This window comes from Cyprinodon tularosa, unplaced genomic scaffold (genome assembly GCF_016077235.1).
Source record: "Cyprinodon tularosa strain WSP-4 unplaced genomic scaffold, ASM1607723v1 ctg34, whole genome shotgun sequence".
NCBI lineage: Eukaryota > Metazoa > Chordata > Actinopteri > Cyprinodontiformes > Cyprinodontidae > Cyprinodon > Cyprinodon tularosa.
Window position 1 is genome coordinate 341,899 of NW_024039052.1, and position 144,179 is coordinate 486,077.

Below are 144,179 nucleotides of genomic sequence, written 5' to 3' on the forward strand. Positions count from 1 at the left end.
TAAGGTCTTGATCTACACTTCTCCTCTTTAGATTCAACATCAAAGGAAACAATATATGGTGACTTTATGTCTTGAGAAACAGATTCTTTGGGGTTGGAAGGTTTTAGAAACTATTTCTGTTTTTAAGCCCGTTTGATGCTGATTCTTTCTTCCTGAAGAAGCCAGAAAAACAAGAAAAGAACTGATAGCTCAATGGTCCATTTATAGCCAGAAAGAAAAGGCAAATGTCTTTTAAATTTAATGGATAAATAGCATTATTTGAAGATTAGCAAAAAAACATGTTTTTAAACTCTAATTAATGTCTATTATTTTATGGCATAATCTAGAACTAAAACCTGATAGCACAGTTTGGAGCCATAAAATATAATTTGCACTGCATTATAACGTGATTTCCAAAAGTTATTTGCCAGGAAATTGCTTGCAGTCATGGACTGACTAAAGTTGCATCTTTTTATCTAAGGTTCATAAGCAGGAGTAGTCTATCTTTGCTTTCTGTGTATTACTTTCTTTTTGATTAGGAAAAAAAATTATTAAGAAAAGTTTTACCTGCTTCAGAGAATTCTTCATGTCTACCTTTTTGTTTATTGTCAATCTTGTTGACAGTTTGATAGGTAAAAACAAAATACATTTTCGTCACCAACATACGTCTTCAAGATCATCCAGAGTTACTGTTGAAAGTAACTTTATTTAGATATTTTGAGAATGTAGTATATTACTTGCTACAGATAAGTTAGTTGTTGTTTATTGAATATAACTTGAGGTTTTCTTTGGCTAAAATGAATGTTTTTACCAGAGAGAGTATAGATCAAAGCAAGTTTGTACCATTTTAAAGCATCTATAGTCTAAAAAAATATGTGAATATGAAGCTAATGATGATCAGATGTGATGTGTCACTAATGATATCCTTGTGTTGAGTGTGGCAGCTGTCCATAAACTACCTTACTTTGGTTTACTTTGCTATTTACCATATATTATGAATGAGAAAGCTTTACATATGTAACAGGTGAGAAAAGAAGGAAGAAAAAAAATCAAACTCTAAAGGACAGCAAGAAGCAGTGATAAACGCCCAGGTAATGCAACCACCGGAACACCAACAATGGTGCATGGATCCACCACAGCCCTGGTCCCAGCCACAGGAAGTGAACTCCTGGTTATCACCCTTCCAGCTTACCTTTTTATAGGGGCTGAGGCTACAGAGAGTGCAACACCTACTGCTGCCATCTGTTACACATAGTATGTTCAAATCTTTCTCGCTGCTCATTAGTTGTGCACCATCCCCCTCCTCTTTTTCCTCCATGCAAATATGTCAATAGTTTCAAGGTTTTGTTACATCCCCAACATTAATGTAATGTTGTTTTTTGCACCCAAGTAACACCTTGTTCTGTTTTAGGCTCCGCCTCTAACATTAAATGGTGTTTCCTGAGTCTCAGTACAATTAGCGAACAGCTGTATATAAGGCCAGTGAAGCTTTACTTCAGGGTATGGTCATTTGTCTGCCATGCACCTCTGTGGTTGTTGTAGCATCTAATGGACTGTTAATTTGCTGCCATGTAAACTCTTTCAGATGTTTTTATTTTTAGGGCAGCTACAGTTTTCCCAGTGTTCTCCTGTTTATGTGCTTGTTAGGTAGGTTATTTTGTAGGCTTGTATATTTCGGTTTTAGTTTCAGTTAGGTAAGTCCAATTGTTCTTTAAGGGTTTTGTTTGTTATTTTGGACGGAGCTCTCCCTGAAGCTTTTACAACTCTACAGAAAACTTTCTTAAAGAAGGTGGCAGAATAAACCTCTTTAAATGCCCTTTTGACTCCTTGATTCCCTGTCTAAATTAATTTTAGTGCCTTATACCTCCTAGATCCAGCCAGGGGATGTACGTTTTTAAAACAGTGTTTTCTATAAGGCACCTACTGTTCTTGGGCCTAAATACACTGTAAATCTTTGAAACATAAACAATGTATGTATTTAGTATTCCCTGGACCACAGCTAAACAATGGTAGGCAGCATCTAGTTTTAAACTTTACAAATTTGCTTAAAAATCCAGAGGCTCTGGACAATTATTCTTTTTTAGATGGAAAATATTACTCTTTACTGCAACTTCCTCTATGTTTTTTAGTTATTTGTTATTCTCATTTGAATTTGTTTGTATTTCATATTTTTTATAACCGTTTTATAAATTAGCAAACCTATGTATTTCTTGTTTAAAATGTGTTACTTTTTAAGCACAACGATAAACAAATAAATGTGTACCCTCACATGAAGGCTACTCTTAATATGACAAACTTTAAAACCTTGACTTAAAACCACATTTAATGATTATATAATTTTTTTTTGTTTTATTATTCAAAGAAAACATCTAGGAAAACATTTAAGCACTACACAGAAGCTCTTACAATAACCTTTTATTTTATTAAAACTTTTGTAAAGCTCACTACTTCTCTTTTCATGTACTGTGCATCAAAGAACAGACGGTTACTGCATTTGCCTATTTTAACCAGCATGAATTTGCTAGGCTTATGCCTGAATTTATTTATTATAGTTGTATTTCAAACAAACATAAAAAAACAGCAAGCACATTGGAAACTGTTTGAAAAAGATGAAAAAAAAAACCTACACATTTTGTTCCACTTTAGCAAACCTCCTGGGCATCAAACAGCTTTACAGGCATGAACAGCTTGTGATCTACCTTAATTGAAGTTACAACTTTTCTAACTTTAAATGCTTCCTAACAGAGTAAAGGTTAAATGTAACATCACTTTAGTTTAAACAGCATTTGTTTTCTGATTATTGGAACAAAAATTATTTCTCAGATTAATTGTGAATGCAATCAAAGCGTGGTCCTCACTACTGAGTAAAATTATTCTACTCAGAGTAAGCAGATTCACTTGTGAGTCTCCATTCAAAGGAGCTCTGATGAGAGCAGCTGTACTTTTCAGTTTGCACACATTAACATGTTTAAAGACAATCAGCCGACAATTTCTAACATTGAAGGGTGCGTATTGTCAGGCTGAGGTACAGGGTGCTGGCATCAAGTAGTAAGCGCTCCAAGTTGACCCCAATATGTCCGCCTCTGCTGGTTGACTTGCTGCAACAATCGCTGCTGATATCAATCAGCGTCGTAGATCAGAGAGAAAGAGAAGGAAGCAGAATGCAGACGAGCTGCGCTAACATATTAAACATCAGAGCGTGCACCCAGAGAAATGGGAATGGAGGGGAGAAGTGTGTGTTTCCATTATCTGCAGGAATGCTGGGCATTGTGAGAAAATGGAACTGCTAATGAGGGCCAAATACATTGAGAACAGTTGCATTGTAAATGAGCCGACTTTGTGCACACATGGGATTGAATTTGGTGTTGGTTAATCAAAGGAGGAAAAATTGCAGAGGAATAAATGGCTTGAAATAGAACGTGTAACTTGCCTCTCTAATGACACGTAAGGTTATCCTTATTGTTATTCCCACCATGCAGTCGGGTTCAGGAACTGTGAGATACCCCCTGACATTAAGCTGGTAGGCTGCTGGATTCAGAGCCGCTCAATTTCCCAGGGTGTGATTACATCCCAGGCTTTGTCTGGACCACTTTGGGGTTTTGAAGTCGAGAAACCTGATCAAAAAAGCAAATACTCTGACTAGAGGTCATGAGATTTAACTCATCAATAACAGGGAAAGTTAAATTCTCAGAGCTTCCATATGTAGCAAATAGTTCTGAGATAGGGAAGTCGTGGGAAAGGCTTTTTAGGAATGTGAAGGCCTTTCCCAATTTGCTCCAGGGCTGGCTTTGGACGCTGGTGAAAAAACACACTTGAAAGCAGGATTTCATTAAACATTTATTTACAAAACAATAAGCATGACAAAGAATTATTTGAGAGTGAATACAAAACAGGTGATAAAATGATAAAATACAATACCATACACTTTGTATATCTTATGAACGTGTTAAATAAACTCTGCTTAAATTTGTGAAATCTGAAAAAACGCTGAGCCGAGGAGCAAGGCGGCCAGTTTTCTAAACTGCTTATCATAACAAGCATTATTGCATTTTAGGTTGTTTAAGGCAAGAATGAGAGACACTGAAGGGATGGGAACAATTCTGGAATAAAACGGGAATATATTTTCTGCTCTTTACAGACCACACAATCACATAAACATTAATGACTGTAGGAGGTACAGATAAAAGAAATAAAAGAATAGTGTAACAACTTTACTAATAAGCTTGGTCCATATGTCTTTCTTTTAGGAACTTTCAGAGCCATATGTGTGCTGCATTATGAAACAGTCTCTGCAGTCGTCAGATGAGACGCTTCCTGAAGTTTGTGCTGAGCACCATAATGACTTGCCGTCTTTGGTGCCTGGTGTGCTGTACCTGTCTGAGTCCACACAGTTGGAGTCCCGAGGTCTCAGTCTGTCCCTTTCTCTTCGATTCTCTTGTCAGTACGGGTAATGCTTCTGCTTCTTTCCGGCAAAGCAGGAGAGCCAGGTGCAAAGGAGCATTGCAGTGGCGGCGCCCGCCCCTGTGCAGTAGTATGCCCAGCCAATTTGACAGGAACCTGCAGAGCAAAGCAAAGGATTAAAGAACATTTTCTCAGTTTTGATTTCTGTTCCCTATGAAGTTGGGTGAGCTCTTCGATGGCAGATTTCAGGAAAGTAATTTGTAGCTTATGATAAAAATCTGCCAAAAGTTTTACAACTCAAGCCGGAAAAAACTCAGCAGAGAAAACTCAGAAGGTGAAGTCATTTTGAAAAGCAGAGCAGAATTCAACGCAGGCTTAGTTTATTTCTCTCACATTTCAAAGACTTGTCGGAGCAGAAAAACTATAATGTTTTGTTTACAATCACTTGTTCCAGATGGGGAACGCTGAGGGCCCCCAAGCACATGCAAGTCAAATATGCTGGACTTTAATCACAATGTAATATGAGCCTGTTTCAGAATCTCCACCACCGAAATCTAAATACAACAAAAAGTGGTGGCTATAAAACAAGGTGGTCCTGAAATGTTGCCAAAGGATTTTATTTACTGTGTTCAACTGAAAATGTTACCATATAAAGCAACTTCTTCCCTCTTACAAATGACCTATAAGTATACGGAATTCTTAAAAACATGTTAGGTGTCGTGTGATGCATGTTTGTATGTATTAGGATTGGTTTTACTCTAATATTTTAGAATGTAATGATAATTGCTTGTATGTTTTTGATTTTATATAGATATTTTTTGGTATTCAAACATCAGAATTAGCTGTCTGCGATTTTCTAATTTGATTATACTATCATTATAATTAGTAATACTATTATTTAAAACAATTGTTTTTTTAGAATTAATCCCTCTTTTAAATAGCAATCCAAGAAAAATTGATTAAATATACCAGAGGGCATTGAAACTGAGCTAAAAGATCCATTCCAAATGCTTTTCAACTTCATATATTTTATTTAATGTACATAAGATGTGTTACATCATGTGTGTTTCATGTATCCCTGTTTGATACTAACATGTCAGTGTAAGGTGAAAAGGATGGAGCCAGATGCTTAACATTTTTGTTCAGGCTGCTCCTACATTCCCCCTCTGCTTGTGAGAATCATTAAAGCAAATGTGAGAAACATGCCAAGGACTTTAAAGAATGTTTCTGAAAGCCTAACAATATAAAAATGTAATAAAACTCCCGGATATATATGTTTAAAAAAAATTTGCTTTTGATATTTTGTAATTGTTGCAACAACTATTCATGTTGCTCATTTTAAACTTCTGATTTTTACTATATATATATAATCCAATGTTTTATAGCCATATCTGGTCTGATTCTGACATAATTACTGTACTAAACATTGATATAAAACCACAAAAATATGGCCCGATCCTGACTAATTGCTCCTGCATTAATACAGGTTATGATTTGGCTAACTCTAGTGTCACTGCTGACTCCAAAAAAAAAAAACTGTTTCACACATGAATGATCGATTGTTAACAGTAACTCGTGATCAAATAGAGATGCTTCAAAAAATGGCTAATGCCTTGAACCAGCTAAATTAAAATTTGAGCAGCTCTGACTTGTAACAGGCATGTCGGGGAAAAAAAAAAGTCATCTTTTCCGATCAGTTACCATACAAATCAAAGAGCTACCATGTCAATCTAACATAACACTTTGGTGTTAAAGCAGATATTAGGTAAAGAAGACTCATTTGCAGCCCAAGCTGCTTAATTTTCTCTGTTTACTCATGTTAAAAGATCCCATAGCAAGAGAGAGAGCAACACTTTTAAAAGTAGAAAGTAGAAACACAACACAGGACACTGACGTTTCTATTCTATGCCTTTTAGTTTTCTACCTCTCTCCATTACATGTAAGATCACACACTCGCAGATGGCCGCTCACACTGAGCTTAGTTCTGCTGGAGGTTTCTTCCTGTTAAAAGGGAGTTTTTCCTCTCCACTGTCGCTACAAGCATACTTAGTGTGAGGGATTACATTCGAGTCAATGATTCGATGCGATCAACTGGTTTTCCTTAGATAGAAAACTTTGAATCAATTTGACTGGATGATCTGGTGAACTGTAAAGTGCCTTGAAATGACATGTGTTGTGAATAGACTGAATTTATTGAATAAACAATCATAAAAAAATATGGGGAACTATAAAATTATTAAAGTAAAAAAGTCTAAATCCCTTAGGCATATTTCCAGACTGATGCTATGACATATCAAGTCAACTAACTAACAAAACCACCTACTCATAATATCTTACTTTCCAGACTTAGCTTCTTAAAATTATACATTTCCATTCGATTAAGCTTTTTTCCCTCAGTTAGATTCCCATGCTGTAATGCCACCTAAGCTTGTGAATATTTAATGAGCAGTAACAGTTATAACTGTGATGCATTTGTTGAATGACACTGGCACCAAATGTTGTTGCTGAAGATCACAACTATTCAGACCTCTTACTAAATAACTAAATTTGACACCCAATAAACCTCAGATTCAAGAGCAGCTTTTATTTTAAACTGCCATTAGATTCTGCAATCTGTTCTGTATCTTCGATTTGGGAAATAAAAGATGTGTATTTGAACATGAAAATATCATTTTAAAATGTAATCAGTAGTAAATTAGTGAACATAAATAAATGTTGAGAAAATATTTAAATATTTACATTTATATAGTTTAATAAAAGGAAAACTGTCAATCCATACCTTTAAATATCAAAATTAGAAGTTACATAAATATTGCTACACTTTGCACAATTATCTTTGCTTCAGTGTCACATTTATTAAAAAAAGCTTAATAAGCATCATTAATAAATAGTTAATATGACTTATTTGTTATTAGTTTACTAAGTGGGAATGTTTCATTTCTAAAGACCCTGTGTGGTCAAAATAATAACTGGAATTTATCATGCCTCTTTATGCGCTGATCTTCAGATTGAACACACATGCAGCGTTTGTGATCTCCAAAGGCATTCTAAGCTGTCAACTACACTCCTCATGATTAATAAATGAGAAAGAAGAATTAATTTGTGTGAAGATTTGTGTGAAATCTGCTGCTCGCATGGGACAAAAAAGAAATCACCAGCCTGTCATGGAGCTAACGAGAGCAACAGCTCCAGTAGAAAGAAACAAGAAAAAATTAATTTGCCAGGAGCAGCAAATGACACACTGATGCAAGCATGCTTGTTAACAATGATGCTGAAAAGAGTCCGCTCTTTCAAACAGGAAATCACGACATGAGAACTGGATACCCAACATAATTAAGATATGTAATGGCATCCCAGTAATTTATAGGGAAGGTAAATCTTTTATGATGCATTCCTCTGAATAACACGGCTGTTGCATAACTCCTGTCATTTTTTACAGTATTGACAGCTTTTAACTGTACAAAGTTATAATTTGCTTGACAGAACTTGCTTTTCTGTAGTGTTTGTCTGTCTTAAAAAAAAAACAGAACTCTAAAAAACATTTTTTGTCTTATTGAAGAGTGTTTACTTTTATCCTGCTCTTCTATATGATTTGTCATAACAATTACTGACAGAACGATGTGGTCTCATGGCAGTACTTCTTAAGTACCACAACATAAATCTTTTGATTTATTCCCTTAGACCTGAATTTATTGTGTATCCATGTAAAGGAACATAAAATTGTAGGCTGTGTTGTAGGTCACTCTAATAAAGAGCCGTGGTATTTAGAGTAAACCAACATAATCTGTCAGCAACCACCGGCTGCTTATATGTCATCTTGGATGTTTGTGCCCTGAATGGCTGAGTGAAACAGCTTTTCCTCCCTGAATAAGCTGGTTGGCTGTACTGTTATTAGGGACCATGCCTAATAAACTGACCTTTATTTTTTATGTGCCCTTTTGGGTTTCCTCAAATACACCATCGGCCTAAATGTTCCTCTTGTTTCTAAAGCTAATTAGTGACTGTTTACAAAAGAAACCAAAGGCCAATTGACTTAGAAGGTGATGGGGTAGTAATTCCAGTATGTAAACAGAGCAAAACTTATGGGTTTGTTTACATGTTTACTGCCTCTTGGAACCTACAGGCTAATAGCGATTATAAGCTCTGTTGTTCTAGTGTGACTGATTTGAATTTCAGAAAGATGAGTCCTGCCTGTCATCCAGTTTCAAAAGTGATAGAAGACAGATATGTCAGGCCTATTTCGGCGTGCCACAGTTTTTGCTGGATCTTTTTATTATTTATGAAGCAGAATTGATGTGGTTGTCAAATAAACAACATAAAAAAAAATAGGACTAATTCCTTTGGGAATTATCTAGTGGGGAGTTCGAAATAACAGCTGCTCAAAGATATTATAAAAGAAAGGCAACTTTTTGTGTAAATGGTCTAAAATATGTTGTGTACTTGACCAAACAGTGCATTATTCTGGGTCTGAAAGAGTAAAGCAGGATTAATGTGTAATATGTACTGTATGCCCTCCTGTTTGCCCCAAGAAACTTAGATAAGGTCGGAAATATATGGACAGACAGGAAGTATGCAGATCTAAAAGTCTCACTGTTCATCTAGATACAACTTTTTGACTTAACCCTTTGAAGCCCATTGCTGTAAATATGCAACAACAAACCCTCTGTATTGCTACACAGCTAAGATAGCATGTGGGTTCCCTCAGTACCATTTATTACACCTTCAGTTTGGACCTAGGGGCCTTTGGCAAGCTCTAATGGTGTACGTTATCATTGACATTATCATTTTTCAGAAATTTGTAATATACCTACATTTCTATTCATTTTTAAAATGAGTAGAGAGTTAAAAAACTAGGTAATGTTAAGTCTTTTTCTAACCATACTCTGATCAAACATTCATGTCTGAGGCTGCTAGTGTTGATAAGTTGATCTTGAGGGGGACGGCTTTTTAAAAAAGAAAATGTTTTACAATAAAGAAAAAGCTTTTTAACTGAAGAATGATGCACCTCAAATAAGGTGTGAAATTGTTTTACTACCCTACCAAAATGAATGGGCCACAAAGATTGCTCCTCTATGTTCATCCCTGATGTTGTTACTTTCTGATATTGTTAAAACACAAATCTATAAACTTCAAAACAGCAACAGAGGAAAGTTGGGTTTCACAGAGTTTTTCTTTCTGATTAAAATCAGTCATTCGTGTGCATTTAATTAGTAGAATTTTCATGCAGAATTTTTTTTTGTTTTTTATTCACATTTTTCATTTTTGTTAAATGAAAAATACAAAAAAGTAGAGAAAAAAGATGTGCTTTATATTTTGCATGGCTATATTTCTAAAGGTGTAATGATATTAATGATATTTAAACTTTCAAAAAAATAAATTTATATTAAAATTAGATTTAGTCATTAAATGTGATTGTTTGCAGTTTTACGATGCTCCACTATTTCAGGATTTCAAAAAAGAAATATTCTATTTGATTCATTGCAATAGATGAAGGGTATCTTTTCAAGAAGCATAGATGAGCACAATTAAGATCCTCATTAGACAAGTGCCAATCTGATATTAATATCTGTATCGGTCCTGAAATTGAAGAAAAGTCTAGATCCCATTTTGGTGAAAATGGATCCATAGGTGCCTGTCTATTCAGTTAATTTCTATAATAACTTTAGGTTGGTTAAAAATCATATGCACAGCATTAAATTGTTTCTCTTTATGGGCACCTGTCTTTGATTTAATAAATACAATTTATAGCTAAAAACCTTAAACCTTAAAACTGTATAGCTGTTTTTAGGATGGAATTTTTCTTGTTTACACAATTTATTGTTTGTATGACTTATTTTTCTGACCTTATCCTAATCTCAAGTTGCCTTTTAGGATCATTGATATGATCATAAATATCATATTGCTTGTAGAGAGAGGTTGATGACAGCCTCAGTACAGTAAGCATGATAACATTAAATCAAGGAAACTCTGGTATCAGAAAGGATTCAGGGTGTGCAGAAATCCAAATTAATGCATCAGAATCTTTTTGGATCAGATCACAAGTGAACATCAAAGCATCTCTCATTCTTTTTAAATGTTTCTAGAATTGTTGAGTTTAAAATCCTGTCCGATCGCATCTCAATCAAAAAAGACTTAAAGAAGCATTAGACACATTTTCACCTCTGGGTGGTCTGCTGAGCACTATGTGTAGACCAAAACAAAATGCGTGACAAGTGATGCGACTCTCTCTCCCTCCAGCTGTACCCCATCGTAACCAACCTGTCTGCTTGTATGAAAAGCTCTAACATGTCTAATAAAGAAGTAACTCATAACTTTATTTATTTACTTATTTGGCAAATCTCCTGTACTGTCTGTCATTAACTGAGTAATTATACCGTTAACAAAGCATTGCATCACTAGCATCATATGGTGTATGTTCAAACGTGTTATTAGACTGCATCGTAATTACACTATATTGCAGTATGAGTAGCTCTCCTGCAGAATTTAGTTGTTCCAATGCTGGCAGAGGCATTTCATAGGCAGGAATTGGCTAAGAGGCAGCTATTTAAATGGATGTATGCATGTAAACAAAAGAATAGAGAACAACACAGAGAGGTGGTTTATAACACTGAAGAAGATGCCTTTAGTTCTTCACATAACCATTCTTCTTTATTTGTAAAATAATGATTTTTTTTTTTTTGCGTATTGTGACTTTAAATAAATAAACAATTTAGAAAGTTTGAATTAAAATTCAACACATAAATCTGCATACATTTTCCATTTCAACACATCCCACTTGTCAGCTATGGGCTCAAAATGTCAACTTTGAACATAACCCAATCAGCCCGGCTAATGAGTAATTTTAAAATGGATTTTCTTGTTTATTCAACTAAATCACACTAAATAATTTTTCCCTTCTCGGCTCTGAAGTCTGCTAATGCTGGGGTTCTTAATAAAACATTTAGATGAAGTAAAACATTGAACGCTGTTTGATTAGCATCAAATATGGCAGCAGCTGTGAGATGAAAAGATTTCCTACCTCCCAAGTGTCTGATAAAAAAAAAAAAAAAAAAGCGTAATACTATCTGTGAGTTAGACCTGGTAATGCCAGCTGCATACAGAGCGCAAGCCAAGTTCCCAGTTATTCTCTGCACATATTTATAGCTGTAACCACCAGCTAGAGGAGGATCGGCTGACATCATATCATGAATTTTAAATACCAACATATCATGGCCCTACAGAGTATGACAGCACGAGAGGCGTGTGTCTGTTTTCTGAATAAAAAGGGGATTGGGTGCCATTGTTCAGACAATATATTACTTTTAGAATACATTAGAAATGTCCTTTTTTTTTGCATTTTGAAAAATATATGTGTTTCCCTGAGTTCTTCAATTTTGGGGGCTTAAAACACCTTAACACAAGACAAGTTAATGAAATTTGTTGAATCTTACCCAGTTTGAATTGGTCGGAGCTGTTGCTGCAGGTCTGCTGGACTTCTTCGCTGTCCCATCCCAGTGGATAGAGTGCACAGCCTGACCCGATGAGAAGACCTAAGGGAAGGAGATGATGAGAAAATGATGAGGCGGTTGCAGTAACAGAGCCCATCACAGGGGACTTAGAATATCACAAAATATGGCTGGAGGCGGAGAAAACACAACATCTGAAAGGAAACCTGCATCAAGGACAAACTCTCATAATCAGCCTCCTTGAGGATGGTTGGCTTTATTTTCTGGATGGACCCCTCAGGGTTTACATAATTTAGGAATCCTTTATTGATATTAATAAAAATGCAAAGCAACATCTTGTGTTTTCTGTCATTATTCCATGGCATTATACCGTGCCTTGCAGAAGTGTTTAGAGCACTTGGATGTGTTTTACATTTTATCACGGTCCAACTTGCAATCTTCAATGTACTTTATTTGCATATTATATAATCAACCTATCCAAGGTAACATAATTATCAAGTGGAGGGAAAATTATACAGTCTTTTTTAACCACGTTTTTACAAAGAAATTCAACAGGAATAGTACGTACACACCCTTCTGTCTCCTAACATGGTTGGGTACAGTCAATATTTCCTTTAGCTTTCTTCTAGCTCTATTTCAATAAAGGCCAGATTGGTTGAATTCAGAAGCAATAGTTGACCTGTCAATAGATTGCTCCACTTAAGCTGTGGATTTTGCAGCTCCTCCAGAGTTACAATGGGTGTTTTGGCAGCCTCTAACATTGATTAACTCCTAGCCCAAATTGTCAGTTCATATGGACAAACATTCCATATGAACTGTCACAGTTCTCAATTATGTGTAATGTTAGGGATACAGTCCGATAAATCAACTTTGCTACCTCACACATTTTGTCCTTCACTGTTGGATATATCTTTACCACAAACATGATTTCTGAACGCAATTGCTTGTATTGAGATTTTATTCAAGGGCATCAAAGTAAAGGAACAACAAGGCATGTGCAACTACATTTCTAGGATTTTATTTTCATTTGTACAATCTTTTCTTTCCACTACACAGTTATGCACCCCCTGCCTTTGGTCAACCCAATACAATTCCAACCAAATACATAAATCTATATATATATATATATATATATATATATATATATATATATATATATATATATATCTATATATATATATATATATATATATATACTGAACAGAGCGCCTTAAACTTAATTCAGTCATTCACCTATTCAGACGCTGATGGTGGCAAGCTAGCACTGACAGAAGCGACACCAGGCCCTCTTGCTGGGATCTTGAGGTCTGTCCACCTTCCTCCTGCAGAGGGCGCCCTAGGTCTCCTGGAACTGAGCTGACGACCACACCTACGACTCATCAGTCATCAGGAGACCAGCATATAAGCAGCGGCAGGACTACACTCCAGCGCCAGAGTGTTAAGCCAGTTTTGGTTAGCGAAACCTGAGCCAACCAGCCTGTCTGATTCTCTGACTCCCCTGAAACCAGAACCTGAACCTAATCAGTTTTGTCTTCTCTGCTTCTTAGGAAGAAACCTGACTGAACCCTGGAACTCTGGAAGAGTTTCTCTGCTGAAATCTGCCTGCCAGCTCTCAGGAGCTCATCTGAAGAATCTAACTGTCTGAACCTGCCTGTCCGCCCTCAAGAAGAGGATCGGAAGAAACTCTGGACCTGAACACTGATAAGTCTGAAGTCAAGCCCTGCCGTTGCTTAGCCCTCTGCCAGCCACCTGCCTCTGGACCCTCCTGGTTCCCCCCCTCAGCTGCTCTGCCTGAACCACATCAAAGGTACAGACCTGCACAACTCCTCTGACAAGATCAACTGCATCCTGGCTAACCTAACTATCCCCCTCTGCAGAGAACCCTGTATGACCAGTCCCGGATCTGTTTCCCAGCATCAGTGCTTAACTTTGTGTTTTTTCTTAATAAACAGTCAAACTCTTCATCAGTCTCCGTTGTGTTCTGCATGTGGGTTAGGAACCTTAATCCCATCATGACACCTCTGACCACCATCAGTAGGCAATGTAGGTAATGTGTCTTGCGCAAGGATTCAACGACACTGAAAGCCAGGGGCTTGAACCAACAACCCTTTATTGCAGGGCAAGTTTCCGCATCTGACACTATTGTCGTCCCATATGATATTTAATATTTTTCCCACCCTCAATTCTAGAACATATAACTGGAGACAAACAAGAGTTAATTTGCAAACTGTTGGTTATATTAACTTTTCTTTAAACCAAATTTGTAAAACAAACTCCCTTGACCAGCTCAAACAGAAGCTTGGGCAAAGGAAGCCCTAAACCATCCCCAAAAGGTACCTTTGTAAAATGACGTAAATTATGTTTTCACACCCATTTTTACTGCAGCAAAGCGAAACACTCCTCCACCAGCATATCATCAAACCTGTGAAAATTAACGGCAAACATTATGCAAATCGCCTGGCAATTTCTCACGCAGACAAGAGTGAAAAACACAAGTGTTTTTTTCCCTGCCATGCAATAATTACTGTAAAACTCAGGAGAATCCTTGAGGGACTGCTTTATGTCAGTGATTAAAGAGACTTATGACTGTGCTTAAAGCTGCTCACAGAGAGAAGAGTAAAATCTAGTCAAGGCCATTACATTAAGGATTAATATCCTCAATATTTGCCTGTAGCCAGGTCTTGACAAGTTATTCCCTGAATGTCAAGGACTGTCTCTTAAAATTATCCTGTGGGGGTCCCTTGTAGGTGGCTCTACCATCACATTAGCCTAATCCTCTCTGATGCGTCTGCCCTGCTATCAGTTTTGGGATGTGAGGATGGCAGCTCAGGAGGAAAAAAAAGAAAAAAGAAAAGAAGAACTGCCTTCCAAGGCTGGTTATTACATCTAGACTTGATAAGGAGCAGAAATTAATCCACGTGCTAATGGAGATGGGCCGGAAAACTGGCTAACATCTGGGGCCGAGTGGGAAAAGTGAAAAAGACATCTGTGTTTTCTCCCCCCATCAAAGTCAAAAGGACAACGTGTTTCTGATGCAGTGTGTGAAAAACCGAGTGTCTAACTGTGGAAGTGCTGCTAGAAAATCAATTCAGCAAAACTCTGGCATACTGATGAGAGCAAGGGGATATAAAACAGGCTTTGGCCCAGTCTGTATCATTACAGCTGAGTATCGGCAGGGGGATCCAGGGATATTTGTGTACGTAACAACTCACCCATTTCTTTTCAGTGCTTTAAGAGAATTTCAGATTAGTCTCTGCCTCACCCCTAAAAATTACAACATTTAGCTGAGCATGCAGAAAGTGTAAAACAGCAGCAGAGCGCATTAATTCCTGGTTCCAGCAGCTACCGTGTTAGCCTCATCAACCAAACACCCACTATCCTAGGAGGGGAAAAAACCCATATAAACAGCAATTTCAGTTTTCACTTACAGTATATAGTGTTGTTTAATGTGCAGAGATTCAAATATGGCAGTGCGTTAACCATAAAGTATGCCAAAGTGATTACATATTTATGATTATTATTAAACACAATTTACAATTCTCTTTGAAGGGCAAGGCAGAGATGCCTCAGCATGTAGCCAAATTACATGCTGGGGCAATTAATTGTCTTTGCAGCAATGCAAACAAACAAAAAACAAATGTTTTGGATTTAGAAAAAAGTTACTTTTAAAAAGACATATTTCCCTTTTCATATAAATATTTACATGTTTGAAGAAAAATAAATGTGACTAATAGGATGCTCTATGCAAGAAATAGACAAACAGCAAACCAAAGGAACCAAACTGTGTTTCATCTATGAAGGGGATCACAACACATCCTTAAATCGGAGGCTCAGTTCCTCGGAAAATGTCTTAACCTTCTCAAGGAATCATTGTCAATTCTCTCAGATTTGTCTATCAAATCGATGACCTACCTATTTATTCCTGAAAAATAATTTTCCATTGTGGCCGGTTTGTATTTGTTTAGAACATTGGGTGTTCAAGATATTTTTAAGTGCTAGACAATCCTTCTAGAACCAGAAAAAGAGCTGTCTCTTTGATTCTTGGCACAAGGTTGAAGTTGTTCACTGTGGGGTTGGACTCTATCAGGGCTGCAATTTACCTCACATCCTGTTTGACCTGTTTCTGGAGAGGATCCCATGTTGTACTAATCGAAAGGTGAGTTCCTGGTTTTGGAACCTAATTAGATTTTATTTTAGCAGATTATGTACTTCCAGTCAAGCCAGGATTTTAAGTATGCATTGAAGTACCTTGTGATTCAGCCAGGAGTCCATTGCATTTTCTCTGTTTTTCAAAAAAAAAAAAAGAAAGGTGGGATACTCCTTCCAGGATAGGGGGTTCATCTTTGCCTTAACAGAGGGAGTTTGATTGCTTTGGTGTCTTGTTTAACATTGATGGTAAAGTCACTTAAAAACTAGCAGGATATAGATAGATAGATTAGGGTCATGTGAGTAGTTGTCAGGATAAAGAAGGAGGTAAGCAAAAAAAGCACCAGATTTATGGTGTTTTCTATCCTCTGGCACTCATGGTGATGAGGTATTGATAGAGATTGGAAGAATGACGTCAAAGTAGGAGAAGTTTGTAGTGTGGTTTGGCTTAGCTTTAGAGACCAGGTAATGACATTTGTCATTCTGCAATAAAGCTCTAGCCCAGGAGTGCTCAAGTCCAGTCCTCAAGAGCTACTATCCTGCAACTTTTTGATACAACCATTTTTAACACACCTGAATCAAATAAGTGGCTCGTTACCATGCCTCTGGTGGGCTAAATGAGGTTAGATTCAGGTGTGCTAGAGAAGAGATGCATCTAAAACTTACAAGATGGTAGCTCTTGAGGACTGGACTTGGGCACCCCTGCTCTAGCTCCTTATCAAAGGACTCAGTTTAGGTTAGGGTTAAGACACATTGAAGGGGTTATAATATAACACTTAAAATGCAGTGGTATGTAAGATTTTACTCCATTTAACCCTTTAAGATCATAAAGATGGATGGATGGATGGATGGATGGATGGATGGATGGATGGATGGATGGATGGATGGATGGATGGATGGATGGATGAAGCAAGCAGGAGATTTGTTTTTAAAAAAGGACAGAAATTGATTTCCTTTTTGAGGCAAAATCAGAGCAGGTTTGACTGTAATCTGCTGTTTCCTGTAATTTTTAAATAGGAACCCTCTGTACCTGCAATATTTGAGTGGGTGAAATCCACGTGAGGATGCTCATTTTTCCGTGACACCATTAAGACAAACACAGCATAGCATAAATCATTGTGGGGGTAGAAGAATAAAAATATGAACGAATCACTGAGGTGTAATTCAGATCTGTGTCTAATGTGGTCACACATTCCCTGTTTGGCTTTTATGTGTTCTATTTATTTATTTTTCCTGGAGATGGTTTAATCCACCAAATCTCATCCTCCACACTCAGTATGTGGGTTATTGAAAACTCTGGGTAGGGAAGCTGCAGACTGGGATGTGGGAAAAAGATTAGTGAGAGAACAAGACGTTCTCTCACAGATTGTTTGTAATGAAGCTGCTGAAAACACGCGGAGCTCTCACAGGCAACTACCTGTGGGCTGTGATTCCCCATGCACGCATGCTGCTGTGCAGAGTTACTTCCTGTCTTTCTTTTCATCGAAGATGACACCAATACTCCACAATTTGCACAAAAGAGACAGTTAGGATTTTTTTTTTTTCATTTCACGTGTGCTTGTCAGCTGCTGGAATGCCTAACAATTTCAGCAACTGTTTGAAAAACAAATAACTACAGTCTAGACTTTTCTTTCTCTGATGTCCTTGATAACCCATCACATATTCCATTACCATATTTCTGATGTACAAAACAAAAGAAAACGTTTGTGGCAAACTCACAAGGTGTAAACTCTTGGTACTCCTAATTTATCAACTAAAGCATTTTCCGAACTTTACTCTTTTTATTGATCAGAGAATTTGGTAAAATTATCAGCAGTCCATGGGGGATTCATATCACATAACAGATAGAGCAGCTTTACCATTGATTATATGTTTGGATAAAGACTGTATTTTATTTTGCCAGTTGGTATAATGAAGAGGGACTTAAATAAGGTAAAATAAAAAGCATAGCATACTACTAGTCTGCTGCAACATAAAGTGTTTACTGTCTCCAAGGCACCAAAACATTAGTAATAGATGCTATCTACATCCTCTACCCAGAGGAAGCATTTTCTCTCCTGCTATCAGAAATGTCAGGTCAGAATGGAGAAATGTCGAGGTCTTGGCAGGAACAATAAAGTTGAGTTTGACATGAGACGCAGGATAATTTCCTGAAAAAAGTAGCTCACACCCACAGTTAAGAATGTGAGACCCATTATGCTGTTTTTAAAGGTCAAGCTGGGTGCTTGGCAGAGTGCGGTCTCTAATGACAAATCTTGAAGACGGTGATTGCAATCGTCATGTTGGGGTGCTCTCCTTAGCTTTTAGTTCAGCTCAAGTTGGCCTCAGTGGGCAAGTAGCTGGATTATGTGAGGTTTTTTCACTTTGGCTGTGGTTGCTGGGGATACAGTGTGCACTGTATGGATTCTGTGGGTTTATTTTGCCTCAATGCGGTGTTCTGGCAAAACAGCATACCCTGTCAAACCAGCTAGTCAAGACGTCAGATTTGCATACCCGTATACAAATCGCGTATGCTCCGTTTATCCCTTTAGTTTTGTACAGAATATACACTTTAAACTACCTTGACGGGCCTGTGTCCCTTTAGTCATGTACCAAAAAAAAAACAATTTAAAGTCATATTGCTATATGCTTAAAAAAACACCAAAAAGTAAGTAATTAAAAGGTTTTGTTATTTTGTACATAACTAAAGGGATAAACGGGGATAAACTAAAGGGATAAACAGGCCATATGTAAACATATGTAATTTGCATACATTGCCTTTTGCATGTAAATCTTTTTTTTTTTTTTTTTACAGTGTCTAGCGATGTGGCAATAAGAATAATTGTCTTAATGCCAAAAAGAGCCCAAAAGATTTCGCTTTCACAAGTGGAGTGGTACGGCTATCGCCATAGTGCTCCGCTTGATTTATTGTTGGATTAATTGTACAAGTTATTCTACTTTAATCATATTATACTTATACATTCATATTTACACATTTGCATATTCCTGTATACTTGTATTACACAAAGTGTTGAAATGTTTCACTTGCTGTCTTTCTAATGCTTGTTATTAGTGTGTGCAGATGGAGTGCTGGCTGCTCAAGGTCAGCAAGGAGAAAACACGGGGAAATGCACTCACTAACACCGAAAAAGGAGTGAAAGTTCTTATCTCATGATACTGTATGATGTTTTGCAGACTTCTGGTTCCGACTGGCTTCACCCTTCCCCCTCCCCTTAGCAGTCGGAACCACATTGTAGCCAGGGCGTTTCCTTAATAAAAAGCTTGGTAGAGCGGAGACTTTTTCAGAGTGTTTTGGAGAATTGTAACTGAACAGTCTCTGATCACTCTCCTTGCAAGTGAATCATACTAAAATTCTCTGTGTCTTTTATTTGTACAGGTTACTGCTTAAAATGTTTGGTGTTTAAACCTAACATTAATTGGTCCTTCGAGCCGGATTGCAAGATACCCGACGACCCCCAGCAGGTAAGTGAGACCCAGATAAGCCTGCGGCCGCAGCAAACAGACCCTTTACGGGACTGGTCTCTCCCTTACAAGCTGGGGTCCGACGGTTGAAGCATTTCGAGGACGCAGAGAATTGTGAGTAGTTTTTCTTTTAATAAGGAGTGAGTGAATTATTGGAAGAAAAATATATAAAAATATAAAAAATTTATAAAAATATAATAATATAAAAAATAAAAAAAGATAGAAGTGAAGGACAGCGAAGTCCTCTCAGCGTGGGGTCACGAGATTCCCCTTTGCAAACAGTTTAAACCTCGTGAAGGACGGCGGTGTCCTCTATCTTAAATAGTTAAATTCCGCATGGGGTAACGAGGTCCCCCTTTTGTACTAAAACCCTGACAATTCTAGACTCTATCAGGTAAAACAGAAATTTTAAAACAGTTAAAGTCCGCGGGAGGGCAGGCTCCCCTAGTTTGTAAGGGCAGGCTCCCCGAGTTGTAAACTAGTTAAATTCTGCGTAGGATGGCGGCGTCCTCTGTGTTTAAAATAAAGTAAAAGTTAACTGCGCAGTGTGTGTGTGTGTGAGTGTGTGTGTGTGAAAGGAAATATAGATATCACTAGATATCTGTATTTCATACCAAAAAGACAAGGGTTAAATGGTGAGCTTTTGTGGATGTTTGTAGACAAGAAAACTCCACCTGTAAAGGTTGAAGTGAGTTTTACCACAAAAAGTAGTTGATCACCATCTTGTCTGAAGCCCCAGTGTTTAGAACACGACAGGTGTTGAAAACCCACTGGGCCCAAATTTAGTTCAAAATGGGAAAAGGGCAAAGTAAAGAAAAACAGAAGTTATTAGAGAAACTCCAGTGCAAAGATTGGAAAGCAGTCGAAAATGATGACCCATCGGCGGTAGAGCCATTGTGTTACTGGATAAAAAACTACGGTTTTAATAGGCAAATTGAGCACCACAAACATTAAAGAATTGCAACAAAAAAAATAAAAACAAAGAGCAAAAATAAAGACACTTTGATGGCAAAAGAAGGTTACATGCAAACCATGGTCTGGATGAAATTGGCAGAACAGAGGGAAGGGGGAGAGCGCAGAGCTAAGAGAGAGAGGGGGGAGAGACAAAGGAAAGAGAAAGAAGAGGAAGAAAGGGAAAGTGAAGAAAGAAAAAAGGAAAAGGAAAGATCAGTTATGTTTCATAGAAAGGAGGATGATGAGTACGCAGGGCCTTATTCTAACCTGATGCATCAAATACACAATCTCCCATCTATGGGAGATGTTGTTGCTGCAGCCGATCCCTCAGCTCCCCCGCCCACGGGGGATCCTCCTCGATATACTCCCCCACAACATGTAGAAGCACCATTGAACACAGCCCCTCCTCAAGCAGCTTCTCCACAAGCTGATACCTCCCAGGGATATATTACTAGGTCCAAAGGTTCTGTAGGGGATTGGTCAAAAACTTTAGCGACAACATTTAATGACATTCTGTCTCCACGGACACCCCGAGTGATGCCTGTGAACCTGGAAAGTGAAGGAGCAGTCCTCACGCTTCCTTTAATAGAATTACCAAACCCCTTAGCAGGCCAGGTTGAGGGGAATGCCCAACAACCAGCCACAGTAATGGTATACAGAACCTGGACACAGGAAGATGTTAGAAAAGCATTATTACAGCAAGCACAAGCAGCTGCAGAAGCAGCTTTACAGCAAGACCCAAATGAACTTGGTGCTGCTGCTGCTTCTGCTTCAGCCCCAGTCTTGCCAGCTCCTAAAGTTGAAAATCTACCGGCTTATTCTCCTATGCCCAGCACCTCCACAAGGGTTACCCGTTCTGGGGGACCTGTGGGGGCTTGGTCAAAAGATATGGGGGGAGGCTTAATCTCCCCACTGCCAGCCCCTGAACCCAAACCTGAAATTGAGTGTTTCCTTTAATTGAGCTGCCAAATCCTTTGGCGGGTCAGGGGCCAGCTGAAAATCCATTTTTTCCTGTCATGATGGTCTATAGGCAGGGGCGGATTTAGGAAATTTGGGGCCCTGGGCATGGATGGGCAGGGGCCCCCCCCCTTGACAAGAAAACCTATAAAACAGTCCCTTTCTACAGATAGAGAAATGTTAATAGAATAGACATTCATTATTTGTTCTAGGTTCTGTCCCTCTGTTCTTGTTCCTTTTTCCTCTCTATTTATCAGCCTTCTGATGGCATTTTAGCCAAAGCATTTTTATCAAAAACATAATTAATATGCACAAATAAGGATTAGTTGTATTAACTATACATGTGAATAGCACCCCAACAGTTTTCCTGTGTGACAGTGGTGCATGCAGAACAACTGTTAAACAACAAATTCCAGGTGCTGGCCAAGGACCTGAGACTGTCATAGTCCGATTAGCTCAAGGTCATTTAAAGGCTGTGCAGGAGATCCAGCTTGTGTGGTTGAGAGACCCTGAAAGACTCTCCTGCCGGCTGTCTGTACTGACTTTACCTGAATGTCCAGTTAACCTCTTAGGCAGGGATGCTCTATGCTTTGCTTAGACAGAGGCTGGGCATCCCATCCCTGGTAGGGACACTATTGGTCTGGTGTCATTGGTACTATGCATTATGCATGCCTTTCTTTTTTTTATGCTTGATATGAGCATCAGTACTGATGAGAGGAATTCATTGTTTAAAGAGAAAAGGAGCATTTTGCTACATTAATAAACATTTTTAAGCACTACACTAACTAGATGCTGTTTATCAATGTTGGAGTATCACCGGCTCTGATGAATGTGGAATTAGGACTGTTTTCCACTTTGTAAATGATTTTATTTGAACAACTGAGACAGACGGTAAATACAGTACTTTCTTCTGAATATATAGAATCGTGCAGAGTTAAACCCCACTCTTATATTTTTACCTACTATGCTTCATTAAAAATAATAACTTCACTATGAAAGTTGAACATCTGGGCTGTAGTTACTCTGTGTTGCCCATCTCATGTATTTTATCTGTGGCTGAAAACATGAATCATATTCATTGTTTATTTGCATATTCGTCAACAAATTTAGTGATTCATCATTAAATGGAGTATAGAGACTCTAACACATAATATACATGTAAAACCTGGCTTTCCCCGACAGAGTAACCCACTTGGATCAGTAATCATACCAAAACTGTAAAATAAATTTATAAACATTTTGCAAATACGAATGTTTTTGTCTGTCAAGGAGCTCTTCAGGAGGAGATGTTTTGGTTTCACCTGGTTTAATGTCATTAGTAATCTTCTTTACAGAACTTTTGGCTAACCAATTAATCGAAAGAATTAACAAGACTGATCGATTTACGAAATAATTGTTAGTTGCTGTCCTAATTTCATCGTAACATTGTATTAAACATAACATTTCTTATTAAAAACATGTGAAATGGGGATGACATTCAACGAAACAAACATGTTAATCAGCCAAACTATCTTAAAATCCATGATGGCACCTATATGTGACCAGAATATAAACCAATCCTTCCAAATAAAAAAAAAAATTCTTTGAATGAGCTGCTATATTGAGTCATGATTTTACTCATGTCTCAAACGGGGGGATTGTAGGATTGATTGAGCATTGAGCATCATTATACAGCATATGGATTTATATTTTATGCAAAAAACTTTTGTAAAGCATGTCTAATATGTGCTAAACATAATCTTCAAGGAAATTTAAGACCTAAAAAAGGTGCTTTCCCTAAACCTATTTATCCTTTCAATTCTGTTTGGTTATAATAGATTTGTTTTCTAAATGGATTGCAAGAAAGTGATAGTTAGATCAGATGAGTAATAAGTAAAATCACTTTCTTAATTATTCTCTGGAACCTTACCGTACTGCTTAGCACTCTAGTAATTCTACTGTGGTACCTGTTATAGAATACACATTTGGTCTCCTTCACCGACCTTCAGAGGAAGTCCATCGTACAAAGGGGGTTGTATTTTTTAGCATACAACCATCTCAAACTGGTGAAGGTTCAACAACTCTGCCGAGAGGTCATAGGAAGTAGACCATTGTGTAAAAAGATTATCCATAGAACACTTTTGAAGTTTGAACCTAGATGATTTTGCGATTATTCATATTAGTTTTGTTTTTAGCTCTCGCTCAGAGCAAGGATTCTTGTTGCCCTCAAGATCCAGCTATTTGTAAAAGGGACGTCTATCTCTGCTATAACTCTACTAGAGTAATCAGTTTGGTGACTATTCCTTTTTCAAACATTCTCGCAAAGATTTAAACATGACCCCGGAAATTGGCACGGTTATGATTTCTACCTATTTCCTCGCGTAGTTCAAAGAACTCATAATGGTTGGGGAGACGTATTTAGAACCACTGGACAGTGGAAAAAGGGATCATATGGATGGACACCTTTAGCTAAGAAATGGATGAGTAGAATATCAGGGTTCACTGTTAACCATGCTTCCAAAGTTTTCACTATGACAACAAACTCCACAGCAGAACCCCTTGAGAAGGAAGGCTGTTCTTCCTCATTTCTATGTGCACGGTCTAGTGGAACCGATCCATGTTGGCCTTTGTATTTGTGCCCCGTAAATATTACCGTACACAAGAAGGAGATGAGATACAAGGTATTCTTATTTCTGCCCAAGGTGAACAGATAAAAATTCAAAATATTAATGGTCCGCTTAAAACAGATGAATTGTTTCAAGTCATCACTGGAATCTCTGGTCAAACAAACAACTGGCTTTTAATGAAAGAACAAGCAGCTAAAACAGTGTCTAATGATTGTCTTGTGTGTATGGGAGCCAGACCGCTGTTACGTGTGGTTCCTGCTACCATAACTCCTCAATGTCTTCTAAATATAATGAATTATACGGTCCCGTCTGATAATTGCACCTATTGGGATAACATCTATCCCCTGACCACAGCTGAAAAAAAGAAACCAATCTTTTTGAAAAAAGTAGCTGTGGCAAATTTCACCTGTGTAAACAGGACCGGAGTGGGCCCAAAACTAGGCACACTAAATGAAACACAATGTGCAAGTATTTTACTGGTATCCACCTTTTTTAAACCTCAATCCCGCAGCGACATCTGGTGGTGGTGTGGAGATGACAAATTGTTTGACAAACTTCCATGTAACACCACTGGATTATGTGCTGCTGTCACTTTGATTTTACCTGTTTCTGTTACATCACTCACAACGGATGAATTGTTAACGACTGCAAACAGCATTTTACCTCACACAGAGCATACTAGAAGGAGGAGGGCATCTGAAAATGCATGGAGTGGAGATGACCCTACTTATATTGATAGCATTGGTGTACCCAGAGGTGTTCCTGATGAGTATAAATTGGCCAATCAAGTTTCTGCAGGATTTGAATCTTTCTTATGCTGGTGGTGTACTCTAAATAAAAATTTAGACAGGATCAACTATTCAATTCAGTTTCAATTCAGTTTATTTATATAGCGCCAAATTCACAACACATGTCATCTTAAGGCACTTTACAGTTCAACCAGATACAGAATCAACTACATCCATTATAACGTCCAGAGGCTGGGAAATAAAACAGAACAAGGCTTCTCCGCCGTCCATGAACAATTGTCAGCTACCTCTCTGATGGCTTTCCAGAACCGTATTGCTGTTGACATGTTGTTAGCTGAAAAAGGTGGTGTGTGCTCTATTTCTGGAGATCAGTGTTGCACCTTTATTCCCAACAACACCGCTGCAGATGGCAGCCTCACAAAGGCCCTTGAAGGCCTTCGCTCTCTTAACAGCAAAATGAAAGACCATTCTGGAGTTGACACAAAAATGTGGGATGGATTTGGAGACATTTTTGGTAAATACAAACAATTGGTGCTTTCTATTTTAATGTCTATAGCTGTATTTGCCGCCATCTTGACCTTATGTGGATGTTGTTGCATTCCATGTATTAGAGCGCTGCTAAATAGACTAATTACCACAGCAATACAACCCATGAAAGCAGAAATGTATGCCCTCATGCCCACTGAAAAATACCCATCTGATGATGAAGACAGCGCAGAGGATGAAATCTCTTTGCATTTTCCTGACTTTTATCCTAATTCCAATGATATTACCAGTAACCCACCAGTTTAAAGTACCTCTGAGTGTACCCTTTAACAGCTAAAACATGATTTCATAGTTGAAAATCTGAAAAGAAGTAACTACTGAATGATAAAATAAATAGCTTAAAGTGAATAAACAGGGGGGAAATGTTGGATTAATTGTACAAGTTATTCTACTTTAATCATATTATACTTATACATTCATATTTACACATTTGCATATTCCTGTATACTTGTATTACACAAAGTGTTGAAATGTTTCACTTGCTGTCTTTCTAATGCTTGTTATTAGTGTGTGCAGATGGAGTGCTGGCTGCTCAAGGTCAGCAAGGAGAAAACACGGGGAAATGCACTCACTAACACCGAAAAAGGAGTGAAAGTTCTTATCTCATGATACTGTATGATGTTTTGCAGACTTCTGGTTCCGACTGGCTTCACCCTTCCCCCTCCCCTTAGCAGTCGGAACCACATTGTAGCCAGGGCGTTTCCTTAATAAAAAGCTTGGTAGAGCGGAGACTTTTTCAGAGTGTTTTGGAGAATTGTAACTGAACAGTCTCTGATCACTCTCCTTGCAAGTGAATCATACTAAAATTCTCTGTGTCTTTTATTTGTACAGGTTACTGCTTAAAATGTTTGGTGTTTAAACCTAACATTAATGCATATAAATAGCTTTATTATAATTCATGCAGGGAGCATTACGGATTATATGGACAATGTAAGTAGAACAGGAAAGGAAAAACAGAAAAAAGGAGAAAAGATGAAAGAAAGTGGAGATTAAAGGGAGATAACAATAAAACATCTTCAGTCTGCTTCATCGCCTGGAAAGAGATGTAGAAAGAACAGCACAACCAATGGATATAGTATCAGAAATACGATAAAGTAACACCTTGATACTATCGCTGAATAGTGTGGTAGCTGTGGTAGGGATAAACAGGGCATACGTAATTTGCGTATACGGATGCAAATCTGATGTCTTGCACATGCGTATCGACTATGGGAATGCTGATCTGAAAAAACACCGACTCATGTTGCCTACTTCTTTAAATCTACATCTACCCCTTCCTGCTGCATTTCTTCTCCAAGTTCGGTACTATAACATCTAACAACATCTGCCTTCACTTCTGTCCATACATCCATAGAGGAACATGCAGACATGTAGACAACATAAAAACAAGGACAAAGGTACATATTTTTGTTGAAGTCAATTAGCTTTCAAAAGAGTCGCATATGAATAAATGAAAGGTTGGATTTTCTATATTTATGATGAGAAAATACCACTGCAAAAATAAAAAAGTCCATTTTAAGGATTTTTTTCACATCTTTTACCAGAGAGACCAATAAATGTGGCAAACACTGTATACCTAGTCGCCTGGGATCACACTTGCTAAAACAGCGATATGAAAGTGGCAAGGAAAAAAAAAAAACAACCCTAAAATTCTGATGTAAAAACAACTTTGCTACTTGCAAACAACATTTTGCGCTCAGGGTTAATGCTTTTTTTCGCCCCTCTTGTGTTGGAAAAAACATTATCTGAAATGAACTGTCATCAGTAACGACAACTAGGATCTGGTGTGTATTTCATTTCTTTCCCAAAAGCACAGACCGGAAATCTCTCCCTTCAACTGTGGCAAACATCTTAAATTTGCTCTAAGCAGATGGTCGCTTCATGATGAAATTGTTAGAGGATTTCAGAGAGCTGCCACAAGGACTGTAGGGGGGGGAATCACAGAGGCAACATAGCAGCTATATAACGCCGTACGACAGTAGGAATCATAAGAACTGACACCACCACACTTTTTCTGAAAAGTTTATAAAGATGTTAAAGATCTATTTTTCTCAGTCACAGACTCGGTTAAAACTTTCATATGCTGTAAGCTTGCTGGGACAAAAAAAAAAAAAAAAAGGTCTATCAAAACATATCTAGGAGCACTGTTTGCTTTCCTCTATGTGTTTTGTCAATAATCTTTATTTTTTTTCGGCTTAGTTGCTATAGCAGCCAGCTCATACTTGATGGAGTTCAGAGAAGGAGGCGAGGAGGAAGAGGAGAGGGTCAGTTTGAGAGTGCCGTGCAGACTATGAAAGGGCAGGCTGGCTTATTCACAGATCAAGTTTCAATTGATGCACGCTTGGCCATTATCAGAATCACTATCACAAGCCTAATGGCTCCATGAAAGACTCATGTATAGACTGATACAATCAGCCTCACATATTCAACAGTCAGTCCATGAGTTCTGCTCTAATATAGCAATCTTTATTCTTGCCTCAGATTTCATCATCGTTGTGAAGCTGAGTTTTGAAAAGGGGAGTTTGAATGGATTATAAAGCACACAGAAAAGAGTTTCATTTTACCAGAGCTGAGCTGTTTTTTCTGTCAAAGCTTTTTACCTGAATGAAAAACTGCCCCCCTTTTCACATCTTCACCCGGCTCTGATTTGTAGAGTGCAGGAGCCTTTTGTCAGGACCCCTGCTTTCTTACTTGAGACCCCAGGAATTTCTTCACCCTGCTTCATAACCCCCGAAACAATGCCATTCAAGGTCATCATTGAGGCGCCAAATGGGGGGGTGGAGGATTGGTGGCCGAGGGCTGAAATTAGGGAAGGGATTGAGTGACCCGGATTAATACAAGACATTCCCTTTTGGGTTTGGGAGATGATCAAAACAGTCAAGCAAATGTAGGATCCACTTCGCCTAGCAAAGATAACATTCACTGTAATGTGCTATTTGCTCAAACGTTATGTTTTCCTCATGACAGCCATTAGATCAAGCATCAGTGAGAAAGGGCACATTCTCATCAATCCAGACACATATGGCTCGCATGTTAATGTAAGAAAAAACCTTATTATTCTATCCCTGTTTCTTGTTTTCAGCTTTTTAAATGAAAAACAAACCTTGAAAAGGTTCCTTCTGTCACATGAAGCTTTAAGGAGGCATCTGTTTTATCTGTATAAGGAACCCTCTCAGCATGTTGAAGCTTGTCGGCACCCTTACTTGAAAACCAAGGCACACATCGACGTGTTCAGCATGCACGCCTACATTTCTTATCATGTTTCCATTCTCTCTGTTGTCCGACTTGCATCAACACAGTTGCTTTCGGAAGGGCTTTCAGCTATGTAGGCACCACTTCCAGGGAAAAGCTGAAGAGGCTGTCTTTTTCCATGAGCGAGATGGATATCTGGAGTTTTGTTTGAGCGAAGAAGGAAAAGATAGGGGTTTGGCTGGGTGGAAGCAGCAAATGGAAAAAAAAAAGAATTTATATAAAGTATGTGAAAAATGTCTGGTATATAATGTGTACGCACAGGAAATCTTTTTACTGCACTTTGCTGATAAAAGTCAGCATTAAGGACCATTTAGCCAACAGTCATCGATATTTTATCAATACTTACTGACTTTTTATATCACTGATACTTTACTATACAGCTGCTGCACATTCTTTCACAAAAACTGCCAGAAAATGATCACTTTCCTAAGACAACATCCACTTTTCTCCATTTTAACTTATACATTTACACTTGAATAGAAAATGGTGAAAAGAATATCTGACAAAGACAGCACTATAAGAGCTTTGACACAAACAGGACTGTTACAACTGTCTCCAAGAAGCATATCCCCAGTTCACTCTCAGCTTTGCCATCAATAAGGTCAAACCGCTCACTCAGACTTGAAAATATTTGGTCATATTCATCCTAATTCAAATTTTCTTCAGGTAATCTATCTATAAATAAACCAAACTTTTATTAACGTTATGTAAAGTTGAAGGATCTTATGATATTTTTATGAGATCACCTTTTTAAATGTATATGTTCCATTTGTGGTTATACTCTGTAGGAGTTTCCTTTTGTCTGAAGCTGCGTTTCACTGTTTATGTTGTATTTTATTGGATTTTTTTGATTTGCAATGATTTCTCAGCATTTTTTCTACCTTTTTGTTTTCATGATGTTTCACTATAGTATTGCAATCTGTTTTTGTTTTCAAGTATCTTTGGATTTTGATAACTTTTTTTAAAGCTGCATGCACATTTTACTTTTCTGTAATGATGTTTTAATGAGCGCCAAAATTTGTACTTAGTCTGCAGAATATTTCACTCATTGTAATTGCTCTTATACTCAGAACATCATATAATGTTCTGATGTCTTAATTTTTGTGTATGTATATATATATATATATATATATATATATATATATATATATATATATATATATATATATATATATATATATATATATATATATATATAGCTTGAGTGCAAATTACAAATTATGCCAAAATATGGTGCCTAAAAGTTGAATAGCTGTGATCTAATTCCTTGCTTTTTTTTTGTTGTGTGTAATAAATTTGGTGACAATTAAAATCCAACAGATGCAGCAGCTGTTCAATAATAAGTAACTAATCTGTCAAATTCAGAACTAATAAAGATAATAATTGCTGTTCTGATGAATGTCATCTTTTAGGCAAACATGCATGCTGTTTTGAAACAGAAACCTCCTACAAATCAAAGCGCTCAAATGAACTTAGATGTTCAACATGTGAGCATGTTCTTTTGAAATAAGCTGTTTTATTCTCTCACATGAAGAGATTTTCTTTTTAGACCAAAATGATCAAATGACTCCCAGGATGATGCACAGTATGTGTTCACCTCATGCCACTCTCATGTAACACTTTCATTTCTTTTTTCTCTTGTCCACCCATCAGTCAATGGTCATGGCTCCAGGGTGAAGCGAGCTGTTTGTTTCATTGATCTTTGTTCAGTGCTCTTGCTACAGGCATTTGGGTAAAAGCTGGTCTTATCTAATCACACTATTCATTTGTCACGCAGCTCCCGACCAAAACCAGCAATTAATACACACCCCAATTACGAGTGCAAAATTAACTCCTGCCTCATTAAGCAATGGGCAAAACAGCATTACAGAACTACAGTTAAGGAGCTAAGAGCACTGAAGGGAACTTACACAAGCAGAAAACGGATTGTACTGTGTGCACAGGAAGTAACTTAATGAAGAACATTTTTTAACTATGTGGGGAGCAGAAGGTTTCTTTTTACTTAAGGGTGTAAATCGTTTCTGTTTTCAGTGTTTCCAGGAAAACATTGTCTCGTCCGAAGTTATACTGCAAAATTTCAACCTGACTGCGATATGCTTTGTTATGATATCACTGTTTTTATTTTTTCAAAGTAAATACAAAAGGAATAAAAATGTTTCAATTAAGTTTTATATGCTTATATATTTTAAAGACAAGAACTGCAATGCAAGGTTAAAGTTATATAAGCAAATTCAAAATTCTTCCCAGTTGTGGAATAATAAATGTGAGCTAACTTCAATTTGTTTTTAACCAGATGGCAAATCAAATACTGGACCGCTGTAATTTGAACAAGGTTGGGTGCTCAGTGGATAGCGTGCTTGGCCCATGTACAGAGGCCTTAGTCCTCAACAGAGAAGACCGGGGTTCGAATCTGGCCTGTGGTCCTTTGCTGCATGTCTCCTTGCTTTTTCATACCCCATTTCCTGTCAGCCTACTGTAAAAAAAAAAAAAAAAAAAAGCCACTAGTGTCTTAAACACTCACAAAAAGATATATATTTTCAGAAAAAAAGAGGTATGAAGCAATTGCTTTTTTGGGAGTGGACCCAATCTCACTACTACTATAAATTTGTTGAGTGTGCCTAGAAACTAATTCAACGGGGAAAAAAAGCAATTTCATTGAATTAATCTATTTCTGAAAAGACAAGTGTTCAATCATCCAGTTAGAATTATGCAACAAGTTTGTTGAAAGCTACAAAAACTACACTTTTGAACAGATGTGTGGGTGTGTATCCCTTCCTTTTCACTTGCTTGTATAATTTAGAACATGGGTAGATTAAAAAAAATCCATGAGTCCAGAATTGTACACCCATTTATTGTTTTCAAGTTCATTGACAAAGTCGTTATATCTGTCCACCTTAATAAATAACAGCTTAAATGTATTCTTAAAGCCCCTGTCTCAACATATTTCTGCCTACGATGGCTGCATGCCAATGTTTCAAGTCAAAGCAAGTGGAAATATACATAATCAAACACTGCAGCTGGGATGTATAGCAATATAGCAGTCTGAAATTGAATTTGATAAGTAACAAACATTCACTCCATGAGGGAAGAGAGTGGAGAGAAGAAGAGAAGTTAAGATGCAAACAACAAAGCCAAAGGGTATAAAAATCCTCCTCAGGGTAGGATCCACATTATAGGGTCCTAGAAGTGTAGCTGTTCTAACTGGGTCATGTCTGATGTGTTGAGCTGCAACCTCCACCCACTGACACAGCCTGATAGAGAAGCATGGCAGTTGGGTAAATATACCTAAAGCAGAGCATTCCAGTCTTAATTACTCTTTATAATGAAGTGTAAGCACGCTAATGTAAGGCCTTCTGGGTAGAGGCATATCACTCTGTAATATTCATGGTAATAGCATCCAAAAATGCAATGAATGTTTTAGTATCTGCCACACAGTATTGCCAGACATCAAAATGCCTCTCTGACAGTACTGGGGCTCATCATGTGAGCAGCTTCATACCGCAAACACAAAGAGGCTCCTTTCAAAAGACAATGCAGCGCTTCAGGGATTGAGCAAAAATTGACTCCCACTGGCAAATGGACTAAGTACTTCACAGCCTGTGTTTAAAGTCCCACCCTGCTGCTTCCATGCCTGCTTCTGGGACACACACCAGTCAGGCTTATTACCCCCAGGAGGGATGGAGATAGATTGAGTTTAAGCAGCCTTACCGTCCTCCCAAAAATCAAACATTTCGCTAAACTAACAGGTCACTCTTACTGCCTGGATTTTAATGTGTGGGTGTGATGTGAAAACCACAGAGGAACAGTGGGGAGCTCAGCAAGTCGTGGGGCTACTCTGAATTCTCCAAACATTAGGGAAAGCCATTCCCAAATAGGTGTTGAACAAGCTATTTTGTCACATTAAAACTAGAGACTTTAATTAACTCAATATAGATTTTACCTTGTAGACCAACACAAAGTAACAAATCATTGTGAAGTGGATGGAAATTGACACATGGGTTTAATTTTTTTGTGTGCAAATAAGAGCCTTGCAAGTGTGGTGTGCATCTCCCTCTCCCATTTACTCCAATACCACAAAAAAATGTGTGCAATAACCATCATTAGAAGTCACCTAATTAGTAAATAGGCCTCATTTGAGAGACTATAATCTCAGCACCAATGAAGCCAACCTCATATTTCTTAAAAATTAGCATATTGAAACCTTTTAAAGCCTTTAACCATGTAGTAAAGGTTGTTTTTCAGATCAGAACAATACAGATCCCTTTCAACACACTATCTCCACTGTAATACCTGGTGGTAGTAGCATCATGCTATGGGGATTTTATCATTTAAAAAAGATGGTGCTTAAAAGAGTAATTCTTAAATTCCTAATAGATAGACTGACAGTTGTGTCTAGAATATATCAAAATTTTGAACCAAATTTATACTTTTTAAAATATCTGTATGATATTGAAAGTATTTCTATGATGATTTTTGTTGGACCAAATACAATGGGCATACAGACAGATGGCACATTTCAGCAGCAAGTAAATTAACAGTGCTGTACAGTTAAAAAAGGTAATGTAATATTAAAAGTTTATAACAGTGGCATAAAGGTGATTAAGGCAAGGCACATTTATTTTTATAGCATAATTAAGTATATCGACAATTTAAAAATGCTGTACATGAATTAGACAATAAAAAGAAGAAAAGTAAAAGCAGATTAAAAGCAAATAAATAATAAATGCATGATAAAAGCAGGTAGTACAACAAATAGAAAAGTTGGTACACAACCTTAAACTAATAATACCTCAGTTAACAGTTTAACTTCAGCAGTTAAAGGCAGCTCTGAACAAATGGATTTTTTTGACATAAAATACACTATATTGCCAAAAGTATTTGCTCACCTGCCTTGACTCACATATGAGCTGAAGTGACATCCCGTTCCTAATCCATAGGGTTCAATATGACGTCGGTCCACCCTTTGCAGCTAGAACAGCTTCAACTCTTCTGGGAAGGCTGTCCACAAGGTTTAGGAGTGTGTTTATGGGAATTTTTGACCATTCTTCCAGAAGCGCATTTGTGAGGTCGCACACTGATGTTGGACGAGAAGGCCTGGCTCTCAGTCTCCGCTCTAATTCATCCCAAAGGTGTTCTATCGGGTTGAGGTCAGGACTCTGTGCAGGCCAGTCAAGTTCATCCACACCAGACTCTGTCATCCATGTCTTTATGGACCTTGCTTTGTGCACTGGTGCACAGTCATGTTGGAAGAGGAAGGGGCCAGCTCCAAACTGTTCCCACAAAGTTGGGAGCATGGAATTGTCCAAAATGTCTTGGTATGCTGAAGCATTCAGAGTTCCTTTCACTGGAACTAAGGGGCCAAGCCCAGCTCCTGAAAAACAACCCCACACCATAATCCCCCCTCCAACAAACTTTACACTTGGCACAATGCAGTCAGACAAGTACCGTTCTCCTGGCAACCGCCAAACCCAGACCCGTCCATCAGATTGCCAGATGGAGAAGCGCGATTCGTCACTCCAGAGAACGCGTCTCCACTGCTCTAGAGTCCAGTGGCGGCGTGCTTTACACCACCGCATCCGACGCTTTGCATTGCACTTGGTGATGTATGGCTTGGATGCAGCTGCTCGACCATGGAAACCCATTCCATGAAGCTCTCTGCGCACTGTTCTTGAGCTAATCTGAAGGCCACATGAAGTTTGGAGGTCTGTAGTGATTGACTCTGCAGAAAGTTGGCGACCTCTTCGCACTATGCGCGTCAGCATCCGCTGACCCCGCTCCGTCAGTTTACGTGGCCTACCACTTCGTGGCTGAGTTGCTGTCGTTCCCAAACACTTCCATTTTCTTATAATACAGCTGACAGTTGACTGTGGAATATTTAGGAGCGAGGAAATTTCACGACTGGATTTGTTGCACAGGTGGCATCCTATCACAGTTCCACGCTGGAATTCACTGAGCTCCTGAGAGCGACCCATTCTTTCACAAATGTTTGTAAAAACAGTCTGCATGCCTAGGTGCTTGAATTTATACACCTGTGGCCATGGAAGTGATTGGAACACCTGATTCCAATAATTTGGATGGGTGAGCAAATACTTTTGGCAATATAGTGTAGCTCTGGCTTTCATCTCTTTTACAGTTTTCTGGAAGTTTGTTCCAGATAAGTGGAGCATAGGAACTAAATGCTGCTTCTCCATGTTTAGTTCTAGTTCCAGGTGTACAGAGTAGACTGGAATTAGAAGACCTGAGTGGTCTGGGAGGTTGACACACTGACAACAAGTCTGTTATGTATTGAGGTGCTGATCCATTCAGTGATTTATAGACTAATAGGAAAAAGTCTATTCTCTGAGCTACAGGAAGCAAGTGGAAGGACTTCAGAACCGGGCTGATGTGCTCTAATTTCTTAGTTCTAGTGAGAACACATGCAGCAGCGTTTTGGATCAGCTGCAGCTGTCTGATGGACTTTTTAGTCAAACCTATGAAGAAACTGTTGCTGTAAACTTTTCTACTAAAGATAAATGCATGAATGAGTTGTTCTAGATCCTGCTCAGACACTAGTCCTCTAATCCTGGAGATGTCCTTCAGTTGATAAAAGGCTGACTTAGTAACTGCCTTTATTTACCTGTGAAGGTTCAGGTCTGAGGCCATCATGACACCAAGATTTCGGCCATAATCATATGTTTCTAACACTATGATGGGTTCAGTGTCACTCAGTGACATTGTGATGTAGAGCTGTGTGTCATTTGTTAAATGAAGAATGAACATAAAAAAAGAAAGAGAACCCAAAATAAAGGCTTTAAACAATAATTACAGTACTATAAAATATCTAAATGATTTAGAAGTTAAAAAAAGAGAAACTTCTGAGAGTAAATAGGTTTTAACAGTAGATAAAAAAGTCAATTTCTTTTGACAGCAATGTCTGCATTTGTGATTAGAAAAAAATGTGCCTAAGTTTGTGACTTTTTTTGTCAGGCCCTCCATGTTTTATGCAGAAGAAATAACCTTTTATAAGTTATCTCTTCTGCATTGACAGAAAAAGGTCATACACCAGCTCAAGTAGCTCCTCTTTCATTACAAGCTCTTATCGTGACATTTGAGAGTCCCTTAGAAAAAAAATAGAATTGCAGAAATGAGAACACTATATATAACAAGTCAAGTAATCTGTGGGCAGAACAATAGGGCAACAGAAGGGAGGGATGGAGATCATTGTGTGCAGGGCATTTTGTGTGGTACTGAATTGGAAAAATGATCCTATATTCATATCATGATATCTGGTTTATCCTGTCCATGCAATAATAAAAAGTTATTTCTGCCTCAGTGATTCCATAGATTGAAAATAAACAGATGTCAAGAAAGGCCACCAGTTCTACTTCATATGCCGTGTCATTATCATTCTGTTTATGTAGCCATGCGGGGAGGTAGACTGAAGGAGCAGAATGGCGCTGAAGAAACTACAACCTGATGAGGAGGGCTTACACTGCCTTAAAAGTATTTGCCCTTCAATTTATTTCAGCTTTTTTATTTTGTTGCTTTTGTTTGGTATGCTTGACCTAGGGCAATACAAAAAGCAGCTTTCAAATTAAGATTTGATTTGTTAGAGAAAACAACTTTTACAATCCACACCTGTGTGAAACAGCTATTTCCTCCTAAACACAGACACTTATTGAGCCACCCTCTGCAACAACGGCTGGCATTAGGCTTTTTTAATATCTGTCAATAAGTCTTTTGATTCTCTGTGAAATGATCTATTTTTCTGAATAATTCTTAATTCAGCCACATTGAAGTGGCTTTGAACATGGCCTGCAAGGATTTGACTTGGTTTTAAATTACAGACTGGGACTGTTTCTTATTTTTCAATATCTTAAATACTAATACATTTAGAAGAGATAGAAAGGGACACAGACCTTCGAAAATCTACAAAACAATTTTCCCATAGTTGAGATTATCATAAACAGAGTTTTGGCAAGTGTTAAAAACCTCTTTTTTTTATTCTTAACAGTGGGTTGGGCGTTGGAAAAGCTCCATTGAATGATGTTTGTGCCAAGTCTATTTCCTGCTATTAAAATCTGAACACTTGGTTAAAACAAAGCAAGTCAGACCTGCAGTACTTTAGATGCAGTTGTTGGTTGTTTTTTGACCTCATAGATGAATCCATCAGTGTCCATCAGTGTCTCCTGGGAAGGTTTGCTGCAGTTCCCTGTTTATCAGTTTCTGGATAATTAGTCTCATCATGATTCAGTGGAATCTCATAACACTTTGTAGGCTGATATATATCACAGACCTTGTCTCACTTCTTTTCTTCAATGGGGTGTGTTGTTTTTTGAAACCTTTTAGCTGATCTTATCAAGACATGTACCGAGCAAGATGGAGCTAATGAAAGTTAATTCATGATTTAATAAAAGGAAAATCCATCCATCCATTTCCCATCAGGCTTATTCCTGCTGGGGTAGCAAGGGGTGCTAGTGCCTATCTCCAGCTAGAGAAGCCAATTAACCTAACAGTCATGTTTTTGGACTGTGGGAGGAAGCCGGAGTACCCGGAGAGAACCCATGCATGCTCAGGGAGAACACGCTCCATTCAGAAAGACCCCTGGCCGGGAATCAAACCCAGAACCTTCTTGCTGCAAGGCAGCAGTCCTATCTACTGCAATACTATGCAGCCCCTAAATGGAAAAATTACATACTAATATTTGGATGGCTTTAATAGCTTATTTTCTTTAATAAACGAATAACTGTTTAAAAACTGATGTTGGTTTATTTATTTTTATTCTGGTTTTATTTGCCTGACATAAAAATTAGTTTAATCTGACAAAAAAAAAGTAAAAACTGCAGAAATCTATAAGAGGGCAAATACTTCTACACAGCTTTTTCCCTTTGCTTTTATGAAGTCTTTTATACATTTAATAGAATCAATCCATGAATAAACTGAGGCATGTCATTGTTGCTTGTTTGCTTTGGGGATCAAAAGAGTTTTTGATATTGCCTGATGAAATATACCTAACCTGGAGGCATTTTTTCTCAATGAAGTGTTGTCTCCTGCTGCAAGCCTGAAATGATGTCTTCCTTCTTGCTTTAGAATGTCTCTCCATATCAATGTTTATCCAAACTGAGACTATATCATTTATGGAAATCAGACGAGCTGGATGTGAACACTCAAGTTGAGTACTTGCAGGTGGTGTACTGATGAAGCTGTTGCACTGAGCTGTTACAGAAAATGCAGAAAACACACCCGCAACTATGCAAAATGAATCCCGTTTTTTTCTTTTTAATGCTCCCTCGTCTGCAATAGGAAAATGTGACTGGTTATGATGTAATCCATAATGAACAGAGGAGCCATTCTTGGCGTGATGTTTTTATAATGAAACTGAAACTTTTAATGGAAATGGGTTCTGCAGAAGTTTCTTTTTTTTATTTAGCTTTTTAGAAAAAGAGACCAAAACACCTTTACTCCCACACAAACACATGGATCCAATCATGCAGAAGGCTTTCATGCCTTAGGAGGCAAATGCTCACATGATCTGGAGTTTAGAGCTCAGACACCAGAATGAAAGAAAATCTATGTTTTTCTAAGCCCCTATAATATTATTTTTTCAAAGAAATGTTTCAAAGTAAAAGAGAAGAAGTAAAATAATGTATTTTTATTTGATTTGAGAGCTGCTTTGGAACTATCTCTCTACTGCCTAATTTCCTATAAGATCATTCAATTTGTGCTTCATTTATTGATCAGTTACATTTCATGCATATCAGTTGGTCATAGAAAACAAAATGTCTTTTATTATTCTTAAATAAAACTTTTTGGAATGATTTATCACAAATAAGAGTTTATATTAGTTATAAAAACATTCAAAAAATCTGAACATTATTACCCTAGCTTCTTTTTTTTTAGTATCTTTACAGTAGAAATATTATTAACCAGACAATAGTTCCATTACATCCAACCAAAGCTGGTTGTTTAATGTGCTGTAGAAAAGCAAACCTTGAAAAAAAATTATGTGGTAGGAAAAACAATGCAACAAGTCACACATTTTGTTCTTCTTTTTGCTTTATGGAGATACTGATTTAACTGTTTTAGCAGGACTTGAACATTTGCCCAGATTTTGCAGAACTTTCCAAGGATCTACTAAAAACATCTTCTTTTTGCATTGAATTGAAAGACAAACATCTTCAAATGTTATGGTTTGTACTTCATTTTCCACTTTTACATATTTTTGCTTCCTATTACTAACTTTTTAAAGACATAAGTGACACTAAATTAGAAAACTGAGTAGCTCGCCCCCAACTTTAATGCAAAAGAGTGCTGTTCAACCTATACAATTCCTAGATAAGGTTGAGGTTGTGCTTCCAAGCAACTTTATATGTTCAAAAACTTTGCTTTGATGTTTTGGAGTGTTTAGAGTCATTATACCATTGAAACCCCTAAGTATCATCTCTTTTTTTAGAAATCTACTGGACATATATACATTTGTAACAATAAGAACCTTAAAAAATATTGAAAACAAATGTTAACATAATTATCTTACAGAAGCTCAGTCCAGGATCAATTGCAATTGGTTTGAAGAACAGTAAATGGCTTAAAAAGATAGATTAGCAATATATGAAGAATGTTATGTAGTCACAATCACATAACTAGATAGACACAAATGACTACTACATATCAGAAAATGATAGCACATTTAGCAGAACATGTATGATGTAGTCATCAAGGTATGTTATTTTTGGCTCGATATGTAATTGTCTCTCTGCTTTTCTTTCCTAATAGAAAGATAAGTTACATTTTTTAAAATTTCATGAAAAGCTAATTCTATTTTCTGCTTTTTAAGTAGTTCTATTTGCAAACTCCTCAAGGTATTCATTTTGATTAACAAACACTACAGTTTATATTGAATCCATGTGCCAGATGGTTTGTACTTAAAAACTTTTAGTCACTCCAAACTAGTTATGGTTCTCTCTAAGGATAAGTATCAGGAAATTGCTTTAAACTTGATTAAAAATCACATCTTTCATCTTTGGGGGTCAGCATCTTTTAAAAAAAATCTTTCTTGTATTCCCTCTAATGAGACGTCTGGCAGCGAAGGAGTAAAATTACAACCATGTCTCACGTTAAGATTAAAATGATCTGCGATCTCCCTCAATTATTTGAGTTACAGCCCAACTTTGACTTACATTACAGAGGCAACAGAGCTTTATAAAGTCTCATTATAAACTTCCATCAGTATTCATGAACATGTTCTTCTATCCTTATAGCTCAAAGTGAGAGATAAAATATGGGTGTGCTACACTGATGATGTGTTTGAGATCAGCTTTATGGGATAAACTGTGCAATTTCACACTGAAATTAAGTTTTTCATTATTATAGGGCTAAGGCAGATGAAGCAGAAGAGTTGCCTGTCCACAAAGATTGTTGTTCACTGCTGAATGAAGGCATTCATAAAACCTCCCCCTGATTAAATCAATTTGAGTTCTGATTCCCTCCATGACTAAACCACCCAAGATCTTAACCCACCCCCAACCCTCCCCCGCATATCACAGCTGCAGACTTTGAGGCATGTTTTTCTCTTCTTTTGCCATGAATGTTGATTACTACACCTCAGTTATGGCAGTCTCACAGTGACTAAATAGCCTGCCAAAGGCTGTTGAGAATGTACCACAGGACATTTCAGAGCTAGTCTGTGTGATTGATTGAGCCATAAAGTGTTTGTCCATGGGGCTAACAGGACTTGGATAAAAGATTAGAAGTCTGGTGAGTGTTGATTAATGCTACAGGATATAGAACTATGGTCAGTGGTGCTGGGAGATTTATATTAACAGGGTCCTGGCAGCAAAATACATCCAAGCTCAACAGGAGAGGTTTGAAGTCAGCGAGGATGAAACAATTCCAGGGTATCCCCGAGACAAATGCTAAATCATAACAAAGCTCTCACAAAGCCATAATAAGACAAACATGTGTGGTGAACAAGAAATGAAGCAGAACTTCAATGTTTTCATTCAGATTATATATGCTAGTCTAACACATATTTGTGAAGACCAAGATGGCTGCGTTTATAGGTAGCAGCCTGATAAGAGCTCCCGACCTACATTTTATCCCTGCTGCACTTTATGGAATGAAAATGTTCATTTACTGTCTAAAAGCTGTACTAAATTAAATTTTATTTTGTATACACTCTGTGTATACGAAATGAAAGTAAAAGTTGTCTAAGTAGCTAAGTCTAAGTGAAGTACAGGAAACATCATCAAGAGCTTCTTTCCCAGTGAAATTAGCAGTTTAGCAAGTTCTTCAAACATGGCTCAATGCACTAACAGTCAGCATTTGGCTCCAATCCCAATTGCAGAAAAAGGTGAGTCTGACCCCATTGTCAAGCTGGGTGGACTCTGTTCCCCCACTGCTGTAGGTCTCGTGATGCGTTCATGCCTGGTTAGAGCTGACGATGTTCCATGCTCGACTGAAATCAGGAAAGTAAACAATTGAGAGAAACATGGAAGGGAGCCAGCGTGTAGTAAGTGTGCTTTATTGTTTCACCCTTTTATCTGTCTGAACTCCTCTCACTAGTGTTTATAGAATGTAAACAGAGAGGGTTTGGGTTGTTATATCAGATGCAACTTGCGCAATGTTGTAACGTACATTTGTTGTGCTCAAAGGCATCACGTAAATTAGTGGGTTGACCTGGGTCTGATGTTTCCACTTTATGCCGATTGGAGCCAAGCACTTTGTAGACAGTTTTAACCCGGCACACTTGCTGAGTCGTTTGATGCAGGTCATTACCAGTCAGTGAGCCATTCCCACTGCCACTAAAAGCTGATTGTTCACAAGGTTTTTCGGCCAGTAGAAAAGTGGTAAAGGATTTTAAAGTTGTCTTACACCGCCAAATCTTACGTGTATCATGGATTTAATAATTCCAAATCCAGAATAACTGAGGCTTGGTTTATACTTGATGTGATGAGGTCTGCCCGGCCAAATTATGTCATTTTGGGTTTTCACTCCCCTCCGGTTGGACAGAATTTCACCATGGAGCAACTAGAAAATTTTGTATCAACACGGATGGATCAGTGTGGAATACATGGAGAGGGACTAGCAGCTCCTGTTGGCGAGGGTTTGCAAATGTAAACATTTAGAGACATCTCATGATTTAGCCCATGCATATCACAACTATCAACAAATCGTGGAAAAAAACAGGAAAGAAATGACTGTGGCTCTTAAACGGCATGAAGAGGCTTTGATAAAATTGTAAACAGCTGTGTTTTCTACTTCCTCATGTAGTGTGGCGGCTCAGCTAACCCAGCCAGCTATGAAACACAGATACTGTAGGCATCTTTGACTTTAAAAGCTTTCAGACTTTCTCCAGTGATTGAGGGGCAGGTTGCGTATCAGATATATGTATCAGTAGTAAAAACAAAAACCTGGAACTCTGTCCATTGAAGAAAGGGGTTTGAAAACTTGTATCGTTTAAAACCACAAGGATTTAAATAAGAATGATCCATTCTGGTCAGAGGGGAAGCTCCACAGAACTAAGCTAAGCGTTTAGTACTCAGTATGGCAGTGGTAAGGTAGAATCGTCATGACGACACACCTCTGAAACTAATCTTTGGGTTTGTTAAAGTCTATAGTTTCTTAGAAACAATTTGGCAAAAAACAGCATCACAATGATGGAAAGGAAACACATAAAGGAAAATAATGGTAAGTTAAGAGATGTTGTGAATAATTTGAGTTATGGCAGAGCAACAAATGTACAAAAAGAGAATTACATGCCCAAACAAATTCAAGCAAGGAAGGTTTTTATCAGAGAAGCAACCAAAAGCTTTGGAAGGTTAAAGGTTGCAGAGATCCACTGCTCAGGTAGGACCATCTATCGGTGCAATTACTGGACACAAGTGCACAACTTATCTAAGCTATCATTTGGGGGTTTCACATATGGGGTAATAACAGAGCGAAAGAAAATCTCAAGATTTCTAAATTTGTGGCCTTCTTACAAAAAATTAACACTCTGAACACCCCATCAAAGATGTGATAAATGATGGTGGTATCATCATGCTGTGAAACATTTCTTTACTGGTCAGATAATGGCAAAATGGATGTAGTTCATCTACAGGGTGATCCTACCTGTTGAAAAAGACATGAGACTACTGCAGAGGTTTACCTTCATGTAGGACAACGACTAAACAAACAGCCAGAGCTACGGAATAGATCAAACCATTCATGTTTAAGAATGGCCAAGTCAAAACCTAGAAGTAAATGTTACTAGGAATCTGTAGCTAGATTTATGAAAATATTATTAACAGAAGTTCTCCTGCCAATCTCACTATATACTTCTAAATGTATACAGGGCTGCTAAAGAGTAACGTACCTTAAAGGAGCTTCATCTATAATTGCATATAAAGGTTGTTTTCTGAAAGTAAGTGGGTCAGGGGAGCTGATTACATTTGCATTTCATGATTCTATTAGGGATTATCATCCTCCTGACAAAGCAAAGTTATGTACCAAAATGTGTTGATCTACCACAATGAATCTGAAAAAACATTGTTATAAACATTAAAGTTTTTAATAGTATATCACTGATAAATGTAAGAATGTTTATTGACTGTGAAAGCTTTTCTTTTAAAATAAAATGTTAATGTAATGATAGCAGTAAAAAGAAAATCCTCTGCATAGCTAAACAGGACCTTGTCTTTGTCAAGCAATGCCCCACCCCTTGGACTTAGGCTGCCTGATTAGTATTCTGTGAATTCATTTAGACACAATCGCTGATGTCTGGGAACATGGGAATTTTTGATGGAGAGGAGGTGGAGTTTATCCCCCAGCGTAAGTCTTTACAAAGAGGGAAAAAAAAACATCCCTTCCCCCAAACCTGAAGGTCAGCCTGTCCTTACGCTGCTACTGATCTGATGATTAGAAACACAGCAGGTTAAGGGACAGGGGTGGGGTTCTGTGTCAGGATTGCATTCACCAATGTCTTTTCTGCCACTGCAGAGATCTGAGCATAAGAAGAACTTCTCAGGATGATAAATCAGAATCCATCACTAAGGGGCGACTTGTTTTGTTTTTTATTGGTGTACAAATAAGATCAGACATTTCTACCTGCAGAGTATCCATCCCTCAAATCACCATTTCCTCCACAATTAAAATCAATGTTTAGATGAATGAGGGGAGAACGCTCCAAAGGAGGAGGACACCAGGTAGACTATTTCAGCTCCTCAAGCGTTTCACACATTTGGGAGGGAAAGAAGAAACAGGGTTATAAGGGAGCTTTTGGATGCATCCCAGCAACCTGGTGATGAATCATTCCTCAGGGAAGCTCTCACACATTTCAGCCAGATTAATAAAAAAACACCAAAAAGCCTGTCCCGCATGAGAGCTTCACAATAATAAATCACAGGCATGCAGCCACTCTGCAAGAATCCAGTAAAGTTTTGCTTTGCTCTGTCCTCACTGCACGACTGTCAGTCTAATCTGTCCCCCCTCCTTCCCCCTGCTGTTATCAGTTTGATATACTGCATCTCTTTTTCAACACATGGCCATCTATGACAATAAATTCATATTATAGGAGAAAATCCAAATAGAAGCACCCCACATTGTTTAACATACAATTTATATTTTTAGGTTGATAATAAAACATGTATAAATCTCAATAACTTCTTTATTAACTCAATTGCAATGAGCCATAAGAGAGAAAGTGAGCACACCAAGAAAGAAAAATATGTGCCAAATATGTTCTTTTCATTTCTTTTTTTTACTATAGAAAAGTCATTCTTGGATCCTCTGTCTCTTACTCACCAAGAGGAGGGAAAACACAGTCAGGGCATAAGGACTGGGTTTTTCCACAGAGATAAAATGAGGAGAACAGAGGTGGAAAAAGAAGAGAGAAAAGTCCCCAGCAGCGCAAGCATGGCTGACAGGAAACTAAGCTGCTAAAGCAAGTGTAAAAAAAAAAGAGAGATTGTTAAAAACTTTTGACACACTGCATGGTGTCTGACTTTGTTATGACATGAGTGAAAATTAAGTTACCCCAGACAGAGAATGCCAAGCAGTGATCCTGGGCATAAGGCAAAGCTGACTTTGTTCCGTACAGCCAAAGTGTGAAAAGAATCAAGCCTAGACGAGGCGTCGGCTCATGTGTGAGAATTAATTCATAAATGTGCCTCTCTTTGTTCCGTGCATGCTTGGAATTCCTTTCTATATCTTGCACAGTTTTTGTCATAGAGCCAAAGCTAAAATAGGTTTCCACTCAGCAAGCAGCAGAGCGTTTTGTCTCCAAAGGTCCCTTTCCTGCTTTTGCCTTCAAAGCCCAGGAAGGGCAGATGCATCAACTCAACTGCTCTACAGAGTCCTACCTAGGCACCGCACTTTCATTTAGGAAGAAGGCAACACTTCAAGGTAAATCTATGGGCTCGAGAGGAAACAGAAGGAATAAAAAAGACTCTGGGCTGGGTAAGAAAATGTTCTGAGACTGAGTAAAACTGATACATTAGAAACTATAAGAAACAGAAACACAGCAGTACGCAACTTAGGTTAGCGCAGAAAATTAGGGAAACTTTTCCTTTGAGGTTGATTTTTATTATCTTTGCCTTTAGTTCCAAAGTATCTTGTGAAAAATACTCAAATGTTACGTCGACACACTTTAAGGTAAACATACTTCAAAGAAGTGAATAATCCAAGTCATCAATACACCACAAGTATGTCTTAAAACCACTTATTGTTGCAAATGCAGATTCATGTCCTTTGTGGCATTTCTATACCAGCTTTGCACTTCTAGAAAAAAGAATGACTACTTATTCCACTTAATAAAAACAGATTGATGGAGAGCATTTGCTGTCATTTTTTTTTGCTGAATTTAATTTGATCTGAAGCACCTTAATCTGGTTCTGTAAATTTAGGGTAAACCTCCTGCAGCAAGGTAAACCTCGCAGACTCGCAAGTCTTTTGCAGCTTCTCAAAGGAGGCCACAGCATTATCCTGTATTTAGCATCATATATCTCCCGATTATCCCTGGCCAGTCCCTATCCCTTCCATTGACAGTGTCCACAGCATGATTCTGCCACCCTCATGTTTTACTGTTGGTATAGGATAATGTGCACTTATTGTTTATTGTTACTAATTGTCCTTTGGAAGTAGGCCAAAGCTTTGGTTATTCCACTCATTTGACATGTCCCCTACGTGGCTTGGGGAAAACTGCAATCAAAAAATGTTCAGCAATGTCTTTAGTGCTCTCACTAATAGTTCTGACAAATTCTCAGACCTGAGTGTTACAAACCTGCCATTTCTCACTTTTCAGTTTAGGTAAAGGACCATGTTTTTGTAGCACTGGACATAACATTATTCCATAAGGTGTTTAAAACTCAGATATATTTATGAGTTTTTCTCTTTTATTTAAGTCAAATCCTTTAAAAATTCCTGGGGAACTATACAGATAAACCACAGAAAAGCAGAAGGTGAGCTATAACTATTATACAAAAAAAAAGTAACCACGGTTGATTTATGACATATATTTGAGAAGAGACTGCAACAAAGAAAGCTATGTGTTCCTACAACTGTGACTAAGACGAGGGGCATATTGCAAAGGTTTAAAGATAGCCATTACTGCTGAGAGTAGCAGCAATGGGATTAAAGATACCCGGAGGGCACAGATGGCACTGAAATCCTTTGAGTTGTTATGAAAAGGTCACTTATAGCACAGGAGAGCCACCCACCCACACCTACTCGACCAGCCACTGCCTGCTACGACCTCCTCAGGCTGGCTTTTAGATGCTTCGACTATCTACTCAACAATGCTCCAGGCTGGGTCCTTTAAAGAATGGGGAAAAAAGACTGAAAAAGATAGGGATTTATAAAGGTAAATGACAGTGGATTGAATTTGCAGTGTCACATTGTTGCAAAGGCTGAATTCAGTGAGAAGTGCCTTGGAGGAAGAAGATTTGAGCAGATATTTAAATGAAAAAGGAATCAATGGTGCATAAAAAAAGCAAAATATAAACTTTTCAAAAGCTATTCGCCTGACTTAAAGGGGACTTTTGACATTTTCCTACGTCGTTTAACTATAATTTCTCTCCATCATGCTGCAAGAACTAATTGCATTTGCTTTGTAAGGCACAGAAAGGAGACTGCTCTGTCCCTCCTGTTTTGTTTAGATATACTGCTGTGCATGTTTATTTCCTGCTACCATACATGTGCATCCTCCCTGGGTGCGGGCTCTTCTAGAAACAACACCATATGGCGAGGCCATCGAGGCAGGAAACACTCTGTATTTCAAGGACTGTGTCATAGTTGTATTCTTTAGGGAATCTAGTTTTATTTCCAGATAGTCTGATACTAATAGAAGATGGAAATAAAACAATTTCATGTGTGATATAACAATGAAAATAAAAAAATTTATGAAGAGGCACTGAAAACAGTTTGTGAAACTAATCAATTTCTAAACATCTGTTGACTGGCAGGTAATATGGTAATTTCCTTCTAAATCCTTGCATTTAACTATGGAGCCAATCATAGGCTACAATAGTTTTGATTTACTGCTGAGTTACTATTTTAAGTCATTCATAAAGTTACAAACATAGGCAGTCAGGATAGAAATTACAGTATGTCTTCATGTCATCAATCCAAATGCCTGAATTGTGGCTACCCCTGCAGAGAAATGTGATTTTAGAGTCTGAAGCTGTTAATAATAATAATAGTTGAAGTTTATTGATTTCACATTGGAGAAATTTACTTCTGCATTTAACCCATTCCGTTGGGGAGCAGTGGGCTGCCACCGTAGGGTGCCCAGGGAGCAGTGTGCTGTTAAGGTCCTTGCTCAGAGACCCAGAGTGCCAGTCTGTGGGAGTGGGAATCAAACTCAGATCCTCAGGATTCCAAGCTCTATGCCCTAAACACTAGGCCACCACTCTCAGTTATACTGACACATGATAGACATTATAAAGGGACTCCATAAATCCCACCTTTGCACATCAAAATAAAGTGTTAGAAGTGTAAAAATATGTTTGTGAATCCAACAAGTGTTTAGTCTAATTCAACTCTGAGTGATTAAGTTCTTCCAAAGAGTTTGTGTTAATCTGTTGAGTTAAATATACACAGATATTTTAAGTATTGATTTTTAAATCAACACTTGACAGGGTTTCTACTAGAGTTGGTGGACCTCTGAGTTGTGGTTTAGAATGCAGATGCATGTAGAGGGTTGACGGTTAAAATCCTGAGTCTGTCTTAGCCATTGTGTCCTTGGGCAAGACAATTCACCTGCATTTCCTTCTGATGGTGCTCATAAGGCCTTGTGGTGCCTGGGTGTGGCAGTCGTGCTACATCAACATAGCTGTCTTGGCAGCTATGTTGATGTAGCACACAGTCAATTCCTGCACTGATTCAGATTACAAATAGTCCAAACCCTGACTGTAAAAGTCACACTATTGTCAGAACTTTATAATTAATTTTACTCCAATTAGAGTCAATTTGGTCTGAGTTAAACAAAATTAACCATAACCGCCATTAAGCTAGTAAAATGTTACTATAAAATCAACCCTAATAGAAGGGAAATAAACTTGATTCTGATACATTTAGCCTTCACACTGCACAGAGCAGGGTCATGTGTATCCTTGCTTTGTCCTAAAATTGACTTGTTTAGTGTTACATCAACACTGGTAATTTTAGATTAAAACGACTGCCATATTAACAAACTCTAGCTGTTTTTATTACCTGTTGTTTTGGTTAATTTCCAGCTTTGACAGCATTCTCAGATTTTGACTAATCTTATGACAATTGACTTTGTCTTCATGGATCAAAATAAGCTGGGATTTCTATAAAAATCTGAATTATGTAAAGATAAAGTACTATTGTTGCTGCGTGTTCATGTCATTCCATACATGCGACAGGTATGGAAGATTTATCAAGAAATTGGCTTCTATTTCTGCATTGTTTTTCGGTCTGTCTAACTGGAGACTCCAAAATAAAATATTTTTTCAATCAATCAAAACACCTTGACAAGCTTACCCAGGTAAGACAACCACAGTCTTTAGTTTAGCTTACTTACTGAGTTTCAGCAAAGTGTTAAAGCTATGTAAGAAGCTGCTGTTCAGTCAAGCTGTGAAAGGGTGACACTTTTAGCAGCTAACAGGAAAGCTATAAAAAATATTTTTAACATTTAATCCATGTCTGTTATGGAACATGTTGGAATATTAGTTGTAAAGGTTTAAGATTCTTCATAAATGGCATTGACAGCTCCAGTCTTTGATAACCACTGCTCTTTGTCTTTTAGATCCATCCTTGTTTAAACTTGAATCAAATAGATTAATCATTATCAGGTTCATTAAGAGCTTGATGAGATGCTGAGAAGCTATTTTATTTAGGTAGTTTTTCTTCATTTCCTCATTCCAGGTGTATCTAAAGGGAGACTGGGCCTCATTCAACTTTGCCTGACAAGGAGAACAACTGTTCATTATATTTTCTTTAATATTTACTGTAAGGAATAATAAATTAATTGCAACGTTTTAAGATAAGACATGTGGCCCGATAAAAAAAAAAAATACTGCCCAAACTTGCAAATATGAACATAATAGTAACTGAAAATGGGCTTAATTCTAAGAAAAGGCGCACACAACTCCAAATAGCACCTGGGCTGGATGGTGCTTTGTCCTTTACTTTCTGTATGAAAACAGGCAGCAAATAGAAAACAAACAGATTTCTAATTTACATAACCAACATCTCTATTAAGAAATAACTATTTTTAAATTTCCCCACAAAGCTATCAGTCTTAGCTGAAAAGTAATAAGAAGTCTGATTGTTCTTTGTTCTAATTTCTGTAAAAATCCTTGGTACAGACATTTTGCTCTTCACATGTGAAAACTTCATCTAAAAGTACTAAAAATCTTCAAATGTTTCAACTTCGGTATATGGACTTTATACTGACAGCCAACGCCAGGAAAATCAATCAATAAACTATGGGGAGCAGTACAGATTAAATAAAACAGTTTAGATTTCAGCATCTACTACATAGAAGAAATCAAGTTGGCTCTGTAAAACTGAAATGTTATTTTGAATATGTAGCTGCCTGAAAATGATGTCAGTGCTATGCTGAATATGTTCACCGTTTGAAGAGACGTTAAAAAGTTGATGTGAAGCATAACCTTAGCTGAGTGAAAGTCAACTTCATTCAGTCAAGTGCAAGGGGGACTTGAAAGTGATATACAGTGCACGAGTGAAAGAGAGTACTGTCTGTCAACTACAGCTCAGCGTGGTTGAAATTCTTGCGTTGCCACACTGAAAACACTGACTGAGAGTTAGGGCTTGGCAATGGAAGCGGACCGTTTCTTCCAAGACACAGAAATTACAAGGTGCACTGCAACACTATTCTTGCTCAGAGCCCAATAATAAAAGTTTGAGTGAACATTTTACATTCTATCAGGGGATTACTACAGATTCCCTCACATCTACGCGTTCCCCCGGTTTGCAGCCTTTTTTCTGTTACTTTATATTGAGAAAAAGATCTTGTCCCATTTTGTTACCACTGATGTAACAGCAGAGCCAGTTTGTGGAAGGAAGAGTGAAACCAACCTCTAGACGAAACTCTGGAAATAGGATAACTCCACCCTGCTGGCTAGTCGGGAACGTGAATTATGTTTCGTAATGCAAAGACATAAATATGATTTGGACTAAAAACGTCAACTGGAATGTCCTTATGGCCGGAAAGGTTTCACCACAGAATTTAGAGTTTATAGAACATATTTAACACAGTGTTCCTGCATTCTTTATGGCAACTTTTATTGCTCCTCCAGACTCAAATTTTAAGATATCTTTTTTCTTACTGTTACAAACACTTTTTTCACATTTTTATTTCATTGTAATCCAGCAAATAATCAATATATTACCTGTATTGATCTTGTGATATTTTATTTGGCTTTCACTTAGAAACATGTCTTTTAGGTATTCTTTTTTAGAATTTCTATTCCGGTCTTGTCCTTGTTTACTTTGTTCACTTTAGTCAGCTATTTAGCTTTCTAGTTTACCTGATCTTTATATTTATTATTTTCCTATTTAGTCCCCCCCATGTATAAATGGAGTGGTGGCCTAGTTGTTAGGCCATAGAACTTGGAATCCTGAGGTTCTGAGTTCGAGCCCCACGCCCACAGACTACCACTCTTGGTCCCTGAGCAAAGACCTTTAAACCCACACTGCTCCCCGGGTGCTGCACGATGGCAGCCCACTGCTTCACACGGGTGACAGTGTAATGACAATAAAAACTGGAAAAAAATAAATATGTTTTGCTTAGTTTAGTTACATTCCAGTCACCAAAATAGCTTAATTGGCTTATTTCCTCCTGCTTCTTGGAATTATTTTTTCTTTTTCTTTCATTTGCACCATGTTCTTCTATAGAGTTTATTCAACTCTGACACTAGTGTTATTTCCCAAACCAAGTTTCTGTCAATAAACATACTGTAATCTTTCTCCGAACTGCGTCTGCCTGCGCAAACTTCCAGGTGTGCTTTAAAGACCCCCTATAGGATTTTTGCATTCTTAACTGGACAGCAACCAGAATGTCTGTCATATTTCATTTGTGAAATTAAAAATTTGGTAATTAATTAAAATTAGTTACGCATAGATCTGTATAAAAACGGTGTCTTTCTAATTAATTCAGCCTGTCCAGATTACTTCCTCCAATGAGTTATTTCTGCCTGAGATGGTGTGATGGAGAGGCAGCACCACCCCTGACATCTGTGACAGATTAAACGGTGTAATATGCAGTGATAAACGTGTTAACATGAGGCGGTGACGAATTTGACAGTTTCCCTGTGGAACACAGATCTTCCATAACACATCTTTTTGCTGTCTCTTCCTTGTGATGGCTTAATTGATCATAGGAGCACTTCAACACAAACTTCAGCATTTATGAAAGTCCTTGTCACCAACTGCTTATTTTGATCCTTATTGAAGATTCAATTGTGATGTAATTAGATACTGAGATTGATGTAAACTTAAAGCCTAAAAATGGGTGGGGGATTTTATCACCTGAGCTCATTCATTGGAAATAAACTGGTTTTCCACAATAAAAACATGGTAATACAGCTTCCAGATGGATGGCATCTCCTGCTGCCAGGGCTGTGCTTCGTGCTAAACTGCACGCCTTCATGGATGACTTAAGAGGACAAATCCAAAGCATGAAAAACAACACCCTTTTTCTATCCACGCTGGTTGACCACAGCATATGCTCCTGCTTATTATCTCACATGTCGGCTTGTTGTGCATTATATTTATAGCAGCAAAAAACTTGTTTTAGAGTTTCTCCATCTGGTAAATTACTGTGAGCACCACATCTCCTCTTCTTCAGTGTAAAACATCCCCTCCACCCCTCTCTTTACCGCTTGGTGTCTTTTATGTAAAGAAGACGGTGAGAGAGATAGAAGGGCTTCGCTCTTCTCTATGTCTTTCTGACACCAGCTGCTGCACAGTTTATGATGCTAGCTTGGAGGAAATGGGGAGGAGAGAGTAAAAAAAAATAAAATCCCTCCCACTTTCTCTAGTGGAATGTAAAGATTCCACAGGCGGCCTCCAGAGCCCCTTCCCCTCCCCCGTCCTCAGATCCCATCAACCTTCAGCAGTCCCTGAAAGTGAGTGCAAAACAGCAGAGGTAAGGAAGCAGGGGTTTAGACTGAGAAGGAAGCATATTAAATACTCCCTGTGAATTGCTGCTATGCTCCCTGTATAAGCAAGTCAGCAGCTGGTTTGCAAAGACTTTTTTTAATTTAAAAGGCAATAACAGAAGGCATCGTTTTATTCAATTGATAGTAAAAGTAAAATTATAATGTTAAAAACAACAAAAAGATTTAAAAAAAAACTGTAATGATGAATTCTTAAACAATCTGACTGGAAATTAAAAATGTGATCTTGTTTCTAATCACTCAATTTCTAAGCTATTTTGAAAACAACACTTTTCTGTGTGGATGTTGTGACTGGAAGAAGAAGACTCCAGTCCAAACACTAGGTGGCAACGGGCATTTATTGTACTGGTTTAACACCGGAGAGTCAATAGGCCTCATGCAAAAAATTTTTCATATTCTTGTCGTAAATTTCTCTTACTTTTTCTCCTACTGTGGTCTTTTAAGAACGCACATGATAAAATTCAGCAAAGGTTCTTAACTTCTGTAAATTATTGCAAATGATCCTCGCGAACCTGATGCAGTCCACCTGTGTGTAAAGAGCACAGGTTCCCGAGAAATGCAAATCTGCATACTTACCATTCCAATAATGCCATATAAGGATAAGTATAAGTCGGAGGGCTGTGACTTTCCACGCTTGTCAGGTGTTCATTCATAGAAATGGCATGGAAGACGAAGAAGGAAAACTAAACGGGTTTGAATATCGAATATCTGCTGACTGAGAGCTAAGCAGCAGAATTAAAGGACCAGGAGAAACAGTGGGAAATAAATCATAAGAGCTGTAAATGATATGATTGCACTGTTACAGAATTTAAAATAAAATAATTTTTGTTTAAATAATATTAAAAAAATAATAATTTGATTGGATAATGGTCAATGAATACTAATGATGGTGGTAAGAGGTGCAACACATAAGGTAAATGCTAATATGAGTTTGCCATCAACAAACGGGATATGCCATTATACTAAATCTCCTTTTAATTAATGCGCACACCTGATCTGTACATCTCCAGACCATGTCTGTCATCCCTTAATCGTACTCTCCATCTCTCTCATACAGCACATAAACTTAAAAATCTTAATGGAAAAAATTTGAAAATTCAGACAAACCTAAACTTTCCACATTTAGTGTGATAACAAAGCAAAGGACCTGCCACAGAGTGACATGAATGCAAGTCTTACTGTGTGGCTGACGTTTTCATATATTTTCTCTTGATATTATTTAAATAGGCGCTTGAACTCTGACTGTTCTTTCTTTTGCCCCTGGTTATTTACATGCCAGCTGCAGGTGTAGTGACCAATACTTCTGTCATCAGCGAATAAATACAGTTATTAAAAAAATCCTTTTTGAATGCCTGCTTAACTCAGTGCAGGAGTTGGGAAAAAAAGACCCTAAGTAAATTAACATCTCTGTTGGATAATGTCTCCTACCCCATGCTTAAGGCTGTTGATGAATTGGAAAGCTCCTTCAGGGACAGACTGCCGCACCCTAAATGCACCATGGAGCGTTATCACAGATCCTTTCTCCCAGCAACTGTAAGAGTCTGTAACCATCACTGTTTCAAACAACCTCAATAAGTTGTTACATTCATGCGGATTTTTGAATAGTTTCCGTCTTGGTCATTTATATGAACATGCTGCTGTCATTTTGGACATCTCTGTTGTTGCTGCTATTTTTTCACAAATCCGTCCATCCATCCATCCATCCATCCATCCATCCATCCATCCATCCATCCATCCATCCATCCATCCATCCATCCATCCATCCATCCATCCATCTGTCACTCTTTATCCCAGCTGGGGTTCACAAATCCATAACTGTAAAGATGTCCACAGCTGTATATTAATCATTCATTCTCTAGATACAAGCTATTTATATTGTACATTATGCAGCACATTATAGTACACCAAAACAAAATTTGCCCAAATTTGGGCTTCAAGGCTTTTCTAAAAACGGCTGATCACAAATCAGAAACAAAAGTCTGATCTGTGCATGACTTTGGATAAAATTTTGTTCACTTCAGCTTTCCAGACATGAACCCATTTCCTCTGTAACTTCGTTTTACAGGGAATCATGATACCTCTTGATGGAAAGGAAAGTCATTGCTATGGACAACTGGTAATGTGATCTTCCACCCATGACTGACACTTAGTTCATATCTTTCTGTAAATGTTCTTATTTCATTACCCTCTAATGTATTCTTTAGTTAGTGTGGTGGAGTAAAAATGAGGGGGAGAGATAGAGGAAGGGAAAGTTCAGGGAGAAGCTGCTGCCACAAATGCCTAAATTTATTTAGTTAACTTACTGATGAAGAAAAAAAAAAGCTGAAACTGGATAACTTCTACTAAAAGTCAACATCTGGATTCAGCTGAAAAGGTTTCCCTTAACCACACTGTTATAGGACTAAATTTACTTAGGCTGTATTTGACTTTCACCAGAATGGAGCAAACACAGAGCTCTGCCTCTTTGCTTGGTACATGTCATTTATTTTACCACAAATAAAAGACTTTCGAAGAGTACTTGCCAGATAAAACAACTCCCCGCTGACAGTGTGTCTTTAGCAGTTTAGCAGAACTTTTTTTTTTGTAGAAAGTGAGCATGAAAAAGGATTAATATACTGAATAGGTTTGTATTTTTCTTTGAAAGTTTTTTTTATATATCTTTCTTCTTTTAGATTTAGAAATAAACACAATACATGCATGGGAAAGTTTGACATTTTCATTGAATGATAACCAAAATAAATACTTTTTTGATATTAAATATAAATGCACAATATTATGTTATTTATTTTAATTTAGAAAAAAACGAACTATAAATTTCTATTGCTGTTAAAATTGCTAACGACATTGATCATTACAATAATGTTAGACATATAACTACTGTGGATGCAATGACCTGATATCTTGTTTAGGGCTGCAACTAATGATTATTTCACAAATCGATAAATTGTTCAATTATTTTTTCAAATAATTGATTAATAATCAGATAGCAAAAGGTTCCTTAAAGAAGTCTTTACAACATTAGATCAGTTGAAACTCAAACTCTTCCACTTGAGGAGTTCTGTATAAAGCATATTGAAAGGCAATTTACAAAGTGGACACAATTCTACACAGTCAATGGTCATATTGATTTTATCTTAAATGCAAAATGTGTATATATGTATTTATAATCTTGGTATAATTGTTTTATGTTGGTTGCTGCTTTCATCTAAAGGCATCCTTTAGACTCTTGATACTCCAGTTAACGATTAATTGATTACTAAATGAGTTGACGATTATTTCATTAATCCAATTCATTGTTTCAGCCCTAATTGTGTTACAAAATCCTAATATATCAGACAGTGCCTTATATAATTTCAAAAAATTAAGACATGCACCATAAATTAAATGCTACTGGTCATTGGATCACCATCTTTGATACAAATCCATGATTGATAATCAATTTTTAAGTAATATGCATTTAAACCCAGTGAATTAAGTAGGTTGGATGGATTCCCACCACTTATGCACATGCATCAGAGTTCAGCAACTGACATGCTCTGCCTCTTAGAGATTTAAAGGAAACGAAAAAAGAGGAAGAAGGAAAATTCAAGTACATTTTAATTAGAATGATCAGCCCAATATTCAATGGTTAAAATAATAACTTCTTTATCTGAATTTGCTGCGACTCTATGTTGATTATGAAGTCCGGTGTGTGCACGAGCTGAGCAAATTTAATGTCTTACAAACAGTAATTTATCCTAAAATCTTTGTACTGTGAAGAACAAACATGGTGATGGGAGGGTGACGGGGGGCATCTTTCACAGCTTCAGCACCATCAGCGTGAGCCTGCATACATACTGAGAATGATTTGTTTGCTGTAAGCTGCTAAACTATGACTGAAGCGCACAAGAAGAAGAGAAAAAAACTTTCAAATGTTGTTTTACCAAACATCTGCAGTGTGTGAGCAACTTCCAAAACAAACTGGTGGCAGACATGATAACAGGAAGCTGCACAAACAGCCCTGTTGGTGAGACTTCCCAGGCAATTTGCTCATTGTCACCTCAGTGTGTGAGCACCGTCACGCATGCTTGTCGCCTCTGAGGAGGCCGTGGGGGCAAAGGGCCATCTTCACTGATATTCTTATCCACGTTCACCAAGAGTATGCTGGGTTAGAGACAAGCCACTGGTGGCCGGATGCAGGTTTCAGGTTCAGCATCCTCTCATAACTCTGCATATGCAAGCACAGCAGGACAGATATGAAGCTGGTTTCTGCCTGTCTTAAAGACAAATGAGGCAGTGGCAATGGCCCTATAGGGTCCTTCGCTCCCTGTAGGTACACCACTATCAGGCTGGTAGATTAGGTCTGGATCACAGTTGACATTCCACAGAAAAAAAGCCACTGGATGATGGAGAGAGTGGAGTGTTGTTCAGCATGTCTCTTAAACAAGGAGTTCAAATTTTGATTCAGTGTTTAAGTGAAAAAAAACATAGTATTTTATAGATCTTTTAAAAAATGTTCGTCTAGTGGTGGGTTGTCTAAAAAAATAAAATGAAATATCTTACTGTGCATGAATAATGAGGGATTCACAGTTATATATTGATTTCAGCAAGCTGTCTTTTCCCTTTTGTTAGGTTTTCTCTTTGAGTTTTATCTGTTAAATCCTGTCTTTGTAAGAGATATTTTAGTGTGGGTCAGGCCCTTTGAAGTATGAAGTAAAAACCATTAAAAGCTAACTTAAAAATTAGAGAAAAGTATACATAGTACGCAATGAGATTTCATTTGGTACAAAAGAAAACCTGACAAAATCATTGTACTTTTCCATCTATTGCTTTAGATGATGGTGGTCAGAGGCTGATGGTACCAAATGTATGGAGCCTTGTTACTCCCAGGACAGCATTGGTTAGGATGTAGCTTACCACCATCAGTGTGGGAAAATTTTTATTAATGACTAAACGTTGGGGTCCTCAGAGTTGATTAAATCCTGTAGATAACAGGATATTTACATTTTTGTTATGTTTTGTCCAATCCATTTCAAGTTATTAGAAACAAACCATGTGGCTAAAGCTGCTATGAATGAAGATCTAATAATAATAATAATAATAATATCTAAATTTCAGGTGGAAACAAACAGAAAAACATGTGAACTAACCTGGGTAGCAAGAAAATGCTTAGACATAGATATATGATTACAAATGAATTCCCATATGAAAATTCAAGCTTGTTATATGTACAGTTGAATCCATTAGTGAATAATAAAACAGGCCTTATTCCCTCGGGTTTCGTATCATTAGTAAACGTCCATGTTAACAGCCATCAGCTCGCTTTCATCATCTCATTTTACTACCTCCACCTATTACGCTTTCATTGAAGATATACAGCCGACCATATGCATGCCAATGAATCACAGCCCTGCTATTCACGTGACACGTCGCCCTTGGTTAGGGTTATTTCTCAAGATCATGGTCTAGCAGAGGGGGTAATTATCACACAGGGCCGACACAGGGGAGGATGATATGTTTAGGCAATGTGTGAGTTTGTCTCGTTAATTGCACAACACATACTGTGGGATCAATCGTTTTGTTCATTTTAAATCTAAAAAGGGAAGGTCAGTAGACGGGTGGCAGAAGAGGAATTAACAAAATGTTGCATGTGAAGAATGCAGATCAAGATGTCTGGGGCATTGAGAAAATGAAACAGCCAAGTGGAAAATACTCGCTGTTTGCTCCCAATGTGTCAAATAGTGCTCTGCTGGTAGCCGAGGAGAGACTGCAGATCTCTCGTCACAGATCAATGGGTCCTGCAGATGCTGCTGTCACAAGCCTGGGCCTGGTGCCCTGTTTGTGTTGGTCTCCACCCTGCACTGTTCCCACAGTTGCCAATGACAAACCACAGGGTTTACTAAGTAGAGGAGAGTAGGCAGCTCAAAGCAACAAAAGCTCAGAGCGAGGACACTAGCAGGATTCCAGCCGACAGATCCAGGCTTTGATCATGATTACAGATTGTTGGTCCTTTGGACAGGTGTCTTCCCAATCCTCCAGTATCCCGCTGAGAGCCCATCAATAAGGAGTTGCAAGAAGGACTATTTAAACACTATAATTTAGTGCCATCAAGCCTTACACATTTTGAAATTGCTACTCTTCTACGTACTGTTTTCTTTAAAGTCTTTTAATTTTCAACTAAAAGCAAGTTTATTAAAACCCAGGAGAGCAAACTTTACTCCTACAAGCAAGTTTTTAAGAACTTTGTGCGTCCACTGAGGTTTTTGCTTTCAGCTTTTCTGACAAGGATTATATTGCAGCAATTAAAAGACACGGTGACCACACAAAAATCAATTGTAAAACTCCTGTGCCATTTCCAGTTTGAAGTTTGCAGTATAGCCGAATGCGTGCCACCTAGGGGAAATCTCTACGCACTGATTGCCAGTAACTGGCCAACAACAACAGCCAGAAAAAAGGCTCAGCTCCTCTGAAGTCTTTCACACTGAATATCTCTGAAGTGCAGAAAACAAAGCTATGGAATTAGCAGGAACCACATATTTACCATCTCCCGTTGGCGTATGCTTTCTATATGTGAAAGGAATTTTTAAAAAGCGGCAGGGGATGTGAATTTTAAGAGGCACATGAAAGCTCCAGACCCTGGCAGATACTATACAGTCCTTTAAAACAATAAGCCGTCAGATTTTCTTAAGAACATTTCACTTCTCACTTCAACTGTTTTTTTCTTTCCAAATAAGTCGCATATTTCAAGTCCTATACTCAAGATCAAAATTAATTGTGGATCAAAACTTCCTTTAGTTAAACGGATCCTGGAAACGATATAAAAAAACGAAAATATTTTATTTTCAGTGCAGTTAGTGGTTCACAGAAACAGCTAAGCAACACATAATGATACATGTGCTAAAGTATTTTCAGCTTCTTAAATGTTAATCTTATCACATTAAAGCTAATTTAACAAAATTTTCCAATAGAATGAAAGTTAATTAATTCAATTGGGAATTAATGTAATAGATGATTGAAGGTGCTGCTTACATGTCAAGTGGAACGAAGAAATTTGACATTTGTTAATAAGACCCCATACACTCTGATACATGTAAATAGTAATTAAATCCAGTTTAACCAAATAGCTTCAGAGGTCATACTAATATTTTTAGTAATTTGGTATCAATATGCAGATCATATACTAATGAACAAACCAAGCAAATGTATGGGCGGACAATATGCAAATGTAAACGTTTACCACATGCAGTATGCACTGTGAATTATGAATATTATTTAATATTATCATAGTTATTTTTTTAAATAATCATCATTGTTTCCTCAATCTCCTTGGCTTTAAACCTCATCCTTCTTTTATGGCCACTCTCAAACTGCCTGTACAGCACGCAATCTCCTCACTTTAATTGGTTAAACAAATCTATTTGCATGTTTTAACATTTACACTGCAATCCACAATAGGCCTACCTATTGCACTTGTTAAAACATTACAATTGCAATTTATTATGGAATCTTTGATGATGAGACCCTAAGATTTGCAACTGAGCTGGAAGTTTAACTTCCAGCAATAAAAAAGCTTTAAACATGCAGTCAGAGCTCCTAGGAATAAATTAGACAAAAGCATAAGGAGTGGTTAAAATGACATAGTTTACTATGAGGCCAGACCTACCTAAGTCCAATTAAGAATCTGTGACAAAACTTAAGAAGATGCTGTGGGATCTAAATTCAGTCCGACTAGTTTTAACTATTTTGTAGAGAAATGGGAAAGAAATGCTTTCTGTAAGTGAAAAACTGGTTAAAAAATGTTAAAAAGTGTTATAGCTGTAAATGAAAGATCGTTGTACAAGTGCCAACTCTGGGAAGGTTTAATGAATTCAAATGCACTCCAGTCTGATTAGTACATAAAGAAACAAATATATATCACTCTCCTTACTGTCCTACATTTAGTTGAACTATGACAAAAAATATCAAGAAAAAAGTTTGTGATTTAAAAAAGATTGAATGAAAAAAAGTGCAAATACTTGTGAAAGGTGCTAATAGAAAGTTTTGTTCATTTCTTGGCATTAGGACAAACATTTAATTGGGAATAAATCCAGATTCTGAAACAATGCAGACTACAGAGCTTTGTGACGGCAACACTGACACCAGGCTCATGCTGCACAGTCTTATCAGAAAGTTTAAATATACAGGAAACATTTGAAAGGATTTGTGGTGATATTCTTCATATACTTTGGGTGAAGTTTCTGCATAGATAAGCAGCAGTGAGACGGTTCTTCCACAAACGAAAAAAAGAAAAACAATTCTAACTCTTTGTGACTGCAATGCCTGAGAGCAAACCGAATTATTGCAGAGCTACAGACACAATGGAGGCAGGAGGACATGATGCTGCGATAATAACAGACAATTACTCTCCAAAAACCCAGCTGGGTATTCCAGGACCTCAATATACCACACTGCAGCCAGAAGTGTTTTTATTGACATTTTGTGGGTACCATTGGAGTCAGTTTACCAGGTGTCTTAAAAAAATAACCTTCCTGCAACTCCTGCCTTTGGATGATATTCAGTGAAAACTATTAAATGACTTGTGTCAAACTTACCCACCTTTTTTATATCCACCATTGCCAGTGTTACTAAGGAAAAATATATTTCTTGGTCTGTCAACTGAGAGAGAAAGATGCTGGTGGAGATATGAAGCAGACAATCAGAACAGTACAACCCACTCTTTGTCAACACATGGTTGGTCTGACAGCCTGCACTGTGTTAGCGATGGTGTCTTCTCAGCTTCCATTATCTCTCTGTTTGCACATGATGAGCTATTCGGCATCTGTCATGAACAGGGCTGAGAGCTCGAGCCCGCACCCTGGCCACCTGCCCCGTCTCAGTGGTTATCTTCAAATGTCAGGTGGTGGAGCGCATCACGGTCAGTCACAAACACGTCCAGCAGAGCGGCTTTGACCAATTTCATGGTTTCAGACAGCAACTTTAACAGAGATTTAGAGATGTTATGGAAATTAGCATTGGCTTTTGAATTGCTTTCGTTTTGTAGGAGCAGTTTGACCAGTGGCTAACTAAAGGACTGGTTATACTCCAGCAGCAGTGTGTCGCAGTGAGCTTGTCACAGAAATCTTTGATTTATGCCCTATTTTGAAGCTCTTTTATTCCACGCCACAATGCAAGATGGACAATCACAAACTAGCTGTGGGTCTAGATACGGGTCTAGAGGCGGCGAGGAAACGTTAAAATGCAAGGGGCAAGTTTGTGCGACAATAAAGGGACATGAGGCCGAAAAATAGTGGGGATCCAGGTGGAAAAATGGTCCGTTCTTGCGCACCTCGCTCTTCTAGCTGGTCCGACTTCACAAGTCGTTTTCCACAATGGCGGTCATACAAACAAAACAAGCCGGTAAGGTACCAAACAGGAAATAAGGATCGTGTAGAGCGGATATAGATTTGACCAATCAGAGGCCTCCTGTTTGCGGCGCTGTCTGCGCTCACCTACAATTTTGGAAAGGTGCACCAGAGTGTCTGCAGAAGGGGAAGGGGGACATTTGCATTAACTGCGACACACACGCAGACGACCTGGATTCTGAGTACAAGTCAAGCTTTAGTGGGTCATTGCAAAGACAGGAGAATCTACTTAATCTGCTTTTCTTTAGGTGTAATTATCACTTAGCATAGATTGTTAGTGCAACCAAAGTATTCCAAAGTGTACTTAAAGGTATAGTGGAGGATTTTCGAAAAATATTTGAAAAGAACCGCCCTCTTCACTTAAAAAACAAAAAACAAAACAGCACATGCACAAACCTGTACCTGCTCCCGAGAGGGATCGCCTATTAAACGCATGCCAGAGAGTGCACAAGGAGAAATGAGCTCTGTTTAAAAGTTGCTGTTTGCATCGCTCATACAAGTTTACTTTCAAAAAGAAGATTTGCAATTTTTCCACAATGTCAGACTCACCACCGTTTAGTGAAAATAGGGACGAGCACGTAGCACGGCATTACGTAAACATATAACCAGAATGATTGAAAATTCGGAGGACCACTTATTTTGATGATCCACCCGTAACAAGTGTGTGTGTGTGTGTGTGTGTGTGTGTAATATTCAAAATGTTTTTTTGCTGCAGTAGGAACAGTATTTGCTTTTCAGCGAACATAAGTATTATATCACAATATACAGTTTTCTACAAACAAATCAAACAATAATTCTAAATTAAACTCTCAATATCAATTGAACTGAACTGAGCCTTTTAATAAAGTAATTATATCTTTTAATGCCTTAAGAATTGCCTACTGACCCATGCTTTTTTTTCTCCAATGCATAGTATACCAAATAGAATTGTACTATGCTTGTATCTTATGTTTTCCAGCTTTAACAGGGAAGAAGGAGGCTGAAGGAAGGAGTGGGACTTGCCTTGAGGGGAATTCCAACAAAGAACCACCATTAGAGTACCCCTATCGGGAGAGTCATGACAGAGACACATTCAGTAATGATCAAGGCTTAGCTGGCAGGGCAGGAGATAAGGAGATGTGAGCGATACCCCCCTAACAGAGCTATACGGTAAAGCTCTCAAAGACCTGACTACACATATAATCACCCTATAAAAGGGAACCCACATCCTGCAAGACATTCACAGGTGACAGAGTCATCTATTAGTGTCTCTTTACCAAATTCACCCAAACTCGGGCAATAACATATTTGGACTTTATGACAGGGTTTATGTTTTTCTTAAAAAAAAAAAATCCATACTCTTTCCTGAAAGCAAAATAGCTCAGACTCTGTGAAATAAACTTGATCCTGTCTTTACTTTATTCACAGAGACAAGAACAACAGCACAAAGCAGACAAATGATAGCGGTCAGTGTTTGCGTTATCTTGAAGCTTCTCGGCAAAGATTGGTGTTTTCATTACGTCGGCAAGCTTATAAGAGCTGAAAATAACTTCTACTTAATCATTGCAACTGATCCACACCATCACCCGCATGAGACATCAACTCATGGGCCAGCTGAAGCAATAGCTAGAATATGTGATTAAAAAGCCTGGGGTTCAGGCTCTGTATGAATCTAAATCACACCCAGGAAAACTCTCTGCAATATTTGGATGTAACTGGAGCCAAGTTGCCATGGCAGTGCAGGGAGTCCACTACGATAGGCCAGGGAATCACAATGGAAATCACAATGACTCAAACTCTGAGACACAGCATAGAGTAAACTGGTGGATCAAAGCGAACCTTTGTTCCCATATTCCCTCTGGAAAACAGCAAAACTCCGTTTTTAGTTTCAGTTTTCTCCGATATTTTGTTTTTTTTTTCACTGAAACAAAGAGATCCTAGACATGAGTGAAGAAAGAAGTGTATGAACACTCAAGAGAGAACATGTGACTAATGGTAATAAAGTGGATGAAAGTGGCAGCGGTGTAGGCGGAGTGGGCATGGAGCACAGACTGTCTTCCTAATGTTCTTTGCTTTTATAACAGGTGAAAAAAAACAGAAAAGGTATCATGGCTGATATCAGTGTCTGCCAAGGACCGTGGAGCTATTTCTAAATCACATCTGACTCAACTTCAAACAGCAACACTTAAGTTTATGATCTGATATGGATTCATTTTTCTAATGGCATCTTTTTGTGCATCAATGTGAAGTTCTTCCACAGAGGGTGGTTTTTTTTTCTCTATATTTGGTCAGCAGCTCTCAACATTTATAAATATGTACAAATAAGGAGAGAGCAGTCTTTTTTTTCCTGTTTATAGCCTCTCCCTCAATCCTCTGGGAAGAAGCTTTCTTTGTGCATTCCAGAAGCCTTATGTTATGCTTAAACAAGATTTTATTTTAAACCTGATGCCTTACAATTTAACAAGCCACTATGTCATATGACGAGAAGTGTGGTGAGCCCATCTACAGGCTTCTTATTCCAAAACACCTTAGCAGTCTTTTTGACACATATTAAAAATAATCTATATACACAAATGTTTCCTTTAATTAATTTTATAATATAGCTGTATAATAAAACAGGCATATCAAATTATAAGTAATTCATTTTGGTAATGGGGTAATTTTAGCCTGTTATTACATGTTTATTATTATTAATAGAAAGAAAAATAATAAAGGAATATGAACAAATGCTAATTTCATTAGTTTGAACAGGGGATGCACAAAACAAAATTTTCTTTCCTGGTGATTGTGCCCTAATAAGTAAAATAGTTTTCTATAAAAATGCATTTAATAAAAATGTATTTTGTTTAAGGTTAAATTTTAACAAGGTCACTTATTATACTACATCATACTTTTGATGTAGTTTTTAATAGTCTCCCTGTAGTTTGTTAAACAAAATTTTTTGGCTTGGGTTATTTAAAGATATCCAAATGAATCCTTATAGTGTTTTAAGGTTTGCTTAATCATTGCATACTTTTTCTGCTTTTTTTGTGATTGTTTGGAACCTGAAATTAAATAGACAATCCAGCTTCAAACACATAACTACATGTATATTTTGAAATACATGAAACTAAAATCATCTAAATGAAACCCATAAAGGTTCTGTCTGGAAAGGTAGTCCAATTATTTCATCTGTTTCATGCCAGAAGCTTGTTAATGGAAGCAAACATTGGCCAGTAAGCAGTGAACCAAACATTAGTGAATGAACATATGCTGTTGAGCCTATGTATAATTCCCAGGATGTAATCTTGAATGAATGAATTAATGAATTAATGAATTAATGAATATTTATTTATTTCAGACAATAATATTAGTAACAAAAAAATAAAATAAATAAATCAAATTAACAAATAATATAAATGAATCAAAAGAACAAATAATAATAAATAGAACAATTCCAATTTCAGAAATGATCAAATAATAACAATAATTAAATCAATTTCAGAAATACTAACAAATGTGTATCACATAAAAAAAAAAATGATGGTAAATATTAATTTAAATTACTTGTTCCGATTCGATTTAAATAATTTGAACTTACTGTAAATTGTCTGAAAAGGGGTATGAAGAAGTAGAACTTATCTATCATACCCCTTCTCCCTCTAGTTGCACTGAAAGCAACCTAAAAGTACCTTCCTGTTTAACATCTGTTTTTTTTTTTTTTTATTATCTTTTTATTTTTTATTTTTTTTTTTTTTTCACACCCACATACATACATATACATACCCATTTACATACCAATATTTACATCTGCACACATATGCACACACACATGCCTACCTACACACACATCTGGCCTAAATCCACATTCAAACCCATGTTCCACAGCACTCTGAGTACTGAGATCCATCCTCTTCAACAACTGCAGCGTCAGGCGGCAGGAGCAGAGGACCAGGAGCAGAGGAGAGGGCCCAGCACCCCCATGCATACACACAGCATACACACCACACACAGTGCTCAGCAGTGATACCATTCACCTCACCTCCTCATCACAGTACATGTTGAGGAACAACAGTTTGAGCCTTTTTTTAAACAGACGCATGCTTGGACATTGCTTAAGTTCTTTCTGGAGTTTATTCCAGACCCTCACACCACTGACTGAAATGCACATTCTCTTCATGGTGGTTCGAACCCTCTGGGTTCTGAAGTTAAGGTATTCCCGATAATCATAGCCCCCAACTCTATTAGTGAACAGATTTTGAATGTTCTCTGGTAGTTGTTTATTTCTAGCTTTATACATAAGCTGAGCTCTTTGGAATTCTACCAGATCAGGGAGTTTGAGGAGGCGGGACTCTATAAATAGTACATTAGTATGGTCATGGAATCCTGCCTTATGGACCATTCTGATGGCCCTTTTTTGTAATGTACATAACGGACGCAGCAAGGTTTTGTAGGTGTTGCCCCATATTTCCACACAGTAATTCAAGTAAGGTAAGATCAGTGAGCAATACAGAATATGACGGGCAGCATAATTTAGAAAATGTTTGGTTTTGCTGAGAACAGCAATACTTCTGGATATTTTTGTATGAATGTATTTTATGTGAGGTTTCCAGCAAATCTTATTGTCTATCATTATTCCCAAAAACTTAATTTCTTTAACTTTCTCAACTGTTACGTTGTCTATTAGGATATGTACATTAGTTTTGCAGTTTCCAAACAACATAAACTTGGTTTTATCCAAATTTAATGATAATTTATTAATATGAAACCATGTCTTAAGTTGACATAACTCTAAATTGATATCAGCTACAAGTTGATCCAAATTATCACCTGTACAAAAAATATTAGTATCATATGCAAACAAAACAAATTTTAGTATTGTAGAAACTTTACAGATGTCATTAATATAAAGAATAAACAATTTTGGCCCCAGTACTGACCCCTGGGGGACACCACAAACAATGTCCAAGCATGATGATTGGCAGTCACCCATTTGCACAAATTGTTGCCTGTTACTTAGATAACTTTTCATCCACTGGAGGACTACTCCCCGGATGCCATAACGATCCAATTTCTTAAGTAATATTTCATGATTTATTGTATCAAAAGCTTTTTTGAGATCAATAAATACACCAACTGCAGATTTCTTGTTATCAAAAGTGCAGGTGACTTCTTCTATAAATTCGATGACGGCCATTGCTGTAGATCTTTGTGACCTAAATCCATATTGACTTTCGGAAAGCAGTTTATGATTGTTAATGAAAGTATCTATCTTGGTTGTATTAGTTTAGGGCAATTTTGCAGAAATCCTTGGTTGCTTTATGAACCATTTTAACCAAATTTCAATGGTGAATTGCAAAATAAACTAAAGTTTAATTAAAACATAATTAGAGGATTTTAAGCGCCTGAAGTCTAATAATAAAACCCCATATCTGTTGATAAACCAAAAGTAAATTAGTTTTCTTAAACAGAAACCATGAGTTAAAATGCAATATTACAAAAAAGCTATATTTTCAAGTGCAAACTACAGAGATAACCTGAGGCATTTTTTGTTTTAGATTTGTATATGCCTTCTTTCTGTTGCTAAATATTTTCCCCTTGTTTAAGTTCAGTTAAAGGGCAGTCGGCATGCTGCCATTTAACTGTAGAAGCCTGAAAACAATTTGCCCAAGAAAGACCAAAATAGACCGGGGGATCAGAGTGGATTGCTAACAGAAGGGTGTTGCATTGCCTGCAACTTGTAGCTCAACCTGTTTATCTTGAGCAGCCGATCTAAAGCCATTAGAAAACTCCAAGGACTTTTCTACATATTGACTGTTTTCCTAAATTCTCTCCTCAGTGACAGCACCCTGCACTGCTGTGGAAACAGGATCCTATTAGAGAAGCCCACCCAATGGCTGCTGACCAGTCAGAATGAGAGCCTTGGGAAGTAAAGCAAAGCTAAATTCTACCCAAACAGTAAAGAATTCCCAGAGTCTACAACACACACAGCCACAACCCACAAGGGGTTGATTATTCACCAGCTTATGTCGGCCTCAGAGAGAAGGGAGGAAAAAAAATGAGGCACACAATTTTTTCCCCAGGACTTAATTTCATGCAGGACATTTGCAAGCTGTCATTCTATGATAGTGATGAGAATTACGTTTAGCGTATTACTGCAATTTATCCCCCTAAAAAATCGTGTGTTTTTTTTTTTTTTATCTGTGAAAATTTGTACAAATTTCAAAGACAGTCTTATTTGTATTGATCCCTCGCCAAACAATCTCAGTCACGCCGTCTCTCGGGGGAGCTGTCATTTTCTCGTTCACATGAGCTGAATTTGTAATGGGAGAGGAAATAAATAGTTGACTCTGTTATCATTCAAATCACAAACTGAGCAAGATGTAAGGATGTTCATTTGAAATGGCTCGTTTTAAATTTGTGGTGTTGATCTGAGGCGAGGAGTGGAATATATTTACCTCGAATTCCCAACATTCCTCGAGGCAGACAGGAGAAGGAGACGCCGGCTTCAGCTGAGAGGTTATTGATACACAGAGCCAAGTGCAGACCGACAGTGGATATAAAAAGCTGCAGCCCATGTTAAAATACCAGGTTTTTATAATACAACGGAAATGAGACCATGATATAATCAAAACTAATGAACAAAAACACTTTTAAATTTGATGTGACTTTTTTTAATCCAAAATATACATGAGTTGATGGTATTTTGATTTTAAAACAGGACCGGATTCATACAGTAGATGAAAAATAGTACTCTGACCTCCTTCCCTTAATATGTCCAAAAAGAATATCTGGATGTTTGGAGTCAATTGAAACATCTACTAAATTTGGTGGTAGCTACATGATGCAAAGGATCATCATTATTTACAGCAGCTGACCTTAGTTTCATAGATGCCAGGTGGAAATGGGAGAATACATGCAAGTATTAAATCACAGGCAGTTTAATACATAGAATTATTATCAATGCGGTTTTATTTTATATATTTGTCCCTCTAACATGTTCTTTTGTTGAATAATTAAGATATTTGTAAATTAGAGCATTTTTATCAAAATTGTTTAAACATTCTAGGCTACAAAATCTCACATTCTTAAAAGGGTGGGCTGACTTTCCTGCTACAGAATATCCACTCAGACGTATGAGAAAATGACTAATTCGCCCTTCAAAGAGTTGACCTTTTACATGAGCAGCTGCTGTCCTTAGGTCGACAAGGTCTCCTGACAGACAAAAGCCTGGGCACAGGTGACCCACATCCCCTGCTGATGAGATCATCAGCTGCTTTTTATGTCCATCTCACCTGTTGTTGGTGTCTGGCAGCATGTCTGAATGACTTTTCCCAGTGGAGTAATCTGATCTAATTCTGAATAAATAAAGAGGGGAAACTCATTTAGATTTTCTGAGCAGGCTCTGGCTGCCATCCTTTATACCTCTAACCCACTGGAGAGAAAAAAGGGATTCCAAACTAAAAGTGAAAAGAAAGAGACTCAGAGAGTGTGTGCATTACCTCTAAGGACATGGAAGGATGCTTGTATCAGAAGTTTGAAAGGGGAAGAAAAAAAGATAGGAAATGACTGAGGATGTTCTTCAGCCAATATAGAGCCTTTCCTGCACTGTGCTTCCTTTTAAGTTGTGAAATGCCTCCGTATATCCAGTGTGAGTTCTGCTTTCTCTCAGCTCTGCTATTTGACCCACCGGAGGGCAACACAAAAAGAGGTATTGACCCCACATTCCCCTCACCAGGATGAACGCGATAATTAACTGTAGATTTAAAGGCATGGTGCCTCTGAGACAGTAAAACCAAGCCATGAATACTGAGCAAACTACTTTATCCCACAGGACTTAGAGCCAATCTATACTTATACATTTATTCAGCCCCTGACTTAGTGAGAGGTGTCTAGTGGGTCAAATGCAGGCTCCTCCGTTATCCTCTTTATCTCCTATTGGACACAACATGTGGTGTATGTTTTCTTCCTGTTCTTCCGTTTGTTCGCCTGCTGAAAGGAGTTTGTTCTTGTTTTCATAGGTGACTAAAGTAATGCTCACTGTGGGCGCAGGATTCAGCAGGGACATCAAACATGCCCTCCACAATGTGTGTCACCTCTGATACAAAGACGTAGAGCCTCCACCATCTGTTAAGCATCTGTCTGCCTGGTGATTCATACGCTCACACATTTTCACTGTTTCAGGTGTCTGCAGCAGGGATATGTCATGTTAACAACTAGTTTTTATCTTCTTGGTCTCTATCACCAGGAAGGCAACAAAATAAAAAAAAAATCTGCTAAAAAAACAGATAAACCCGAAAAATGCAATATGAAGAATACATAGAATAAGTTGCTAGGTTACCAATTTGGCTTAAGTGAGTAAACGCAACTTGAAATTTAAAAATTGAAAATCTAAACATTAGAACCCTGTTAAGATCTAATTTCTTGACTTGTTAGTTTTCTTTTACAGCCACAGTTTTGCATAAAATTTCGGTCTCATCGGATAATCCACATGTTTTGTTATGTCTCCTATGAAGCTTGTAGGAACTAAACGTCATCTTTTTTTTCTCACCTTAGTAGTGGATTTCTGCAGCTTCTCCAAAATTACTAAGGACTTAATATTTGCTTCTCGGATGATGTTCTCGGTCCATGGTCTGTCCGTTTAGGTGTTTAGCCATCTTTTGGTAGGTTTGCAGTTTTGCCAATCTATTTCCATTTTCAGATGATGGATGAAATAGTAGGATGTATAAAGCTTTGCATAATACTTAAGCTAAAAGAGTATCCAATGAACTATATACGGTATAGGTTATATTAAACTTTTAGGTCCTGATTTTCATATATTCTAAATATAGAGCTTTAAACTGCATCTGCAAAATAAGTGAGCATGTTGTAAGTGATCTTCAAAGATAGAAAGATTTTAATTAAGTGGAGGATCAGACCTGCAGGAAGATTAAGCTCGAAACAGCTAGATTCCATTTATTTGACCCAAAGTATTGCAAATCCAGTAAGGTCAATAATAATTAACTGTTCTCTGTGCAGAGCCCTGAAAAAAATCACAAAAAATAAAAACAGGGAGTAGAAAGTTCATCTTGCCCCAAGTGGGAGATGTAGACTTTCTGCCCCTCTTGTTTTCTGTTAATGTTCAAATCCATTTATTTTATAAATATAACACATTATTTAGGTTTAGATACACTTTTGTTTTAATGCATAAAGATGTTTGCTTTCTGCTAATATATTCTAATGCGGACAGACTCAATCTCTATTGCCTGTCATATCTTTTTTGCCTGAAACCCAACAGAAAATGTTGAAGCCAAGTTTGCGCCTAACTTTCAAACATGTTAAATATGAATGCAAAATCTGTGCACACAGATTTTCAGGTGTGAAGCGATTTTCAGGTGTGATAAATTGCTTCAAGGTGGTAAACCTTTACATCTATGTATCCTTCTCCCATATATTTTCTGCAGTGCTGTCAATAACGCCTGATCTGCATATTCATGAAGGAATGCACACAAAAAAGGTTGCGGCCACTGTTCCACTCAATTTACACATGCAATTGAGCTTTGCTCACACTATCTACTTTGCATGTGGTTTTTATACATGCAAACTTTCTGAAGAACCAGCTCTTAATGTTATAAAAGACCATGCCTGGGCTTATACTAACAGGGGTTTAGGTGGATTTATAATAATGTGTATAATGGACATCAGCCTTAGTTATTTTCTTCCACTTTATATGGTTGCAGCTTAAAATCGCTACCTCTGAATAACAGACACAGTTTCAAATCCTCAGCAGAGCATTTTACCCATTTACTTGGCTCAGGTGTTGTGATAAAGGCTGCTGCTGGTGCCAAACAAAATACCAGCAGGAGTACCACGACTTAGCTTATCTTTAATGTGACAACTTTCCATTTTTGACGTGCTGCCCTAAAAGTGATACTGAAATGTTACAAGGTATAAACTGAGGCTCCTTCACGCAGACACACACCAGATTATCTCTACATGTTCACAGAAAACCACCCACGTCCTCAGAACGACTGTCTGAGCTGCTTTGGAGAAAAGTAGTGCATACATATCTGAAAAGAACCTTTCAGCCCACCAGTCTGCAAGTGACTGTTTGGGAAAATTATTTTTCAAAGAGTATAGCTCTAAATCAACAATTACGAAGACAGATGGACACAAACTAAAGGATAATAAATGCTCATGGGTTAAGGGCAGGGGCACAAGCCCATACAGAGGATTCTATAAAAATCACAATCTTAGGCCATAAAGACATTGAAAATTTGACTACAAGGTTTAAAACAATGAAAAATGCATTGTCAACTACTGTATTTTCCAGACTATACAGCGCACCTCACTATAAGCGGCACCCACTAAATCCTTGAAGAAAATTGAAACGTACAAATATATGCCCCACGAGCAATATACCGCTGATATCTACTGAAATGTCTCCCACCAAACCTGTAGGGGGAGCTCTAGTTTAGTAGGGACAAAGAAGAACGCTAGCTGTCGTTAGCTTGATGATGAGAACAACCCATTGTTTTTCAAACCATGTCTGTGCCTATTGGCCAACGCTCTGACCAATGAGCGCAACTAGGGCTGGGCGATATCGAAAAAAAGCTTATCGATAAAAAAAAATGCATATTGATCGATATCGATAATTATTGAAAAAATCTGAAACCATATTTTATGTGCAGCTCTGCCTGGACATTTTATTATATTGCTAAATGATTTAATTATAATAAAGAACACAAACACAGATTTCTAATTAAATCTTTATTTAATCAACTTTTTTAACCATAACAGAATTGTTTTAAAGAAAAATAACTTAAGAGACCTGAGTTATGTTATTAAATACTAACAAAGAATAAACTAAAGTGACCAGAAAAGTGACCAAAATAAATATAACAAATAAATAAATGGAAAGCATTGAAAGCTGCTGTTGACGCAGTGCATGCTACTGTGTCGTGCAGCTTTGTCATCACGCCCTCAAAACCCCGCCCGCTTTGCATCCAGAAATTCAAAACACATTACTGCATTGTGATTGGCCCGCCAGTTCTAGGGCCTGTGACATTGATGGAGGCTAGACCACTCGCAGGCAAAAAATATTTTGGCCGCTGGCGGGCGGGGCTAGTATACTAGGCTACGCAGCAGTAGGAGCTTCTACTGTACTAAAAGATGGGACTTCTTCAGCTCTTTATTGCATGAGTTGAGCCCAGTCTCTTAATTGTTTTGGCAACTTTAATGCGGCAAATTAATGTCAAAATCTGTGAATGTTGTTCTCTGTTGTGCCTGCTGTTACCATGTTCTTGTGTTAAATGAAAATTAGCCCCTTATTCTTTCATTCCCAACTTTGACTTCCCCCTCTGGAGGTGAGGAAAAATCCCCAGAAAAGCTGCACCTTGTTATAAGCCACATATGGTTCAAAGCGTGGGGAAAAAGTAGAAGCTTATGGTCTGGAAAATGCGGTATTGTGATTATATGTCAGGATCATGTGTTTAAGTTATGTTTTCATTTAACTGCTTTAAGAAAATTGCACAATGATTGCACAGAAAATCAGCAAAAATATTGTGAATGCAGCATATTTACCTAAAAAGCAGTTATTTAACTAAAAACAGGAGAGAAACAAGTAACTGAGGGAATTACAATACACCACTTGATGTTCGCGCAAGAGATCTTTTTATAAGAAGTTTTGTGAACAACCCAAATCCTTTCCTGGACCATTTTTGAATCTCAACCAAATTCCTGTGCTTCCTGAATTCATTCATCTCTGCTGTAAAGTTCCTTCTGCTCTCTGTTTTTACAGCTGGAACCATGTCAGACATGACTGCAGACACACCACACACATTTTCTGGAACACTTTTGTAATCAGTGACAAAAAAAAAACCAACGAAACTGCTCAATATGCAGCACGCCTTTTGCTGTCCGGCTAAAACAACGACTTAACACAGGGGTTTACTGAAATAACCCTTCTTTCTCTCCCTTGCTCCCCATGCTTCCTGTTCGACAAAACTAAATCCCTGCTGATGCCTGGCTTTCCGCCCCTTTCTCTGTTACTTTCTGGCTTGTTATTTTAACATGATATTTTTATATCTATGCTGTTTTTTTCTGTATTTCCTCCTGAACCCTGGTCAACTCTTTGGGTCACTGCTTTCTGACCTAGTCTGAGCGAAGGAGGAGATGAAGGAGCCGAGCACAGAAAGATGGGTGAACAGAAAGGAGAAATAGGGGGAAAGGTGAAATCAGAGTTAAAGACTGTAGGAACTGGAAATAAGACAGAAAACCAAAATGAAAAAGAACAGAAGAAGGATAGTCTATAGAGAAAAAGAGGATACACTGTAGCACTGGGGAGAACAGAGAGCCTCTGGCTCTCAGGCTACGTTTCACGGCTCTCTAACTCCAAACATCCTCGGATTCGGTGGGGGTTTAAAAGAAATGTACGTCCAGGAAAAAAAAATGCTTCTGGGCTGAATGAGCATATTACAGTGCAAGAGTGGTCTGTACTTTAGGTGATCAATCAACCCAGAGGAAGAGAGATCCACTTTACAACCATTAGAGGCCGGAAACATACCCAATGAAACACCATTACACAAACCTCACGTTCACAGCAAAAAAAAAGGAAGGAAGGTTGTGGCTTAAACATATTTGCTGCTGCAATCCAATTCACTTTATTCAATCCGTTACAAGACAAACAAGACAGCACAGTTCATCATCATCATCGCCCTACCAAACTGGCAGCTCTGTAAAGAGGAAGGAATACAGTGCATCAGGGAAATGTTTACCCAACTCTCCGGAAATGTGTTGTGATATGACACCATTAAACAAAGAGTGTCAAGAGACAGTGTTCCAGACAGAAAGATGAGCTCTTTATCCTGCAGCCTTCCTCATATGGATGCCATTTCTTGCTGTTGTACCTCTTGAAAATGAGTGCCGGGGGTGAGTGGAAGCGCACATTCTAGGAATGGGTGGGATCCAGCTGGCAAGAGCTCCTGAAGCCGACACAAGGACAAAGCTCCTGGCTGTGCTGGTATGGCTTTGACATCGGACAACACTAGACAGAGCCAAACAACCCTTGGCAACATTATGGTTACAATAAAGACCGCCCATCTGTAATTTATAGACATGTCTTTATACCCATAAATGTGGCTCATGTCCTTGGTATACCCTTAGCGCCTCAAAGGGAGTGAAGACAGACGTGGTGAAGTTAATTTCATGTGAGCTCGCTGGCACACAGCCACACTTCAATATTACACTTTGTGTTTAACAGGTCACCTTATCTGGCAGCAACATACCTAAAGAAGATGCAAATTAAAAGGAATGGTTCAAGCTTTTTGAAGAAAGACTTCCTTAAAAGGTTTTGAGGTAACATTTTTTTTAATCTTATGGCCTCTCCATTTATTTATTTATACTGGAGACTAAAGGTAACCAGAGGCTCAAGATCAAAACCTTCTACTCTCATAACACATATCACTATAGTTTATGTGAAGGACAGTGATATAAAGCTTTAAATGTCCATGTGTTCACATAGAAGCATTTATTTACAGTGGCTCTCAAAAGAGTAAACAACTTTGAAAATGTCAAGGGAAAATTAAAATGTACGGTATTATAAACCATCTTTCCATAAAATCTGACATGTATCCCACATACTCCAAGTAAGAAAAAACAAATCTATTAAAAAAACAACAACAATCTGTCAACCCTCAGTCTTGTTTCATTACACCTGCCATCAAAAATTGTGAATCTGAATAGCGGTAAATAAATTCCAGGTAATTAAGTAGTATTTTTATTGCCATTTGCAACGATAGCTAAAGTTAGAGTTTGCAGAATGGTTACAAAGAATCAAAAGTGTGTAAGTGAACAAATTTATCAGGCAAGTATCTTTCAAGGCGAACCTTTATACTGAGCTCCAATCTTACAAAACCCTGTTGAAGCGTCGATCCATAATTCCAAACGCTTTTTGTGGAATAAGAATAACACTGCACACTACTGGCTAAACACTTTCTCTAAAGGAAAACAGGGCAACTGTTCCATCAGACTCTGGGATAAATTATCCTCTAATGTAAGTTAGTTTTTGTCAACACTGGTGAAGTTATAAATGATAAGCAGTTTTGGTAAAAAAAAAAATGTAATGCTTGAAAGCAGAAAACTAAGAGGTTATCACTATCGACCTAACACCACCTGAAGAGAGCTGTGGGAAACAGATGTCCTCACAGTATGAGAGAGTTAGAAATGCAGTGTAGGCAAATATTTTTTTTCAAGATGTGTGGTGCAGGTAGACTAACACCAAATCAGACTAAATTCTACAATAGGAAAGAAAAAAGGGTTTTGATAATGTTTTAGTTTAAACAGGTTACTTAATTATCCCTCCTTTTTTAATATACATATTTCTCCATCTAACATAATTGCTTTGCACAGCCATCTGTGATATTCCCATCACAAACTGAAAACCAAATAGTGTTTACAATAAGTGCAACTGTCATATACTGTATAAAAGTAAAGCAGTGGTGAAACATAAATACTACTATAGCTGAGTTGTATGCTTGAGGGACATATTTCACCTAACCTATTTAAACAGTTTCACAAGAAAAACAATATATTTTTGCCCAAAAATAAATGGATAGAGTGCAAAACCTACTGCTGTACCATTCAAATTTGTATCAGACTGACTCATAGCTGCAACAAACTCCATAGGAGTCTTTCTAGCAGCAGACACGTCACTATTCAGACAAAAATAGCTTTAAACCATCTTTTAACATTTGTTTATGAGAACAGATGTTTTCATTCAGATTTAATTTGAAAATTAACATATATTGTGTGCAATGGTTTCATCACTTTTGATGAGGGATGTGAAGATACATGAAATCCTAACAATATTATCTGGTTTAAACTACTCAATTAAATCAAACTTAGGAAGCAACACTGATTGACAATCAGTTTCACATGCTGTTGTGCAAATGGAATAGACAACAGGTGGGAATTATTGGCAATTAGTATCAAGACACACTCCTGACTGATGTTTTGGTCACTTTTGATGTTGGTGGTGCTTTCGCACTCATGGTAGCATGATATGACTCTCCAACCCACACAAATCCATTAAAAACTTTGATTTAAAAAGGTATAAAACGCCTCCAAAAGGTATTGTTAGTTTTCGGAGATTCCATGCCAGTGTATGAAAAAAATGTAGCACACAGGAGTAAACACAGCCATTCAACCAGAAAAATAAATGGTGAAGCTTTCCCAAAAGGCACCACAGCCAATTATTTGATATTTCATATCAACTGTATCTTCAGTGGAGGCGGGGTGAGAAGTATTCAACCAAAGCTGCCAACAAATCTGTTCAAACTGTGGAAGTGAGAGCCAAAGTGCAACACTTTCTGTGTTGAAAATATGAAAGTTTGATCAGCTTCTGCTGAATGACAGTTGCTTATTTTAACGTATTTAAAACCTTAGAGAATTTATAGGTTGGAATCTAAAGTTTGCAAGATAAATACATGTCAACTAGAAGACGAGTTTGTCGTTTTACCCCGAATATCTCACAGGGAATATGAGCTGCATGAGAAAAACCCAGATTTTTCTGATCTCATTTTATCAAAGAACTGTCAGAACTCTTGACTAATATCTAATGTAATAAACATTAAATGTCCCTAATCAATAATTTTGTCTCATCTCACACTGATGGTATCACATTTTCCCTACCAAACTGATTTTTTATTTTTTTTTTCCAGCATTGACAGAGAAAATTAGGTTCTTAAATTCCCTTCTGACCATAACACTCCTTTATGCTACTGAAAATGCTGCATGGAACTATTTCAAACCTGAGCAAAATCCCTGAGGGATGCAGCACCTCATGAGTTCACATAAAAGCAACCTACAAGAAAGTCCTCCGTGTCCCCACCGCCTGCTGTCCCGACAAACTCCATAAAAGGCCAAGTGCAGGCCTTCATGCATCACAGTGTTTGTCTTGTTTTCACCTTCAGTTATTGAGGACTCAGCAGTTTTAACACGTCCTCAATGAAATATAGGCTGCACCCTCTGGCTTCCAGCTGCCATCTCGCCTGACATTTTTATCAGAAGCTAAAGTGAGTTTGGTTGTACTGATATTCTCTCCAGGTCAAAACAATGTTCAGAGAGATAAAAAACAAAAAAAACTTTCTCCGAATTGACCATTAATGTTGTCTCGGGTCTATCCTAGAAAGTAATTTTTCCTAAGCTTTGTCATTATGCATTTGCCCCAACTGGAAATAAGTGATTTCCCTTTCTGTGGACCCATCTGTCCAACTCGCCTTTGCAGAATTGTTCTAATTCAACCACAATGGACGGTCTGTGGATGTACATGGCCACTTTAAGGTCATGTCACAGGATCTCAGTAAAATTTTAATCAGTGCTGGGATGGACCTGATGTCCTTAAAGCTATTTTCCAGCTGCATAATACATTTGATCCTTAACTTTAGGTCAAGCACTGATGGACAGACATTCATTCCCTAATTCATGGTTACCTTAGTTTAAAACAAGTCTTCCAGATCCCTTAAACAACAAAGAAGGCCCAGATATCACCCTACCGTCATGTCTGGTTTAATATGTTTATGAAATGCTGCCACATTTGTTAAGATGGTGAGTTTTTGACAAATGTTAGACAGATATCTGTATTGTTTTTAGTCAACAGATTGAGGAATTATGAACTCTGACTTTCAACAACGCCAGTGAGTGGGTGCTTCAGTATTTGCGTGTCCAGAGTCTGTGACATCATTAATGACCCCTCACACCCCCACCATGGACTGTTCTCCCACTGCCCTCTGGGAAGAGGCTTGGCAGCGTTTGATGCAGGTCCAGCAGTTTCCAAAACTGCTGCTTCCCCACCACCATAACGCAGCTGAACTGTTGATAAAACTCTAAATCATGTCACAGACTCTCCATCACACGGACAGCACCAAACCAAAACTATATATATTTAATGCTCTGAATTTCCATATCAATGCATTTTTTTACACCATGTTTTTTCTCCTATACTGCTTACATGTGATCACTGCTGCACTTTAAGAAATGGAAATGCCATGAAAGCTGTACCGAACAAAATCTTGTTTTCTATACACTCTGTGCATACAAAATGACAATAAAAGTTGTCCAAGTTTAAGATTTTCTTTTCAGTTCTTTCAATAAATCCTGGATGAATCCTCAATGTTGTCTTGAAATTGTTTTTTTTTTTTTATCTGCCACTCCTAGGAAGGTTTGTCACTGTTTGCTGTTAATCTAATCTGCGGTTAATGACTTTCATTGTGGTCTCTGGAGTCCAGAATCTAAGATATCGCTTTGTAAACATTTTCACACGGTAAGATGAGAGCAATTTCTTTCTTTTTTCTTTTTTCCAGATCAGCTTGATATGGTGTTGAGTATTTTTTCGCAGCACTGCGCCATAATAAAGGAACATTATGATTAATTAACAAAATTAAATTCAAATCCAATCATAAGAACGAAAATGTTTTCAGTTGCATTTTACTCAGAAAGATACCCATTATAATGTCAGTTGCTTCTGGTGAGAACAGATGCTGTTTCCTTTTGTTATTTATCAAACAGACTTACACTAATTGGCCGACTTACTATATCTGAAGGCAAAGCAACAACAAACATAACAGGTTTGACAGAAAAATAGGATTTTAGCATTTTTCTATCTGTTCTGTCCCAGTTTGAAATACATTTTGAGATTACACTGTTAAATTATGACTGGCTTTGGCATCAAGTCTATGGTATAAATCAATTAAAGCCAGTCAGACAGTAAGGGAATTAGACTGTCTTGGTCAAGTTTTGGAAATCTGAAACAAAAATCCAGATGTTTGAACTTGTTAACACATGTTACTGAAACTAATCTATTTAATCATTCTGAGAGGTCGCCACAGCGAGGACTCGGGCATATTGGAACATCTGCAAATTTTATACATCAATGAAAATAATGGACATTAAATCTACAGGAATTTTTTGAGAGGTAAGAATAGTTACAAGATGTCAAATCCATTCGACAGAACTGTCACCAAGGAGGAAGATAATTCAGCAAATAGTTAAGAGAAATTATAAAAAATAAAAAAAACAACTTAACACTGAATCATAAAGACAGCCATCTTTTCTCCAGACTCTCTCCTTCCATCTTAGCAAAACTATTTATATGAAGTTTAGCTGTACATTAAATCTGTTTTAAAGCCTTAGCTTTAGATGCTTATTGGTTTTCATTAAAGGATTTCCACAGGCTATTTACACCAACTAAGAGGAAGGTCAGACACCAAAGAGCTCTGGAGAGTCTGCAATCAGAAATATCTGTAACTTTCAGATGAAATGATCAGATCAAATCTTGGACACCTGAAAAATAAGCTGATTAGCCTTCCTATCCCTCCTGATGAAAGATGTCCCCACAGCACGATGCAGCTGCAGCGTCTTTTCCATGCGGGTGGTGTCTTTTTCACCACAGGCAGCATTTAGCATGTGCAGTTTTCTAATTAACTAAATAAGAAATCTAACACTGTTTCTCATATTCAGTTAAAATATTAGAAACCTGAAAACATCAGTCAGTGTCCTTCATGTTTCTGATGTTTTTTTGGTTCAACATATATGAATATCAAAAGAGTTCAGATGATTTATTTATTAGAAGGCTTCTGGAGGAATCCCATGAGACGTTTTCAACCATGATGTTTGAGCTTACTGCTGCAGGGACACTTACTGGACACAAGATACAGAGACCTGGAGTTTGATAACCCTCATTTTAACCAATCAGGTGAAGCTGTAGGTTTCTTTAACCTGTTGGAAACTAGTCCTCTAGTGTGATCTTGTCTTTCGTAGCTAAAAACTGTTTTTCATAGAGATCTACCTGGTATTTAGCTCATTCCTAGCCCCGATTTAACTTTAACCAGCTTCCATGTGTAATTTTTTGTGTAATCTTGTGCTTTTTTTGTTGGTCTGTTGCAAAAAAACCCAACAAATTACACTGACGTTTGTGGTTGTCGCATTTAAAAGGTTCAAAATATATAAATGCTGTATTAAACCTACTGTAAATCAACTTTGTAACAGAGGTAGTGCATTAGAGGAAAATAGGTTTGGGGTGGCCTAAATCCTGGCTGTTAAAAACAAACCTAAAACAGCTTTTCCTCCTGCTGTGCAGTTCTGCTTGAAGTGCCCAGAATGACAGGGCAGGCCTCTGCAGGAGGCAGAGGGGGACCAAATCCCTGACAACCAAATCTAAGTCAAGAATCTCTAAATGTCTAAACCACTCGCCTGTGCCACATCCGTTCCAGAGAGTGCGCATGTGTTTAACTAAAACAAAACAAAAAAAAACTGCAAAGCAAAAGAGGAAACGAATGTAAATCAGTTGAAGCTCTCAAGCCTTTGATTTATGAATCTGAGGATGCTCCATGCTGCGAAAAAAATCCACAGACATTAGCAAGGAAAAGACTCTGGAGCAACATTTACTTCATTGTGCTGCGATGAAACAATGGTGGAGTTTTCCTGTCGGGAGCTGCAGTTAATCATATGAAGAACTAATGAAACCTTTCAGGTCTAATCTGTTCCACGAAAATATGATATATAGCAAGATTTTAGCCTGATATTTTATTTGTAGCAGCCCCCTTAACAGCAACAGCATCCTACAGCAAAACGCTTTTAATTAATCGTCCACAAGGGGATCAAGGAATACCCAGAAGGATGCATTGCACAGCCCCACCATCAAACAGCCAAGCACTAGGCTCACACTTCACTTTTGCTGCTCATCACATTTACTTCCTCTCCCTGCTCCCGCTAATCACAATATCTGATCACACTTCTCAGCCCCCCATCTCCGCCTGTTTCCCTGCAGGACTCTGCAGGTTTTTCACTGCTAATAAGAAGCGAATGCCGAATGTTTCAATTGCTATCTCCCTCAACCACCCTCACCCGCCAGAATATCTGTGCACTCTTTTGGAAGTGACAGAAGACAATACATGCAACAGCCCACTGAGCTTCTCAGTTGTGTCGCCTCCAATTAGCCCTTCTGAGACATCTCTGCCCTTTGGCTCGCTATAGCATTCAGGATGAAAGGACCTGAGCGGCATCTCTTGTATTGTACGTCGACTCTTTTCACTCTCCCACCGTCTAAATTCATGCGTGTCTGGATTTGTGGGTCTGCAAGTGGGAAAAAAAATTTGGAAGAAAGACGGGCAGGAATTTTTAATCCCACCAAATATAGCAGCTTGCATTTATGTGGTAGCTTCGAAGCTTAAAAGAAGCTTTCCTTATGTAAAAAGGGCAGACTTCAGAGTAACCCAAGCTGCCTTCACCTTAATCATCTGCCTTATTATACATCATTAATGCTGAAGAGGTTCCCAAGAAGCTAAGCCTTTTAGAATTAGGACATGGTAGTCTTCTGTAGATTTTTTTTTCTTCTTTTTTCTACTGGAAAAGCCTAGCAGCTCCCTAAAATCAGCTTGCAACCTGCTTCTCTGGCCCATCATGTTTTAAATCCAAGTTGAAGTGATGGGGATTGTAAACAGCAGAGTGGTGAACCACAGTATGCAAGCAAACACTTTCTGAGTTAATGAGAGGGGCTGGAGCGCCACAGCTTCTTAAACTGGGGCGAGGGAAAAAATTTGCAGCTTCAGTGGAAGCCTTCCCTCAGACCTCCAGTCCCAAGAGAGCACATGTGCAAAAAAAAAAAAAATCAAATAAATAAACAGTGCACACACACACACACACACACAAAAGCCAGTGCTGAACCAAACTGGGTCTAATTGACTGCAAACAGACAAACAGATGTAGTTTCTGCAACATTGACAGAAGTCTGTTTCTCTGGGAACATAAAGGAAGCAGGGACTTTTTTAAACTCAAAGAATCAAACAGAACAAAATTTTTGTTTATCTGCAACCCTAATGGCTTTCCTTACCTTTACAAGCAAAGATTTCGGTATGCAAAAAGGCCAAGTGTTCAAATGTAACCCACGTGCAGTCACACACTGCAAATACAGCAAGCTTTTCCTTCATTAGTTATCCAGCTTGATGTGATATGCTTTAAAAACCCTCCCAACAATTTGGCTTCATTAGAAAACAGCAGTCTGCATAAAACATCAAAACTATCAAAAGGACTTTAGAGGCACAATTGAGAGCTCAAAGAGAGACTTCATTTCCTGTGCAACAGAGTAAGAGAGGAAACAGCGGGTTTACTGGGAAAGAACAGCAGGAAAAAAGGTTACAATATTTATACATCTTTGTTTTCCCACCGCCGTTTTGTTAAAATCCCAAAAATACTGTTTTAATACAATTCATCACCTTTATAATTGTATTTATTTATGGCTCTAAAAGTACTCAACAGTTTGACATATGACTTGAGATGCATTAATTAATTAAAAATGATATGGATGGATCATCTTTGAATTCCTAAACTATAAAACAGAACTTTACTGTCATTAAAGCTGCCAATCTTTATGACTATTTTTCTATTGGTTTTTCAATTCTCACATTTTTCTCATATTTCTTTCCAACATAGCTCAGAAACAGTTTGATTCGATAAAAGCATTAACTAAAAAAGTTTTCCCTTCATGGTCTTTTCACAGATTGTTCAATTGTTCAATTTAGTCACTGCTATTTAGAGACGCTACTATTGCGTTCAGTGAGTATAACTGTTGCGTACTTGCTCTGCATTTTTCAGCTGGGATTAGAGTAGGTGGACACTATGTAAAGTAGGGGTTAGTCTTAAATCTTTTTCTGTATCTAGAAGCTTTGCTTACAGGATGTACTGTAGATTCATAACTCTTTCCTGCTGAAGAAAAACATCCCCATATCAGGATGCTGCCATCACCAAATTTAAGTCAGTTTAAGGTTGAGTTTTCAGAGTAAAGTAAAGTCTAACTTTTCAGCTCATACTGCCAGCAATTCCAATATTGATCAAAGTGGAGCACTTTCCCCCACATTTCTGTTCCTCAGGTGACTTAAGGAGGCATTAGCCTGGGCATCCTAATGTTTTCTTTCCACAGTGACCATTCCTTAACTTGGAGATTTGTGGAGTGTCCGGTCAACTATTTATTTTTTTCACCTTGGCTACAGATCTCTGGGGAGCTCTGATTTAAACTCATCTCCCCCTTTGGCAGTCACTGCTCATGGGTTGATGAACTGAGCACTGCTCTCTGAGAGTCCCAAAGCTTCTAACAATGTATTATAACCCAGCCCTTGTTTTACAACCCAGTTTTACACCTGAGCCATATGCTGTTGTTTTTCATGTTTATGGGGCTGTGCGTTCAATGATTTTATCGAACCAATAAATGTTTTTATACTTATATTACAGTCAAACTTGGTGGACTGCATTTGCTAATTAGGTGATTTATACAGGTAATGTGTTTCGCTGGATCTTGTTTTTGAGTATTGAGTACTAGAGGACAAGGAATTGAATACAGTATAAGAGAAATATTAAACCTCTGTAAAATTTTCTACACACTTTACAATTATGTGCCTCCTTATGTTGGTCTATTGAATAGAATCCTAATAAAAACAAACTTAAGATGTTTTAGGTACAAGACGGTTTAGGTTAAGACAAACCTATGCTTTTACAAGTTGCATTCGGATTGTTTTGGTCTAATTAATGGTTAATTTGTATGAACAGTTTTTTTTTTTTGCAAACCACGGACTTATAAAGTAGAAAGCAGAAAACAGGAATCAGAGTTGGATAGTTGATCCCAGAAGAAACCAAACTGCTCACCTCCAACGAACTGGATGCCACCGGCCACGCGTCCGATCGTACGAGAGATGAGGTCAGAGATGCAGCAGCCCATCACACCTGTGAGGGCCACCAGCAGTAGGAGGCCGCATCCCACGCCCGTCACCACTGTGCAGATCCTCCAGTGCAGGCTCGGGATGCCATGGAAGGAGGCGTAGCGGCCGCATTGCTCCACCATGACCGTGATCTGTTTCTCCTCATCTCGTACCGGGTATGAGCAACGACGGAAGGTGCCAAAAGACACAGGCTTGTCCATCTGTGTTCCCAGCAGCCAGTATGGCATGAAGAAGCCAACGCAGGAGGCAGCAGCACACAGGAGTGACAGCAGGGCCCAGATAACACCAGTGCACGTAAGACTAGACGCCATCGTAAATATAGTCACTGAGCAGGACAGCAGTTAAATGAGCAGTTGCTGTGTTGCTGGAGGGCTTGCAGTGAACATTTAACACTTGTGGTCTTCACCTTCTCAGTGACTCTGGATCCCTGTCAGGAGGAGGAGAAATATAGATTGAGAGCTGCTTCACAGATCCTTCCTTAAAACAAGCTGTGGAGTTAAAAACCAGCAACCTAATTTAGCAAGATGAGGGAGTCATTACAAAAGTCATTACAAAAGCATAAATAGAAAACAGAAAGTGTCAAAGAGGTTAATATTTCGAATTATGCAAACTTCTTTACTAGCTTAGTAAGACCCTATAATTGATTGCTGTTTTTTTTTTTTTTTTAAATGTAATTAAATATAGACAAATGCATTAGAGAAACTGCTGTTGTTTATGTTAAGATCCAAAACCTTATAGATTAAATATAATTGTGATTTGATTAATGGTAAACAAACCGTTGTCATGATTTAACTCAAACTCAAGCAAATTGTTTAATCAATTTAACTTAGATTAGCAAAATAAAAGAGTAATTTTTTACATCCCGTGCATTTATTTCTATTTTTTTTTAACCCTGATAAATTAGGAATGCAAAGATAAAGGCATTTTGTGGCTAATTTAGGTTTCTGGTTTTCCAATTAGGCTATTTTATTTATTTATGTTGTCAAGAGACAGAAAACAGTTTTACAAGGTTGAATTAGCCGTATATTTTATAAAACGGTAGCAGTTTTCTGAATCCATAGGGACTGCCTTTACCAATTTATGAAACTTTACATTTTTAGCAAACTATATGGCACAGATGAGCATGTTCATAGGCTTTTATATGATGGGAATTAATTTTTTTGATCAATTCAATAAAAAATAAAAAATACTGAACCTTTGGATATATTACTGGAAATTTGGACTGTTTTGTCTTTTCAATTATCTGCAATACAGGAATGTTAATAAACCCCTTTTTTGCCCTATTCCAGTAGTCAAATAAGTATAACATAGAAAATAATCAAATATTATGCAAGTTTTTGACAGAGATCGTTGTTTCCGAAAGAAAAACTAAGACATTGCATGTTTCTCCCTATCTGCAAAAACAAAACATAAAAAAATACATGCTTATCTGCAGAAAAGGAAAAACAAGTATAACTTCAGTACTTCCTGATCACTTAACAGAGTCTTTCATGGCCTAATTTTTAGACCTCCCATCTCTGGTTAATTGTTTAGTGCATTCTTACAAAAATTTTATATAAATATTTTTGGTGCAGCTTGCAGGATTAATAACATGTTTGATGTAGTTGTATTTAATGCAGCATACCCCATAAGATATGATTATTTGTTAAAAAAGAACACAGCGTTTCATATTCATTCATACTAATGTGCATGTTTATAACACACAGGTACACGTGTCATAGTAAAACTTTACACACTGTGGTTTATGGATCATTAATTAACTATGCACCACCAACATCAACTGACCCTGGAAACATTTGGCTGAGGAATCAGGTCCCTGCAGGAGCTGCCACTTCTTCATGAACATGCAGTGATTTCTGGTTAGGGGTGACCTCATGCAACACATTTTAGCTTTGACTGTTTCTGTCTGAAAAGATTTACAAGGCAGATTAAAAGGTTAAAATCTTACATGTTGGAAGACGCGGGGGTTTTAAGGTGCGCTCTTTTATAGCGGCTGTTTACATCTGCGGAGTCCAGCTGTGTTTGGGTCTGAAAGCAAACTTTTCTCCAGCCGAGGAGGAGAGAAAACGATTCCGATCGAGTAAAGAGTGGATCCAAAATACGGTATATAGAAAAAGTCACTGCAGAATCCTTCCACGCCAATGTCTAACAGCGAGCGCTTGAATCAATGATTTACTCCTGCTTGGTGCGAGAAGGACGAGAGGAGCGGTGCTCAGTGATCAGGCGGACTCCAGATCACACATTCCTGCTTTCAGAGGGAGAGAGAGAGGGAGAGGGGGGAGGAGGTGGGAGGAGGCGCATGAAACGCTGCTTGGAGGGAGGTGACCATCAATCCTCACCCAGGGCAGAGGCGTAGCCAGAACATTTTTAAATGGGGGGCCAAAATACTGAAAATATAAAAAAAAAAATCGTTAACTTATTTCTAAATTCTATTTCTGTATAATATGAGAAAAAAGTCAGAATTCGGACTTTTTTTTCTCAGAATTCTGACTTTAATCTCAGAATTCGGACCTTTTTCTCAGAATTCTGACTTTAATCTTAAAATTTTAACTTTAATCTCAGAATTTTGACTTTTTTTCTCAGAATTCTGACGCTTTTCTCAGAATTGTGGCCTTTTTTCTCAGAATTCTGACTTAAATCTCAGAATTCTGACTTTAATCCCAGAATTTTGACTTTTTTCTCAGAATTCTGACTTTGTTCCTCAGAATTCCGACTTCTCATATTATAATGAATAAAATGTAAAAATCAGTTAACCTTTTTTTTTTTTTCAGGGGCTCTAATCCTCTTCCGTACAAAAACCAAAGTACATTGAGGGGTGGCCGAAAGCGGATAGGCACTAGAACCTCAGGGTCAAACTACACTGTTCCAACAGGACAATTAACGAGCAAAACATCTATATTTTTTAACTAAAGACAAACTATACTTTCCCAAAGCCTTTGCTGTATTTAAACATCCGTAATTTCTAGGGAAAAGGTATAGTGTGTCAGGACTCTGCTGCCTCTGCCTTCTCCACAGGTGTTCCTGGTTGACTGATTGGTGCTCGCACACCAGCAGGTTGTTTCTGCAGCACCGGGGTGCTCTATAAGAACTGCGTTCAGACAGCGGAAGGACGCCTGAGTGTTACCGTAGTGGTATGCAAAAACTACCACGGTCTCTAGCCTTCTCAAGCTTTGTGTAATCTGTCTTACCTCTGTGTCTCCCAGGTGCCTCCCTCGTGTTCTGATTCCTCTCATGGTGGACTCCTCTGAGTGGTACACCCGGTTCCTTCCGAGTCGGTTCCCCTCACTGGTCCCCCCACCCTCACGGACCTCCTTCAGGTTTCCCCCGCTGTTCTGGTGCTTGGATCTCCCCGGTGCTGCTCGGACCCTCTCTGGCTTCAGCTCTCAGGTCACCTGGACGATCGCCTTCTCCTCCACCTGGCCAGCTTTAAGTCCAACCCGCCTTCTCCCCGGTTCGGCTCTCCCCGCTCTGAGGTAAGCGTTCGTCCAGCTGAACATTCCTCTCTGCCCCGTCCCTGGTTAACCGCCCTTCTCATTCCCCTAGACGTTCCTTGGTTCCGGCCCCCTGTGCTGAGCTTCGGTCTGCGGTTGCAGAATCCCCTTTCGTTCTGTTTTTTTTCCCCAATAAAAACCCTCAAAGATCTGCCTGTTTCCGAGTGTGTTCAGCATTTGGGCCAAACACGTCAAGCCAAACATGACAGAGTGTATAAAACTCTTTCAGTTCTGAGTTCTGGGGTGTAAATCTTTTCAATTGTCATTGCTTACCTACTTGTATCAATAAACATTCTGCAAAGACTGATATTTACAAGCACTAATATCTAAATGAATTGAATATTTGATAAGTTTTTATTAAATTTGTTTATCTATAATTTCACTGAAGACTCCTAGATAGACACATAATTCTATCTTTGCCCCATATAACACAAAATCTAGTTCTGAAAAGAGCATGAATTTTTACATATTATCTTTGATGTGTATAATTAACCAAAATTTTTTTACATTTTTTGAATATTCCACTTGAGAGTATTACTGCTGCCACCTTCTGCATTAGAGGGAAATAAATGGTTGGGGTGGCCACAGGGGTGGCCAATAATTGCCTAAGGATGGCCATGGCCACCCCTGGCCACCCATCTAGCTCCGCCCCTGACCCAGGGATTGGAGTCCCTATTTCTTTTGCTCCTATTTCTTTTTGCCTACCTTAAAACATAGAACCGTATCATGTATTTAAGTCTAATAGTACCATAATAACTTCAGGTTGGAGTGAGAATATCAGAAAGACTTAAAATTTTGCTGATGAAAATTTTTCATTAAAGTATTTGGTTCTTTTTTTGGCATAATTTACAGATCGGTTCCAATACTTAAAAAAACGGAAATACATGACTAAAGTTGAATTATTGGTCGTTTTTATTATTGTTTGCGTGTTTTATTTTTAATAATTAGAAATATTTTAAAATCGAGCTATAAAAAACACATTCAAAAACATTCAGTTACTTCATCTCCACATTTGGAAAAATACTTAAGCGTTTAATTTTGACTCTTATTTTGTTAGAATTAAGACTTGCAGAATATGTTGATCACAGAAATATATTATTTCTGTAATATCATCGTTACGTTTAATTGTTTTCACCAGTAATTGGTTTTATAAAGGTAAAGTTTATTATTTTAAAGGGTTGGAGAAATCAGTCTCTCCGGAACCTTGTGTCGCTCCTACTAACTCCGATCGAACCTCAATTCCAGACGGACCAAAACAGTCTTCGGAATTGAGTTGACGTGGAAGAACATTTGCATTTGTACGATGGCAAATACTAAAATAGAAAGTTCGGTCGATAGCTCCAGTTTATCTTCGAGTTCAAATGTACCTTCTCAGCCCAATAACCCTTTATCGAGGAAGCTGAATAAAATTCTGGAGACACGACTCGATAATGATAAGGTATATTGGAATGTATTTAGCTTACTGTGCTAGCAGGCTAAGTGCAGCTTTTTGATGTTTTGTTATATTAATTAGTGGAGAACACACTTATATCTTTGTTACTGACCTTTTCTGACCAATAAAACAACGTCGCTAAGATAATACTGTGTATTTTAGCAATTAGCGTTAGCATTATAGTCCTTATTTTTATTTGGCCATCTCATTTACTGTATACATATGCATGTAATCAGTCATAAAGACGTGACTACGGTTATTTATTCATTTTTTATTTATCTTTTAAATAGATGTGAACTCTTGTTCAATAACGTTTTAAATAAAAAGCACCTTTAGGTTAGATTTGATATTTTTCTGTGTTTTCAGGAGATGCTGGAGGCTCTAAAGGCGCTCTCTGTGTTCTTCACCGAAAACAGTCTGCGCACCAGGAGAAACCTGCGAGGAGACATAGAAAGGAGAAGCCTAACAATTAACGAGGAGTTTGCACGAATATTTAAAGAAGTTAAAGAGGTAACAGAGCTCCAACTAACATTGTTTTTGTCTCCTTAATATCCAACTTTTGTGTCCTTACATTTAGTGCTCATGCACTCCGATTTTGTCCCATCTTGCTTCTGTTTTGTTTTGTAGACAAACAACTTCGCACTTGATGTGTTTAATCATTCTTATTGGGTTTTTTTTTTTCTCCTTTTACTTGTATTTTCTTTTACCAGTTATAGCAGTTAAGGATTATAAGAATCCTCAGATCAAATTTTTGCATTTGTTTTGCTTTCCAATGATGGCAGGTCTGATCCCTTTTCGAAAAAAATAAAAACAATCCACTGGACTTGGTTTCCAAGATTGAAGACGTTTTGCTTCCCATCCAGGAAGCTTTTTCAATTCAAAATGTCAGGAATAGCGTTGAGTTCAAGGTTTTATACAGTAGCCCAACAAAGCCTTGTTTGTTGGACTACTGGGGGTTGTTTGGCTTATTTTGTTAGACTGCAATACCCCATACCCCTATAAGTGTCTGAAAGGTCTGATCCCCACTTGGGTCAATTGGCTCTTACTAGTAAGATCTTATACTATTCTAAAAGTCTTTAAAAAGTATTTCATTCATATGTTATAGGTGTATCTTCCAATTTAGGTTAAACACTGTAAAAGAAACCGGATCTTGAAAAAAAAAAAAAAAAAAAAAACACAACTGTATAGGCATATCCAGACTTTTTTGATTAATTTAGCAGACAACTACTTCATTTATTAGTAAGAGATCATAGCTAAATAATTTGGAATAGAAACCTATATTTCTCCATCCCCTGTGTTATTAGCGTGCACTTTAGTAATGACACATTACTGGGACACATTTTTTTATTTTTGAACACTAAATTCAACAAGGATATATATAGTATATATATATATATATAATATATATAAATATTTGTTTTGCTTTCCCTAAAGGAGCTTGAAAGTGTTCATGAGGATGTACAGGCCATGAGCACATGCTGTGAAGAAATGACCAATAGATTAAAGGTATGAAACTGAGATTTGCATGTGTTGGTTATTGATGATTTTCTTGTTACGGAGATTTTATATATTTGCATTAACTTTCACCCTGTAGACATTGGTTTTGCAAATTACTGCATTCCCTCTCCTCAATAGGCTGCAAAAGAGCAAACTCAAGACCTCATCGTAAAAACCAACAAGCTGCAAGGAGAAAAGTGAGTCAATTCTTTTGGTAGAAAATAAATTGTGGGGGCAATATCTGTCCTTTTTATGACAAGGCTAGTGCATTTGTTTAAGAGGAGTTTGCATTTTATGCATTTTGTTTATGTCAGAATGCATAAATCTGAAAAGTTGATGCATGCTTAAGCACATGGCAGTGGCGTAAAACAATGTAAACACTAAGTGAACATTTCTGGCGATAGTGCTTTATTTTGATATGAACATATCTTTTTTGGTGGATTTTTTCTATGTGTAGAACATTACTAAGTGCTATTAATGATAAATGCTTTTTGCTATGTCTTAATTTTGGGCCTTGATAAACTTTAAATAGAATAGGCTTCAATTGTATTATCATTACATGTCACAACTACAAAGCAAGAAAAATTTAGTTTGCCAAATCCACTTCTATCCAGAAGTGCTATAAAGAATTTAAATATTTATGTACACATGTACAGAGACTGTGCATGTATAGAATACAAACGGCATATATAAAAAGAAAGTAAGTGTAAGAGGCTATAAAATAAATAAATATGGAATCTACATACAGACTATACAGGAAAGTTAGAATACAGTATATATATATATATATATATATATATATATATATATATATATATATATATATATATATATATATTAGTGCTGTCAAAATTATCGCGTTATTAATGCGTTAACGCGAGGCCATTTTAACGGCGATAATTTTTTTAACGTGAGATTAACGCCTTGTGGTTTTATGGTACAATTTTCCAAGTACATCCCGCTGCAGCCTGCGAGAAGGCGGGGCTATTTTCCCCCAGTGTATGCATTTCTCATAGGCTTCAAGAGCGGAGCTCCTCAAGGGAAAAAGACGCTCATACACTGGGTGACGCTAGTGCCTTTTCTTTAAGCCCCACCAACAAACAAGTTGAGTGTCTGGTAACTAGTAGCAACCTGAAATACGCTGAGAAAACAGATTACTGAGGTGAAATGGAATCTGCTACGACACTCTTGCCGTCTGTGTACGCCACAGGTCAGTATCGTGCGCGTGTGTGTGTGTGTGTGTGTGGGTGGGTGGGTGCTTGTGTGTGTGTTCTCATTTTTGTTAAGAGGCTGAAAAGTAACTTTCTAGAGCATAGACTACCTCCATCTAGTGATGTCGGTCTATTGATTTTGATGTATTGATTGAAAATTGTTCATTATTATCTTGGTTAATTAACATCTAATGTTAACTCTACTGTATTTTACAGCAGTAGGTTAAAATGCTTGTCTTTGTTCAAAAGACTGTATTAACTGTAAAGACTGTCTTTTACATCAGCCTGTTTTCAGGGCCTTTTTTTTGGCTACATATTTGTTATTTTTTGCTACATGCCTCCCCATCTTATTGCCATATGTTTCTATGGCATAAATCAGTATCTGTGACCTGTTTTCATTTTAAAAAAAAGAACATTGGCACAAACCTAGCCTGTATGTATTTTTTTGTATGTCATCGAGAGTATTTAAATGATTTTCAATCAGGAAAAAAATGTGCGATTAAAATGCGATTAATCGCGAGTTAACTCAGGCATTGATGCGATTAATCGCGATTAAAAAAATTTAATCGATTGACAGCACTAACAGACACATATAGTTGAGAAGTATGTGTCAGTTGTGTTGGATTATAAGGCCCATTATATGGGTTTTTGTTTGGGTATATGCATTTAGCCCTAGTGATGACACAGTCTATGCTCACACAGCAGGTCATGATGCAAAATTCAGATTTTTAGACAACAGCACACTGTTTACAGAAATAATCATAAATCTTACTGGCAGTAAAAGTGTTTAATAAAACTTAATGAAAAAAAAAAAAAGAAACTTAATAGTGAATGCCGTTGTCTCTGTGTTATTAAACTCTCGACTCTTTTTAATGGCTCCATCGTTAGCAAAGAAGGAAGGTAAGAAAAAAACAACACAACTACCGTATTAACAACAGCCTTTTGCAGAGTACTCAGTAATACTCCTGCTGCTGCATGGAAGTCTGTGTTGATGTGTCGTGGGAGCCCTGAAAAAACTAAAATAGATAGCGACTTGACCATTCTCATTAGGGATGCTATTAAAACCTGGGATAGGTATCCAATTTAGTCTTATATATAAAAGTGGCTCAAGTCAGAAATTTTGCAACGATGAATAGATTGGAATTCGGCCTTTCACGCTGCCATGAAAAAGTCGGATATAAATCGCATATTGGCACAAAGATTAACTTTGATTCGCATCTGCCTGCAGTGTGAATGTAGATATGATTTTAGAAGAATCAGCATTTGTGAGTCGAAGAGTTAAACCGACCCGATCACACTGAGTGGACCTGCAAACAGATAAGACATCCTTTGTGCAGTCTGTCTGCATGAAATTAGAAAACTAGGTGTTTATCTTTGGCTTAACAGAGAACAATGACCCTAGAAGCTAAAAAGAGTAACTTCCCTGTTTTATATTTAATAACATTCCTTTAGTTAATACCTGCCAAGAAACAAAGAGATCTGCATCCGTGTTACAGAACATGTGACAAGTGTTATTGGGCAAACAACATGTTATGATCAGTAATTCAGTTTCAGTGACAGACAAAACCTCATGAATTGCATTCATTTATTTTCATAAATTCCAATGTATTTCCCTTTCAAAACAGTTTTTAATAGTTTAAAAGTAGAGGTCAACTGATTGAGTTTTTTTTTTTTTTTAAGGCTGACAGCGATTATTTTAACATCAGTCTAACCAATCTCTGATATGCGCTGCTGATAATTTTAGGTCAACTCTTCGAGGCGATATTGCTTTTGCACACTGATAGCAAATGTTACACAAGTCTTAATCTGAACAAAAAGAAATGAATTAATTAACAAATCAAACAAAACAGTAAGAATAAATAGTAGATGGAGGAAGACACAATGCATGAACGTATCCACATATCGACCAATAACATAAAAGGAAAACGCTTACTTTAGCGCATATATATATTTCAATCTGAAAAACTCACACAGAGAGAAAAGATAATTAGAAGAATTTATTGATAAGAAAGTATAGTCTTTGGCGCTCAGACCTCGGCAGGAACATTCATGCTGAATTATGCTTTAACATGCATGAGTAGATGAATGTGAATAGGGATGTTCCCCCCGGGCCTGAAACTGGTGGTGGTTTAATCCGAGCTGGTTGACAAGGTGATCTGCTGGGCAGAATTGTGGGACTAGAAGACTGAGGGAGCTGACGCCGGGGCATCATTCAGACTCGGGATATAGAGGTCCTGCTCGGTGATGCAGGTACCGTGAAGTGTCCATGATGAGCAAGCATGAAGCGACAGTGGAGAGGAAAAACTCCCCTTTGGGAAGAAACCTCTGGCAGAACCGGGCTCAACATGGTGGTCTTCTGCCGGACCAATGCGATGAGACGAGGGATGGTGACAACTGGGATTAATACTCTCTGATGAGGTTGAGGTGAAGTCGTGTCATGGAGGACGATTCAGCTGCGATGGCGGAGAAGGGGATGGAGGTGGGTGAATTGTCGTCTGGATCGAAATCCGACATTGCGATTGCAGGATAGCAGCTGTGGTGAGATTTGAGGGAGTTTATAAAGTGGAAGCAGGACGCTGATTGGGCTTCGTGGTGGAGTAGTTCAAAGCTGATTGGCTCGCTTCGGAGACGGATCGGCTTCTGATTGATGTGAGGTAAGTCAGAGTTTCTTCAATTGAACTTTCGCTAGAGCTTCATATTAATCCATCTCTGTTTACCAGAATAATTAAACCGAAAATATAATACGTAAATTTACACTATTTTTGAATTAGGACATGTTTGTATTCCATGCTACTTTTCTTTTATAACAATGAGGATAGTTTTTTGTAAGTGATTTACATCCCTACAACTTAAAGTTTTACAAGCAGAAAAAAAAAATGCATGCAAGGTCACAAGCTCTTCCTTAAAAAATGTCTTTATTTAAGAAAAATGTAAAACTTGAAGTGTTATCAATTTTTATATAAAACTAAGCGGAGTTCTTGAAGATGTCATTAAGGGCAAAAACAAAAAACCCTTCTTGAGAAATGTTCCTTTATCTGCTGATTCTGAAGTTAACATGAACATTGTGCTTCTTAGTCAAAATATAATGTGATTTTTTTTTTTTCCAAGCTGGGTTGTAAAAAGAAAAAAAAAAAAAAAAAAAGCATCATATGATGTGCCGGCAGACACTACTGTATGTTTCATTGGTAAATATAGCCGGAGTTATGTAATTTTATTTTAACTTTTTTTATTGTTTGTTTAACTGTGTTCTCTTCTCCTTTTCCAAAAGAAACAAATATTTTTTACCATTTTTTTTGCAGCTTGTCGGTTTTAATAGATTTCTATGGAGCTGATACATTAATATTAAAGCACTCTGCTTAGCAAAAAAGAAAACGTTTTGTTGCTGTATTTTATAAAAAAAATCATTTCCTATTGTTTCCAAAAGTCTGCTTTAATTGTTAGAGCTCTTTGGGAAAAAAGTCTAAATTATAATTATAGACTTTTTTGCATTTGCATATCGTTGTTTAATGCCACTGTCCTCAGAAGTGACAGTGGCAGAAAAACATCCAACCTATTGTTGCCTGCTGGGAGTCTGTATAGGAAGGGGTTTATTAGCATTTTTAACAGATGTGATCAGTGACCTTGAGTGTTGTCGACATGAAGGTAGGGGTGCTGCTGAGGTCAATGTAGATTTGTGGTGATGGACATTTGCAGACATCATCGCCGTACCACTGCACTTCACGCTCCAGTGGCTCACCATCAGCACCCTTGTTATAAAGAGGTGACATAGATGGAAAGGCACTAAGACTGAAAGTGAAATGAATGGGCAGGCAACAAAAGACAGGAGTGGAGATAATGGCAGCAGCGAGCACACGTAGGAAATGAATTAAGACTATGTATGGCCTTGTTAGGAGCGTTTCCTGGAAGTGGGGAGACGTTTGACACGAGCGTCCTCCCCGAGTGCAGAGTAGTTTTTGTCCTTTTCTCTCCGCAGTGCTCCCACCGGGACCTGCTGTCTTCCTCTGTGACATTTTCATGCTTAGAACCACAGTGACCCCTAAGCCATATTGACTAGTCGGCACACACTGGGTTTTGACCTTGTCTCACGTAATTTTGTCTCAGAAGGGCTCCAGGCGAAAGTGCGCCGGCAAGCTGTCGTCCTTCAGAGAGTCCGCTCTCTGCAGTCTTCTTGGTCAGATCTTTCTCCAGGTCACGCAGGCCTTTGAAGTCCCAAGCCATTTTTTTTTTCTTTTTTTGTTGATGCTTATTACATTAGTGTTAGATTTGAGGCATACTTACAGATTGAGCAGCTCTTCTCGGGGTGAACAGTCATTTCAAAGCCTCTCCTGATGCTACTGATTTTTCTTTGCTCTTTTGCTGTAAGAAGCAAGAAAAGGCAAATGAGATGCTCCAGTTTGCAGAAGTGAAGGTTAAAGATGTGAGGCACTGAGCTGCAGCTGACCCATGTTTGTTTGCTGGCTCTCAGTCAGCAGCCTCTGTTGTTTCGGGCGGGCAGTGTTTAAAGTTGTTGTCATCAAAAGGACTAAATAGATGTTTGTGTGTTGCTCTATAATGAAATGCAGCGCTGCACCACCTGTCCCTCTCTTTGTAATCTTTGCATTAGCATGGCAGGGCATGTTATCATGCAGAGCCAGCAGAGACGTCTCTCAAACAGATGTTTTGTGTCGACAACGTGACCCCACGAGCCACCTGAACCAGGGGTGACGCTTTGGTCTTTAATGCAAATCTTCTGAATTAACACACTGGCGCATATTTGGACGTAGCTGGCTGCATATCAGAAAAGAATGAAGATTATCAGTGCCTTGTGAAAGTATGAATGCGATGTGAACCTTTTTTTTTTTTACTTTTAATCATGTTACAGCTGTAAACAATGTATGTTACTTGGATTTTATCTGATTGATGGACATAAATTATCGTGAACGGTAAGGGAAATAGTTTTTATAGACATAAAAAACCTGACAATTCGCACTACATATTTTTATTCTGCCCCATCAGTACAAAAAAAAACACTTTTTGCTTTAGTTACAAGATTTTCAGGGTACGTCTATGCTATCATTTCACTGCTAGACATTTTTAGCCACTGCTTGCAAAGCAGTAGAAGCTTACTGGGGTTGGATGATGAGCATCTGAGAATAGCAATTATCACATCTAACAAATTTTTTGTTGGATTCAGATCTGTGAATGAACTAGGTCATTCTAACAGGAATATACTTTGAAGTACCACTAGTGGTAGATGAGCTGCCTTTAGTGTAATCAGAAAAAAGACATTTGTATTCCTTATTGTAAAGGAAATATAAGATTTAATCTGAAATTATTCTTATATTAAATTGTTGTTTAGATAATCCTACTTGCATCACAATATATCAGCTTTCCCAAAGGATGCAATGTTTGATAACCTTTAGCTTATCACACAGAACGCCTCAAAAAGGCCTTGAGGTTAAGATTTAACAAAACAAAATATGAAAAAAGAAAAGGTTTGGCTACCTTTGCTAGATACAGTACAGTGCAAAGGTAATAAGCCCCCATTAATTACTACCAACGTGTGACAAACAATCAGACATGGATCCATTTGCGATACTGGGACTATGGGTACTGATGAAAGCAAATGTTCTCAGTATGACTCCTGTACAGTTCATTAATAAATGAAGAGGGTTGAAATCCCAGAGAGAACAGTGACTGATATCAGAGAGTGCATGCAACCTGCGTAATATGACACTTGAGCATTATTAAAGCCCAGCTTGGTGCTAATGAGGCTACGGCCGTCAGCATTCTTTTGTGTTTCCTGATGTAACTGCACGCGCTCTTTGATCAGTGGCGTGTAACTAACTAACTAACAGCACTGCATAAAGGATTTTCATGCGATTCTTTGAAATGCCTCACATAGACTCTCATGAAAATTTGACATGGGTCACATCTCATGATCTCTTGTCAGGCTGCCCCTAATTACAAGGAGCTGTTATCCATGCATTTCTTCAGTTGTTTTTTTTTTTTTTTTTTTGGATGACTTATAATTGTAGTTCTGTGATCATGCTTCACTATCAGTCTAGTCGTGTGAGATGATGAAGTTGACACTGGTAATTCCAGTGTTTCAGTTTGGGCTCTGTTCTAGTTCATGGACAATTTATCTGCTTGAACTGACTGTCATCTGGAAATCTGAGCATGCCCGCATTTAATAAGACTTTCTTCGATGTATTACTATGGACTTGCTGTTGTTTACGGTTATTAAAATGAACCTGTTTACCTATTTTCATCTAAATTACTGGCAACAAAAAAAAATCATAGTTTAGAGAGTTAGATTTTCGAGCAAAGAGGGCTGTACCTCTGTGGGATTCAGTGATGTCACTCTGGAGAAAAACGTTTCATGTCCTGACAAAGGTTTCCAAAATGACCCCTCTATTCCTCTTCTCTGTTCTTTCTTGTTCTAAAGAGAAGCCTTGTGCTTGTTGTGCAGCGTCTTGTTATTGTGATTTATGGTATTTTTCATCATCTTTATGTAATTTGAGGAATTTCTCAAAGCACCTCATGAATGGGAAGTTTTTTCCCATAAACATATACCACTATGTGGGCCAAATGGTCTATTTATAATGGTAGTTATTAGCACTAGATTGTATTCGAGGGTATCAGTGTAAAGGGCCTGAATATAAATACTCGCCATTCTATTGGGGACAGCAAGCTTCCTCTTTTGATCCAAAGTTTTAATTTGATATTCCTTAAACATACTGCATTTAATTTATGTTATTGATAATGCAATTAATTCCCTCATTAGCTTAGTCATTTTTAGTGCTTTTTGTCTTTTTTATATATTTTTTTCTTTGTTGTTTTTGATTAATGTTGATTTGTGTGACTTAACTTTTAATTTTAAATACGTCTTTGTCTTGCATTGTTTAAATACCGACCTATAATTACAGACATTTAAATAGGCTGAAGAATTATTAAAAATCAAAACAGTGAAAGCACAGACATTTAAAAGGCTATTTTAATTATCTGCTGGGCTGTTTTTGTCTCCATAGTGGAGAAAAACAAAAACAACTGTTAATATTCCTTTTACACTTTTGTCGGTGTTGGTTTTATTGATGACAACTGTGAGAGCATGCCAGCCAAGTTTGACTGTGCATGTGTTGCCTTTGTGTGTCTGGCAGCTAGAATACCAACACGTGAAATCACAAAGGGCAAAGAAGCCCCGGGGTTCTCTGTGTGTCAGACTTGGGGAGATCCACAGAGGAATACTGAATCATAGAGTTCTGCAGTCCTTTACTTTCAGCCGGCAGAGATCCATGAGAGAAACAAAGGTTAGATAATCACCAGGTTATTCAGCGCCACCAAAATACTCTGGTGATTTAATGCTCATGGTTAGCTTTCTATGGGAATGGGTGGGAAATGAATGGAATGGTTTGGATGGGAACAGAGGGAGGACCTCCTGTTCTGTGATGAGTTCCCTGTTTGACTGGGACTGTTGCCATGGTCTCTATTGTGATGAGGAACTTTCTGACTTGATAGTGATCGCTGTTGTTGGTTGGCTGGGCTCCAACTCTTTTCTTTCGCTTTCGTTCCATCCATCCCTGTTTATCCTACTGCTGTGCATTATAGAGGAAGACAATAAGGTGGGAAGGAGATTCACAGAGACATACTGCCATCTGCTGGACAACCTTAAGCATTACATCTTGTTAACTGTTATTTGGGGGGATTTTCATCCAGCTTCTTTCATCTGTTGATGCACAAAATTAAAGTATGACAACAGGCAATTATTACTTTGAAAAATTCTTAAAATGTTGGTCAAATATAAACCAAAAACGTCTTTGAAATTAGCAATTAACTGGACACATAATTTAAAGAAAAGTTTATTATTATATCAGGATGATGAAATAAAACAAAAAAAAAGGAAGGAAATTAAATATTTAATTTGAATTTTCTTAGTCAACGACTGGAGGTGAGAGCTCAAGTGGCCCAAGCTTTCCTTTCCAAATTCCAGCTGTCCAATGAAGAAATGGCGACACTGCGAGGGGCTCGAGATGCACCAGTTACAGAGGTAATCTTTTTAATAAAACATGCTAAATCAGAACTTTTCAGCAAGAAAAGATGAACTCACTGCCTTTTACTTTGTTATATTGCAGTAATTAATAATTTTTCAAATGTTCTTTGCATACATTTCTGGAAAATGTGGTCTGCATTGAGTCAGTGACAAATTTGTATACCATTAAAAAGGGAACAACCCTTACTGTAATAAGAACTGACCATTTTGCAGTAATGATACCAACATCTACTTGCCTCTTCATCTCTAAATTAGATTCTGATTCAAAAGGCCACAAAACTATGTGGTCATTGACATCACGTGACATCACTATGTATGTAAAGAAAGCTTGTGGGCTTCTTCACATTTCTAATTAAAGAAACGGCTAACAGTATTTACAGTAATTTAGAAAGTTCCCACCTCTTTTGTGAAACACAATCCTCCCTAAACATCTGCTGCATCTCTGCTACATTCTTCTACAGCTCATTTATATTGAGATCTGTGTGACTCCCATTAACTGTTCTCATTTAGAGCATCACACATCAGAAACTGAACAGTTAGAGTGCCTCATATCCCAGGCAGATACTGGGAGAGGTGGGGCATGACTGAAGGATATTTGTGTTTGTGAGAAAAAATAGACTGCAAAAATGAGTGTCATTAAAAAGCTTTAAGTCACACATCTCTATTATTATGCTTAATCTCTTTTAAACTCACCCTTTAGACAATAAATAGTTGTTTATTTGGCCTGTTAATATGGTTGGTTTTGTTTTTTTGTTTGTTGCTCTTTTAGGATTTCTTCAAAGTTCTCAGCCGGGTTAAGCACATCCACGAGGATGTGAAAATCCTCCTGCGAACCAACCAGCAAACTGCAGGGTAAGGTTCACATCTGACTGCATAATGTCTCACAAAGCTTCATAATCAATTATGCCAGATCACGGTTATGTCAGCAACTGGTAGGATGTTACTGAAGATAATACAGTATTTACAACATTGAGTAGATGGGTAAAAAAACAGCATAAGATAAAAAAAAAACATAGAATAATCTGAAGAAATAAACTTGCTGATATTCACAAAGTCCAACATTGAAATAATCAAAAACATGACAGGATAAGGGAGAGCTGTGTCAAAAGGTTCTGCATGTACCTTTGTTCTGGCCTTGATCCTTGGTTTCCAAAGATTAGTATTCATATCACTGTCAGTCTGACACTATGCTCCAAGTCATGTGTATGTGATGTCTGGTCTTGGCATGTGTGCCCGTTGTAGGTTAGAGATCATGGAGCAGATGGCAGTGTTACAGGAGACGGCATATGAGCAGCTTTACCGCTGGGCTCAGAGTGAGTAAATGCACACATGTTAACGAATCAATGTGGATCAAGGCAGGAGTATGTTAACAAAATATTGAAAATTAGAGTTCCTTACATAGCCATATTTTTGCCATTGGTTTATATAATGAATATTTATATTTGTATAAAATAAAACATTTCCAAAACATTATTGCATTCATTCCCTTTAAAGATATTCAAGAGTCTTTCATTATTTTTGCAAATCATGCCACAAATTCAAGCTGGAAAGCTGTCACATGGTTTTTATGACTGATTAACATGATTGTGTATATATACATGTTAACACATATGTCTTCCCCTCTACATTGCATTCCCGTCCCTGCTTATGAAAAGATCCCCATTGCATGTAGCCATCACAATATGACTCATATCTTTCTGTGACAAAAAAGCGACAGCAAATTAAATTCTGTATAACTATTCATTGTGTTTAAAATACACGAGATGTTAAGCTGCATAAAATATGTTGTAATCAAATAATCATCTAATTGTTCCATAGATTCAATATTGCAATGATTTTATACCACTTTTGATAAGCTATAATAATTCCGGGGATTTAGATCTACTTTCTAGCCCATAATAATATGAAGCAGTTGGATGAACTTTCTCTCTCTTGTTTACTCTTGTTTGGAGTTGAGAACATGTTGATTGAATAATGTTAGGAATGCAATATTTAACAGTTATGATTTCTTCCTGATATCATGTCCAACTGATAAAAAAAACAGATTTAACACCAGTGCAAATATTTATTTATCAAATAGAAATATTTTGTTGTCGCACAGTAGGGAAATTTGGCTATGAAAGTGGTGAGTCGTGCAGCTTGGTTTAAAAATTAAATGAAAGAAAAAGGACAGTCTGAATAATAATGTAGAATAATGTAAAAAGACAACAAAACAAATTAGATGCATGGTTGTACAAGCAAGTGCTCTTTGAGAATTGTGCAGATAGACATCAGCATCTGAGAGACTGTAAATAATTTTTGATCAGATTAAGAACCTGTGGAAGTAGTAGCATGTTTGTAAACACTGAGTTAATTGCTAGCAGGAGAAATTATAAAGTCTAACAGCAGCTGAGGGGGAGGATCTATGGGAGCGTTCCTTTAAACGCCTCGGATGCAGCCGTATGTTACTGAAAGAGCTCTACAGCTCTGAAACAGCTCCGATCATGGGGTATGAGGTATTAAAAAAGCTGCGTAGAAGTGAAATACAGAGGATATTTCAAACTGTTAGTGCCTCAGGAGTTGCTTATTCCCCAATCGAAAAATTTTAGCTTCAATCTGTATTTATCACAGTCTGAAAAAAAAATTCTAGTTCCTTTTTATTTTTTGAAATAACAGAGGATTTCTATGTTTTAAAAAAAGACAGTGAAAAAGCCTGTCAGCTAGATGTTCTTGGTTCTCAGGAAAGCGGCTGGAAATAAAAACATTTCTTGAAATTATAAGCCTTATTTGGCTGAAATTACTTACAATTCAAATAAATAACAAAATGGTATTTCAGAAAAAGATTATTTTTTTATTTTGCTTTGCTTTTGATGCAGATGAATGTAGAGGACTGACTCAGGAAACATGTGACATCAGCCCAGTGTTGACTCAAGCCATGGAGGCTTTACAGGATCGTCCTGTTCTTTACAAGTGAGTAGAAACACTCACCCAAACATCTTGGTAAAAATAGACACTATAACCTGTTTACCTACCTGGATGTCAGACTTTGAGATAGAATTTGTGATATATATAGGGTCTATATTTATTTCACAAGGAATCTGTTCTTTGGTTAGTCCTAAGTAAATTGGGGGAACCTCCGGGCATCATTGATGCTTTGTTCCTGGAGAGAGAAACAAAGAGGTTATAAAACAACAAAGTAAACAGCCTAAAGCAACAGGAATTGTTGCCATCAGGAGAGAGAAGATCATATAAAAGACTAAAATAATACTGCAATTCGTTTTTCACCGTTCGGAAAGTGGATTTTACAAGAAAATTGCACAAACTGTGTCTTGCAAAAAGATTAATACCCATGTGAAGCCACAAAAAATGTTATTCAATTTCAGTTTGATTTTAATTTCATAGGTAGTTGTTGTAAAGAGTAAAAGGTAGTACAATTTATCAATTTTTTTAAGCATCTTGCAGATCAATGTCCAATTCATCTTCTTAAAGGGATGAACACTAGACAAAGTTATGTCTTGTAGAAAACCATGACTGCCCTTCATCCTGAAAACACAGCCACAACAGTAACAACATGGTGGTTGCAGCATCACGCGAGGGGATTAAATTTCTTCTGCAGATGCAGGGAGGCTGCAAATGACAGGAGACAGGACAAGCGGTGGACCTCACAACAATGGCACTACTTTATACAGTCAGACCAGATTCATGATAGAAAGCTTTAGATCAGAGCATTTTCAGGTTGTTTAATGACCTGAAGTGGCAAGACCTGCACAATAACATTCATAAACTCTGTCCGCCAGATCTTACTACAGCTTAAGCTAATTAGCAAAGTCTCTGAATGTGTAAAGACCCTAAACCCTTAAAAACGTACAACTGTCCCTATTATAAAAAGTGCTTCTATGGAGCATTGATTCAGGGGGGTAAATACTAAAAATCCCTTTTTGTTGATATGTTGTGTCAAATCCAATATAAAATGCAGTGAAGTTTTAAAGCATATGAATACAGGGCCCTATGAATGTAAACCTACTTAACTTAGCATTGCTTATGGATTTCAGATTGAACTCTTGTTCTTGTCAAATTGCTAACTGTAACATAATCCATCATATATGATTTAACGTTAATTTGAAATTGCTGCATGGAAACAAATGCGCTGCTGGACCTTTTCCAGGGTAGAACTTTCCGCAGCTTACAGAGAGTCTATTTTTGTCCCTAAAAGAGGTGGTAAACAGCAAAGGAAAGTTTCAAACTTTAACATGTTTTCCAATCTTTTCATGGCCAAGCCTCATTCTCTCTGTGTTGTTTTCGGATGTGCACCTGTCTCTGTGCCCACTAAGTGTCCAAGGTCTCCCTCAGGCTGCGGATGTTGAGGCTAGCTCCCAGAGCTCTTGGAGCCTTAATTTGGCGCGCTATCTTCTGTTTAGTCTGTCGCAAAGGTCCTTACCACCAAGTCATCAACACTGCTCCAAGCTCATTCTTTATACAAAAGCTGGCCTCAAATGTTGATCTTAGAAACTGACCACAGCTCACAGTCTTCACAACAACACTCTGGCTGCTGTCTTTTCTCATGAGATCTAGCTGTTGAATATTGCCTCCTTTTGTTTGTTCAGGTACACCTTGGATGAGTTTGGGACCGCACGCAGATGTGCTGTAGTGCGAGGCTTCATTGACGCCCTGACCCGCGGTGGCCCTGGAGGTACTCCACGGCCCATAGAGATGCATTCACATGACCCTTTGAGGTACATCTTCAGTCTTATTTAAAGATTTCCCACAGAGGATACTTATGAAAAAAAGAGGAATAATGGAATTCCTGGACAACAATTCCTCTAGTGAATGTAAATACTGAGTTAGCATTTGGTTTCTAGCTGAATTTTATTTAATTTTGCTTATTTGTTTATAAGTAAGCATAAACCAAAACCATCTTCTGTCCCCTACCTGATCTAAGCTGTTTCCTCCCATACATCTAGTTGCAATTCAACTCTAAATTTAAATCTGTCTGTGCCTTTAAAATATCATGAAACAAACATAATTTGTTTTAAAAACTCTTTAATTAACCCCTTCAGTGCTTTTTTTCCTGCAATCTTTTTCTCTCTTGATTTCTATTTTTGTGAACTTATACTCAGATGCTAAAAGTGAACACTGGCCTAAAAACGTCTAAGAAGTTCTTTAAGGTTTTAATAAAAATTACAAGAGCTTCTATAATTTTTTGGTTCCAACATAACCTTAGAGCATTAATAATGATACAGGCACTTAAATGTTTTACCTTTTTAACTTAGATTTTTAACTTTTTCACCTTAATTTACAGTAGGTAATATTTCATTCAAGGGCTCCTCTAATTGGTAAAATGCCAAAATAACATGAATAGCCACATAGCTGTATCTTTGTTGAATCGCTGGATATAAATCTTGTGCTTCTAGACCTCACAGAGGGATGGGGGGATTCCTTTTGCAAATTATCTAAAACTATAACTTGCACTATAAAGGGCTGAGCAAATGAAAGTAGAAAATAAGCCTTAATAGAATGACAGATGCCACTTTTTAAAGAGCAAACATGGACTGGAGCACAACTCTGCAGGAATATTTAAGTATTATGAACTCCTGACAGCTCATCACTTATTTACCTTGAATCTGTATGGTTCGATTTAAGTTGATTTGAGTTAGATCTTCACAAATTGAGCTCTTTCTGCATCCTACCGAGTGTTTCATGGCTTTAGGTCACTGAAAATGATGATTCATGGCTGGGTGTATATTTAGGTTAGCTTATGGGCTACATAAAATATTAGGATTATCACATTAAGTGATTTGCTTAAAATTTTTGCATAGTGAATGGATTTGAGTCATGTACAGTCTAACGGGTAGCTTTTCCATCTTTGGATTCTTTATATGAGATTATTTTAATGAATAAAACATGTTTTTTGGATTTTTTTAAAAGAAAACATAACATGTTTAAATAAACATTGTAATGCATATGGTTTTTTTTTTATATAAATAATGTTTTAGTTCTTGAGATCATATAAAGAAAACAGATTCAATCTGGTCATAGTTCAATTTACAAAGTGCCCGATTGTGCCTGTTTCTCATTGCACCACATCTCCCTCCTCTGCCCACGAGCCAAACTGGAGATTTTCTCAGAATGCCAGCTCTCTTTGGAACACAAGAATCACTTCCACCTCATAGGAGACATCAGTATTTCTCAGAACATCAAGTTTTTTTCTCACTTCCTGTGTACTGACTCCCACAAATACACACTCTGCTGCCAAGCTTAAAGCAGCAGTAGCGAAGGTGTGAATCTTTAATCTGTGGTTTTGACTTGTTTGATTGTACAATCGCATTCCTTAAATACATTCCTGAGAGACACGTGAGTGTCTTCTACCCTTGGTTGTAATGAGCCGTTCTTATGTAAATAAATAATTGCAACAGATGCTACTAAATTGAAAAAAGATTAATTAGGAAATGACACAAACACAAAGTATTTGTTTATATTATGGATTGTGAGTTTTACGAGCATTGCTCGTAAAAAAAGGTTTTTATTTTGCTACCCTGAAGCTTTAAGGCGTCGGAGCTGAAATGCCATAAGCCTTTAATCTTGACTGGGCTGTTTGTTGTATGCATTTCCACAGCTGTGTAACAACCACACTCTGTAGGTAAATTAAAACCATGGAACAGAATGATCAGACCACCTTTGCTTTTTCTAAAGGTTTATTTGAAAAATACAATGAACAGGGAAAAAAAAAAACAAGGGCGGTCTAATGATTTACATGACACCACACTTCAATCAATCCCAGAGGCTTCTTAGCAACTGACCAATCAGCGTTCTCGACTCTCTGCAGGAGCGCATTCCAACAAGGTTACCAGGATTTTGCATTATGAAGGCATAGCCGACACGGGAATTTCCATCCATCCATCCATTTTCTCCCTCTTAGTCCTTGTCAGGGTCGCGGTGGGGCCGGTGCCTGTCACGAGCCATGGGAATTTTGTTTAAAAAAAACCTAAAACAAACATGTATGAAAAAGCTATAAGTTGTCAGTGAATTCAGAGACATGTTATCTGAAAATATATATAGGATAGAACAAAGTTACTTTTATTTTCAAAACCAAAAAGCAGTTTTGGAAAATTTAATAGATGGACAAAGGCCTGCTGCTGACTGCAGTAGTTATTACACTGCAAAAACTCTCTGAAATTAGGAAAACTTTCTTAAATTGTGTTTACCCTTAATTTGAGTAGAAAAATAAGATTATCTGCCAATGGAATGAACATTTTTACTGATTGTTACTGACTGTTAAAATAAGTTTTTATGCACTTGAAATAAGAGACTGCAGTTGTTTTTTTCCCTTTTTTAAATGTAATTTGTGTTATTCCATTGGAAAAGAGCCTCTTAATTCACTTATTTTAAGAAAAATTGACTTCCTTAGATTTAAATTTTTTGCAGTGGGGGTTGTTCTGTGTGAACGCAAAAAAAAACAATTCTTCCATTTCTTTAGTCATAATTATATTGCTTACCTATATTAGCTTGATTAAAGCATGCTTCGCTTAATTCATTACAATTGCATGTTGTAATAAACAATAAGAAGGGAAATGTGCTTGCATGGGCTTTAAATATTAATAAATTGATTTAATACACAATATTGTCACCCTGTCATCTATGTACCATATCAACTAGGACATAGTGAAAGCATCGGACACAATATCACTCACAGCCAACATAATTTTTTTTTCCAATATTTTTTCCTCTTATTTCTTTGGAAAGTGTGGATTTTATGTTGCTCTATCTTTTGCTGCCTTAAAATAACTTAAAAGGGTTTGATGTGGGGTGAAAAAAAATGCTTTTGTTTATCCTTACCTTAAAATTTACTGATCAGGCAAAATATCTTAGGTAACACTGTGCTTCATTGTGTAACCAGTAAAACTGTCATGAGTTCTTCGGGGTTTTTTTTTTTTTCTTAGTTTGCATTTCTGCATACATGGAGCGATCTTACAGTTGCTGTCATGTCAACCTGCCATGTGACAGCATGTTCACATAGGGTCAGTACTTCCAGCAGGAGTGCTGCTGCCCTGGACAGAAATTAAACAAAACAAAAATCTGAAAGTAAGTAGTCCACAACCAGTTATACAGCATGAATGCTGATTCATCCAAATCCAAATTTTAAGTCACTCATCAATGCATCTCCATGGAGCTGAGAAACTGTCCCTCCACCTTCTGCAGTTAGAGGGAGCTCCAGAATGAAACAGGAAATAGTAAAGTGTGACTAATTGAAGCTCTAATCCCAGATTACTGTCTAAACATAACTAAAAACACAACATTGTAATGAATTTCGACTAAATTGTAGAAATCCCAAGGGTTCAGACCCCCCTGATTTGGCGTAAAAAGGAGTTGCATAAACATGCAGCTGTGTCCCAGATGTAACTTTCAAACTAGAGATTTGTTAATGGTTTCTCTGTCTGTTTTTATTTGTATCTTACAACAGAAAGGCTGGAAAACATTTGCATATTTGAGACTTGTGACTAGGGCTGCAAGTATTTTTCATTGCAGCATCAGTGTGCAGAATATTTATATCATAAAACACAGTTTGAACTGTTATATGCATTGGCTATAACGTCCAAGTGTCAGAATATATTGCTGTACCTCCTTCCTAAGAGACCATTTTATAAAAACAATATCCCTTAAGAATTATTTTTTACTCTAACGAAGGCTGTGAAAACAAACAGATGTGAATAATGGCCTCCTTACCCCAATCCTAGAAAAAGTTTGCTCCCTTGAGTGGAAACCAATTAAAACTTCAAAAATTTTAACAAGTATTTTTTATGTTTGATAAGAACTAAAACTGATAATAGTATCTGTTCAAAGCAATATAAAAATAGGTAATAATGTGTATAAATCCCACTACACTCATCAAAGGATCATGTTTTTATGTCTAAGGTGAACACAACTTGAAAAGTGACACAACATAAAAAAATGACACTCATGTGCTTTAATGATCTACTCTCTATGAAAAAGTAATATTTAATTCCAACCATGGTTTAATTAAATTGTTAAATCAAGTTCCCATAATAGAGCTTGCAATTTTAGAGGTTAAATTTAAGATTTGATTTGATTAATTATTAAGAATTTGTAAAAGTGATGCTATTATTTATAATACAGTATGTGTGGGGTGGTATTTATTTATTTTTTTATCCTATTTAGAGTTGAGTCATACAAGTCTGAGGGGTCTACGATGATTAAAGTTTTATAAAATTAATCCCACATCTGTAGTTAAAACCCAAGTGGAGCCGATTACTCTAACCAGAAATCTGTGTTTATAGAAAAGAAAAATTGTCCGTCCTTTCCTAGATACATGGCATAGTGGCCTGTGTTTTATTGATCATTTTGTCTCTCCCCGTTTTGTTTTTATTAGGTATGTTGGGGACATGCTGGCCTGGCTGCACCAAGCAACTGCCTCAGAGAAAGAGCATCTTGAAGCACTACTAAAGCAAGTCACTTTGCAAGGTGTGTGGGTTTTGGGAGGGATCTCAGTTCCTCATTACCTGGCTGCATGACCATTTGCTTAATGTAAAGCGCTAAAATGCAACCAGCAATTTTTTTTCTCCATTGGTTAGTAATGCTAAGTAAAAAGTATGACGTCCACCAGAAGGATGCTGCTGTGATCATTATGAGTATTAAAACATGCACTGAAAGCGGTATAATGCTGCATGTCTCCCTCTGCCATTAGGTGTGGAGGAGAACATGCAAGAGGTGGTGGGACACATCTCAGAGGGGGTCTGCAGACCGCTGAAAGTGAGCAACCGGTTATGCTTTAAACGGCATTAAAGCCTGAGCCACTTGCACACTGCAGTCTCTGTCAGGTTTGGCTCATTAGCCCAGCTGTTCTCTTATTGATCTTCTCCTTAGGTGCGCATAGAACAAGTCATCGTGGCAGAACCAGGTGCTGTCCTCCTTTATAAGCTCTCTAACCTGCTAAAGTTCTACCACCACACAATCAGGTATGTTAACATTTGAAATGACAACACCTTCAAAGTTTTCATTATGTATTGTATTGGGAAATAATGTGGTAGCCCTGCACATTGTAGCTCATTATTAAGAAGCGGATGAAAAATGCTGCAAGGTGTGCCTACTTGGTTTTCCTTTAGAGGTTTGTTAAAGCACTGATAAAAACTAGAAATTGTAGAGAAGTTAAAGAAAGGTTAGGTTAGGTCAAATGATATCTGAAGCTCAGAATATCAGACAGAGGAAATAAAACTGGTATGGCACAACTGTTCACCTCTGAAGACATTACCTTGTCTTTACAGGAGGTACTGTGTGTTTGCTGCAACAAACTGCAATAAAATAGCAAATCAAACTCATCAGGCTGTTTAAGAGGATCATTAATCACAGAGGCAACTTAGTGTTTTGTTTCGACTCTTGATGAGCTGTATTTATCTCAAGCTCAGGTAGACAGCTCTGTTGAGAGAACTACGCGCTGTTCGGTGTACAAAGCTAAATTTTAATGACAACTGGCAGATAGAAACTCGTTATTAAAAAACAGGCACAAAGCCAATGTAAATAACTGAGATAAGAAACTTTGGACAGATAAAACCAAATGTTTACTTTGCTAAAAATTAAATTAAGTTTAGTTTATTTATATAGCACCAATGCACAACATAAATCACCAAAAGGCACTTTACAGAAACAATTTTGCAAGATTGGTTAGGAAAACCGGTTGATCATTAACACCAAGTCAAAATTCTTGTAAGTACAAAGCTACTTGGCTATAAACCTGATTCTGATTGCATCCAGTCATTGACTTGCAAGACATGCTCCTGGTAGCTGAGCTTGTGGTGACAATTTTAGCTTGCATTTTGTAGTTGAGACTTCAGCAATCCCTCAATGTGAGTGTTCATGTAACGATAGTGGAGAGGAAAACTCCCTTTTAACGGGAAGAAACCTCCTGCAGAACCAGGATCAGTTCAGGCGGCCATCTGCTGAGGCTGAGTGGGGTTCGAGGAAATAGAAGCAGACATACAAAAAGAAGCAGATATGCAAAAGGTAACTGTTAACCAGCTCTAGAGGTGGCCTCTTCCAGAAAAGAAAGAGCCAGGCAGACCAGCTCTGAGCCAGCTCCCATGTCAGAGAATGAAAGAGAGCACATACAGTCAGAGAAACGGGACTCTACTGAAAAACAGGCTAAGCTCCAACATCTATAGACATATCAGCTGTGCTACTGCCACTGACACCTTTTTCAGTCCAGGATGGAGTCATGGCCAAACAGGAACACGCCAGATAAAGCTGCTATGACAAGAAAAGGCAGAGAGAGCATAAACTTATAAGTGGAATGCAGAATGGGAGAATAGAGATAGAATGAAGCAGAATGAGCAAAAGTGGTCCCTAAGTCATCCGTCAGCCTAAAGATATAGCAGCACAAATGAAGAAAATAGCTAAGGAAAACATAACTATTTTTTATGAGATAGTAGTAAGCAAGAGCCACAGTAGGGCCAAGATAGAAAAAAAAAAACCTTCCCACCTTGAATTAAGGTTGTCCTTCAGAAATATAATTTTTTTTCTCCAAAGACAGAGAAGTTGGTCAGAGTTAATTAGATGATCGACCAAAAAACTGGCAAGTTTTCTTGAAGAAAACAAAAAAGCGTCAAAACACTTGAGACTCTTAACTAAGGTTCACCTCCAAGTAGGACAATAACCCCAAACCAACCAACCAGAGCTCAATTTAGGAGGGTTTACATCAAAGTTTATTCAGGTGTTGCATGGGCCTAGTCAGTCTAACCCTTTTTTAACTGAAATCTTGAAGCTCATATCCTTCCCATCCAGTCTATCTAAGTTTGAGCTAACTTGCTATGAAGATTGGGGCGATAATTTCAGGAGATTTCTCGATACAGCAAACTTTTCATTTTTTTCTTTCTAAAGATTTGGTATCTTTCCCACTCCACTCCACTTACCTGGTTTGAATTTTCTTAACAGTATCTGATGATGTTTTTGGTCCTAACATGGGAAAAAAAAACTAGTTCAAAGGCTTTGAGTGCTTTGAAAGGCACAGCATGATCAAAAAATGTTATGTCATAAAGATTATGTTCTTGTCTTTCCTGATTTGACCTTTGCTCAGATCTATCATTGGAACCAGTGTGTCCTCCCTGCTCATCACAATTGAGGAAATGCATCTCCTCAGCAAAAAGATGTTCTTCAACAGCCTGAGCCTTCATGCAAGCAGACTCATGGACAAGGTGCTGGAAGAGCAACCATTTTTTATTCATTTATTTTTACTGAAAGGTTTTAGAAAATCAACCCTTTGATGACAAAAACTTGAAAAATTAGGCTTTATTTTTGTAACAAGATGATTTACTGTGTTTTTTTGGTACAAATGCTTAAATCACTGCAGTGAAGTTTAAGTTTGCTCCATTTGAACATGTGTATTTCTCTTCCACATGTAAACCCTCAAAGTCAACAAGACTATTTCTGCACCACTTAGGCTTATAAACAGTTTTAGCCTCCTGGCCACAACAGCAAAACGGCGCTAGCTGCCGAGAAATGCTCTCCTTCGTACTGTTTAGTTAAATTGGCATCCAAATATACCGTAGCACGAGCACGGCTCCTTTATTTACCATGGTGCCTCTGTCCTGATCAATAGCATTTACTAGAATTATCTCTGTGGCTCGGTGTTAATCAAATTGGATGCCCTCAGGTTTTGGTGTCAATTCCAGCTAATCCCAGGAACACAACCTTTTCATAATTTGCTCTATTAGGTGGACAAAGGCTGCCTTGCTCTGTTCTGCAACCTGTGTACTGAGCTGAATGAAATCAAAAGCCTCTTCATCACAAAAGCTTTGCAGATTCAAGCCCAGAGGAAAAAGAAGATTTTATATGGAAACTAATGTGTTGTGTATCTGAGTTGTCGATTGCTTAATTTTTTATGTGCTTTTATATTTTTAGAAAGCTAAGGCCTCATTTGACTTCATTGTTGTGCTTCTTAATCCTTATTGGTGTTGCTTTGTAAAAACCCTGTGCCTGGATCCTGTGTGCATGAGCAGGTAGAGCTGCCACCTCCAGACCTTGGACCCACAGCATCCCTCAATCAGACACTTTCCCTCCTCCGGGAGGTGCTCACATCCCACGACTCCTCCGTCGTTCCTCTCGATGCCCGGCAGGCGGACTTTGCTCAGGTAACTATGCAACTGCAACTCAATTTAGATGGAAAAAAACTGAAGGTTTTCCTGCTTTAATATCTGAATTTAAATGTTTTGAAGTATATTTATTGTCATTTATAGTTAAGGCATCAGAAATGCAGGCTGAATATATAATTCTTTTTTAATGTTTTTAGAACAAAATAGATTTTACAGTGCACAAAAAAAAAATATTTGAAGCTCTCAATTCCATGAAATAAGACTAGTTTCTACTCTGTTTCCAAGCCTTGACTTTTTGCCTGTTTTAGGTGCTTTCTTGCATTCTGGATCCCCTCCTACAGTTGTGCACTGTCTCAGCCAGTAACCTTGGAACCGCTGACATGGCTACTTACATGGTCAACTCCCTATATGTCATGAAGACCACACTGGCTCTGTTTGAGTTTACTGACAAGAGGCTTGAGATGCTTGAGTTCCAGGTCTGTAAACTATCATTCTTCAGTGTAAACATTGCTCTACGAAAGTCTTCTAACCCGTTGGACATTTCCACATTTCTTCATACGACTAACACAAACTTTTTAAGACTGTATGCGACACACCTACACAAAGTAGCACCAAATAAGTGTGTGAAAAGTTAAACTCCATTTTAATTCCAGCTGTTCTGTGAGCTTTAAGGATCAAACAGCATCGTGTCGACCAAAAAGCACAAACAACATATCAAGTTGTGAAAGCAGGTTTAGATCATGTAAAAAGAAAATTTTTACATTTCAAAATGATCCCTACTGTCAAACATGGTGGTGATGTCAGCATTATGCTGTCGGATTTTTTGGAAAGACTTAAACATTTATTATAGATTAACTTGTAAAAAAAAAATAAAATAAAGAGGACAGAATTTCACATTGATGTACCTCGTGTTGTACTGCTGCGTAAAAAAACATTAAAATGCTTAAAATGTTTTGGTTGTATATGGAAAAGTTCAGAGGGTATAAGATAAACTTTAAGAAATCTCTCTATATTCCCTTCTATTAGTCAGTTTCATTTATCTTGTGAAATGTGCTATCATCACGGCTCAGCTTAAAGTCACGTTGACTGAGGTCCTGTTGTTAAAAGGTTAACTATTCTGCTCCAGCTTATTAAAATCCACAGCTCAGATCTTTTCCTAAAAAGATTTAATTTGCAGTCTCATAAAAGAGCCTGCGTCATGTATTGTTGTTCGTGCTTCAATACTCTATCCATCTTTTTATTTTTAGAACATCTTTTGTAATTGAGCACTACAAGGGCTCCCCTACAAGTTTCAGTATCAATAGCGCAGTAATTCGCCATTAACCACAAGTACCATCTGCTCACAATGCATGGAATCAGTTTTCAAGCTCCTCTTTCTCTATGCTGCATTTTTCAGATCGAGGCTCACCTTGATACGCTGATCAACGAGCAGGCGTCCTACGTTCTGACCAGAGCTGGACTGAGTTATATCTACAACTGTGTGCAGCAGCATACAGCTGAGCAGGTAGATCTGTAATGTTATTTTTTTAAAGCTATATGAACCCTGAAATATAGTTTTTGATGTCTGTTTGGGTTTCAGTAGTGTTTATAGGCTTGGCTATTGCTATGGCTACCACATGACCTGCGTCTTTGTTGGAACATAATAGGGTTTTTATCAGATTTACAGATGAGAAAAGGAGAGGAGGAAGACAGATTGTGTCATGTTCTATTAAAATATATTGGCCTCTCCAGAAGTGTCTTGTGCAGATAAGAGCAATGATGTCCCTGAGCCTTCCTCTTCTCGTTTTAACACTCCTTGCCATTGGGCCTAGTGAAACCCATAGTTGTGGTTTAGCATGCGAGTCCTGCCCCTGGGTCATGCAAGGACACGCCACGCCCTGCTGCCGCTGCTGTTCCACACATAGCTCGATTACAAACCGTCATTTTCCTGCAGACTTCAGCTCCACCTGGGTGGCCCTTTTTTCTCGGTTCTTTCTTAAAATTGTCTGCTTCAAATATCTAACCTCTTTGGCTGGATGAAAACCAAAGGTGTCAGTCAATAGCAGGAATCCCAACAGTTATCATCATGAAATTACTTAATGTTTTTCTTTATTGATTTGATGCTTTATAGAATCAGAGGACTAAATCTTGCAGGTTGCCGTTGAGGCTTATTTTTGTTTGTTTAAATGCCCATAATCCTGCCGTCGTTTTGAACCTTGCACTTTCTTTTATTGGTTGGATTTAATGCCGGCAATTTAAGCATTTAAGCCTGCTTAATGTAACCATTTTAGACTTTCGGCGATGGCTAATTGCCTTAAAAGTGCCCGTTGCTGTGTACACACAGGCAGAACGTATTTACTTTATCTTCTTAGCATTAGTATTCAGCTGAGGGATTCTCTTGTTCTCACATCTAAACCAACAGGTTGAATTAAACGATGTTTAGGCTCATTCTCAGATTTTTTTGTTTTAATTATGGTTATTATGAAGAAAAAGATACAGAAATCTTTTTACAGCCATAAAGGATCAAAGGTCCCCTATTTCTAAGATTGTACTGTTGAAATATTTCACACTAACTGAAGTTTGCTTCTCTTCTCCAAGGGTCCTCTGTCTCTCCTCCCCAGTATGGACAGCGCGTCGGTCAAGGCAGCAATGGTGGGTTACCCTACATGTACAAGTAAAGCAGATTTGCTACATAAATTGTCCTGAAATGGCGGGAAATTTATAATCGGATGTTCATAGATGCTCCATATCAAATCTGAATAAGGTTGAGTTATTATTTTTAGAAGAATAGGCAAATAAAGCAGCTTTTCCACTGAAAACCCGGGTTTTTCAAAACCTGGCTGACCCGCTAACAATTTTGGCTCTTTTTCCATTTGACCAAAAAGCCGAGGCTGACCCCCTGCTGCCATTGTCCATGTCTGATGACGGCATCACCCTGTGTGAGCGAGCGTTGGTGATATCGACAGTGCGACAGAAAATAATGGAGAGCAACATGGACAGGAGCCAGGGCATATTCTTTATTATGTCACTGTTTTATCTGTCCTCTTACCAGTGCTGCTCCATGTTCATCAAATTTAAACGGAGTTGTTTCGGCGTGTTAGATCGGAAGCGACTGGTGCGGTGTGTTGATCTCCCTACGTTGCTTGCAATGGTGTCACGTAATTTAGCGGCTCAATTGGGTCTGGTGTTCCCACAGCATGCCCATCAGAGCGAGGCGATTTTGAAGCGGGTTGCTTCCCGAGTCGTTTGACCAGGGTAGACAGTTAGCAAACTGTTCCCCCTGCCACTAAAAGCCAATTTTTCCCAGGTTTAAACGGCTTTTTTCCGGCCAGTTTGAAAGGGGTATTAGAAACTGGTTTCCTATTAGTTTTTTTTTTTTAGGGGTGTCGGAGTAAAGGGAACACATCAGTTTTGCTATTTTTTGTGATGAAGTTTCCAATATGTCTTTTTTTTCACTAGTTTGTGTTAATCATTTAATTAAATACTTAAAATTAAGGATGCACGATATAATTGGCCCCCTATCGGTATCGGCCTGTATCGGCCTTAAAACTGAATATCGGACATCGGCCACCCCACCGATATTTAACCCGATATTTGATCAGCTTCTGAGTTTCTAAAGTTTAAAAAAAATAAAAAAAAATACTACTTCTTCTTTCTCAAAAACGTATTTTTTACAGACTTAAAAACTTCTAAAGACGAGGGAAAAAATATTGATACATTAAAATATCCCAATATCTTCATATGCTGATATATTGCCATTTAAAAACACCATATCAATCTCTTTTACTAATGAAATATTGCTATATGTCATCGTTATGCTACGAATTCCCCCGAAAATTCACAAGATTTTGCCATATTTTTATATGTTGATATATTGACGCGGTATCGATCTATTTTACTAACAAAATCTCACAAGAATTTGCAAAATATCACGAGAGTTTGTAACAGAACGATGACATTTCACGAGATTTTGAAAGTAAAATAGATCGATACCGCGTTTTTAAAAATCAATTTGATATCAGCATATGAAAATATAATTGAGTATATTATTTTTCAAAGTGTCAGAAATGGATAACAAAACTGCTATTTTCAATGACTGCTTATTTTTGTCCAGCTTTAACATCGGTATCGATATCGGTTATCGGCTACATGAGTTTTAAAATATCAGCATATCGGATATCGGCCAAAATCCCAATATCGTGCATCCCTACTTAAAATACAACAATGTCTGTGGTTTCAGTTTGACACAACATATCAGTGGGTGTGAATACATTTGTATGGTCTTGTTTACCTATTTGGTTTCCTTCAATTATCTTTCATTGCAGGTCCAGTTTGATCGGTACTTGTCATCACCGGACACTCTAATGATGCCGCAACTCAACTTCCTTCTGAGCGCAGCCATCAAGTGAGTCTAAATGAGCATGTGTGATGCTTCGACATGAGCTTACATTTTTACCTCATCACAGGAAATAAAAAAGAGGGATAAGATGGGGGGGTTTAAAAATACAGCCGGAGCTTTTACCCTAATGATGGTCAACATTTGTTTTTCAGATGTAACATAATCATTTCTGCCTTCTGAGCAAAACACTCAACTAAATGCATGAGGAGTTTGGATGCTAAATTGCTAAATCCACCAACACACTGAGCAAATATTCAGCAGGACCGCCTTTATTTGTCTCACTGATCAGAAAACCTCCATGCTTTTAGCTCAATCCAGCTGCTGCTTTACAGGGTTCTTTTTTTGTGAGTTATGCTTACGGGAAAGCACAGCAGGCTTGAGAAGCACTCTGTACCTCAGGTTAATGTTCTCTATTAATGGACACAGGAGAACTGATGTGCAGGACGCCATTAATTAGCTTCTGGTCCATTTCTCACTCATACTCGTAGCCTGAAATCATTCGTCATCCATGCCTCCCTCTCCTGCTATTGCTCATGTCTGCTTCTCTGCTCACACAAATATACAAAAAAACACTTCTGGCGGCACGACAAATGTATTTTATTTTTTTTCTTTAGGCTTCCTTTTATTCGACATTTTGTGAAGCTGCTGTTGGTGTGGTAGAAGGTGCTATAAACTCCACTCTAGTGCCGAGCTCTCTGCAGGCCAATTAAGAATATGGATCCTCAAGAGCCTGAGAGGGATTCAGCCGAGGCTCCCAGTGTGTGCGCCGGTCCTCTCATTAGGCTCCGCAGCCCTAGTGATACATCCTCCATATTTACCTCTGTGAATCGTATTTTTCTTATTGTTTTAATATTTAATGAAACCCAACATTTTGATAAACATCAAGACTTTGAAAGTAAAAAAAAAACAACAAAAAATAACATTGCGGCTAAGTTTAAATTTGATTGAGTCTACTTCAGACTTTAGTCATAAGGTGATGTTTCAGAAAGCTTTAAAAGTTCTCATAATTTCCACCCATCTCCCTGTAAACCAGCACCGTTTCTATGTTACATAATCAGTCAGTAAAAATCTGTAGTGTTACTGTGATGGTGATAATAAATTCACTTTAAATGGCTTTTAAGGCAGCAGGCTGTCTCTGTGATCTTTATCTATAGATGGCAGTGTGTACCACACACTGTCACTATTTCTATCAGTCCTATTCAAACACATAGGAGAAAATCTGACTGACTCTAACTGAAGTTTCCATTTAAATAATAATAAAATCTTTTTTTTCATAACTAGAATATAAACAGTACAGTAAATATTCTAGTTAAAGTTGTACTACTTTAAGCTGAAATCTTTTCAAAGTGATCACTCAAGCATCCAACACTCAGCTAGATTAGATTGGTAGTGTCGTTGCACAGCGGTTGACATGCTTTGCTGCAGTTTTGTTCCTCTTAGTATCGTCCAGTACTTCCTCTATTTTCTTACTTTGACCTCTTTTCCATGCATACTACTGACAGCATGAGGCTATTCCATCAGACGGTGTTATCCGAAGAGCCCCCTCTGACCACTGCACCTTCTTTCACATGCTTTGAGTGAAACCCAACTGGATCTTCCTTTGGCTTTTTACGATGACCTCCTTCTTCCAGATTTACAGAACAGATTGTCCTATAAGTGAAACTGGGCCAATATGAACAACCAATAATTAGTTTGATCTTGTTGCTGTTTGTGTATTTGTTTAAGAAGGGGGGGATTTACCATGTGATATTTGTTTAGGCATGCAGCAGTGATGCAGCAAAGGGTAGGGGGTGTTTAGCTAAAGTAGAGATGTATTGTCAGTTTTGTGGTTCTTTTTTACGGTATGAAAATGGTAGAGAAATGTATACAATACTGGTAAATAACAGTTATCTTTATGCAATCAGTATTAATATCAAATATCGATAAAACTAGGGGTGAAAATCACATCCATCATGGCGATTCGATTCAGTATCGATTTCCTGACCCAACGATTCGATTATTTTCGATACTTGATTGATTGGTTCTTTTTTTTTTTTTTTTTTTTTTTTTTTTTTTTTTTTTTTTTTTTTTACACCTTAAAGGTTAGACAATTTTTTTTTTTGAAGAAAAAACAGCAAATAACAGAAGAAGAAAAGTTGCATAAAAAAATACTGCAAAAATCAGTGCAATGAGTGCAATTCAATACCTCTGCTCCAGACGTCCCCGCCCCCTCCACAGACGCTCCGCTGCACCTCTCCCAAATTGTAGCTGACCGCAAACAGTGCCGCAGACCGAAATTGCGGTAAACAACTTGTGAAGTTTGACCCGCTAGAAGAGCGAGGTGCGCCAGAATGCTGGGACCCTTTTTTCCACCTGGATCTCCGCTCTTTTTGGCCCTCATGTCCCTCTGTCGTCGGACTAAACTCGCCCCCACTTCCTCTCTGCCTCGGCCGTATCTAGACCCACAGTGTGTAGCTCAGACCACGCTTCAATATTGAGCATAATTAAAAAATGTCTGTGTCAAGCTTGCTGCAAAACGCTGCTGTAAGAGTATAACCAGGAAGCGAGGTAGGAGGGCAAAATAGGATTAGCGCCACCGCAGCACGGGAGGAGAATTACGTCCAGGAGCAAATGGATAAAAATAGACCGGAGGAAGAAAAAAAAAAAAAAACATGAATCGATACGCTTGCGGATGTATCGATGCATCGGATCGTCGGCTGTTGGATCGATGCATCGATATAAAGCGATTATTATTTACACCCCTAGATAAAACCAGGTTTTATCCATGAATATTGACCTGCAGCAGAAAAGCCTTTTTCTCTTTGCCTACCATTCTGATTTTTACATCAAGAGATGTGTTTCTTTACGCTTAAGAGTGAAAATGAATTAAACAAAGCTTGAATAGTATTCAAGAAACTCTCAACTTCTCTGCCAAAGTTATCTTTCCTTATAACTGATTTTATTTTGTATTAACACAACTTGACTCCATTTATTAATTAGGTTATTTCTGAAGAAAGATGGAGAGAAGATCTTATCTGTGTTGCCTGTGCCTTTTTAGGAATGCACGTCACAGCTTCAGGGGTTTATTATTTTATTTTCAAAATAGGTTTAGAAAACCAGTTATATTTACTTCATTTATCCCCTACTTTGAGGGGGCAGAGAAGCCATTCTATAAGCTCAGCTTCTTAAATTTTTTTTTTTTTGCAGGGAGCAGATTTTCCGTCAGTCAACAGAGCTGGTGTGCAGAGCCTATGAAGAGGTTTACACAGCCCTGACCAGCCCAGCTAATGCCTACAAGGACCCAGAAAGCCTGGTACCTAGATCACCTCAGCAGGTCCAGACCTTGCTCTCCTGAGACGCTGCATCTATTTCAAAGAATCCTTATGAAATCCTTTTAATGAGGCGTGCCATTTGTACAATATAATGATTTAAATGTACATAAATGTATTGTGATTGCTCCTGCGAAATGTGGGATGTGGACCGATGACATCAGAGAGGCGTGTCTGTATATAAAACTTTGTGTTTGCTTGGAATTAAAACTTTACATGCAAGTGGTGAAACCATTTGTTCTGTGGCTTCTTTGTCTATTACAATCCTTCAGATGTTTTACTATTTTATAATTATACAAAACAAGGTTTTTGGAAAGATCAGCACTACTTAAAACAAAACTTTAAAAAAAAAACACTCCAATGTAAGACTTTTATTGTCAACACATAAAAGCAGTAAGTAAGAATTCAGCAGCATAGGAACCTCTGAGGTTTTAGTGCAAACATGGAGTTACTTTTAGTATCAAAAGGTTTAAGATGTCTAGAATTCAAACTGTCCTAGTCTTCAGAAGTTTGAAAACAAACCAAAGCAGAGAAATTGGTTTATTTCACTTCTAAGCACTTAATAGAATATTGTAAGGTACTCAAAGTTTACCTCTCTCAGAATTGGTAATATATATATTTTTTTCATTTTAATATCAGTTTTCCTACAGAGTCCAGACAAGTATGGAATTTGATTTCAGTAGTTTCCAATTTTGGAAAAGTCAGGAGTTGGAAAACGAGACGCATATTTCATTATCTCTCAAAAGAAATATGAGTTTTGTCTGAAAGGAGACTGAAATATTTGTCCTCATAGAGGCCTTTAAAGTGCCTGATGATGCCACAGTCAAGTTGTCATAGTAGATATAATGTGGAGTCCATTTTCTGTTTCTTAACTGTTTAAGTGTAAGCCAAAAAGTATCGTATTCTTGTCATCTGACAGGATCTTAACATAGTTGCTTTCTCCTCGCCATTGCTTATTCACAACTTCATGCACCCTTAATCTATTTGCAATAGCTCAACTCTCTAGAAGAGGTTCGGCCTCTGTTGCTGATTTACGCGACTCAATTATAGGCCAGCCTTTACTTTTGGATTTACTAAGTACAGTTCATCCTTGTAATATTTTTTATCTTTGATCAATAAACCTAAATGATGCTTTTGGCAGCGTCACCGCGCCAATATAACTGAAGTGAAACAGTGAGATAAATGAATATTGATTCAATGTAATTTCTCTGCTCTCAGCTCTGAGAGACAGCATTTCATTTTTGCTATCTGACATCAAGGTTCATGGCAGCAAGCCCGATGCTGGCAGCACTTTCTGCACAGAGTCCCAGGATTTCCCCCTGCTCACCGGATATTCCTCGGATATCGTTGGCTGGGACATCGAGTACTGAGAATAAATGGAATACCACAAAGTTCAACATCTGGATGGAGCTTTTAAACCCTTTAAATAGAAGCCGCTCTTTCTTTCCTGGTTCTGCTTGGCTTCGGCTAGACAAAAACAGAGAGCCTGAGTCAGTTTACTTCACTGTCTCCGTCAGAAAGTGGGAGGGAGTTAAAGAAGTAGAATTATATAGAAATTATGCTTTTTAGGAGTAAAAACACATCTACTCAAATCACAGATGTGTTCTGGGTTCATTGGTTGGGATCGTTGTCCTGGACTTTATTAAGCAGCAGGATTGACCACTTAGCGGCAGGTAGTAGTGAGCACAGCAGTGGACATTCATCCCATCATCCGCTCCATATGACACCAGTTACCAAGCTTTTGCCTGCTGGAGCATGAAACCAGTAGGAATCTGGGTTAAGGGATAATACCACCATTATGGAGTTTTTTCCCCCTCCCCCACAGTACTGTATATGTCATCAAAAAATATTATTACACCTTCAACTTTCTCACCTTTTTGAAACGCATACTTCTGTAGGTATGAAATGTGTTTTGAGAAGAAGTGGAGAACTCAGAATAAAAACAAAATCTAATTCTTGGCTATTAGCACTCGTGTGGATATAGACTTAAGATGTAAGGACTGTATTTGTGTTTTGCTCCCCTGCAATTTTCTGGTCACACCATCTTTAACTAGAGCTCCTCTTGGAAATATTATTTCCTCCTTTCCACTGACTCCTTTCCAATCATCCTATTTGTGTTATTTGGGACCTGCTCTCCTGCGGGGCTGAATAGCATGGCATGAACTAACCATTGGTCACTGCTTCGCCATGGGTGTGATCAGCTGTCTGTTTGAGGCGGCTCAATGGGAAGAAATAAGATTAATTAACACAGGTAGCATAGAGAATGAGAATCCATGGATTTTTAACACGTACGGCAGTGTGGAGAACTCCTCCCAAACTTAAAGAACCCAACTCCTGATATTACCACTGTGAAAAAATACAGGCGTTTCTATTCTGTTGAAATCAAAAGCCATGTGCATACGTTGAATGTTTGGTTTAATTTTGCATGTTTGTACTTGAAGCTTATCTTATGTTCTGTAACCATAAACGGTTTTAAAACATCCTGCCTTGACAGGCAATATTAAATGCTCAAGGGTGTGCCATTAGGTTTCTGAAAGTCATTTTACTTCTTTAACGTCATAAACTCAAGACTTGTGAGCTTTCTGCATTATATGCACACAGGTGAACCTTTTTTAATAACTAACTTCAGCTATTTAGATGGACATACATTTCTCTAGATATACTCAAAACAAAACCACCATGAAACAGCTCATGGAATAGTCCATAGAAAAAGGAAAGTGTCTCTGAAATGAATACTTCTGTGATCTCAGCTGGAGATGGCAGGCGGGTGGAGGTGAAGTTTTAAGCCATAACTCCAGCTGTCAATGGAAATATAACAGTATGTGCAGAGCTGGAGACATACATGAAAAAGAGGTGTTATAGCAGATTATTGTTTCCAGAGTTAGCATGCTTTTAACTTTGTCTTCCCCTCAACTCTGACCAGCTTGCTTTTGCACAATAATGCTGCTATACTGATGTTTTGTGGGAAAGCTGTAGATCTCTGCAGCTCCTCCATCTTTCTAATTAATAGTCTTACCTTTTAGACAGAATACCTTGCTGGATTTAGACTTTCCTGTGGCAAGTCCCAAATTTAAAATATATAACATTAATATTCTATAAAAATCTCCACAACTTTGCCTGACCTTTTGCTGATTTCTAAAGGCAATACCCTGAATATTATTCAGGTGCATTAGGTTTCAATAGCTGAATGCAAAAGCATACCACACGTTTCAGATTTCTATTTCATTTTTATGTCAAAGGTCGCATATTATTTATTTACTTAATGCAAAAGACACTATTATAAAGTTGGTTGTTTAAATCAGGGGATAATTGGAGAATTTTAAAAGGTGTTGCGGGGTACTTAAATCCAGACTTCTAATTTTAACCTTAACCTAATGCATTGTCACATAGGACATTTAAAAATGAAAACAGCTTTAGGTCAAAATGGCTTAAATAAATCACATCATACTGCATAATGTCACATAGCCGTGATGTTTTTTTCTTAGTAGGTGGTTTGTAGAAGTGTTATTTCTTGAAAAACAGTTATGAATTGCACTAAAGACTTTATCTGTCCCTTGGGAAGACTACTTCAGTGAAATTCAACTTCCAGCAAAGGACAGAAACAGCAGATAGAGGGAAAAAAGAGAAAGAAATTTGGTGTGTAATAAAAAAAAAATGATGTGTAGTTTTGTAGTGGTTTATCAACACCAAATGCCCCAAAGCACTTCACACGGTCATTGACAGGGGTAAGCTACACCGTAGCCACAGCCGCCCTGGGGCAGATTAACAGAACCAAGGTTGCCATGCATTTAGCATCCAGGACCTCTGTACACCTAGAGCAGGCAAGGTAGGCTAAGTGCCCTTCCTATGGACTCAACAAAGATGGACAGAGCAGGGGCTTAAACGAGTGTCTAACTAGTTACAGGAAGAACCACTAAATCTTAAACCACTGTTAGCTATAATTGCCAGCACACCTACAACAAATTCTGCAACAAAGTCTGCTGTATATGCCAAAAGGCTTTACTTAGATGTCAGATTCACATTTACATTTAATTATTACATTGATAAGACAAAGTTGTACCTTTGAGAAGAAAAAAAAAAACTCCTCCCTACTGGTAGTTTTTCACAATCAGTGACATCACATTTCAAGGAAAATGTCCTCTGTTTTGGAGCTCTAATCTCTTAGATAACCTCCTATCCTAGAGGAAGCTGCAGAGGAATCAATTACAAAATGATGGACTTTGCGACACTAGTTTTCTGAGTCAGCACAGCCATGTGCACATAGTTAATGTATCACCTGTTCAATGAGTCTCCTTGTGTCACGAATGGACCCGTTCTTCCATTGTCTCATGCTCCGGCTCTTATGGTAAACTTAGGACACAAGTGTTCTGCATGACACTAGAGATCTAACTTATCCATCAGTAGATATAATGCATTTTCATTCAGTATTAAGAAAAGGCTTTGTTTCTGAATGTAATCATTTTAGAATAGAATAGAATAGAATAGAATAGAATAGAATAGAATAGAATAGAATAGAATAGAATAGAATAGAATAGAATAGAATAGAATAGAATAGAATAGAATAGAATAGAATAGAAAATCCATTTATTGTCCCACAAGGGGAAATTCTGGTGTTTACAGCAGCAAAACGATTGCAGAAAAATTGTCACACAAATGTGGACCTTAGAAAAATGTATAAGAATAACACATGGTGAAGAGTTAAAAGAAAAACAATAAAATAAAGTGTTTTAAAAATATAAAAATGGTGCAACTGGAGAATAAAAAAACAGTATACAGCAATGGATGGAAGGATGGATGGATGGATGGATGGATGGATGGATGGATGGATGGATGGATGGATGGATGGATGGATGGATGGATGGATGGATGGATGGATGGATGGATGGATGGATGGATGGATGGATGGATGGATGGATGGATGGATTTGTGAAAAAATAGCAGCAACATCAGCAATGTGCAAAACTACAGCAGCATGTCATTTCACTGACTGAGGTAGAAACAGTGCAAAATCAGCATGAATTTAACAGCTTATTGAGGTTGTTCGGAACCGTGATGGTTAAACAGTCCTACAGCTGCTGGCAGGGAGGATCTGTGATAACGCTCTATGGTGCATTTAGGGAGCAGCAGTCTGTCTCTGAAGGAGCTCTCCAGTTTTGCAACAGCTTCATGCATGGGGTGGGAGACATTATCCAACAGAGATGTTATTTTAGTTAGGCTCCTTTTGTTTCCCACCTCCAGAGGGCATTTAATCCAGCTTATCCATCCGCTTTCTCTCAGCTACAGATAAGCCACTGCTCCAACAGACAGCTACATAGAAGATGGCTGATGCCACAACAGAGTCATTCAAGGTCTTTAGGAGCGCCTCCGGCACTCCAAAAGACCTCAGTCTCCTAAGCAGGGAAACATTTTGGAAAAAAAGAAAAGATTTTAGTCAAATAGTTGCTTCTGAACTGAGCCATCTATCCTCTACTGTTTGCAAGTCTTTCATTAAGGTAAAACTGAAACTAGTGTACAACATTAGTTAGATAATTTTAACAAAACATAAACAATGCTGTGTTAGGACTATGAGGATTTTTACTGTCTGGCTTTTCTAAATGTTTAACTATGATCGAACATGTTTTTATTTAAAGCTTGGTTTAATTCATTCTAGGTCTGATAACTGGTAAAGTTATGCAATAAAGCAGTCATGAAGTAGTAAGTAGTCCATTTAAGAAAAAAAAGTCACTCATTTATTTGTCTTTTCTTTTGTTTTGGGGGGTTGTTTATCCTATTGACATAATAATACTAAAATAGTCAGCTATAAACTTTGTCCACATTCCTAGGTTGCAATGAAATAATAAAACAAAAAATCCATGAAAACATCTGAAGGTCAGAAGTTTGATGATTAAGCAAACTTAAATATTAAGAAGTATTTGTATCGGCATTGGGGTTAATCTTGTGTGTACTTTCTTTTAGACCAATACCAAAATAAGCAGTATCTCTGTTCTCTACTTCCAAAGATATAACATAACATGTCCTACAGAGCATACATCTGTTTTAAAATTTGCATGGCCTTTATAAAAAGAGCATCATAGCTACAGTACAAGATGTTGGTAAAAGCCTGATGGTCTGGGCCTTTTTAAGACCTAGATAATTAGAGCAGAGCTGACCAAAAACATTAATGGTGTCATGAATTCTGTTTTATAGTCGAAAAACAGAGAATGTCAGGACATCACAGTCTGGCCTTTTGCTGCGTTTTATTTGTCCCAGAAATTTAAGCTTGGGAATGTGTTGGGTGCTAGTCAAAAGATAGTTTTGTTATTTGTTTTGGTGTAGACTGCTCATAGCAAGACGAGCTAGTAATGAATGATAAATGAATGGCCTAAAGAAAGGATTTAGAGTTTTAACAAAGTTTAGACTAGACATCACTAAAGTGCGGGATTTCTAGTTTTCAGTACTTTCCCCATCCAATCTCAGATGGACATACAATGATTGTCTTTGGAATGGTCTGGTTAAAGTCTGAACCTCATTGCCAATTACTGTAAGTATAATATAAAGAATGATTATTAAAGGTAAAGTGGAGGATGTTCTTTTTCCAGGTGGATCGTCAAAATAAGTGGCCCTCCTAATTTTCAATCATTCTAATGATATGTTTATTGTCCTACTTGCTCGTCCCTATTTTCACTTACCACATAGTGGGAAAATTGCAAATCTTGTTTCGGAAAGTACGCTTGTATGAGTGATGCAAACAGCAACTTTTAAACAGAGCGTGCATGAGGAGAAACAGGCTTTTGCATGCTCTCGCACTCGTTTAATATGCATTCCCTCCTGGGAGCGGGTACAGGGTTGTCCATGTGCCTTTTCTTTTGAGGTGGAGAGGGCAGGTCTTTTCAAAAATTCGCCAAAATCCTCCATTATTATGTCCTAGGTATTGAACTATGACAAAATGAAAAGGGGAAACTAAAACAGAAGACATGTTTCCCTTTTTCAATTACAAGCACTTTCTCTGGTCACCAAATTCATTATGGAGCTGAAATACTTTATATTTTATTCTCGGCTTTTCCTTTATTATTCCAAGAGGTTACCTTATGTCAGAGCTCTGTCTCTTCAGAGGCTATTATGTAATTTGTCTATTAACACAGGAAGGGGAGCACAGTGAAGTACTGACCTGAAACAGGAGTGCTCCGTAATTAATTTTCCTTTCTGATTGTCTGCTGTTCCCATCACCCCACTCAGCCATTCATTCACTCCACTCATCCATAATACAGCTTTCAAGGCTTCAAAGCTGCCTCCAAAGTCACCGTTTGCCACTTGGGTTTTTGACACATTAGATGCTGTCATTAATGCACATCCATCTGGCCGTGCTATTGACAAGCCTACACACTCTGGCTGACCAGATGCATGTCCAGGTGGCCTGATAAACAGAGCACATCGGAGCAGCTAACAGCCTAGTGTTTGGATAGTTGTGGGATGAGAGGAGAAAGCGGGGCTGACTGGCTCTTTCCAGCCGAAAATTAGCCAATGATGACTGTATTTTTCCCGCACACTGTTGGGGAAAAAAAGGTTGGACCCCCTGATGGTGCCCCAGAATGCTTGTACACTATTGCGTGTGGTTGTGATACTTCATTGTGTAAGCTTTTTTTTTCCTCCCAGCAGAAACATGTTTGCTTTTGCTGGTATGAACACTTTGTACTGCGTGCTGAACTATATACAAGCCTGTTTAGATTTTCAAATTCTGTCATTAATGACCACATTTTTCCCTGCATTGTTTGGAAATGTTGTTGTGGTTTTTTTTTTGTTTTTTTCATTATAAAGAAAATTCAGGTTTTCCAAACTGATGGTGCTCTAAAACAGAAAGAGACATTTTTCAGTAACAGGAATATGCAAAAAAGATTTATCATGACTAATGCCTCTGTGAGCAACCAATACTCAGTCAATCATTACTCACAAAGTGAACGCTGTCTTCGATCTTTCTGGCCTACATGCGGCCTTGCTTTTTGCTTTCTTCAAAGCTGGGTCCCGTGACTCTCATCCTGAAGCAAAACAACTGAGCCGAATGTGTGTTTATGTTTGTGTGGGGAGAGGAAGAAAGACAGCGATTATATGAGCAGGGCTAGATGTAGTCACAGAGGTCATGGGCAGTAGACACAGTGACCCCACTTTCATGTGCCCCACCCCACAACCCACCCTCCCACACTCAGCAATAGTAAACAAACAGGCCATCAGAGCAAGCTCTGGGTGCATCCAACATGCCTGTTATATTGTCACCACACATCCCTAGATTGTGCTCCAACATCTGTAAGTGTTGTTGATCCAATCCTGGGTAGTAAATTCCTGCCTGCTACCACTGATTCTTTACTGTTTTTAGGACTGACGGCATCCATTCTAACACATGCTCTGGCTTTGGTAAAAACCAGAAGTGCCCAATTGCTCTTCTTAAGAGATATCGCCGGTTCAAACTCTTCTGAATCATATTACTGAATCCCTTCATCAGTATCAAGCGGTTCAGCTCCACAGAGGCCTGGTAGTGTAACCTGACAACAGCCAGATGCATGTCATGCTCCGCCTAGCTCCACTCACATACATCTGGGAACCCGCTAATTGAAAGTGATCTCCCCAACCGAATTTATGGTCTGTCCAATCAGGACGCAGGGCGGGTGTGTCCTGGAGTGGAGAAGCGACCGAGAGATTCCAACAACAATGGCGGCTCGCATTGAGGAAGCAAGCGTTAGCATTGATGCTGCTATTTCTTCTGTGTTGTCCAATCTATCTGATATTGTTTCATTAAAAGAACATCAGAGAACGGCTTTGAAGGCTTTTGTTGGTGGAAACGATGTTTTCGCCCTTCTCCCGACCGGATTTGGCAAGAGCTTGATCTACCAAATGGCTCCTCCTCTCACAGCGTCACAGGTTAGCTTCGGTGTGAGTGGTTGAAATAGCACGTCAATAAAGATGACAGACAAGTGGCTTATCCAATCATATGCAAGGAGTTTTGATAAGGCCCAGCCTTCAGTAAAGGCAATTCCTATGGCGGGTTCCCAGATGTATGTGAGTGGAGCTAGGCAGAGCGAGACATGCATCTGGCTGTTGTCAGGTTACTGGTAGTGACCCTTTCATTGGATTTCTGTGTTGGGATGAATCTAAAAGTTGCAGGATATTAGCTCTAGGGGACTGGAGTTTTGCCCACCAAACATTGCTATGGTATCTCTGTCAGTTTAGGGTTATTGCCCTTCTAGATGTTGAACCTCAGTCACACGCTTAAGTTTATTGGAGCATCTAACAAGCTTACCTCACGGAATATGATTCCTTTACCTCTATCTGCCATCTTGTACATCTAACTAGTTTAATTGTCCTTGCTAAATATCAAAGGTCTTCCAGAGCATGATCCTGCCACCACTTTGTTTCAGTGTAGGGATGGTGTGCTCATGGTTCTGTTAGTTTTCGCAATGCCTTTCTGATTTAGACTGAAGAAATAATTTTGATCTCATCTTAATAGAGCACCTCTTCTACATGTTTATTGTTTTTTTGACATGTCTTGTGTCAAACAGAAAATGAGACCTTTTTTTTTCTCCCACAGAGGCTTTCTTCTCGCCACTTTCCATTTGTGGAATGCACATACACATTCTTTCCTTTGTGTTGTGTATCTTGGCAACTTCTCCAGAGTTAATACTGGCTTTTTCACTTATTTTCTAATTTAAGACATATATATGCCTTGCAGCGGATGTCACAGACTCATCAAACATTCAAATCTAGCCGCAGCCAAATTGATCTTCTCTGGTCCACTGTGTATCAGATATGCCATCCGTATGTTATGTCACCAGGGGTGACGGTAAAAAAGGTGACACAAATGTTTATTTTTACCACTTACCAAAAGAGAATAAACACCCCAAATGCAAGCTGCCACCTGTGCAGAGGATAGTTCAAATCAGCTTCAAAACAAGTCAGGAGAGCTAGATTAGGCTGCTGTCCAGTGGACCTATTGATCTACAATTTCATTTCCTGAAAATTAAGTAATTGGATTGCACTTATTTGACACCTTTTGAGAGAAGTGCATCTGATATTAGGATCCGAAGATTTGGCCACAGACATTATTGTTGAGTTTAGCTGTTTACATTAAGTAATCAAAAAGATCAGTGGAACGTGACTTACCTTTGCTTTATATATGAACATCTTCTTGTTCTTCAGATGACATATTTTCGGGTCAATCACCCAGCAGGCAATGAAATATGGATAGGCATCTGTGTTTTTTAAAAACTTTCAGACTTTCAGCAGGGAATGAGGACGGGATGTTTAAAAGATATATTCATCAGTCGTGAAAAGGAAAATCTGTGAGAAAGATGTTGAAGAGAGTCTGTAGGGACTTTGTATGTGTCGCATCCAGTAAAACAGATTTTCTCTGTGTATCGTTTAAGCTTACAATGATTTGCATGGGAATGATAAATCCTGATCAGAGGGGTAGTGCCACAGATATAAGCTACTGTAAGCATTCATTACTCAATATGGCGGTGGTAAGGTAGAATCGCCATGACGCCACACTTCTGAAAGGCATCTATAGAGGCATTTGCGGAGTTTTTGCAGACTTTCAAATCCTTCAGAACCTGTTTTAAATGAGAGGCACAATATAGAAGAGGAAAAACATCTGCTGCTGTGATCTGTAAAGGTCTTTTGTTCAGAGGCAAAATGTCATCTGGGGTAAGAAAGTTATAAATATTGAAGTTATTTTGTTTCTTTTCCTTTTTAGCAAAAAAAAAAAAAAAACAACAACAACAACTGCAGGTCTCCTTTTATTTCCCAGGGCAGATCTGAGCTCCTTTTTTGTTGAAAACTGCCCCAATATTTACTCTCTTCTCATACCACCTCTAGTCAGAGCCCAGTTTGGCCTTTTTCATCCGATTAGATAAAAATTGTATGTTCTTACATTGTTGTAGAGTAATTGACAGGGCTTGAGGTGCAAGTATGGCTGGTCTTTTGTTATTCCTCTTCAGAAACAGTCACCCATGTTCTCTTGCCAATGCGTCAATGGTTGCAAAGACTTTGTTAACAAAGCTGCCAGGTGGATGACAGTACTGTATGCAGTGCGTCACACCCACGCACACACCCAGGAATCCAACCTGTCATTCACTCAAGAATTGACTGATGAAGCCTACAGAGGTAACTTCTGTAAAGAAAGGAAAACCAATTTGCACACCATGCAGTTTCACTTATCAAACTTTATATCGGGGGTAGGCAAGGTCTTTCCTAGAGTGCACCTGTCCTGCAGCCTTTGCATGTACCCCTTCTTTCACACACCTAAAACAAATGCATGGTTAATAACCTGGCCTATGCTAAACTTACCAACATGCCAAGGAGGTGTTTAAGCTGTCTTGGAGCAGAGATTTATGCAAAAGCTGCATGACAGTGGTACTCAAGGACTGACATTGCCTACCCCTGCTGCAGTTGGTTGATATTTACATCTCTAAAGGTAAGGAAATTGCCACTAACAACTTTGCAAAACCTCTCTTTTGCTGCCTTTTTATTCGGGGTAGAACAGTTTAATGCAAACCGGAAATATCTTAATGCTCTTGACCTAAGTTTAAGTTGGATGTCATCTTTCCCATCTGCATCCTTTTAAGCCTCTATTTTCTAGACAGGTTAAACTAACCAGACACTGCCTTGTATCCATATAGAGTATAGAATTATGGACAAGCAGGAATGGAGGCCTCAGAGGGGCAGTTATTAAACAACCCTAAGCTACAGCCCTATACTCACCTTTCCCCTAATAGCCCTTCACCTTTGGAACCACGTGAAATGAGCCTGTGTGCTGACCTCCTACAGTGTGCGCTTAAACACTCTCACACACTTAATGAGCGTAGCCAGGAAGGGAATCTCAGCAGCACATGCTAACACTATAACATTATGATTTCTATTTCAATGCATGTTACAACAAACAGCCACAAATCTCCAATGTATAATTTTTACTGTTGTCACTTAGGAAAAAAAATAACTTACAGTATCTTAAGTTTCAGCTTGGATGTCACGGTGCTAGTGACTCACCATTCACTTTTCACCCTTCTGACGTTTTATAATTCTTGTTCACACCTTTTTTTAAACACTGACGCCACCAAGCTGTCGGGTTGCAACGGGTTTAGGAGTATACTCACAGGTCCAGAATTAACATATATGTTGGCACTGTCTGCACTGACTTTGAACAGGTTGGAAGAAAACTTTCTTTAAGCTTTTTCAATCTTCTTTTGACACTGAGAAAACAGATTGTTGCAGTGAGTTATAAACATAATGATACGACTTTTAACTTATTTATATTCTGTCACATAGAAGTACCATCTATTGTGACTTACCTACTGAAAGCATTGCATGATTGGGTGAAATATTCTACCTTGAACCTTGAACTGCCCTCTTAACATGGAGAAGTTTCAATGCTCTATGGTCCATAGCCAATACCATGGTGACTTTCAAACCAGTAGGGATTGTCAAGCTGAAGAAATTGTAAATGACATCTTCTTATAGGGCATTTCATGAAGTCCAACGACCCCCAATGATTATATTATATTTAGTAATTCACCCATTCACGCATGCATTCACTCGCTGACAGTGGCAAGCTGCTGCCTTGGGGCCGGCTGACAGAAGCTAGTCCACCATACAATTAAAACTGCTGCAGTGATAGTGGTCTGTTCTGGTCTAGATAGACCTGAGCTGAATGAACCTCTTGATTACCCAGTCTACCCCCCTATGGTCATGAAATCTGGCACATGATTAATAGAAAAAGACCCCAACTCAAATCAAACTTCCACAGGTGGGTGGCCAGGCAATCACTTAGAGATATAGTGATGAAACCACTAAATAAAATAAGCTGTAGCCTAGAAACAACCATACTAACACATATATAAATATTATATATAGTGCTTCTTCCCCTGATTTGTTTTATTTTGTTGTTGTTTTTTTCCCCCCAGTTAACTATTCTGGTTGATGTTGGCTCCTACCAGTGAGAATTGGTGTTAAACATAATCATAAATTAATTAACTCTTAATTTGACACCTGAGGTCGCTTTTAGGAACAAAATAACTACTTGAATTTACCCGTATTTCTTGGATATCAGAGTCAGAGATAAGTGCCACTCTGCCTTGATATCACTGTTCATCTTTTTTTTAATGTCATTGTTAATCTGATCAGTCTACAGCAGACTCTGAAGGTGTCATTGATAATAATTGCTTTTATCCATTATAGCTACCAAATATGTGCCTCACACACCAACATCCCAGTTAAACTGCACTTTTTTTAGCTCTCTTGCCTGCAGTTGCCACTGGTAACTCATAAATAACATTTACCTGCTGCCTCAGTGAAATACACTGAGATGTATGAATACTTTGGAAGGCTGTGCAGATGATCAATCACAGCTGTGCACAAGAGTGTTCACAAGTCTTATTATGGCTCCAGCGGATTGTAAGATCTTGAGTCTTGATTTGGAATGAATTTTCCCAACCTTAGATTGTTCATTTTCTTAAAAGGCACATGTTGAGCAGAAATGAGCAACTGGCATCCGAGGATCTTAAACTACAGTTACACAAGAGTGAATGAAAATAATTATCTTGGAATGTGTGTCAGCAGAAAGCCACTCCCTTCCATTGTAGCATCTGAATGAGTAAGATGCCGTTGGAAAACATGAGTCACCAGATCTACAACTCATAACAATAATATTTAGTTTGAGTAGGGAATTTGAGTGCAGTTTGCATAAGGTAGATTGGTGATTAGTGGCTTTCTGCGCAGACTGGGAGTGGCCAACCATGACAAAACTGTAGGTCTGACGTCATTAATCCATTCCAACCCACACATTCTACGCAAAAGCCTAGCAAAACTGAGGCCCCAAGTGACAGATGGGGCAAATAATTCAGCACCAAAAACCAGAGTGATCCGGATCAGCCTTGATGGAAACATTTCCCTCCCTCTCCTCTCATGGGTGTAACAAAGATCTTACACAGGGGCGTAGCTAAATCAGGGGCCAGGGTTGCAATCATTGCCCACCCCTGTAGCCACCCTTATCAATTTATCCCATATAGACATAATTCCCAAGCAGTTCCCCTCTAAAACAGAGGGCAGCAGTGATACTCTCAAGGAGAATCTATTAACAAATTTTACATTTCAACTGTTTGTAAATCAGAATCAGAATCAAATTTATTGCCAAGTAGGTCTGTAGTTACAAGGAATTTGATTTGGTGTTGATGGTGTAGACAGATTATAAATATAAACAGAATACAGAATCTGTAGCTATATACAATATAAAACTTATAATATACTATATACAGTATATAGTACATAGCTATGTACTATATACGAAGTAGACTATGCTTTAATGTAATGAGGTCTGGAGATGCTACATTAGTGTAGCTTGTAGGTCTTGAGCACGGGAGGGAGGGAGGCAGTGTCAGTGTCACAGGGGTCTCTGGGCCTTGCTGATAAGGCTGGTAGCGGATGGGAAGAAACTGTTCTTGTGGCGTGAAGTTTTGGTCCTGATAGACCGCAGCCTCCTGCAAGAGGGAAGTGACTGAAATAGTTTGTAGCTGGGGTGCGAGGGATCAGCCACAATCTTCCCTGCATGCCTTACAGTCCTGGATGCTTACAGATCCTGGAGTGATGGAAGATTGCAGCCAATCATCTTCTCTGCAGACCGAATGACACGCTGCAGTCACTAATTCCAAGGAAGTGGAAAGACTCCACAGTGTCAATTGTGGAGTCAAAGAGGGTGATGGGGATAGCTGGGGCAGAGTTCCTCCTGAAGTCTGTTTTTAGAGCATTGAGCTTCATGTTGTTCTTCCTGCACCAGGTCTGCAGATGGTCAACCTCCCACCTGTAGGCAGACTCGTCACCATCAGAGATAAGTCCAATGAGATTGCTGTCGTCCATGACTTCAGAAGCTTGAAAGACTGATGATTGGAGGTGCAGCTGTTGATGTACAGGGCGAATCGCAGAGGAGAAAGAAGACAACCCTGGGGGGAACCAGTGCTGATATTGACAATAATTGAAAACAAATAGGTAATAGTTATTTACATCAATATGCTAACATTAAATATGATAAATACAGAGCCCATGCTCCTTCCAAAACAGGTTTTTGTGTTTTATGAGAGAAGTCAGGAGTCTTCAATGTAATTAAAGATAAATAACAACTAAATCCATTTAATCCAGGTATCAGTATATTTAGTACAGAACCACTGTTGATCAAAAGTATAGTGCACAGAATAGTTTGCGTCTGGTTAATTTTAAATATTAAAATGCATTGGGCCAAACAGAACCAACCAAAAATTCGAATACAACACAAGGATTAATACACCCTGATTTTAGTGTTCAGTATTTGTCTTTAAGAATCATAAAGGAAAAAAACATTTGTTTTTATAAGCTAAGAACTAAAAAAAAAAAAAAAATTTCAATTGATGAAAATATTTTTTTTATTTTAAGCATTTTATAAAATGGTTTTGTCTATAATGTTTGGAGCCAAATGATAACATTAATAATTTAAACTGCTTTGGCAGTAAGGTAGGGTCATTTTCCAATCTGTTGGCCTATTTGCACACAAGCCTTGGACACAGTTTTTTTTTTTGGAAAGTTCACGTGTTGCTTGATTCAGATGCTCTTTCTTGTACCATCCTACAATCAATACAATTATTTTAAAGGTGTTACTGCTTATTGCTCCCTCGGTGCACATTTTTTAAATTTTCTTTCTGTTTGATGATGTCTTTTTATGTTCTGGTTCCCAAAGCTCCAGTACTGGAGAAGAGCTCATAAAAAACTCCAGTGGATATATTTCCCACTTTTCTAGTGTCATTAGTTGAACTATTGGACATCTGGGTGAAGGGCCTACTTGCTGCTTCTTGCACTTTTAGGTGTCGCAGGAGGGGAGCAAGAGTCAGGCCTCTTGTGCATCTTTTCATGCAGGGATTTCTCACACCACTAGTGGAATTTTTTTTCTCTAATATGCATTCACCACACGGCAAACTGGACAGAAATAAGTATCTGCTTTTACATCAACAACAACCAACCTGGCCATGATGCAGCAGTATTGCACTCTGGATGCTGTACTTTGCCTTTGGCTACATCCTGCAGATTCTGGATTCCCCAGGAACCTACACTAGGACCCTGTTTGTGTACTTTAACTCTAACTCTTAAATACCATCCTCCCAGCTTTGCTGCAGGACAAGCTCTGCCAGTTTAGCATGCCCAACTCCACCTTCAGGTGGATTACAGATTTCCTGAAATACAGGACCATCAATACCATTTCCCTGCAGGGCTGTGCTCTTTCCCCTCTACTCCACTGGTTTTACACCAACAGCTGCACCTCCAGTCCATCAGGATCCTGAGCTCTCCCGATTATATCACCCGCTTTGGGCTAATTTCCGGGGGTAATGAGTCCACATACAGGTGGGAGATCTGATGACCTGTTACAGCCAGAACCGTCTGGAGCTCAACTCTCTGAAAGCGGTAAAGATGGTGATGGGCTTTAGAAAGAACACAGTCCGACCCTCCTCCATGATTCTGCGCGACTCCCCACCATGGATCCTTCTATTTCCTGGGCACCATCATTGCTCATGACCTCAAGTGGGAACTTAACATCACCTCTGTAACCAAGAAGGGAACGCAGAGGATGTACTTCTACTCTGCCAGGTTCATCCTCTTCTCCTCAATCAGCTGGAAATATTAAATCTCTAGTAAATCTCTTGCACCCTGGTTGCAAAATGTTCCAGACTCTCTTCTCTGGCAGGTCCCTCAAAACCAAAGACTGTCATTGCAAAAAGAGGATGCATTTCAAATATATGTCATGGTCTTCTTGTTCTACAGAAAATGCACTATTCATCTCTATTCTCATATTTCTATACAACTCTATATAACTTTTTCTTCTTAGACAGCTACAAGCATTTTTTTTTATTTCCATTTAGTAACCCGAATGTCTTCATGTCCCTGTGTAGCACCTTATTGCCAAAGCAGATTCCATCTACAAGTAAAACATTATTTGACAATAGGGCTTTTTTGTAAACGTAGAGCAAAAATGTTTCAGGTTAAAAGAAAAATTATATCTCATCTATTATTTCTTAAATACAAATGATAGGCATCGTGTTGTATTCTATTTTAGGGAGAAATAAGGAAAAAACAAAGCCAGTGTATAGGCTTAGACTTTTGGAGGACATAGGGACCCCCATTTCATCATTCTGCTTCATTCTCTCTCTGTTCTCCTATTCTGCAGAATCTGTTAGTTCAATCTCTAACCTTCTGCTCTCTCTGCTTTTCCTCAGAGTAGCTTTGCCTCGTCTGTTCCTGTTTGGCTGTGACGTCATCCTGGAAAGAAACATCAGCTGTGCTGCTTCTATCAACACCCTTGTTTATAGATGTTGGAGATCGGCCTGTTTTCCAGTGTGGTCCTGTTTCTCTGACCGTGACTGAGTGGATGTGCTCTCTTCGTCCTCTGGCATGGGAGCTGCCTTGGAGCTCGTCTGCCTGGCTGTGTGTTTCCTGGACGGGGCCGCCTTTTACAGCTGCTTTTTGTATCTCTGCTTCTGTCTCCTTGAACCCCAGTCGGCCTCGGCAGATGGCCGCTCACACTGAGCCTGGTTCTGCTGGAGGTTTCTTCCTGTTAAAAGGGAGTTTTTCCTCTCCACTGTCGCTACAAGCATGCTTAGTGTGGGGGATTGTATTTGAGTCAATGAGTCAATGCAATCAACTGGTTTTCCTTAGATAGAAAACTTTGTATCAATTTGACTGTATGATCTGGTTGAACTGTAAAGTGCCTTGAGATGACATGTGTTGTGAATTTGGCGCTATATAAATAAACTGAATTGAATTGAATTGAATTGTTAGAAATACAAGCATTCAAACACATTGAAGTGAATAATCATCATTCAAATTTACAAATCTGCCTGTGAATAATGGTTGAATTGAGGTTGAAGCTCAAAACTCAGTGTTGACTCAGAAAATGAATCATGAAACCTGCAGTGGGTCCAGATCCTCTGAGCAGCTGTCCCAACAAGCGGGGAGTTGGGGTCCAATCCAGTACGGGCCATGTTTTCAAGATAGGGAGGGAGCGGGGTGGGTCAGGGGTTGGCGGGTCACTTTCAAATCATGGAAGCAGATCAAATCCGCACAAAGAAAAACAACCTCTGCTGTTTAACCTGAGTGCACAGGAGCAGAAAAAGGGTGTTATTCCTTAATGACGGCCTTGGTGGGTGAACTCTACAGCTATTTCCTCCCATTCATACGTCGAAAGGTCCTGACTTTTTCCTAAGTGGTATCTTGGCTCTAACATATGATTTTCTCCATATTCATCTAAAAGTAGGAAGCTTTGTTTGACCTGAAATAGGAAATCAAGCCAGGAAGTCAGATAAAATTCAACAATAAAGGATCGGGGCTTTCACAAAGCACTTTCCCGCATGTTTTTTAATGGGATTTGGGGTGTTTTTGACTCGGTCTTGGTTCTTTTAAGGCTGTCTGCCGAAATATTACAAACATCTGTTTTCAGAAGCTTTGTATAGCCTGCATCGTTGTTTATGGGTAACATGCAGAATGTCCTCATCTGTGTTGAACATTTTTCATCCTCAAATATGACAAAAACTAAACGTTTCTGACAGCATGAGCGCAGAGATTGGAATAAAAGAGTTTTGAAAGGTTTGAATTATAGTTGTCGTGGAGACAGTGTGTGATCTTAGCTTGATGTTCTCTTTCGTGGGTGGCCCAAATATGAGTCACCGAAAAAAAGACCACTCACTTAGCATCTGCTGTCACGATATGAAATCCTATAAACTCAGTTTTTTTCTTTTTTTCTTTTTTCCCTTGCAAGGGGCCATATGGTTGAGCCCTCTTTCAGCTGGTGCAACCCTCGGACCCTGTTGTCTGGACTCGTTTTCTCCAAGTTCAACTGAAAGATGAGCAAACACTGAGTCAGGAGCCGACACATGCTGATTTCTTTTCTTTTTTTTCTTGAAGATGATCAGCATCCAACACAGCCATGTAATCACCCATGTTTGATTTTGTTTTTTTCTGTGCTTCATTGCATTAGGTCAAAATAAAAACAGTCAAAATCTCTTCTTTATTAATTTCAAAGCATATTAAGGAATCAATTAGAAAGATGCAAGCAAGGATTTTCTTTTGACTGCAGTCCCACGTTTGACTTTCACTTAGCATGTTTTTCGTGTTAGAATGAGATTTACATATAATCACTTGCATAATTTTTTTTCTTTTAGTTACAAAACCCATTATAGTTACATCCATGTGGATTTAAGTAACTGCATCAACTATGCCGAAAGTAATTGCAATAATTATGTAAATTAGTTACAGACCCCATTCAGGGATGTCAAGCGACTTTTTCAGACTGCCAGAAGTTACCGTTTTTTACAGCTGGCAGCACACATATTTCGAAGGCTGTTCTCAATAACTCTACAGAACGTGCAGTTGGAAAACTAATCACTGCAATCTAAAACATTTAAAAGGACTTTATCTTTTTAAACACAAAAATTATATGATTTACCAGACCCTAATTTACAATACACATGTTGACCTTAGAGGTACTCTAGTCTATCAAACTGCTCTGGAGAAAACATTTTTATACAAGTAAGATCTAAATTTAGGGAACATTACAGCTCTGTATTGACTCAGATATATTCTTCAATAGGAAGGGCAATTCTTTTAAGGAAATCCATTTTGGGACATAGTATTTGCTGCTAAAAAAAAAAAAATAAGCTCCATAAATTTCTTGCCAATAGGTACTAATAATAGCACACACTCCTATGCAATACTATATTGATTTTTGTTCACATTACCACAGTTCCTCTGCCATGCTTGTAAATTGCATACATAGAGCAATTTTTGGTGATGAATAATGAAATGTCTGGTTATAATTTTCAATCCCTTTAAATAATTTAGCTACTGATGCATCAACTTGGTTTCCCATTCCTTCTCTGGTATATTTATTCCTTCATCCCTTTCTCATTTCTTAAAGTTTTATGTGTTTCCATGTATTTCAGCCCTTTATACAAGTCAGAAATAATAACTCTTTCTTCACTGAGCTATATGCCTTTGCAAACAGGTATATTAGCTACTTACAGGATGTCTGTATCAAGGTGCAAACTTTGAGTTAAAGATAACATTGCCTAGAACATACTAAAAATGCAATTGGTGGTAAAATGTGAAGAAATCTACCTAAATATGTCTACACCTGTAAAAACATGGTTGTAAAGTTGTGAATGGTTTGTTTTTACCAAGCTAAACTTTAACAGTGTATTTGATGCTAAATTAATTCTGGATTTAAAGACTAAAAAAGTGTTGCCTAAGAACCAATGGGTCTAAATAAAGGTTGGAAGGACCAGTAGTGACCACAATAAATAAATAAACATCAACTAGAATAGTGATTTAGTGACCTTGATTCTATAAAACTATAAAACTCCTGAAGGGCTAAACTCTTTCAAAGCATTCCAGATTTTTCCAAGTTGCAGCTATTCTTTCTCTTACGTCAATCCAGTATTCAAGCCAGTATTTCACTGGCTGAGAATGAAACTTCCCTGCCTCCCAAACTGGCAATTCCTCAGAGAGCAACAACTTTTATATAGGGCCTTGTTTAGAAAGTTGAACCAAGTAAATTCCCTTTTTCAAAGTTTCTCTGAAACTGAGTTAATTCTATACATTTTAAATGGGTGAAAGATAAACATTTACACAAAGATATGAAAATTACATGTAGTACAGAAAGATAACCTAAATTAGTTTTCTTTAGAGTTACGCAATACATTTGAAGCCTGCTTCAAAGAATGTGTAAAAGAAAAGCGGATGTTTTGAGGTATTTTATCGCCTCAAATGTGAAATATATGTGGCTCTAACAAGCTTAGGGAGTAAAGAGATAAGAGCCTTGTTGCCTTTCCACCTGCCTACTGGAACAGGAACCTTGGGGAGCAGGTTTGGATTACATCTTGCCCAAAGCACTCGAGTCCCATGAGACATCAGGCCACAGGAAGCCTTGTCCAGACTTGCCACTGTACAGTAGAATGACTCCCACCCTACAAGTCAGGCCTGTTTTCCTCCGTCTAGCCTGCAGCCTTATGTGGGATAATTAGCTAACTCTCAAGGATGGGTGAATTGGATTAAGCGAAACACCTGAGCCTCCAAAGTAAGCGCTGTCCTATCGGTGATGTGTAAAACCAATTTGATGTCTTATTAAACTGCTTTAAGGTTTCTTTTTGATCTTCCTTAAAAATACTTAACCTAGATTGCCTTAAAGGTTCAATATTATCCTTAATTTGAAAATGTAAAATATAAAAAATGAGGCCCCTACAGCATGTTTAGAAAAACACTCCAAGATTAGGCAGACAGCCTTTACCAAAAATCTCCTTATTCAGCCCTCCTCTGAGCTGTTTTGTCTTTCTATGCTCCCAACCCTAAGAAGGCCGGGCCCCAACAACCCGTACCCATGACAACTAGTCAGAGTTCTTAAAGATAGCCTCGGAGTGTGTAATAATACATAAGATGAAGGCCAGAGCTTGACTGATTAGCTACTACAGACCAATCTGGATGGCCTATTTCCTTTTATGACATCATAAGGGGAATGATTTCCCCCTTATTTCCCCTTGTGCCACCGCAGCCAGATTCCAACCAATTAGTGGCAAATTAACTTTCTGATTATCAACTAGGTATGACAGTTGTTAAGATAAAAATAATGAATTGCCAAACAAAATTAGTTACGTCTTTGGTTTTAAAGCTACAGTGTGTAATACTTACAGGGATATACAATCAGAAATGTAATATATTATACATAACTATGTTATTTATCATCATCTACGAGCTCAGCCTCTTAACCTTAATATTTGCGTTGCCTTAGAATTCGTTATTTATAATTACATAGGAGCGGGTCTCGCAGCCATGGAGGCAGACATCTCTGCGCTACGGCAGCGCAGAGCCAACAAACTAGCGATTGCGAGATCGCCCATTACGCTCGAAAGTAACTACGGCAAGTTGAGAAAGATGAACTGAGACGGTACTGAACAATAGATACTAAATACTACTATAGATACTAATAAATACTATCTGTAAAATTATCTATGTAAACAAACCTCATCACTTGAGAAGGTAGGTGATGCGGACGTCGTGGAAGACATTTTGTCCCGTAACGCTCGCCGTACTGTTGGGGGGGGAAAGCGGTGGGGGGAGATGTTCATGTTGCTGCGGTCTGCAGTTTGGACGTTAGATGTCGCTGAAAATTACACACTGTAGCTTTAAAGTGACAAACTTAAAACACAATGTCAGTTATTATCTTATTGTACAAAAAGAGGGTAATGAGCTTTTTCATTACTTACAGGATAACAACCTGTTTTTTTGTTTGTTTGCTTTTGTTTTTTTTGTATGTCTCCTCTAAGAAACAAGCACACAGTAGGAATTGGGGTGTTGGAAAAAAGGCAAGTTTGGCAACAACATTTATACAGAGTCAAGGCATAATGGAGCTGAGTAAGAAAATATGTTTAAAATATATCATAATAAGGTTTATTAGTAGTATTAGCTAAACTACTATGAACTGGATACAAATTTAATGGCTTGTAATCAATGTTATAACAGTTCTTTACTGCTATAGAGTTTATATTAATTAGTGATAGATTCTTTAAAGCCATGTCCAACCTAAACTGCCTGAATCTAAACACGTCAAACAGGAATGTTGTGTCTAAGCTGACGTCCTAAGTTGACTTATAATCAACATATTTAGGTCAGCATATTTTAACCAAAGAAATGCATCTACTATTGATATAAAAGAATTAAATCAGCACTAAACATTGCAGTAGCAACTGTGTATAATATGTATATTACCAGTTTAGTTTTGTCTCTTATCCAGCCCAAAACATATTGTTTTAGTGCATTTGGTTGTCATAATTTCTGAGTGGGATAATAAACAGAAATAAACTGGGGATTCCTTGAAGCCTAAAGCATTGAACCTTATGATTGCTGATAATAGCTCAACAGTGATTTCCAAAGGCTGTACAGGGGATCTCTAAATGAAACAAAAACTATGATAATCTCTTGAAAATGCTTGACTACCAATGCTTTCAAAATCTCTCTCACCCACTATACCATGCTAATTGATATGCACAATTCTCTGGTGACAAATAATATGTGTCATATGTATTGTAATCGTTTCATAAATGCAACAGTGAGAGGCTTTAGAGAACATTCTGACAAATCCTTGTGCAGATCGTTCTTGCGTGGCTGCGTTACAGGCAGCCCTGTGGGCATCAGCTGGGAAAACAAGCAGAGACTGATAACAGATCAGACCCACATTCCCTCCAGAGCCGTGCTGAGGGGCAAAGCAGACCACCAGTTTTCTCATGAGCTGAAAGCTGTAAGCCTAAATCTGAGGCCTGCAGAGGCTGAGGCTCACACAACTCCTCTGCTTTGATACACATCTCATGTTGCGACCAGGTTGCATGCGGTCGTGTGAATGCCTTTGCGAGAGATGAAACAAAAACATACGTCTCACTGACTTCATTCAGGGTTGGTTTTAAGGCGAGTCTGTTTCCAATAATGAGTGGAATGGTTTGGAACTGTAAAGCCCAGGTGCTGACAGACCTCCCTCCA

At 38.0% G+C, this 144,179-nt stretch overlaps 2 protein-coding genes across 2 annotated transcripts; one reads left to right on the forward strand and one right to left on the reverse strand.

Annotated features, from left to right (window-relative positions):
* Positions 1-3,798: 3,798 nt before the first annotated feature.
* On the reverse strand, positions 3,799-86,463 carry LOC119789487 (LHFPL tetraspan subfamily member 6 protein). The gene is made up of 4 exons (XM_038294391.1): positions 86,150-86,463; positions 84,128-84,628; positions 11,811-11,909; positions 3,799-4,536 (listed from the first exon to the last, which is right to left on the reverse strand). Exons 2-4 carry the CDS (start codon positions 84,510-84,512, stop codon positions 4,418-4,420), a joined length of 603 nt encoding a protein of 200 aa, XP_038150319.1. The 5' UTR covers positions 84,513-84,628; positions 86,150-86,463; the 3' UTR covers positions 3,799-4,417.
* A 2,468-nt stretch (positions 86,464-88,931) lies between these two features.
* Positions 88,932-120,854, forward strand: cog6 (component of oligomeric golgi complex 6). Its single transcript, XM_038294433.1, has 19 exons — positions 88,932-89,130; positions 89,491-89,634; positions 90,559-90,630; positions 90,760-90,818; positions 99,747-99,858; positions 100,631-100,713; positions 101,104-101,174; positions 102,717-102,810; positions 104,445-104,573; positions 109,226-109,317; positions 109,541-109,605; positions 109,720-109,811; positions 111,923-112,040; positions 112,845-112,976; positions 113,246-113,413; positions 114,334-114,441; positions 115,515-115,568; positions 117,242-117,321; positions 120,502-120,854. Exons 1-19 carry the CDS (start codon positions 88,996-88,998, stop codon positions 120,647-120,649), a joined length of 1,956 nt encoding a protein of 651 aa, XP_038150361.1. The 5' UTR covers positions 88,932-88,995; the 3' UTR covers positions 120,650-120,854.
* Positions 120,855-144,179: the final 23,325 nt, after the last annotated feature.

Coding starts and splice junctions, on each gene's coding strand:
- LOC119789487 (XM_038294391.1), bottom strand. CDS start 84,512: ATGGCGTCTAGTCTTACGTGCACTGGTGTTATCTGGGCCCTGCTGTCA. Junction 11,910..84,127: donor TGGCATCCAGTTCGTTGGAG/GTGAGCAGTTTG, acceptor TCCTTCCCTTAG/GTCTTCTCATCGGGTCAGGC. Junction 4,537..11,810: donor CTCCGACCAATTCAAACTGG/GTAAGATTCAAC, acceptor TTTGCTCTGCAG/GTTCCTGTCAAATTGGCTGG.
- cog6 (XM_038294433.1), top strand. CDS start 88,996: ATGGCAAATACTAAAATAGAAAGTTCGGTCGATAGCTCCAGTTTATCT. Junction 113,414..114,333: donor TTGAGATGCTTGAGTTCCAG/GTCTGTAAACTA, acceptor TGCATTTTTCAG/ATCGAGGCTCACCTTGATAC. Junction 115,569..117,241: donor CGTCGGTCAAGGCAGCAATG/GTGGGTTACCCT, acceptor CTTTCATTGCAG/GTCCAGTTTGATCGGTACTT.